The 142,448-nt window shown below is 41.0% G+C and overlaps 1 protein-coding gene and 1 long non-coding RNA gene across 3 annotated transcripts; one reads left to right on the top strand and one right to left on the bottom strand.

The window, feature by feature from the left end:
* Positions 1–26,699: 26,699 nt before the first annotated feature.
* On the bottom strand, positions 26,700–115,910 carry DAPK1 (death associated protein kinase 1). 2 transcript variants are annotated; one of them, XM_040540412.1, is made up of 26 exons: positions 115,801–115,910; positions 115,443–115,588; positions 77,508–77,729; positions 66,000–66,138; positions 63,363–63,492; positions 63,033–63,081; positions 62,872–62,898; positions 62,305–62,457; positions 62,108–62,153; positions 60,399–60,488; positions 59,062–59,154; positions 55,860–55,979; positions 54,573–54,671; positions 53,631–53,729; positions 52,378–52,476; positions 50,615–50,812; positions 49,348–49,545; positions 46,455–46,553; positions 42,352–42,429; positions 39,384–39,606; positions 36,828–37,016; positions 34,838–35,035; positions 32,429–32,567; positions 31,177–31,297; positions 29,724–29,912; positions 26,700–29,112 (listed from the first exon to the last, which is right to left on the bottom strand). In XM_040540412.1, exons 2-26 carry the CDS (start codon positions 115,502–115,504, stop codon positions 27,880–27,882), a joined length of 4,293 nt encoding a protein of 1,430 aa, XP_040396346.1. In that variant the 5' UTR covers positions 115,505–115,588; positions 115,801–115,910; the 3' UTR covers positions 26,700–27,879. The 2 variants fall into 2 exon arrangements, with proteins under 2 accessions (XP_040396346.1, XP_040396347.1); XM_040540413.1 differs by lacking the exon at positions 115,801–115,910 and having other exon boundaries at positions 115,443–115,632.
* Positions 115,911–116,024: 114 nt separating this feature from the next.
* On the top strand, positions 116,025–122,366 carry LOC121061504. The gene is made up of 6 exons (XR_005815130.1): positions 116,025–116,353; positions 117,228–117,329; positions 117,429–117,583; positions 118,089–118,236; positions 119,141–119,902; positions 121,295–122,366. It is a non-coding gene; the product is annotated as an uncharacterized LOC121061504 (long non-coding RNA).
* Positions 122,367–142,448: the final 20,082 nt, after the last annotated feature.

The following is a 142,448-nucleotide window of genomic DNA, read 5'->3' as shown; positions in this document are numbered from 1 at the left end:
TGGTTTACACACATACAGCCATGTAGCTTTGAGCAGGAAAGTGGGACATCTGTGTAAAAGAAATGTTGAGAAGACTTCCTCAGAATTGGACTGCAGCAAATGCATGTTGGAGGCATTATAATTCTTAGTAATTACCTACTTATCATTTTTAATAGTTGCGTTGCAAAGATGTGTTATCATATTTCTAGTGGTCTTTACGGCTAAAATTTCTAAAAGCTCCTGTTTTGCTTTCAGTTGCTATAGTTTGTTACAGCTACTAGCTGACTGACCATACAACCACTGTAGAAACATTTTCTGAAGGAACAAAAAAAGTGTGACATAAGCTGCAACAGTCAACAGTGCACATTTGCACAAGATATAGTAATTAAGTGTATAAAGATCTGAGAAATTAAGCCACATGTCTTTATGCTTTTTATTGAACAAAACATATGCATTTCTACATGTCAATCAACATTTTCAAGACCAGCCTTTTCAAAGGAAAATGACTTATTTCCTTATTGTAAAGGAAAATTAAAATGCATACCCTGAGTAAGAATATGCATTTGTTTCTTTCCAGCATGAAACTTTTTACTACCTAACAAATTCACATGCAAATACTTCATGACAGTAAAATGATTTTCATAGTTTGACTAATTTATAGATGGAGTTTGGGGGTGGGTGGGATTTGAGTTGTGGGATTTGAAACGTTTTTGTTCACAGCTTTTTGCTGATATTTTCTGTGCAGTGGGAATTCTTCAGTCCTGTTTATGCTGGCTTTGTTTCTGCAGCTGTATCTGATACCAATTGAGCATTGAAAGGCTACTATTAAGTTCCCAGTGAACTATGGACAAGGACTGCTTTTTTAAAAGGGCAAGAAGTTTAGGTGGCATGACAGAAGGTAAGGTCAAAATTACAGAAAGTCTTGCACCATGAATCACGTCTGCTGCTCTGTAACGCACACTGGGATACACCAAGAGAAACCAATGCTTTTGCAGATGATAAGAGGTCCTGTTGCTTTGGGAAGTTACCGTGCCATCAGCTAGCATGAGATCCCACAGCCTACGTGCTGTACTGTACTACCCGTCCTTGTGAATACTCTCAGTGCATGTACACACACACACACACAAATGCCAGGTACCATTTTCTCTTTGGAGATAAGTTCACACACTGAGTTTATTTAACTACCTTATAGGGGGAAATATCAACAGAGAATTTTCTTGAAATTCTGGAAGGTAATAGGAATACTTTCACCTTCAGTGCATGAAATTTCAGCTTGCTCTGAGTCATTATTATTGTGTGGACATATCAATTCCCCAGGTATTTTCATAGGTCCTCCAGCTGCTTTCCCCTGGGGGGGTTTCCCATTTCTTCAACAGCCAAACTCTTTATCTGTATGATTTCTGCTCCTCCCCAATCTGTCAGTACTTTCATTATTGTACATTGGTGAAAATTCTGCCTCTGTACCATCAGTACTCCCCAGGCCATCTTGCCTAAACTATTTATTCAACCCAGCAGCACACTTACTCATTGTGGCTATTCATTAGACGAATCTTGAGGTACCAAATCTCTCTGACCCGTGCTGAGTAGCAAAGATCCAGGAAGCCTGGGAGCCCAGGTACAGAAGCATAAGCATTTGCAAGGGAAATCAGAGTGGGAACAGTTGTGATCACACACAACCTGGCCATCACAAGAGTGCCATTTAGAAACTTGTGATAGGAAGCTGGCCTTGGACCGTCTCCAACTCCTGTGCAAACAACTCCTGTCTGGGAGTTGTCCTCAATGTGAGGACTGACTGCTGCACTAGCCACACTGCAGAGACTGTTGACAACCTAAATGAAAGTAAAAATGCGTTATTATACAGTTCATATATAGTCTTATTGCCAGCACTGCTTTCTACTAGGCAGTAGAAGGTGCTGTCCCAATGCTGTACCTCTGCTCTTTTCTGTACCCCATGATGTGTTCACATACCAAATGGCAGCATTGTGGTGTTCTGGTGAAGTGACCAGAGGGCCAGTGGCAGCATTCAGAGGTAATGAATGGACAGATGTCCCTAGAAATCATTTCCATCAAACTCTGCTACTTTCTGACACCCTACTGCAGTCACACCAGCCACAGCAGTCTTTGCTTTATTGAAAACACCTCTGTGGGGACTACTAACCATGTGGGCGTCTTGTGTGCAAAGCACTCCTTTCAGGTTGGCAGAGAGAAGGGCTGAAGGTGGGACCTCCTTCAGTTTGTCTCCTTAAAACTTCAAGGGAAGCCGTGCCATTCTGGTCTATAAATAGCCGTGCTAATCGCAGTAGTCACATTTCTTTCCGCAATAACCTAACGATCAAAACTTTGAAGCAAGAAGACCCTTGTTCATAAATTTAAATCTCTCCTTTCTGGAAGGTAACTTTCTCAATTACTTTGAAAATAACAGCTTTTGAGGAACTCTATATATGCAAAACTCCAACTATTTTGCCAAAGACCTGCCACTCCTCTAAAAGACAAGAATAACACTTTGTGATAACTGGTCATGCTTCCATTGTGACAGCCTCAGGACTGCCACCCACCCTGTAGCTATCTGGCTCCATGAGTTATCAGATGACAGAGGCTATGTATTTCTTAATGGACACAAGAACTTGCATAGTGGGGTATTACCTCTGCAGTTGGAAGGGTGGACTGAGCACTGATCTCTGGGGAAACATCAACATGAAACTCAGCTGCCCCTGCACATCCCAGGCATGCAGCACAACCCTCTCCCTCTGGAGACACTCAGGTTATTTGAACTCAGAATTTCTGAAAATTGTTTTGCGCTTTTAAGCCCTTTCTCATCTTCATTCTCTTGGTACAAATGTGAAGAGGTGTGGGCCAACCTCTATCTGCCAGAAGAAAAGATCCAGAAATCCAAAAAGAAAAACTCCTTGGTAATGGTAGCTGACTTGCACAGCTGCAGTAGGTTGACAATGTGTCAAAAACATCTGTGCAATGCAAATATAATAAGCTATGTTGTGCTTAACTGTGGCAAGAGTGTGCACTCAAGCAGCTCCATGGAGCAGCTATCTCAAGGTGTGCCACGATCCTTACTAAGTAAGAAAATGAGTGGTTTGTTTGGATGTCATTTATCCAAACTGCAAAGAAAGGACATTTAATTTAGACAAACATTGATTTTTTATTATTTTATTATTTTTATTTTTTTTGCGTGTGTTAATATGAAGACTAGATTTGGATCTTTATTCCTAGAATACATAAAGCTGAATTGGCTTACTTAAAAAGCTATGACCGTGAATGTGTTTATTTATACCAGGTTAAATCCCTCTGGCAAATGCAAATTACTGTATTTCCCTGCAAGCTTTCGCTGTCCAACTTCTGTTAGATGATACCGAGAATGGGGGTGGGGGGAACAAACCCTAATAATTTTCCAGTCACATATATACTTCTGTTCAACTAAATATTGATCCAGTTTAAACAAGCACAGGAACATTTCAATGAATACTGCACTGATTTTAAATGCCAGTGGCTGGTTTATGTGTAAGAAATGCCAGAGATGCATTTGTGTGAAAGAAAACAAAACATAAAAAAAAATAAATAAAAAGTTCAAGTTTCTTTTCAGCAACGTAATCAAGTTTTACTTGCGTTTTACAGTAAAGACTCTTGCAGAAAACAAGTACAGTAAATTTCCAACACCACAGCGATTGTTTCAGAAAGTTAGGAGGATGTCAAAAGAGTATTATGGAACAGATATTTCTATGCCATCTTAAGAATTGCTTCAGACTTCAGTATGTATTTTTAATGCCAGTTTCAGAAAAGGTTTAGAAACTGCAGGTTGGTGGGGTTTTGTTTGTTTGGTGTTTTTTATTTTTATTTTTTATTGGAACATGACTGCTAAAAAAGACTACCAAAAAAGCCTGGATAGTTTCTCTTCTTCCTTGCAGCTCCAGGAAAATTAACCAACCTTTCTCCCCAGCAAGGGCATTCCACAACAAAGATCTGAGGTCGCTTTGGAGCTTATAATGACCCTTTGGCATTAAATGCGCTTGTAAGCACTCACTTAATCTTTGTTTTGGGTTACTTACTCCCAGGTAAGAAATCAGAATCAAACTGTGCTTCAGCCGGAGCACCCATAATGAAGTTAGTTGCGTCATTACTAGGCCAGAAAAGGAAGCAGCGTCTGCTGCAAGGCAACACAGACAGGGTTCTGCCAGCTTTTTGACGACCTCGGAGGTGGCTGGGGAGCAGCGACACAGTCCTTCTGAAACACCTTTTTGTTTTCAGCGGTCTTGTGATCTCGCAAGAGCCATCGTTTCCTCACCCCAGCGGCAGATAAGAAACTGCATTCCAGCTTCCCCGCTGGCCCACAAGGCAAAGGCGGCTTCATTTACATCTCAATATCTCACCTGGTCACAGGAATTGGGGGCTGATGCAAGGGATTGCTTGCCTTGCGAGAAGGACGGGGGGCGAGGGGGAAGGGGAAAAGGGGGGGTGTCTATTTTGTCCACTACTTCAGAGTTGGGGTTTCTCAAAAGTAATATTATTTTCCTGCGAGGTTTTCTGCTGAAGTTATATTTGTATACATGACAAAAAAAAAAAAAGTCGTTTTGGTTTCTTTTTTTTTTCTTTTACCTTAACTTGTATTTTTTTAGAGACCCTAAATATTGAATCATACATGAATTCAGCTCTGAGTCTTTGACCATGGTGTTATTCATGCACTTTAAAGTGCAGACGTCAGTTAGACTGATTCCTCAGTCTACACTCAACATCTTCTCTTGATTTCTGGCACATAGTCATTTCTGAGCTTTGGGAGGTTTACAATTCTAAAAGCTAACTGGGGGAAATAGTAGGAGGATGTGAGGAAGTATATTAAATCGCTGATGTTGAACTTCACAGATAGAGAATAATTTCCACATTGTATTGATGTTTCTCTAAAATTTAAAGGACATTGGTGTTCTTTCTGACTCATGCTAAGAAGAATATTTCTTTCCAAATTTCACACGAAAGCAAGACCTTCTTAATTTAATTTTTCCATTGTAACAGTCTGGAAGTTGCAAATCCAGTCTGTGTTGTTAATTTCCTTTGACCAAGACCAATTTTTTACTCCCATCTCTACTCTACTCTAGAGATCACAGCGAGGGGCATTTTAACAGAATTCCAGGAGGGCTTTGGGGAGTATTTCATATACTGCTTGCTATCTGAAATCACATTTGAATTTAAACAAGAAAAGAGCCAATGTTTCTGTTTTGAAACGGAAGCAGTAATAAAGTTCAGAGAAGTATAAATCTTTAAGTGCTTGAGTGCAATGTTTGTGCTTCTGCAAGCTGTTGCAAACCGTTGCAGAGCATGAAAGAAAATCTATTTGTCTGTCTCCTGTTGTTCTGGGAGCAGTGGTGTCTAAAGGGCAAGCTGACATGCTGGAAAGTATTTCCCATGATAAGGATAGAGACTGTGAGTGATGTGAGGAATTATTTTTAAACTTAAAAGTTACAGGCTGGATTTCATTAACAGATCATGTGAGGGAAGGTTAAACAAAACATGCTTACAGAAGAGGAGAGAGGCAACTGAAACAATCAGATGCTGGCTTAAAGTTTGTTTTCCTCACAATCAGGTAAGAGGAAAAAGAAATGCATGCATGTGCTTTTTGGGTAAGAACAGAGGTGACTCACAACTGCTGTTATTTCCCCGTTACAAATGGGAGGATTGAGGCAAAACCAAGCGGTGCCTCTCTGTTGTGGCCAGAGTAATCAAATGAACGACCCATGGATAGTTCACTGTAGGCTTTTCAGTACAGAGTTTTGCCATGGTGATCAATAATATTTTCCCTCTTCTGGTAGTAAAAATAGATGCACAGACTAGCTCATTTAGGGATTGCAAACATGCAGTATAAATCAGTGCAACATGCATTGCCTTGCCTGTCACTGAGGTCCAGTTGAAGCAAGCTCAGCGCATTGAACACCAGGATGCTGATAACTGCTGTCAAATTTACATAATCATTTCAAATATTTTAATCACTGTTTTTGTAATCACTCTTTAATCACTGTGCCAGATGCACTATACGAGGTCTTTTATAGGACCTTTCTGATCACCAGGTACCTGCTGGACTGGAATCCTCTCACTATCAGTTAAGCAGAATCTCTTCTGACCTCTCCCTCTTTGATCATTCTCAACCAGTGGAGCATCCTAAACGTACACCCTGAAGCTTCAGGACAGCACAGCCGAAGGACTGCTTCACTGGTTCCTCATGGGGCTCTGGAAGTGAGTGTGCTCAGGGGGACATTCACCTGGATGCGAGATGAAGCTGAAAGGGTTTTTAAATAGTTTAGTTAGTGGCCAGCATGAAAAAAGATTTTTTACAAAACTGTTCGACATTACAGTAATGTCTTGATGATTCCATGAGAAGGCCATAGCACGGCCTCCGCAGAGCTGAGAGCTGAATGCTGCTCCTCTGACTCGTCTCATGAGCAGCTATTAGTTTGTGCAATTTCCTCTTGCTCCATATGGGAACATCCACAGGGATTTTACTAGACATTACCCTCGGGCTTGCAGAAGAGCACGGTGAATGGCTGACATAATATTCATACGATCACATCTCATCCCTGTCACCATTGTCTTTCTCTTCTCTCAAAGGAGGTGATCCCCTGGTTTGTGGTCACACAGTGCTAGAAAAGTGGGCTGCCACGGGGTTATTGCTGTGACGCCTTTGGTCACATACATCTGTGCTGTACTGTTACCCAGCTGCCTAAAACCTGGTCTTGCTCAAATCTTCATTTCACCGTTCGCATGCCAGTGTCTTTTACTAGTGGATCTCTCCCTCCTCAGGCAGTATAGCTGGAAGTCAGGGACTTGGGTTATCAGCCAAGTAGGCTGTTTGACACGCTGGCTTGCAGCAAACTCATTACCCAAAATACCCATGGTATGATGCAAAAACCTGACCTTTGCCCATCGCTGGTAAGAGGGTTTGTCCCGATGCCACGTGCCTGGGGTGAGTCCTGCCCCCCTGCCCCTGGCAGCAGTCCTGAACGCCCCCATTAGCATGCCGTGCAGACAGCTGAGCACACACTGCAATCCAAACACAGCGCTGGCCCTTTCCTCTCCCCCAGTTAATTTTGTTAAGGATTTTGTGTTTGACTAAACAAATGACTGTTCAAAACACAGGCTGCGTATAAGGGACACCGGTCTGGGCTCCTCCGTTTGGCCAGCCTTGCTGCGGGGGCACAGGAGCCACCGTGTGATGCGTGTCCCCTCCATGCCGTGGGAATTAGTTTTCCTGGCTGCTCCAGCCACCACCTCCTGGCTCACAGGCTTCCTCTGCGGCAGATTTCTGTGCAAGTGTACGCAGGCCCTTAGCCCTGGCACTCACATCGTGATCCTGGTGCTCTCACAGCCTGGCTGAAAAATGTTCACCCCAAACTCCTAGATGGAGACAGACAGGAAGGAAGGAAGGAATGAACAAAAGGACAGTTCAAAATATTCAGCACACTAGAAATCCAAAGTTTACTTATAAAACCTTATTTTGTGACTTTTTTTTGTGACTTATTTTGTGTTTTTATTATATGTATCGTGGTAAATATTAGTGTAACTGCTAAACTTATTAATCATTGTTTTTTTCGTAGCAAGAAGAGTGTTTCTTTAATTTTTTGTTCGGTCATTGTGTTTTTTGGCACAAAAGTGTATCGTTATATATAGCAAAGCACATGTTGTTTTGCATAGTGTTCAATTCACTGAATTTGTAGCATCCTAAACCATTCACAGAATATAAATGAAAATTATGAAAAAGAAAGGTAGACTATTAATGTAGAAGCACATTTTAGCAATGTTCTGCATTTAGTTTACTAATGATAATTTAAATTAAAATGGTCCTCCACAACAGCATTGAAATTTTCTCCCCTCAAAATGGTCATTGAAACTAAACCTACTGGGTCCTCTAATCAAGTACCAGGGTTAGACTTGTTTGATCTGACTAGAAAGATTTCTCATTCCACGCTTTTTTTTTTTTTTTTCTTTTTCCTTCCTCTCCTTTACTGCTCACTGACAGGCAACCCAAGCAGGGGTGGCCAAATGGGGCTGAGACTGACCCACGCTTCCTTCTGTGTCTGGCTACATTCGAAAACTGCACGTGAAGCGCTGCCTGTCACCCAACATTCATGCCTTCAACGCCACACCGACTTATAAAAAGCTACCAAACAAAGCCTGGCCAGCACAGACTTTCATTAAAGAGCAGCTGAGGCAGTTCAGGCCCAGGCGAATGGATAGCTGTTTGTCAGTTTGCGGGACGCTGGCTGGGCTGAGAGGGCAGGCCCGTGTGCCCAGGCTGCAGCCGGACCTTCTGTCCTTCTGCCCCCCAAGAAGCCGGTGTCCTCAGCTGTGCCCCTTCTGCCACCGTCCGTCTGTCCATGACCTCGCCTCGAGTGGCAGAGGTGGTGTGCTGACTGCTTCTCGGGCTGCAGAAGGACGATGAAAGACAAGCAAAGGCAGAATTGCCAGAATCGGCTAATAGCTGGCAGAAACAGTGAACGTGGGATTTCTTAACGTGGCCCTGGTTTTTTGTCTTCCACCCATCAGGCCGATTCAGATTCCTGTATGTTGCTCCTTTATGCCTCAACTCCTACAAAGCAAAAATGAGCAGGAATAAGCTTTTCATCCCTCCTGCCCCCAACCCTTATCAGCATGACCACTCACTGTGAAGCTGGCTTTCACTGAGCACAGGCCTGGCCTTATCACCATCCTTTGGGAGAAGCAGAGTGTAACAGCCACCCTAGATACTGTGTTAACACACACATTGTGTTCAGCTCTACCTTGATTGAAGATAATCAGAACAAAATAAGGAGATGATAAAATACCTCGCTGTGATGATATCATGCCTAAATATTTTGCATTGATTGAATGCTTTCCTCTCCTGTGAGTGTTAACTAATGAATCTTTGTTAATTAAGTAGGGAGAAGGGGATCAATCCTGAAAATAATTTGGTACTGGTGTCTCTATAAGATCTCCACACATCTGTTAAGATGCCTTCCTACAAATTTTCCTACCTAAAGCCTCACTGCAGAGTCAGAGACAAATTGCTTGGGCTGATGAATTGGCATACGTGTCACTGCAGGGCTGCCTAAAATTTAGGGATGAAGATGAAAGCCAATTCTCAAGCTGTTTTTTTTTTTTTTTTTTTTTTTTTTTAAGGTAAAATGTTAATACTTTCTTTGAAGAAGGTCTGGAACCATTTGTTTCATGCAAAACACTGGAAAGATAACAAGAATTCTTCAACTCAGTTCAGAATTCATCAGCCCAGATGTAATTCTGCATCCTGAATTCAATACAGACCTGGAGGAGGAAACAGCAGAAAGGAAATATCCAGGTCTACTGAGGTCTTGGCTGAGGTGCTGCTGTTCCCTTCCTCAAGCAGACAGGCTGTGGAGGATGCTGGCAGCATGTTCTCCCATACTATAGCAAAGGAACGTTCATAGCAACCCACCTGCAGGATGCAGTGCTCTCTTTTCCTGGTAAGACTCTGCAGGTAGAGGGATTTGGGTGGCTCTTTATAAATACTTAATAGGTAAGACGTATAATAAAAGCACAGGTTTGTCCTCAAGTCCCTGGACAACCTTCTCCTCACTTTCAGTTGTGTACTTGTAGCCACATACCTGCATAACTAGCTTGCTTTCCTGCTGCTTTCCCCGTTTCAGTTGTTCCTTCCTCCCACCTGGTCTGGGAACAACCAGGGTTACCTCACCTTACTCAAAACAGTTTTGAAGTTACTAATCCAACTGTTTTTCTCACTAAGTTGAGAAAGGGCATACCACAAAGCAGGGGATTCCTATAAGTAGAGAGCATGAGCAGAAATTCAGCATAACCAGCTTTTTCCATTTTCCTGTTTTGGAAGGACAAGAGAATACTCAGTTTCATGTGAATCATAGCGAAGTGCATAGCACCTTAATCCTGCATCTTTGTGTAGGCTGAGCTCGAAGAGCATCAGAAAGAGTTTCATAGGTAGTCAATGCAAAATAAGCCAAATAAACCGTGAGATTCACACTTGCCCTGCTTGTGCTTGATCATCAGTAAATTCTGATATTTTTAACCCTGTTTTCCTAAGAATGCGAGAGACATAGGGGATCTTGTCACCCATGTGTTGTTTTCCCTCCTCCTGCATCTGCTGAGCACATTGGCTGTTGTGAATCAGGTGTGAGAGGGAGCAGAAATCTCCAACTTGTCCCAAGGGTGAGAAGAAAACCAAAAGAGAGCCTCAGCTGAGGGAATGCCAGGCAGCGTGTAGCCGTCACAAAACAGTGCTCGGCAGCTGCCAGTGCTCACTGTCCCAGCACGTACAGTTCCTGTAGCACAGCTCCTCGTTGCCCAGTGCAACTGGAAAGAGCCACAGAGAAGAAAGGATTGCAATGTCTGGGAGGAACAGGAGACAAAAGAGAGAACCAAAGATAACAAGAACTGATCAGTTCTGCCTTTCCACCTCTCATTATACAGAATCACTTTTTTTCTTCCATCCATGTTGTCCAGCTGTCTCCACAGCTGGTTTTGTCATTTACTTGCACAAGATCTTATAGCTACCTCTTTATCACTACTGCAGACAGACAGACTCCTGAAAAAATGAGTCAAAGCTATGAAGAACAAGAGGGAGCATGACTACCTGAACTCCTTCTGTAAAGAAACTGGAGTCCGTCAGAGCAAAAGAGCAATGCAGTATCGATGGCTCGGAAGATCAAGCCTTTGCAGTGCAAGCAGGCAGTCTGCAGACAAAGGAGGAGGCAAAAGCAGCCTGAGTTTTGCTTTTGTGTTTAGCTGATTTTGATTATGTGAAGTCTTCTGGGGTATGTGAAATCACTGTAAAGATTGAGCTCTCTGTGACTGCCAAGTATGATGTGTCAATGTACTTATCAGTAGCAGAAACCAATAATGATAATGATATCAATGATTTTTTTGTTAACCAAACATCTTAGAAAAGCAGTTAGACTGAAGTAGTCAGCACTAAAGATCATCATATTGGATGAGGAATCCATTATTTAATAGAAGTTTTAAAAATAGGGCACTTTCCTGTTTCTATAGATGCCACTTCTAAAACACTTGGCAGGCACCTCCAGCCATCCCAGCTCTGAAGGCAGTGAAAACCATGCCCTGTAAGGTTATCCACAGAGGTGGTTTCCTGTAATTCTTCAAAGTCACTCACATGAATAAACTATATACAAGCCTTTAAATGTTTGCAAGGTCAAGCCCTAAACACCTAAGCTATCTGCTTCAGTGGGATGGAGGAATTAGTCCTTTCTGGTCAGGAAATAGCTGATAACACTAAGTCTTTTATCCACTCATAATGCAGTGTCTCAATATTTTTCAGCACTGCTGCACTAAATTTTGTGAAGACTATAAAATAAAAAAATGATTACAGCCAGGTTGTGGGCACAGATATGCAGTCCTACAGAAGAAAATGTTTTTTTTTTTTTTTTTTTTTTTTTTTTTTTTCCACAGTGTATAAAGTAAGACAGTATTTATCAGAGGTCTAAACGGAGAGTAACCTGACATTTCTGTTGTGGAAACACCTAACAGGAGAAATTAACAACTTTCTAAGAGTTGTGTAAGTACATTGTATGCTACAGAGGCCCAGTGGGATTGCTGAGAAGAAATTTTTGCCCTAACACAAAGCTGCCGTTAAGCTCATGCAGCAGTTTTTGCAGGTGCTATACTCCTTGCAGAGTATGAGGATCATTATGTTTTGTATGAACCTGCACAGGTGTTGCAGCAATATATCATAGTTATATACAACCTCTGTCCAAAGAGCACAAACTGAAGGCTTGAATAAAACGAACCGGTGGTGGTAGTGCTGCTCTTTGTGCACAACTTGTTTCGTGCTGGGGGCATGCTTTTCATACTTTTCCAGGCCCTCCTGGTTTGCTTTCCTCAGAGGTTATTAACACTCACACATGGGGAAGAGAAGGCTCTGAGGATCATTAGCTAAGCATTTTCTTTAGGCAGAGGTGATGAAGTAATGCCAGCCACAGATGAGTTAAGTGGTTGCTCACTTGTACATGGAAACTGGAAGGTTGAGGGCAGAGGATCAATACTTCTGTTTCACATAGCCCTTGTTATGGCCTTTTTTTACTTGTCTTTAAGCTTTGCCTTACATGCTTTCTTCTCTTATAGCCTCTGTAAAGTTTTCTGTGGTCACTTGAAGAACTTAATTTCTTCTGAGCTTCCTCAGGCTGGAATAATTTTATTTATTTATTTATTTATTTATTTCCTCTTTGACTAAATAAGTCATCCCCAGTGCTGTAAACATGCCTGCAGACTCTTGCTATCCTCTTCCTCAGGTTGTCTCTTCTGTTAGAAAAGCTCAGCTCTATCTGTATGGAGAAGGCAACAGGAAGGACAGCATAAGCCAGGAGATGGTGGGTAGGACAGCTTCCTCTACAGGGCCTCCTGCAGTACGAAGCCTGAGCAGGAAGAGGTGAATTCACATTTCCGCACATGGATGGAGGCAGCAGCAAGAGTGCTGGATACAGGAAGACATCATGCTTTCTCTTTGAAAGACAAAACAGCTTTGAGGCTCTGCTTGCAGAAATGGCAAGTGCTTATAGACATTCTTGTCCAGCCAAGCATTTGCAGAGATGTGCGAGCACGCTGAGTAGGGCCCTGCTAGTGTGGTGACTTCAGATGGTCGTGTCCATACATGACATGTTTAGCTTGCAGCTATAGCAGTGAAATAAGTTTTGCCAGTAGCTTGGGTCGATGTAGTCCTTTTCCCATTAAATAGGTCACAACATAGTTTTTTGGTTTGTGCTCCTGTTTACCACATTCTTACCCTGGCTGACAGATAGCCTGAAGGCATGATGTTGCAAAGGGGCAGTGGGGTGGCCACCGGCCCTCTGATGACAGATACTTCCCTCTTGCTCTGGCACAGAGGTACGGCTACAGTGCCCTCCGTACTTCCACGGTGGACAGAAGATGGGAGGAGAGGGGCCAGGGCATGCTGTGCTCTGCAGTGTGGTGACTGCAGGGCCGTGCCCCCAGGAAGAGGCTGCAGCCCCTGCAGTGGTGTGCTCCACACCTCTGGAGGCCTCCCCTTGTTTTGCCAGGATGCCTACCGGCCGCACAGGAAATCGGATGTAATAGATATGTGGTTGCATTGCGAAAAAAACGAGACCACATGAAATCACCACATTTGTTTATCCTGTAAAATGGTCAGGAGAGAGGCCCCTCAACCCTTTTCAGAGGTGAATTGAACAGACTGTCCGTCCAAGGGTGATAGGGGCCAAATGAGACCATCCCTCTCACCTCCCAAAGGCAAGTGTGGTGATCGGAGCTGAGGAAGGGTTGTAAAGCAGCCAAACAAAGGAGGAGTGTTGCAACAGTCATTTTGAAATAAACCTGTTTGCGACGAGCGGTGACTCTGGTGATACTTATGCAATGATTCATACCAAAGTGCAGCACCTGCAATTTTAGTCCGGATGACTTTTAGGACAGAAGCAGCAGCAAATGCTCTTCTAACATTCAGGAACAAGAAGATGAACATCGGGGTGGCCCGGGTCTGCTGTTAACTTACTGCAGGGCGCGTGAGTGGTGGCAGGGCCATCCCTCCATGGCAAGGTACAGCTGGTTCATGACCGGTGACAAAGAGGGGTCCGAGCGGCTGTGTCTCTCTCAGTATCTCCTCTCTCTTTCATGTGGTAATTGCAATTGCAAGGAACTCCTACCTGGCATGCATTATACCACGTGAGGGCACTTGGATGTTGCCCTCAGAGAGTCCCTTGCACCACCTCCTGCTTCCCCTGGGTGACAAGGCATTTCTTATCTCTGTCTGTGCTGGGACAGCGTCTGCTGCTGTCTGAGGGCCCCGGGCACTCCTCGGCAGCCTCCTGACTGCAGTCTGTGGTGGCAGACATGCACATTATTCCCCCAGTGCTGCTGATAAGCAAACTGTTGCAGCCAGGAGGTCAGCAGTGGTCGCTGCTGTGCCCGGGGACATCTTGGGTGTCTGCTCCCAGAAACCCACCCAGTTCCAGCGGGCAGCCAGGGCAGCAGCAGGCGGTAACAGGGGGAAACTCACCGCTCCTCTGGGGCAGGATGACTGCAGGAACTTGACAGAAATGCAGTGCAGAGGCTTCAGGCTATGGGATCTGCGGAGTCCAGGAGGCCTTCACTCCCACTCCCGTGCTAAGTACCTGGGTGGTGAAAATGCCCGCTTTACCGCCTGTCTTACCCAGTGAAATTGAGGTCAGGAAAGGAAGCATCTGCAGGCTGTTTCCTCCAGGAAGATCTTTGCTTCCAACAAAATGTTTAATACAGAGACTTCTGCATTCAGTCTTCAAGGGTGTTTAGTGCTTATTTATTTATTTATTTACTTATTTTCCTACAAATGCTTAAAATGCTTTAAAGTACAATCACAATCTTTACACGGCCTATTTGGGTGACTGCTTTGCTTAGCACTACACGTTCTTTTTTTTTTTCCTGTACTTAGCTACTGGAGCTAGTTTTAAATAGTCTAAACAAAACACTGTTAAACACTCGGGGAAAAACACAAAAGAGAAAAAACAACAACAACAACAACAACAACAAAAAACAAACCAAAACAACAACAACAACAACAAACAAAGAGCAGTTTGTTCAGACAGAAATGCCATTCCAAATACCTGCAAGAACTGCTTGCTGTGGGGAACTAACTGCCTTGCTGAGATTTTGCGCTTCTCACCTAAGTTTTCTCTTGAAGGAATTTTTGTTTCTTTTCATTTCCATGTCAGATAAGGAAGATAATCTTCTATCATCTAAGCCAATGCAGAATGTATCTCAGACCCTATCCAGTACTTTTTTTTTTTTTAAAACCACTGGAAATGTAAAGGCTGTACATCTGCGCTTTGGAAATGGCTGTGAAAATTGGTATTACCTGCACCTAAAGCAATGCAAGTTCCCATGTGTGTCTCAAACTTAACAGCTTTACCCCACAGCCCAGCCCAATGCTTCCTCCTTATTTATTTTGATGCTACATTTGCCTTATAAGTGAAGAAGAAAATAATTTGCAAGTACAGACTCCCAAAGCTATACTCATTTTTTTGTGTGTTTATTTCTTTTCCCACCGTACAGTAGAGTAAATAAAAGACAGAATCTAAAGGTGAATAAAAATCACAACCATCTTTGTGTACTCCCTAGTACTACATGTATTGACTACCTAAGGACACGGTGACTCTGGAAGTCCTGCATCGCCTCCCATTCATGTGCAGAGTGACCAACCTAATCTTCAAAGCCAGTGTCCATGCAGAGAGCATCGTGGGGTGAGGGGAGTCCGCTGCATCAGCAGCGTATCTGCAGCAGATGCTGTTGCACAATAAACATTTTCTTCCCTGCAAGTGGGACCAGTGGCAAAAGGAGAGGTACTGCATCACTAGAGAGTCAACATGGTCCACTCAGAGAATAGCTCACCCTCACCTGCAGTTACAATTCAGCTCTGATACTGGGAGTCTGGCACCCAGTTGCAATACCTGGAGAACCTACGGTCCAAAACCCACCCTGACGTGTGGTCACAGAAGACCTGGTGATGGGCGCCAAGTTGTCTTCTGCTCCAGCTCTGGGGGTGGTGTCTTCTTGAGAAGGCAAATCCTGGAGCACAGCCGCTGGACACAGCCCGTGCTGTGTATCTGCCTCTTCTTGGCAGCCCCAGACACTATGAGGGTAAACAATGGAGGCATTAAATGAACACTTATCTTCTGAAGCAGGGTCCTAGAGCATCCTTAAAATACCAGACAAAGAGCTTTCCAATTCACTTGCAAAACCAGTAAGTTTTTATTTTAAATTAATGCTTTCCTAGGCTGAGTGATCCAGACTTAGGTCACGAGCACAGTGGTGGCATTTGGTATGCAAGAAATGGAAGATTGATACTTGCTTTGGAGCAGTTCTTTGACCTTTAATTCAATTTGCTCATTATGTTGGCTTAAGAAGAATCATTTGTACATCTGCTGCATATCTGTAAAATCATTTTTCCTCCTTCTTTTCTGACTGAAAGGAAAGCAACTAATCCAAATGCCAACAGACTAAGTATGGCTGCTGGGGATGATAAAAGAGATATATGGAGTCAGATGGCCAGACAGGTTTTACTCAGAAACATTTAATGGCACAGTAGCACCATATTTCTTCTGTGTGTTCTGCGTCTCCATCCACACTTCCAGGTAGCCTCCCTCACCCTTGCATTTGCTTCGTTGCAGCATTTAAAGCCCAGGCGCTGTTGAGCTAGGATGGGTTGCCCAGGGAAGTGTTGGAGTCACTGTCCCTGAGGGTGTTTAAGGAAAGGTTGGATGTGGTGCTTAGGGACATGGTTTAGTGGGTGACATTGGTGGTAGGGTGATGGTTGGACCAGATGATCTTGGAGGGCTTTTCCAACCTTAATGATTACATGATTCTGTGACGGTTCAGCCCACATCTCCATGACTTTGATGGTCCTGTAGGACTGTAGCATGCCCCGTGCTGCTCCAAGGCACTGAGCAGAAGCGATGGCCCTCCTAAGACATACAGTTCCTGCTGCCCCGAGACTTCAGCTGGCTGTAGGAATACAGCAGGGTGGTGCTGCCATCACCTCGACCACCAGGGAGGGCTGGGCTGGGGACATGCACTGCCTTCTTAGAGATACTGTGTGTTCAGAGGTCTGCGTTACGTGTCCTTCTCTGCCAGGGGGTGCTGACATCTGGCCAGGGTTTTATCAGAGCCTATGGAAACGCTGCTAGATTAAACAACATTGACATCCAACCCTAGCGGGGCTGTTCTAGTTTTGGCAGTGATGCGGGTAAAATTTTCTTTCGAGGCAGAACAGAAACTGATTGTGGGTGTGGTTTCCCAAGGAGCTTGGCTTGATTTGAACCGGCATTGCTGCCGACAACAGGCGGCCTGGCCCTTCCCCTCACCTGCGGCTCCTTCCTGCTCCGTCAGGCCAAAGCCTGCAGAGCCAGCTGCCGGCCCACAGTCCGGCCTGGCCGGGCACCAGCCCCTGGGCACTAGTGCAGGCCCCACAGATGGCACCACAGTGGCAGGCAGAGAGGACAGGGCTTTGCCCTCAGCAAAACAGCTTTGGGTTTGCTCAAGGTACCTGGGAGAACATGCCTTCAAATCTTACAACATCCAGGCCCGAGCGCTGACCTGAGGTATGGAGGAGCTTGGCTAAAGTCTCCTCTGTGTCAAGTGGAACAGGAGTTCAGAGTAGCTGGCACCAAATTCTCCCACCCTGCATGTACAAATTCTCTGTTTCTCTCTCTGCGTTGCTTCAGAAATATTCTGGATCAGAGTAAAGACAGAAACAAGAAAAAAACAAAAGTCAGAAACACAGGCGTTGCTGCAATAGGGCAGCTGACCCCCGTCGCCTGTCCTGAGCGTGGTTGCAACAACTCACGCACCTGCGTGCACAAACTACCCTGCAAACAACAGGCGCCAGCCTCGGACAGATTTGCTGGTCGGTTGCCAGCAGTCTCCTGACCAAAAAGCAAGAAACGAGGCTTCAAACTGTGGCTGTTGGCCAGCAGAGCACCTGCTCCTTTCTCTCTGCCCCACACACGTAGCCAGGCCAGCTGCTGAATGCTTGGCGTTGCGTACTGTTTTCCCCCTGCCCTCTGTGGTGCTTCTTTTCCTGGAGCTCCTGGGCACAGCACAGCGGGATGCTGGCTGGGCTGGCGCAATAGGGATCCCTCTTGCAGCCCTCGTGGCCAGGACTGTACGGGGCTGCCAGGGTGTACGGGGCTCTCCAGGAACCCACACGAGAGCACGGGTTGTGCTTAGAGAGTGCCCTGTCTTACTTATCTGGTGCACACACCTCGTGCTTCCCAGTGCTGCCTTTCCAAGCCCCTGGCTGCATTGCAGCCTCTCAGTGGGTAATGCAGAAGGTTTGCCCCTGCTGCCATCCAAAACTGCCTCTGCTCCCTACAGAAAGCGGTGTAGACATTTCGCAAAGGTGAGTGCCATCAATGTGCTTTCTAATTTGGCTATTCCAACACTTAATTATTATCGTATTCCTGCTCCTCACAGTGTTTTATTTACTCAGCTTCTCAGAGCTGGTCATCACAGAGAGGCTTCAGGCAGCAGAGGTTAGGAGGAGCATTAGCTGGCTTCCTGGATTTGAAACAGTCCCTGAAGGTGGTGCCCCAATGGACTAACATTTGGAAGGAAGGACTACACCTATTTGTGATACAGCTGAAGCCAGACAGCTTGTGAAATCTGTTCCTCTTGCAAGAACACCAACCTTTTTGTGACCCTAGGCTCTAATTTCAGTCCTCAGTGTCTGAACACTGCACCTTTGATCAGCAGCTACTAGCACTTAACATTTCCAATCATTTGGCAAGGCAGAGAGGCCACTGTTTCCCTTATTTTTCATGTTCCCATTCTAATTCCATCATCAGCCCCCTTTGATATCATCAACAGAAATAAATAACCTGAGATGACAGAGAGTGCTCATTACGGTCCCTCTCCCTCACAGGAGGCTTACACCGCAGCTCTTGCCTCTCCACTGGGATGCTCAGGACAGTCCTGTGGCCAGGCCAGCTACCGTGCCTCTGCCCAGCAGGGGTAAGGTGGTGCTGCTTCCACCATGGTGCTGGGGAGCAGGAGGACAGGACATGGCAAGAGTCTGAGCCTGGCTCTATCATTGCACGGCAGCTGTAACATGATTTGGACAACATCCCTCATCAACAGTTTGATTCAAACACCAACAAGAGGAAGGACATCCTCACAATTAAGCATGTGTCAGATGAAAACTAAGTGGCAAAGGCAGTTTAATAATCGAGCACCACACCCTGCCTGATGGAAACAGAGAGAGTCAAGAAATCATGGTTGTTGGCAGTGCTAATGAAGGCTTTGTCTGAAATACAGAAACGTGGGCCTACATGGCATGTCTCCTGCTGGGACTTGTCAAGCACTGATGGTGACCCAGAGCCACAAATGATAACTATGCCTGTGGGGAGACGCAAGTGCCTTCCGGTTATTCTGTCGACCTAGCGGTGGTCCAACACAGAGATGCTTTTGCTGGGCAAATGCAGGAAACATATTGCTACCAAGCAGAGGAGAGGGAAGTCAGGCTTGAGCTTAGAGAGACAGTGCTCTTGGATAGTGTTTCCAATGAGCAGTTCCAGCCCAATTTTTTAATAGTCACATTTCATTGTGTGAAACTGACCACTGACCACACTGACCACTTCTACCATAAACTTTTTAGACTTTGTTACATTTCCTAGGATCAAAAAGACAAATGACTTTACATGGCAGATTTTTTGAAACTGGAATTTGCAGAAAGAGAATGAAAACAGCTTGTTGTTGAAACTGAAAGGCCTTACTTGTACCTGATTTTACAGCTTCTCAAAATTGTCATTAGTACTGTTTGCACACTTTACTTTTTGAGGCCCAGCTCAGCTGGATAAACACGTGGAGCTGCAGGCAGATAACAGGAGTAAAAAATAGCCAGAGAAACATAGGCCCTTGGATAAGACTGAGGCTGGATCTGCATATCAGCTCTCCTAAGCTAGAAATTGAAATCTTGGCTTCAGCTTAAGCAAAGTGCAAGTCTGGGCCTGGATGGTAGCAGCAGGGCTGAAATGGCATGAGCAGCCTTTGCAGGTGTGCTGAGGTGTAGGAGGAACCCCAAGCTTTACTCATGCAGAGTACACGTGGATCCACTGGTCTTCCAATACCGGTCAGGGCAGGTGGCTCTCATCCATGTCTACCCCTAATGCACAGGCATGCAGGAGTTGTGACTGTACACAGATACATAGCAAGGACTAGTGGCTTCAGGTTGATGGTAGGTTAAAGGAGGTTCTTACATCGGGTTTTGACACTGTTTCTGCTAGTGAAAGAAGCAGTTTGCATATTACTTCTCTGACCACTCAGAGACTCAGAGTGACGGATGGAGGTGGTCTCTACTGGCAGCTTCCACAAGCAGAAAATTGCTGCCAAAGTTTATGGTTCTCTGCTGGGGAAAACTTTTCTTTCAGAGATTTCATTGAAACCACATCCTAGAAACAATGACTGGAGGTGGAGATGATAAACGCTTGCCGAAAACTTTCTCGCACAGATGCCTGCTGCTGCCCCGCCGCAGCCCGCGTCTTGCACCCGGCAGGCAGCACCCTTTGCAGCAGCAGAAAGGTGGGCCTGGGAGGGGAGGGGTGCAACCACTGCTCTAGCACTAGGACCAGATGCTGAGAAACTGAACATCCTTAGTGGAGCTCAACACGCAAAACAAGCCAGAATTTCTCCTCATCGCTTAAGCCTTTCTTTAGTGGCTTAGAGTCTCAGCAGAGCTGTCTTAGCCACAGTAGTAATAAACAAGATAATCTGGACTACATAGTGCTGATTCACAGCCGGGGAAGTGATTCCTCTCCTAACACTCCTTGACTTTTCACCACACTTGGAAAGATGCTCCCCCTGTTCTGCTGCGTACAAATGAGCATAGGTTCCTGGGGAGCAAACGGCGACCAGGGAGGTAACGTGGTGGCTTTGCATTCATTGTTACGCCTGCTGTGTACACCCAAACCCAAGCCATCGGGTGAGGTTCATTTTCCTTAGAAGGCAGCAACCACTGCTTTGCAAAACACCCCCTAGCCAGGTTAAAAGGCTGGGATAAGAAGGTCATACTCCATGATCTGGGAATCCTCCTCCTCGCAGCAACACTTCTAAGCTCTGGGCCTTAATTCAGTTCCTGAAGCATACATTAAAACTGTGTTAATCCATGAGTTTAAACATTACACAGCTCCTTTCTAAACCTCTGTTAGCAGACTGCTGCTGCAGGTCACTGCCTTAAGCTTCCTCTGCAATCCTTATTGCTACTTGACTGCCAGATCTAACAGCTGCGAGCAGTATTTCCTTCTGACTATGAGCAACCAAGGAAATTTAGCCCATCCTATCTGGTACTAATTTGGTTATGGTGACTCATCCTCTTCCACGATTTCCAGGCTAATTGCTACAATGTTCTCCAGCTACCAACCTGATCCCCAGGGTTCTCTAGAAAACTTTGATCCAAAGTGCTCTAGTTGCAGAGGGTGGTGCTTTGACTCCTTATTTATAAACAAATCAAATAATCTAATCCTAGCTGTCAAATGGGTGGAATTGCCTCCAAAGTAATCTCTTTCCTACCCCAGGAATGATGAAATCATCCACACAAAGGGTTTAGGGAAGAAGGAGCTAATTCTATCCTGGAGCTCACCTGGGTTTGGCACTGGCTTTCATGTGCACTGACTACATTGCCTTCAGCACAACATTCAGGACCTGTGCCCTCGGTATTCCACAGTAATGAAAGCTTTGGCCTCAGCAGTAGCTGACTGCAGTCAGCACTTTGCAGAGTAATGTATTTTTCTCATTTGCAACCAATAAAAAGTCAGAATCTGGAAAAAAAAAAAAAAAAAAAAAAAAAGATGCTAGTGCTGCCAAGTTGTAGGGCTTTGAAGGCAAATTTAGGGATAGCAGGATTTGTCGGTATTCCAAAGTTCCCAGCAGATGACCTCTCTCCCTGCACTCACTCTGCTTATCTGACCCACTCCGCTACGTACATTTTGGCTTGTGAACTGTCCTGCAGGGGGGATGTCCCTCTGAGACTTATTCATCCATAGGAAGTAACAGACTGTAATGATGAAAGTATCCTTCTTTGCGGCCAGGCTAAGCCAGCAGATTTTGCAATGGAATGGGCAGCTGAAGAAGTGAAGCACACGGTGACTCAGAGAGTCACACACGCAGTCCTTTGACAGCATCAGCACGGGCTGGTCCCGCTGACACGAGAGCCCGCCCTGCTTTCCTGGGTTCTGCCGAGAACTGTTCTGAAAAGTGCAACTTTGTGCACCACATGCCAGTGCCTCACGCCAGCCCTTACTCACGCATGCAAACTGTGCAGGAACGCAGCAGAAGCATCTCCATGGTGCTCCCAGCCTGAAGCTGCTGGGGCCAGTGATGCGCCCGAGTCTGCAGAGCAGACACCTCACTGATGTGCCCTCTGTGGATCTGGTGATCCACGGCACCAGCAAGCGTGTATTCACCAACACATGCAGCCACTAGAAGTGCCTCAGGTTAATATTAGAGGAGGTGCTAATAATGTTTTAGCTGGAGAAGGTAGCATGGGCCCAGGCTGTCAACCTCTCGTTGCCTGCAAACCCATGTGAGTAAGGTGCAGTGTGCCTAGACATTTTTTTCATGTTCAGGACCCCTTATCCTCCCCAACAGGGTGGATCCCAGTCTTCCTTTCTGCTTAGGAGACACGAGTGCCTGTTAGCTGCATGGGTGTCCTGGTCTCGTGAGAGCAGGTCCCGCAGCTCAGGCAGGACAGTCCCGATGTGCCCCGTCTCAGCGCAGGGCGGTGATTTTTCAGGCACATCCAGCCAACACAGCAGCATGGCTGCATTTTCAAGAATGATCTTTAAACATGCATAGTTTGGATCTGGACCTCACCCAGGGCAGTCTGCTGGTGCAGAAACGCTAAGCCATTTTGGTTAATGCAAAATTGAACCAGGTCCAACTGAGGCACTCTTCCAGCTTTGAGTCAGCATTTGCTGTTGTTCCGCTGTTCCAGTAAAGCTTGTTATGGTAAACTCTGCCACCATAGAGTCTTCCGTCTGTAGCTCACCTGACTTCTGCAGACCTGAATTCATACATGCAAAGTCTTAGTGTCTTTGCTATAGCCCTTTTGGAAACCAGAAGTACCCCAGAATTGCTAAAATCTTATTTTCTTCCTTCCTTCCTTTTTTTTTTTTTTTTTTTTCCCAATACCTTTCTTTCCAGGACAGGAAAACTGAAAAGAGACATAAGTGAATCTGTGGTCCTGGTTATTTATTTATTTATTTACTTATTAACAAGCATATTTCAAAGTCAAATAGAAACAGAAATAGATTTTAATACTGTACCTAGTGCGTTCAAGCAACCTTCAAAGAGGACAATACACTGCTTTGACTTCTCTGACCTAAAGAGAGGTTTCAGCACGCAGCATGTTTATTTAATTCTTTTGAAGGTTCAGCTTGGGCATTACTCTTCCATTTCATTTGCAAAGCTGAATCAAAGAATGGCTTGGATTGGAAAGGACCTTAAAGATCATCTGATTCTCTCTGCCATGGGCAGGGACACCTCCCACCAGACCAGGTCGCCCAAAGCCCCATCCAGCCTGGCCTTGAGCACCTCCAGGGATGGGGCATCCACAGCTTCTCTGGGCAACCTGTGCCAGTGCCTCACCACCCTCTGCGTGAAGGATTTCCTCCTCACATCTAACCTAAACCTCCCCTCTTCTAGTTTAAAACCATCCCCACCTTGTCCTGTCATTGTCTGCCCATTCTGCCCATGTAAGAAGTCGCTCTCCATTTTTTTCACATCCGCTTTAAGTATTGAAAGGCTGCAGTGAGGTCATCCCAGAGCCCTCTTTTCTCAAGGCTGAACATCCCCAGCCTTTCTTCACAGGAGAGGTGCTCCAGGCCTCTGATCATCTTAGTGGCCTTCCTCTAACAGCCCCACACCCTTCTTGTGCTGGGGGCCCAGCCCTGGATGCAGCACTCGAGGTGGGGCCTCACAAGGCAGAGCAGAGGGGGACAATCACCTCCCTCCACCTGCTGGCCACTCCTCTGTTGATGCAGCCCAGGACGCAGTTGGCCTTCTGGGATGCAAGCACACACTGCTGGCTCATGTGGAGCCTTTCATCCACCAGAACTCCCAAGTCCTTCTCTGCAGGGCTGCTCTCAGTGAGTTCTTCTCCCAGTCTGTGCTCATGTCTGGGATTGCCCCCATCCAGGTGCAGCACCTTGCACTTGGACTTGTGGAACCTCATTAGGTTCACCAATCTAGTTTGTCCAGGTCCCTTTGGGTGGCATCCCTTCCTTCTGTTGTACCAGCTGCACCACTCAGCTTGGTGTCTTCTGCAAACTTGCTGAGGGTGCACTCGATCCCACTGTCTCTGTCACTGATAAAGACATAAACAGCACCAGTCCCAAGACAGACCCCTGAGGGACTCCTCTCGTCACTGGCCATAGAGCCATTGACCACCACTCTCCGGGTGTGACCTTCAGTCCAGTTCCTCACCCACAGAATGGCCCACCCTTCAAGTCTGTCTCTCTCCAATTTGGAGATCAGAACGCCACGCGGGACCCTGACACAGAAACAGTGACATGGTTTGTATCAGGGAATCTGTTTTAAACAACGGTACAACACAGCTTCTTCGGTATACAAAGGCTGCAGTGCACCAACACCTGACTTCTGCCAAGGCTGGGAAATGCAGCCAGCACAGGATTTGGGCCTGGCATCGGCTCTAGCACAGAGAGCTGGAACAGCTTCACAGTTGCTCTGGAGAAGACCTGACCATTTAGGAAGCAGGGTTCTGGCTCCTTTCTGAGCCTCCTGGCTCTGTCAGTCTCTGACACTTAAGAGTTGCTAAATCCCTGTAGTTTCGTAACTTTCTCAATTGCTTGAATCACAAGGATCCTGAAACCTGTGTCTCTCTCTGGTTTACATCCTCTTAAGGTGAGAAGAATAATTTATACCCACCTCCACCCAAGGTCACCTCCGGATGCCCTTCTTGTCCCACCCTTAGGGATTTGCATGCAGCCATTGATCTCTCCTGGCTTTCCAAATGCACCAGTTGGGTCAGCAGCAGAACTCCCACAGGGTCTAAAACCATTTCCTAACATGATCAGCAGCAATATGAAACACTTTCCTATCCTATGCATGCATGGTGCTGCACACCTGGGAAAAGAGACTCTACTTGGAAAAAATGATTTGCACCAAAACACTCACTTCCCGCATACCTTCTTTGACAATTTCTTCAAAATTTGACTTCAGATGTCAGTAATAAACATTTCTGAACTGCAAGATCAGCTGTGTCTGGGCCTTGAGCAATTGTGTTGAAAGCTTGAGTTTGTCTATATTATTGATTTTGTTGACAAAATGAACATTGGCACTAACCTCTACATCATCAACTTGTGTTTCAACAGCTCTGCTCTGAAGCTACGAAGTACAAGGAATAGCGTTTCGATGGTCAGTATCTAACTTCACTCATTTCAATGGCAGGAGCTGCATTTGTGGTTAGCATGTTCAATGGCACAGTCAAACACAATTTATATTTACAGATAAACTTTTTTTAATCTTCCAAGACTGCCACTCCCCCCATTTCTAGAGTGAGTCAGGACCAGCGTATTTTAAACACAGCTCTAAAAGTGTGGAGTGAAGCTCTGCTCTTAGTAGCACCGACAAAACAAAACAGGGAATCGATAAAACTGAAACAACTGAAGAGCATGTGGGATTCCCTTTTGTATCACTTTGCTAATGTTTTTCTGTCAAAATCATCATTTAGGACAAATATGATTTTTTTTTTTTTAAATGAATTTCAGTAATATGACACATGATTTATAGGAACACAATCCAAAGTTATCCTATGACTGTGATTCACTTTCCTGAACATATTACCATAAAAACTGGAAATGATGCAACAGGCACTTACTGACATTCAGAGATCCATGGCAGCATCCACTAAGTAATTTATACTCCCAGGGCTGCATTTTACTGTAAATGGAAGCAGAGGATTGTCAAGAAGATGCTGCTAGGGAGGGGAAAAAACAAACAAACAAAAAACCTTCTATACCAAAATTTCTAAGTCAACCATTGATCTTCCATGTGCTTAAAGCATCCGGGGAGGTAGGCAGGTTAGGAGCTACCTGGTATCTTGATAATCTTGCCACTCTACCACGAACAGTAACAGTGGCAAATTAAATCCGAAATACTAGACACCCCTGGCAGTCCTGCACGCGAAAAGCACCTCACAGCTCTGCGAGTGTCCTGCAGGACTTGTGATACCAATTCCATTCCTCTGCAGTCACACAGATTCAATGAAGGGAAGTCAAGAGGCTGGGCTCACCTTCAAGTCTGAGGCTGGCGATGAAGAAAGTCTTATGAAATGAGCAAGACCTGTCCACGTAACTGAATGCGGCAGAACTGCTCCAGGTGTGTACAGGTAGGAAGCTAAGCGTGGTGGCATTCAGTAACACAGGCAAATGTTCCCTCAAGCGGGCTGCAGAAAGCAAGCCTCTTCAGTGAGCAACCTCCAGCGGTGGTGGGAGACGCTGGACTCACTTTGTCAGATGTAGGAAAATACCAGAGCAGAGAGACCTTAGACTGCTCATTATCCGTACCTCTTCTTGTGGACCAGACATTTAATAAATATTCAAAGGAAACCAGTGATGCCAGGGGAAGGATTTGATAAAGGGAAGGTAAAATACACATAGAAAGGTGGTGGGAAACAGCAATTAGCATTTTAAGAAGAATCAGTCTAAATCTGTGTGGCTCTGCAGCACACGCAGGGAGAAGGCGTAGCACTGAGCTGCCTGCACAGAGGGCAGCCCAGAGGCCGTGCAGCTATCAGTGAGTGAAGCTGAGAGTTTAAGCGGGTAGCAGCAGCACAGACCCTGGAGATCACTACCACTGCATTGGCTCTAACGCAGTGAGAGCCCCGCTTACAAAGCAATGTCATCTGGAGGATTCCCAGTGACGGACTCACTTCTGCTGTTTTGGTTTTCTTTGTCGAAAGACACAAAGGAAAAAGCTATGTAACGAACCATTTTGGCTTGCTGTTTGTCAAATGAACGTAAACCTACTCACAGCAGAGGGGCCACCTAATAAAATATAAATAAATACTCTCACCGAACATTGAGAAAAGGCCTGAAGCAAACCAGGTGGTACCCCAGAACTTCAGAAGCCAGGCAATGCGTCTGCAGGACTGCGATTGTAAAGAAGAGAGAATTTTTGGTTCCTTTCAGGTACAGAATACAAATGAAAGAGATGCAACAAGCAACAGTTTATTGGTAGAAAAATCCTTTAAAATTTTACTACATCGTAAGTTTAAGGAAAAAATAGTATTAATATATATACATACAATATATATACACAAACACACATTGCACCATTAAAATTACATGCTTTTTAGAACAGAGAATGTATCATATCCCCTCATATCAATTTTAAAGTTCTCACTGCAGGAAATCTTGCATCCTTTTTGTTTTTATCCCCATTAAAGTTTTCAAGTACAGGAAGTAAGTAACTTAGGATCTAACAGTAGAAAACCATTTGTTATACACAAATTACAACCGACAGCTATACAATATTATTCTGCGGCATCTAACACATGTATGTCCTTTTTGAACTCTATAATGATATGAAGTTTTACCTGAGGTGCATGGAAATAATGAAGCATGATAATTGGCAAGTTTAAGAGATTTTCACATTATGATCTGACTGTAATTGAAGTTGATTAGGTATCACACGTCTGTACCCACAGGATTGGCACAAGAAAGCTCTGCATGAGTCATCACCAATGTCTTAGAAATGCAGGAAAAATTAAAAGGCAAGCACCACTTGCAATGATAAGCATGCAGACAATTTAAGTGAAACAGAGGTAGCATGTTCTTGTAACTCCAGCAGGGTCATTCAAATCAACGGCACCCTCCCTTCTGCAAAAGGCACTCACTTTTTCAGCTAAAAACAATGTGGTGTTATATTCAGGCAGAAAGATCAGAAGTGTAGGTGGACTTCTCTCCTTACAAATATTAAAAAGTGTTAAGCAGAGGACAACATGAAAAGAAAAACATGGGTGTAAGAAATACACATTTCTGGTCATATGTGCTATTCCTCTCCCCTTTCCTTCTAAAGGGAGAATGGAAGTATTTTATAAAACAGTAGGAGCACTAAAAAGTTGAAAGACTTTCCAGTTAAAATGGCAGTATTAAGCAGCACATTATGTATCTGTAATAATCTTACAACACCAGAAGTACACCAGCCTTTTTAACAGATCAAATAAAAAGCAACAATTCACAGTTAGAAGTAGAAAGTTTAAGCACAAAAAGGTGGTGCTGAAGAAGGATAAAGACCCTTTGATGTAAAACCTCATAACTGACAGTATACAGAAGCTCTTGTACTTTTATCCTTCCTGGAGTTTGAAAAGATGTCTATGCAAAACACTTGTTCTTACCGTGACACCACAGAACTAATCGAATTATAAGACGTGCCACTGTTGCAACTTGAAGCATAAGCCTCTTGACCATTAGCATCTAAATTTATTTTGAATACAGAAGATGCCTTCAGTAAAAAGTCTGCTGCATCCCTGCGCCCTAATTCCCTCAGCTTAGACATTAGGATACCTACAGTGCTCTCAGGAGCATTACTCCACTCCTGCAGCAGGGCATGGACTGGGCTTGACAGGAAGTCATTTTGTGTTCCATTATTTGTATTGTATTTTGCAACAAGATCAGGGAGGCCCAGGTTCATGGCCAGAAGGCACCAATCTTTGCCCATGGGATCAGGTGGATCCAAAAGTCGACTTAGTTTTCTCCTGGTAAGCAGATTCAGATCTGAAACATGAATGTCCATTCCTAGGCTTCCCTGGGAGTAGACATCAAGACATCCAAAACACAGTATACTACTAAAGCTCTCTTTATATCCCCCCATGGTGTTAGCGAGCGATGTCTCCTTTTGACTCTGTGCACGAAAGAAGTCTCTAGGCTGGTAGACCATTACTGGCTCATGATGTTCCCTCAGCTGCTGAGGACTAAGGTAGTATTTTACAGTCAGAAGGCCTGGTAAGGTTGTGGCCATTAAGTTATCAATGGTGCTGCATACGGAATCCAGAAGTAAACAGCACTTGATCTTCTCTGTTTCCAGTCCTCTAACTTGAACCTCTATACCCTGACCATGGTTGACTAGCAGCACTAAAAGCTCAGCTCCACGATTCATAATCTTTGATCCATTTACCCACAGACGTATATCGGCATCTCCCTCTGTGCTTTGTTGATGAATCCACCTGCAGAGATTCACCTGAACTTTATGAAAAATTCCACAAGGAAATGGGGTAAGATGTTCCACAGGAACGATTCTGACACCACCATAAATCAGTACTTCATCCTCCTCATCTGTCCAAGACCTGTGGAGATTGTCAGTCTTGATGAGAGCAGGAATATCAACCATTGCTCCACTGCTAAGGTCCCTTGCACAAATATCCATGGCATCCAAAATTTGTATCAGTTCTTCCACATCACTGTCTGTTACCAGACGCTGGATGTCCTCTATAGTATATCGACCTCTATAGTGATGGAGGGCTTTTGGGTTCTCCACTGACAGGATTTTTCCAAGGACGTTTGAACAGAGCCAGCGAGGATCCAGAAGCACAACATCTTGGACTGTTTCACTCTGCATGATGTTAATCTGTTTATAAATAGGAAAGCTGTTGTTTATATCTTATGAAGTACAAGATGATACCACCCCACATATTGGCTTTCATAACCTTTAACTAACACTGCTGACAGAAGAAAAACAACCAACATTTGAATGTTTTGCAAGTATTCAAAACAAAGAATGGATCTTGTTCTTGACTTCCACTAATAAAAAAGCCATAAGAACCCAACAACAGTAAAGCCTAGCCATGCTCTGCAAGTTATTTATGCAACAGTGTTTTCCTGTGATTCAATTTCTAATGGACACACACAAATTTCTCATCTGCAGTGAACATATTAAGCACTACCTCATTTTAAGATGATAGTAGACCTTATCCTTTCTAAGGATTCTATGTTTATACAACTACAACAATGAAATGTAGCTCTTCCTGTCTCAAAGAAATACTGTTGAACAGAACAAGTGCCACAAGACAATAATAACAAAAAGCATTAGTAACCAGTCTCTACTTCTTACAATGTCTTAAAAGGAAGAGTAGAAAAAAGTTACTATAGACATTTGCTTAAATCCCATTAAGCAATATTCTACCAAAGCAGTACCTTGATAGTATGAATACACAATTTAGACCAAAAAAACCCACTTACTTCTCCTATGCTATGCAACTGCTGTGCAATATGCCGTAGGTCATCTTCACTTGCTAGGGGATTAAGCTGTTCCTGTACGTCGTATACAAACTGCTGCAAGGACATCAGCTGGTTGGGTCCGTTCATTTTTCTCCATGAAGGCAGTGTAGAGATTATTTTTTCACACAGATGTGTCATAGGTGGGCAAGTCTTAAAAGCAGAGAAAACACCCGCTTGTAACTACTCTGCTGAGAACAGTCTTTTTTTTTTTCTAAATAAAGGCTATGTGTGTGTTCTAAAACATAAATGACAATATGCATGTCTAAGGAGTCCCCTTGTGATGGATCCTTACTCTTCCATCTGATATGTACTTGTGAGAAGATCTACCTTGTCTTAATAAAGTAAAATTCCAGAAACAGATGGGCATTTATTTAAAATCTGTACTCACCACTATTTGTTCCGGACCAATTTATTCAACAGGTGAGATAGCAGAGTATCAGTACTAGATTAGAAGTACAGCTGACACATTTATCTATTGACTGTTTTGGACATTACCAATGCTTTCATCCCTGCAATCTCAAGCAAGAGCACCCAATTCATATGCAAAGCTCCCCAAATTTCATCTAGTGGAAACTGCTACAAAAAAGTTTTGTCAAAGAAGAAAAGCTTATTAAAAACCAACAGATCATTGGGAACATAAAATAATCCAAATTTTACATAAAAAAACACGGAGCGAACTCAGGAATACAGTAACTTTTGCTTCACTTTTTTTTAATACCTATCAGAAGCAGCTAGAAAATGTCTCGTTGGCATTACACAATTAAGAGTGACTTTAGAATGAAGAATTTAAATGCTAAAGGCTACCTAATAATTTGACTTGGTCATCCTCAGTATTGAAGGCTATGTAGATTCATGGTGATTACAACAAACCGTAGCTATTTTACCCTTAGTTTCATGAAGTTATATATACACATATAAAAATCCAAGCACATATTTTTCAGTAAAAGACCCTAGCAAGAAGATTAAACATATATATACATAAATACATATATACACACATATATCCACTTCACCCATCTATGTTGAGAATTACCTTTCTAACAACTGAGGAAAGTGTTCTACTCCAGTGTATTTTAATGAAAAATGTATTTCCAGCAAATATATTCTGCTTCTCTGTAACGCTACTCTGACATAAAAAAACAATAAAAAAAGTCAGCACTAGAATCCAATCACTGTCAACTCAAACTACAAAAATTTAGCTTTAAACTGGTAATCTCAATTGTTTCAAGAGAGGCCATTTTGGTGACCCATACAAGATACCGCCAATTTTGAAAATGCAGACAGAATCCTTGATGTCATCGGTCTGTTGTTCCTTAAGTTCTGAAATTAAGTACTAAGTTTACAGTAAATTATTTCTTTCCCAAGATTTTCACATCTTAGCTGACACAATCTAAGACCATTAGACATTACTTACAGATATTATCTGACTTCTAATTTCTTGTAAGTGATTTCGGAGAAGCTTCATATCTTTAGATCCAGATGCTCCAGCATCCAACACAAATAACTTGTCTGAAATGTGAAGATCATTTCCAAATCTAAAAGAAAAAGAGAGCCACCAATTGTCTATTCAGTTCCAAATCCAGTTTTCCTAATCAAGCAGCGCTTCAATCTTAAATTGCACAGCACTTAATTTTCTTCAAAGAATAATGATGAAATGTAGTACTGATAATCCTAAGATACGTTATAAGCAAAGACAATAGAGTTGCTCCCTAATTTTCTTGAATGTAAACAGATATATTAACAGAAAATTATTATCTTTCCTAAGGAAGAAGGCTGAAAACTCCTAAGGAAATTACAACTGCACCCTAGGACTTGTAACTGCAAAAACATTTTACTAGAGAAGGGATAGCAGGAATGCAAGATTACACCCAGATATTTTCTGTTGGTTTATTTCAATGGATTGAGACACTGTTCTGCCACTATTGTGCTGGATTTCCTACACCTGTTTCTTGTATAGTACAGACTCACAGATCTGGGTGGTTCCCCAAATCACACGTGAGCCACTTACATGGATAACTGTGCTCACTGTGAATATAAATTATTGTTACCTTACACAATACCATTAGTTTGTGAAAATTAGCATGATTAGCATACTCTCCAAATACTTGCTCAGGATGGTTAATGACTTTCTCAACTTCTAGGCTGATTTTTTCATATATGTGACTCCACAAGATCCAACTCTTCAGAAAACATATATAGACAGGACCTCCAGGTGTGGTTTAGTTTTTCTCCTGCCCATCCTAAATCAATTCAGAGAAAATGGTGGCCGTCCTACACAGCTTCCTCTACTGCACCTGGAGGTTGCAGCTCAAAATTGCCCACTTTTCTGAGACTGGTGCAAAACCTACACACCAGGATGTCTGTCAGATGGTTGACAATGGCCTTTAGATCTATTTCAGTATTTACAGGCTGACCCTTTGGAGCCCCCCTCATTTTATGCACCACTCACTCATTTTAGCTCGCTCATTGTAGTATTGACAAATGTTTCATTTTTTTCACGGAATAAGCTTCCTGAATATTTTCAGTAAAGAAAATCTTCAAAATATTGCACTTTCTTTAATGTAAATACCACATAACTTCAGCCAAACAAAAAACCTTTTACATATTACGCATTTTAGTATTTTTCTTTGAAACTAACATGTGTGCTACATATAATCCCCTCTTACCTGTTCCTGATTTCTTTCAGCAACGACACGTCCTTGTCATACCAAAACTCCCCCCCAACAGGCCGAGGAAGATTCACTATGTCAGCATGCGTGGCGACCAAAACAACACGTAGTAGAGTTTTCAGCTTTCCACCAAATGCTAGAAGGGAAACAAGATTATTTCCTCACTATGAGACATGCCCAGGAAGATGGCTGCCTTATGGAGCCAGTTAAGTAGCAATACTATTGTATTCTTGATACCAGTGGATATTCTGCAGTGGATTTACCAACTTTAAGCACAACAACACCTATTTCTACACAACGAAACCACTGGTGTTATGGCTATTATCTACTTATAGAATTATCGACATAATGTATAATTTAAATAGCTAGAATCTTAGTATCATAAATATTTTATGCCCTTATTGTTTTAACAAAAACATGTATTAATAATGCTAATTAGACATCTATTAACTACAATCTATACCAACGTGAGGGAAAATAAAAAAAATAAAAGCTTCTTTAAAAGGTTTCTCATAATCTTTGGATGGTCCTTAATGCTACAGGTACAGCTTAGAGAATTTTAAGTAGAACACAATGTCCACAACATTCATATGCTGGTATGAATGCTATTTTACAGTACTTACACAAACAGTGACCTCTCACTTAGGTGAGAGTTAAGTAGGAAAGCCTGGCAGATACCATGAAAAAGAATGAAAAAGAAAGAAAGAAAGATACAATGGCATGAATGAGGTGACAGCATGGAACACACATTTTCTATCTTTTTCTCAAACTGATCTTCCAGAAAAGAGGAGACATCACTAGGCAATTATTTAAAAAAAACAAAGTACATCCAATTCTGCTGTTCTTGTCTGACAAAAACTTCATATTGGAGAAATATGCTTACCTCAGTTTTCATTGACTAAGCTACAGAATTTTGATTCATTCATAAAAGGCCCACATTTCCCCTCACTGTGTAGCACTCCACAATAACTATGCTCTAGTTGTAGATCTTTTTGTTTTTCAGCTGACAATATAACAATAGACAATATAACTGGAAAGTAATTCCTAAAGTTTAAATATTCTGCAAATGTCAATTAATACATATTATTTAAGGGTTGTAACAATAAGTTACACATGAGTATCCAAATTGAGCTGAGTAGTATAAACGCTGATTTAGGCAAAGTACCTAAATTGTGTTACTAAATTAGTAAAATCAAGAACTAAGTTTCCTTGCTTGAGCAAGATGACAAGGAAAGCTCTCAACAATTGCAAGTTAACTGCATTTTCAGCTTTAATGATTTTTTGCACATTTCTGAGCTTTTAGTTCCAGAAGTAATTGCAAGTCAGTTAGATCTCAATGGTTATATTTGTAACCTCATGACTTAACCTAAGATGGAAGATGAAAGGACATACATATGTCCAAGCTAAAAACTGAAGGTCTACCATGTGGCTCATCATTGTCACTCGTCAGCCTGAGATCATGCGTACAGAATTGAGTAGAAAACAAAAAGAGGGGAAATATTCTGCACTATGTAAGCATTAGATATACTTTTCTAGTGAGTCCCTAGCAATGTTATAAACGTCTATCAGTGTTGAGTTAGATCCACTGCTTGGGATAACATTTTGGTTCATAGAACCAAGACACATGTCAGAGAATGGTTCTTCCATAAAACTGTCAGTCTGCAGAGCAACGCTCTGCTACAAACACTATGAAGCTATAAGGTATGTATAGCTACAGAGGTTTTAAGAAAAAAACAAACAAGTGAGTTAAGTTAATTTGTTTGTCTGTCAAGTAACTTTCAACTTGTTAGAAAGTTTGAATAATTAGTCATTTCATTTAAAATCTGTGCAAAGTCTTAAAAAATATGGAATGAAATTTACTAGAAATACTGGTTTCTGTACACCCTGATGTGCCAAAGGTTAACATATTTGTATCCCAAATACAACTCTAGTTAAACAGGTTGGAGTGGCATGTACTGAGAGTGTAATGTCACTCTACAATGTCATTCTGTCCTGTTCTCATTGGCAAAACCAACTTATGCTGCAAAGAGCTAATTGGGGTTTAGATTTAATTTAGGATTAGGTTTGTAAACTTAAGTGAGTTTTAATTAGTTTGTCTAGAACTGGTCTTAAATGGTTCCGACACTCTGAAACACTTTTTCACACAGCTTTTCTGACATAAAACTTCATTTGCCACAAAAGCCTCCAGTGTATCTCATGACCCATTTCAGTTGGAGTAACTGGTGCATGAAACTCTTCAGGCTTGTTCCACAAATAAAATCCTCTATTGCTGAGAAACTGTTTAAAGTTTTTTAAATAAAAGCGGATAAAGATGTACAACAGCACTCAGGAAAGAGGATTTAGAAGTTGCAAAGAAACACAATCTTATTTTCCCCTAATATTTCATTAATAGGCAGAAAAGCATACCTATTGGCTCCTCAACTGGGACTAATGATTTCAGGAAACTGAGCCAAAAGGTCACTTGGTTTAACTGGATTTCATAAGGCTCCTCAAGACTAAAAAGCACTATGTGAATCGTGGTGGGATCATTCGCTGCAAAATAATCGTAACAGCAGAAATACACAGGATTCCCAGAGAATTCCCAGATGCTGAAGTCACCAACTCCTGAAAAACAGACAAACAGACAAAGAGGTCACACTGTCAGTAAGCATGAAGCCTTGCTCAGCCGTGGAAAGACAAACGGAACAGTTCATCTCATTTAAACTTTCTCAGAGATAAACTATGCAGGTGAGAAAGCAAAACTGCAAATGCAATCATGAACAAACGGAACAGGTTTCAGATAGTCTCAGAGACTGAGAAGTTGGGTCTTTACAATCTGTTCCTCTCTCACATTCACTTCTCTAGAACATTCAGCTGGATGCCACATGGATGCACCTGTGTATTCAAGTCATGCAGCCTTACACATTAAATTGGCTTTTGCCCTGCACAGGAACAAATAACTGCTCCTGTTTTTCCTTTGTATTCCCCCAAAGCTCAACATTTTTATGATTTTTTCTTTCTAAAGTCTCACTGTTGGTATTAAAAACCACTCAAAGATTCTCAAAGAACCCACTCTGCTTTATGGAATTGTATTACTCAAATCACATGAATAAGTTAGGGCTGGAGAACCACCATGTTAAGGATCCCAACAGCACAATGATTCTTTCTGTCATCTCCTTTACTTCAGGTAAGAAAAGCATTAGCATGCTGCACTGTATTGCACTTCTCAGACTCACTACCTGATAAGGTACACTTGTACTCCATCTATTTAAATAAATGCTGATTCAAATGCACCTTAAATTTCTAGGAGAAAAAAATCCAGAAACCTCAAATCTGCTGTTATGAGTTCAGCTATCGAGAGCTCATCCATGTGCACACCTTCCTTCTATATCAAGATAGTACAAAGACAGAAAAGAAAATCCTTCTGACAGCCTGTTGCACAACTTTATTTCACTGCAGAATTTGACCTGGTTTCAAATTATATCGAAAGGAGAAATTAACCCAGATAAAGAACAAGCTTTAGCTACATGCCAAACTCTCCAGCATCTAGCACGAATGTTTTGTCAGTTTGTGTTAGTGTGCATATAATGAATTTGTAAGTAGGTTTCTCTCTCCAAAATAAAAGCTTGATTAATCTGAGCTCAGCCTCAAGACTGCAAATGCTGAGGAGATCTTTAAGGAGAGATCTTACCACCTCTCTGACGACTAGCAGGGGTGGTGGTAATGTACCTGTTGCATGGTTTTCACACTCAAAAGCATTACTAGCATCTATGTGTACTTATGAAAAAAGACAGCTACTGGATAAAGAGAAAGCTCTACATTAGTGTTTTGCTTTGGAACAGTAGAGAGGTTTTCAAATAACTTCTCTGACTGACCCCTCTTACTGTTAACTGGTTCCAACTGTGGAGCAGTTGGCTTGCTTTCCAAACTAATGAAACTAGAAGCTCCACTCCAGTGCTCACCAAATCTGCTCCAGACCCCTTGTGGGGTGATAATGGTAAGCCCTTCATACACCTGGGTACCACATGCAAGGTGAGGACACTTGGGCCAGTGAGACTGGATTATATCTGCCAAAATCCCCAATCTACATGCAGTGTAGGTGAAGGGGCCTTTAACATGGAACCCACTTCTATTATGCCAAATGCGTTTCTTCTGCCCCACTTATTAATCTCAAAAGCACTTCTAGGTAGTGCTAGAAATATCTGCCACAAATGGTTACTACTATGTGTATTACAAGCAGAAAACCTCATGCAAATTTACCTTCTGCTTAAACAAACCAAACCCCACCAGTGTTGAATTCTTAACCACAGTCAGTACCTTACCAAATCAGGCATTTTTGTTTTTGTTTCTAAAACCACACAACATGGCATTGCCTTTCCCACAGAACTAAGGCATGCCAGCCCAGCTCTCCGCTTACCATTCAAGTAGGCATTCTGAACGTCAATGGCCTTGGTGGACTGGTCATCAGCAGAGAAGTGAGAGTGATGAGCAGGTGAAACGAAAGCTTCTAATACCCCTTTGGTCAGGCCTGGCTCAAACATCATACTACGGCTTCTCACGCTGACGTTCTCACAGCCGGGATAAAGATTCGTAATACTTACGGAAACTGGGTCAGGGAAAGGAAAATGAGATTACAAATTGTGGGAAAACTACAATCAGATCACTTCACGATAAGTATGCTAGGCATAAAACTTGATTAATAAAACCAAACTGTTCTTCAAAAAAAAGGAGATGACTACCAAGCTGTGAGCGCACACAAATACATCCTTATTCTGAATGCTGAAAAGGAAAATATTAGAATGATCCCATATAGCACTTACTGCACCTTAACAGATATACTACTGGGTGGGAAGCATAGAAAAAAATAACAATTTGGAAATGAAAGACTTCAATAGTTAAAGCTCTTCCATATTGCAAAGATTTACTACTTTTTGTATCTAAGGGCTGTAGTTTCGTAGCATGGACTGTTTTTATTAGTATAGAAATGCTACAGATTTGTATAATGGGATCTGTTAAGTAAGGATAAAAATATCACCACATAATAACTATTTCTGAGGAGGTGGGTGAGAAAAGCAGGCCCTTAACTGAAGTTATTTTATTTGTAGGCAATTTGCTCAGTTCACCTCACTATAGATTCTATAAATGAGAAATGAAAGGGCTTTTAATTAACTTGCACCATCTAGTGGCGAAAGTAAAGATTTCTTCCCCCCTCTAGATGCTGAATTCTAATATTTGGATTTTAATATAGAAAGAAACTACCTGCCAGCAGTACAACTATACTTTCATGTTTCATCTTTTAATAGAGTATTTAAATCTTTAGGCTCGTGTGATTTAAATACAGTGAATTCACGTACTTATTTTTACAGAACTTTTGAAAACATAATCACATTATCAAGTATCCACCAAACTGTACTGTTTTAATTGTCTATTAGATTATGTCACTCAACCCAGAACGTTATTAACATGATATATAATGAATTGAAACAAGCAAAACCCCCAAATCCAAACATCAGAACAATGTCAGAGTAGCTTCATTTTTTGCATAGCACTGCACAACTTTAAAGATTTATTTCTAGACAAGCTATTCTCAAGTCTTTGCTTCAAATTCGCCATTACTTCTATGGTGGTTTGCCAAAGAACGTGACTGGCAGTCGTCTTTGAATTTATGATGGTATGAGAGCATTAGACCTATTCTCTGGTCTTGGTACCAATTGACATAGTAAGTCTGTCTTCAGTCAAAACTTTCCTGCAGTGCCTCCAGAAATGGACAATTCCTCAAGTGATTAGCCTCCCTTTACACAACACAGTAAATTACGTTAAATAAACCAAGAACTTCTGATTTATTTATTTAATCCATTTGTGTATTCTATCATCACAGATGCGAACGCCTTGTGATAAATGAACAACAAACTGTAATAACAATCTCTGTGCCAGGTATCTTGTTGAGTCACTCTAAGTACCTTATAGCTTCCTCGGCTGACTAGAGAGAATGTGGAGATGAAATCCATTACTAACCCTAGTCTAAAATTATTTAGAAATAATGATTAAACCTTGAACTGCAAGCATTATCCAAAGCCTTTTTTTTTTTTTTTAAAAAGCAACTCTGACCCCATCTGACGTTAACTTATGTAATAAGATTATTTCTGAACAGCAACTTGAACTTGAGCTCTTCAAAGTGCCTGCTTAGCTTGCATACATTGCACAGAATCTCAGTGTTAGAAAAGGAACCTGGAAAAACAGTTCACTCTTCCTGATGTCCTACCATAAATGTGGGATCGTCCAAAACTGGGTACACATTGATGTGTAAATCTAATTACTCATCCTGCAGCTCTTTCCACATTACACAGTCCAACTGGTGCTTCATGAGCAGTTCCTTACCATTTGCATATATTTACTTCAGTCTAGAAAAGCTCCATTTTCTTCTTGTTTGGAGGCAATTTTAGGCACCTTTAACTTGTCAGATGAATTCCTGTGCCTTACAGAAAAGCATTCCAATGCATCAAAGACAGTTCTGAATCCTTAGTTATACTTAAATAAAAATATCATCTAAAGATGCAGCAACTGTTTTAATTCTGCACAGAATTTGCATTCGAAAATGCTGACAAATCATAACCCCAAAACCATGATGGTAGCATCCGGTTATGGCACTGGTATTTGCAGTCTAGGACTTTTTGGTAAAAAGAAACAGTTTTCAGAAGTCCTGTCCTCCACTCTCTTAAGCTCACTTATGCACCACATCAGTGAACAAAAGCTGAACTATTTTTCATTCTCCACACCCACTGCTCCTCTAAGCTCTTAATTTAGGTGTGACTCTGCATGCAGAGAAGTCAACTCCCTCTTTGCTTTGCTCTGATTTCTTACACACATAGGTTATTCTGTCTTTTACAGCACAGCCAACAGCTGTTTGTTTGGAGTTCTACAGATGAAGAGAAGAGTGATTTCTTGTTCAAATGGTACAATGTCAAAGTCATACCTGAAGGTTTGGAAGACAAGGGAGACGGGGGGAATCTGGTTGTGTTTGTGGAAGACAGCCTAGGCCTACGTCTTCGGAAAAAGCTTCGTATCAGGCCACACTTAAGAGACTCCACAAGGGTCGTTTTCCCAGATCCAGAGTGTCCAAACAGCTTCAGTTTGATCCGGGGCTGCGGGTTCTGAGTGTGTCGCAGCTGCTGGATAAAAAGCACCCTGTGCGTATCCTAAAATTCAACACAAAGAAGAAATCTGAGTGTGTGGCAGGGAAGTTCCTTCCAGCAAACTCAAAATGTAGGGTTTAAGTAATGCTTTCTTGCCAGGTTACATCTGAATCAGCTCCTCCATCTGCTCCACCATGCAAGTGGCATGAGGGAGAAGGATAGGTAGCCAAAACATAGCTGAATGGTAGCTCTCAAGGAACACCTTGACTCTTCATGAAAATCACACAGTTTCATGGTCAACATCACTGAACAGGATCATTTTGACCTCCAATGGAGTACACAGAGGAGGAAAAACTAGTTTCTTTCAGCTCCCTTTCTCCTTACTCATGATTCTCAGTAGCATAACTAGTACCTCCAACCTTATATATGTGCAGGATTGAAGACTTTTGCAGTGAGAGCTACCACCTAAGCAATGTGAAAACTCGATATGCACCCCCCTTCTTTCTGTCAACTTTTTCTACACTTCTCATATTTGGGAGAATTTTCCTCATCCCTTTCTCCCTATCAAGCGTACATATTTTCACTTCAATTTTTGCAAGGTAAATATTGCTTTACCCAGACCACTCTTACCTCTCATTTTCCCATATACTTATTCTTCTCTACCTTGAAAGACCTCTCACATTCTACTAGCCTTCCACTTTTCTAGCTTACTGCAAGCTTACACCCTCTAGACTTCTTTCCCTCTACTTCTAGGCCTCAACAGATCTGCTTCCCTACTTAATTTCCTTTCACTGTTTGCCCTCTGTGTGCATTGATTAGCTTTTGCTAATGCTCAACAGCTGCAATCTCATCCTCATACTCAGGCCTTCTTCAAACCCAATCACATCTCCTGAAGAAGAGCTTTCCATTTTATGCTCACCCATAACCAATACGTATTGCGTCTTGCAGCAAGAGTAGCAGAGACTGGAACAAGTCAGACGTCTTGTTCTCTTCCCCCAGCAAGAAGCAATCAGACATAGATATCTTGCAATTGAGCACATGAGCTGAGCTTGGAAATCAGCTCAGCAAGAGGAAGCAGTGGAGGACAGCACTCTCCTCTCACCCCAGAAAGACCTATTTTAAGGTAACCGTGAGACAGCAGAAAGGTGGAGGAGCAAAAGAACTAGCTTCAGCCTCTCTTCCTTCATTCCCCCATTTGGAGCTCAGAGAGAGGCTCTGTTGTTCTGCATTGGTACTGTTTCACATGTACACTGAGTCATTAGAAGAGCACCCACAGCAGCCTCCCTAAAATAAGAGCATGCAGCAACTCCACTGAGAAATTTGACAGAAATGGTAGCATATTTAGTTCCTTCCTCCTAACAGGTATGTATGAAATATGCTCATCACAATGGGAATGTTGCACACCCTGACTGCTAATAGAGGCTCTTACAGAGAATTCAGTATGACAGCAGGTTCTTCACATGTGTGCTATTAGGAACAAAATCCTCCACAGGCACCGAAGACGAAACAAGTGTCAGGCACACTCTGTACTAGATGACATTGCCCATTTTGAGTAATACTAGAATAGTTCCAGTGGTTTATAGTTTCTTAATTTCAGTTTATCAGATTCTGTTTTGTAAAGTGTACTCTGATCAAATATGTCATTATCATACTTATTCCCCACAGATATAGTCAGCATTCAGTAAGTAAATACACTTCACTATAAAGGAGAGGGTTATAGTTACTACAAATCTCTTTCAGAAGAGATTTATCTGATCTTCTCCCTTTTGTTCTGTACATCTGAAACTCAATTTTCTCCACCTGCATGCAAAACCAGCCTTTTTTTTTTGGGGGGGGGGGGGGGGGGGGGGGGGGCAGGGGAGGGGGGTGTCGGGGAAAGGGAAGAACACGGGATGACAACTATATAAAATGGATCCTGTTGTGACAAAAGTATACAATAGCTATCACTGAAAAGGAAGCCTGACCTATGGCACTTCACGATATCTTCACTGATATATTTTACAATTCTAGCAAATATAGATTTACTGTCAGGATATGATTCTAATTCTACCTCGGCAATGCCTAGTACACAAATATTCTTACTCCAAAATTATATAAAAGGATGAGTCTGATCTTTTATTTCAGACTACTACAGAATCACCAGCATAATTAAAACAGTACTCTAGCAGCTCTGGCTGTTGCCTGGAATCTCCAGGCAAGTGGTCTCTGCACCTTCACAGCACAAATGATGCTGCTTATCTTGAACAATCCATGTCTATCAGATGTGTCAGACTTACTGCCTTATAACAAGCACAGATCAGCTTTGCATTCTGGTGGTAAGGAGATTTTGAGAAACTGTAGAATTTAAAAAAAAAGAGTGTGAGAATTTACGCTACCATTCTAGGAGATATTAAAGGTTCCAGAAGGGCACAAACTCTTCATATTTCATAACCAAAATCTAACTAAAATGGTGACGGTGGGGAAATATAAATCCTCCTTCGGGATGTGCTAATTTTTAATAGTATGTTTTTCAGTTTCTTCTAAACTCATTAGAACCTTTGGTGGGCATTGTCAGAGAGTGGATAAGATGGAATGCTGGTGCAGTCTATCTTAGCCATTTTTGCTAACATGTACATAGTAGCTTCAAATGAGGGGATCATTTAAAATTGAAAAAATGTTTTTTTTCAAAAAGGATGCCATTTCAGTAAGGATATTTACAACAGTTTTTTAGAATGGCTTTGATGGATGATCTTATGATTTCCCATGGTCAAACGTTTCCTGCAATCTCAGAAACAAGAAAAACTCAGTGAAAATTCATGCATTCCCAACCTTTTTAAGTCTTGCAAGCAGACTGGCTACATGTTCATGCCGTTCTGCTCTGGCGAGATCCTCTGCCGTTTTCCCATCCTGTTGAAAAACAAATGATTAGCTGAAGTTTCTTCCTTTTGAAGTTTCTTCCTTTTGACCACAATAAAAAGTCATGTGCAACATAGCTGAGCTCTGCTCGTGGCAGTAATTGCCGTCAGACACAAATTAATCAGGGAGAAGGGAAAAAAAAAAACAAATGAACCAGTAATGAACTACACCCACAGGAATCTCTTTTCTTAAACGGTCCAAAGACATACACAGTAAAATGCAGAACAGTATTTCTTTTACAAATTGGCATCTGGTTGCCACTGTAACAAGATGACTTGAATTCAGAGCCTTAGCATGATGCCAGAATTCCCTCTTTGAACTCCTCTTTTTTTCTCACCAATTAGTAGATGATAGTGATTTCTAGATACTACATCCTAAACAGATCTATAAGCTTAAACAGTTCACAAAGAGGACACACATTAGCATATTCACTCAGATGAACAGCAAGTGAATTTTATTTACTAATGGATAAAGAATGACGATGACATACCGGTCACTGGAGGTTTTCAGAAAGCAAGAACATTGTAAACCACGTTGTTAAAACTGCATCAGCTGATTCAAAAGGAGAAGCAAATCTGCCTGCGGCATTCTGCTCTTAACATTTAATTACCCATGTTTCATACATCAGCAGTTTAATATGAAGTAAACTGAAAGAAAAATTGCTTACTACTTTTGCTGTTATATCTACGTTAACACTATTGTTTTATATTTTGGTAACAGGTAACTAATTTATGAGGACTCTGCTTCTTTCATGCTCTTACATAAAAGAGCTTTTAAATGTTAAGGCAATGTAGTGGAAAACTAAAACCTCTTTCTTGGACTTCTCTCTGATTGTCTAGTTTTTCATGTGAAACCTGTATTGTCTTAAATAGTTCCTGAGGATACTGTAACTATTACCCTATATATGAAATAAATATCTTTGATATTTGAGTATCCACCTACAGAAGTCATTTTCAGTTTTCCATAGACGTTATTATGTTCTCCATTATTTCAGGTAATTCAAACAGAACAGGAACAGAACATGAGCAAGAAATAGTCAAAACTGTAGTTGATTAAATTTGAGTGTCAGATACCCTCGCTGTACAGGCATTTTCCCTTAGAATGAGGGCAGGTCCTACACCTCTCTCTCTGTAACTGCAGCAGCATGGCTTGAGTTGACTTGACATCCTTGTTTGCTATGTCTCTCTGCTCCATGGGGCTTTGTTCTGGCTTCAACCCCGGCTGTGGTTTAATAACTGTACTCCGATTTATCACTTCCTTGACACAGCTGCTTGCGCACAAACACAAAGGAAATAACCATCTGGCGAGTATTTGGCAACGAGCATGGATGGCAGTGGCTCAGGCAGAGCCTGATCAGCAATCATGGCTACAAACGGATGGAGTTGACTGCTCCCCAAACCAGAAAAACAGCAACAGAAATGGTTCGAATTGCTAGAAGCCTGGCCAAGTGTCATTGTAGGGCAAGCCGACATGTAGCAGTGGGATGGTGTTGTCATGACTCAGGGCTCACTCCATACTTCCATACTGAGTTTTGTGTGCTCAAGGCTAGCTCTCTGACATAGCATAGCTGTTTAATCTTGAATCAGATAGAACTCTGGGTTGAATTTGCCGCCTAGTAAACATTTTGAGATGTTGAAATTGATGGATACCAGCAATTCAGTTTACATTTCTGTTCAGAATTTTGACTCAGATCTGGAAGCTCATTGTATTGATTGAGATGACAGGTGAAGAAAGGGGTTGCTTCCTTGACAAATAAATTAACAGAAAATAAAGTTTCTGTTTTTGTCCAAAACAGTGAGCAAGGTAAGGCTGTTTAATTCTCTGGAAGTCCACTGCAAGATGAACTGTAGAGCACAAGAATTAGAAAATAAATACACAAGCAAAAGAGCAGATGGGTTTCAGTAAGTTATTTTCCTGTTTGACCTTTCTTGAGCAGTACAGTTTATGTAGAGGTTGGAAAAAGCAGAAGTGGCATCTGAAAATGGCTTGGTTACAGGATCCATGGAAGTTTATTTAAAACCTGGTGATAAATTTCATCACCACCGCTGACTGGCTCCTTTGTTGCAAACCAGACAGCTATGACTGCAAGAGATGGTCTTGAATTTAACTGGCCATTTGCAAGCATCAGTTTAAGCTTGGTACAGTTTTAGAAACTTCCATGATCAGGAGTCAAGAACATGGTGACCGATAGCACAGCACATAGCAGTTAGAAGGGTTTTGGTGATTTTTGAACACTGGAAAAGGTTATATATATGCTCCAGCAGCATGAGATTTCCTAAGGTCGCTTAACATTGATGCAATCAAATTCAAAGCTGAACTAGTATTAAAACAGACTTCAACCTGGGGAGGAGGCAGAGACAACATACTCCAGTACACAGTTACCTAACAGTGCTAAAAAAGTTAATTTCTCAGAAATGGCATTCTGACTGAAGAAAAAGGCAATTCATTCTACTACACTGGCTCTGAAAGAGCTGTTAATAAGACTTTTCGGAATAGTTCAGCATTCATCTAGCAAACTAATGCAAAACTGAGACACTATTAAAAACACCACATATTCTTCCTCCCTCTTCTCTTCCCTTCTCTCTGCTACGACACTGCTGGAATAATGGATATTAACATATATTCAGTGTGTTCCTCCTGCCAGATTTAGTATCAGCACAATTTACTCTGTCATCACCTTCACACCGATATAAACTGATGAGATAAAATATACTTTCATCTACGAAGGACAGAGGCAACAAGGGCAGTTATACCAACACAGCCATCATGGCATAAATGAACAAATATAGTTCATGAATCCCCCTCTGCATCCTTTTGTTATAACTTACCCCTACAGTGAAAATACTCATACAGAATGAGATATACCAAAAGGAAAACAGGAAAGGAGAGAAAACAGGTCACGAAGATGTAAAATACCCCAAAATGTCCACCGCATGCACATTATTCATGTACACAGCAATCTACAATCTAGTTTTCCAAATGTCATTTTTAGATGCTAAGCTTATTCAAACCACAATTCAAGTTTGTTTGTTTCAATGACTGCTTTTTAAAGGTTTCCCCACACAAGATACATGTTTAGAGGAGTAAGCAGTACTCAATGTATAGGAAAACAAAAACGTTTGTAACTTTCATCAAACAGGTAAAGCAAACGAGACAGAAGTTTTCTATTTTTTCTCTCCATTTCAGTCATCTCAGGGATACTTTGTATGGAGAAGAATTTTGTAAAACATGGATTCAATTAAAACTAAATTCACAGCATGATTTCAATGTACAGAACAACAGTTACTGCTGAGTAGAATGCACTGGTTAGAGCAAGTAACAGCATAAACTGACCCAACTCTTCTAAAAATAAAACATGCTTGGTAGGTTCAAAACACACGTCATGGTGTATATGATGCCTAGTAAACACGAAGCGTGTATGAGGTATGTATGATGAAGGATTCCTTCATTCCTTCCACGGATACAAGAGTCAGGATGATGTTTCTCAATGCAGTGTGAAAGAAAAATATCTTGAGTGGTTCTAACTGAAAGCAGTGGTGCTGACTGATCTGACATAAATGATTTGTTTTTACAAGGATACTTGCATGCTATTTTACTCATCTATGCACCTACACATTTACGACATAAAAATGAAACTTTTTAACAACCCTGAAAGCAAAAAAAAAAAATCCAAGATATATACTATACATTTGTACAGTAACTGTACATGATGTGAAATGACAATTATCTTAGCGATGGCGGCCTACTTTGCATACAGAAAATACAATACTACAAGTAATTCTTAGGGGAAGAAACTCTGCAGATGAAGTGGTAGCTATACTGTACCTTAATTAATTTCAAATTTAGCTGTAAGAAAGGAACAAGTGGACAACAGATAACGCTTTTCAAGCTGTGGATGTTCTACAGCCTAACATTTTTTAGTTTCACTATATATTTATATTTGACCTCTGCTTCCCCCCCCAAGATTAACTGATTTTCTAATATACATAAAACAGACAAGAAACATAAATACTTACAGAGGTTAAAGCTTCCACATTGGCACCAGTAAGACACAGGAACCGGACAACATCGAGAATGCCATTGTTTGCTGCCAGATGTAAAGGTGTTCTTCCGTACTAATGGTTGGAAAAGAAAGTGTTACGTTAGTCAAAGAACACCTTTCCAATTTTTATGACTAATAATCAAACATATTGTACAATTATAGGTGCTGAAACACAGCAAAGTTCTTGCAAAAATGGTAAGAAAAAGTGCTTTTGACTACTGCTTGAGCATAACTGCTTGAAGCTCAATTGAAAACAAAGTCTAGACTGAGTACTTAAAAAATGGGAAATGATTGTACAGTTGAATTACCCACAGCTGCGGAGGAATCCTTTGCATTTTTGGGCTGTATTTGAGAATGTATTGCTAAGTGTTGATAAATCTGATTGTGTTTTGCTTAATGAAATGTTAACTAGTTAAGCAACACTAAGTCCTTAACCTTTAAAGCTCCGTATTCTATTCAAATCAAAGTATTACTGAAAAGTACGTCCTCAGTCTCCTCCCCTCCCCGCAAGGAATGAGAAATGAATGTAAACAGTCAGCATGAAGGAATTTGTGCTTTCAGTGACAGAAGAAAAGTGCTGCAAGTATTCCTTCACCCATTTTCACTTTTTGCCCCCAAACCTCCCCATTGACAACAGGTTTTCATGCCAGCCAATTCTTGTCTTTCACATTCATAGCTACTGTTAAAAATAACTCTATCATATATTTTCTGCTTGTAAACCCTCTTACAACTTCTTCACACATTTTCTTACTTTCATACTGTTCTCCCTGTTTTAACCCTCCATTCAGAACCAAACTCACATGCTTATTTCACAAAAGAGTATTTGAAAGCAAAGCTAACTTTCTGCCAACTGGAAACTGAAGAGATGTTTGCTCCTCAAAAATCAACACCTCAATTCAAATAAATGCATATGATGTTCTGCTGCACGTAGTCTGTGGAAGAAACCACAGTGCTCTCAATTGGTATTACACACACGTCGGACAATGCCAGACTTGAGGACCAAGGATAGATGGTCATTATGTTAATTTACTCACATTACAGGGCTCACTGCTGAAGAGGACAAGTAGAAATAAATATCCTCTGTTTTGCAAGACCTGAACTCACCCTTTCAAATAAAGTGCACTCTAAAAATCACTCTAGTATACTTGACTCCTAAAAGGATAACAGGACACAAAATCTAATCACAGCTCCTATACCATGATCCCATATCCACCGAACACTTAAAGGCTGACAGAGTTTTCTATGGTGTGCTTGAGGCCAGGCCACTGATGCCAGCTGAGCATTCTCACTTATGAAAAGAGGTGCTAATCCAGCCTTTTGCTGCATTAACTCACCTTCCCAAAATGTGTTCTCAGCAGTGGATCTGGATTTAATTGCATAGTCAATCATATTTAAGCTCAGAGGCAGGACTGGGGAGCTCATTACTGTACGTTTTTTGGCTTGGCAGCTGACGATTTTAATTATTAAAACAAAAACTGATTTCACTGGACAACCCTCAAGCCAAACGCCCTGCAACTTTAATCATTTAGCTAATGTAGAGAAGGTCAGAGTTTTTGTAATAAATGGTAGTGTTAATTAGTAAAATGTTATTGATAGAAAAAAATCAGAAAAAAACCAAAAGAACTACAACACTGGAACTAAACAAATCACAGGTGGTAACAGATTCCTACAAAAAGCTTTTAAACTTTGCAGCATATAAAAATTGAATAGGCCAGAGAAAGACATCTGGAACTAAATATCAAGCCCCAAGCTCCACTTTTTGTCAGAACAGTGTAATGGCTGAGCTTACTCAAACTAACAACATGAACATTTCCTGAAACAGCTTACTTTCACCTAAACACGCATAGGAGGAAAGCCAGAATGTTAAACCTGCACAGTATCAAATCTACTCATCACATACCCTGCAACAATTACAGAAGAAAAGAAGCCAAGCCAGCACTAGTATCTCGAAGTTTATAGACAGGCTACTAAACTTTCTCTTTGGAACGTGCTTACTGCAGTTGTGGACATTCCACATTTTTACCTTGCAGTAGACCAGCAATATGCCTTGGAATCAACATTTTAAGAGGTTTATCATTTGACAAGTATTTATGCAATTGTCACATGTATGCAAAAGAATGAGCAACAGAACACTTCCCAAAAAGAACCTTACTTAGTCTGCTGACTTCAACTTTTGAAAATGATTTTACATTTAACGTTTTAATCCCGAGAATTCATGTGTTCTGCTTGTGACAACTTCTTTTACATATAAATTAAGGCTATTATATTCTAAGATAAATGTTTGATCAGGATTTATTTTAATTAATCAGCTCAAGACAGAAAAACATAAACCAGCCAACATAACATGCATTTTTATTACTGGCAACAGAATCTGCACTTCATTAAATCACTTGTTAGGTGACAGTGCAGATCTGTTCTCAAATTTGGAAGAATTCAAAGCAGATTTTTCATTAAAAATGCACCAATCTCCAATTCTACAAGCAATTTAGTATTATTAAGTCACATCAAATCAACAGCTGTTTGGGCTACCAGAGCATTTCATCTGTTCTTCAGCACCTAAGATGTAATCTGCATAAAAAAAAAGAAAGCTATGTGGCTAGGGAAGCAGGTTGGTATATACTTCAACATTAGTGGCAAAGTACATTGTGATAATTAATTCATTTGGGCTCTTTCTTCATGGACCTTTAATCATCTATTTAACTGAAACAGTTAAGTTTGCAACATGAATAATTTAATGCTTTGCATTTGGCTTCTTCAAGAGATAAAAAATGGAAGAAAAAATATTCTGATAGGGGAAGTGGAAAAGGTCATCTAATGCAGTAGGTGAGCTCTTAAATATAGTAGTTCAGTACCAATATTCCACTTACCTTATTAGCAACATCCAAATTACAACCTGCTTCACAAAGTGTCATCACAATAGGAACATTCCCATCTTTGCAGGCTACATGCAGAGGAGTGTTACCATGTCTGTCCTGGAAATCTACAAAACATCCTTGACTGATGAGGGTTTTAACTACTTCTATTTGACATCTTCTCACAGCAAGGTGTAGAGCTATATGGCCATCCTGAAATCACAAGACAACTTGTATGTGAGATTTCAATATTGCTAAAAATCGAAGTATCAAAGTATTTTTAAGAGTCAAAATTGTTTCAAGGTAATTGTGTGCATCTCCTTGCCTCAAGAATCAAAATGTTTTCGGGGGGGGGGGGTGGGGGGGGGGGGGGGAGGGAGCAGTGGAGGGGAAGAGCTGGGGTGGAAGTAGGGAGATGCACAATATTTGGCAGAACAAATCAACTACAGGATGAAAGCAAATTTATATTAAGCCACCAGACTTTGCAGTGGAATGGATGAAATGTAAATACACATTCTCTACCAAAGACTTCCCTGAGGAGTGGGAGAGTGACCAATTCTAACAATCAGCTGAGCATTGTAGACCGCTCAAGTGCTTACTAACAGAAGTTTGTGATATAAAAGTTAAGCAATCTGCTTAGTGATCAGTCACTTTAGAGACAGAGCTTCCTCTCTGTGGAACAATGTATAGGCAATGTAACTAGAACATTTATTTCTTTTAGAAACAAAAACATTTTACTGAACGTGCTTTAGTTACTAGCTAGTAACTATGAGCAATAAAGCTAGCTATAAGGACTAGCATAGCAAAAGTATAAGCAATGAAATCCAAAGCTAATTTGTTTGGATCACATAGTGAAAAACAAAAAAAATATTCTGGATCAAATGGAGTCATATTTTTAAATAGCTGGAATTTGCTTATTGGAAATGCATGTGAATCAGCTAACCCATAGGAATCAAAGGCAAACAGTAATTTCATCCTTTTTCTCTTTAATTGCTTGCTGCCAATTACAGAATCCAATGTTCCTTCCGTTTTCCATAGAGAGTGTTATTCATAAGGTGATAATTGATAAGGTGATAATGAATCAGAAAGAAACAATCACGGAAAAATAATCAGCTGGCAACTTTACGGACTATTGCAGTCATCCATATTCTCTGTATGAATTACTTAGAAAACGCACGTCATAAAAACAATGCTGGATTGCAACATTCACATGAAGCGATTCACAGGTACAGCTCTGTGGCACCCGTGATCTCTGGAGGCAACTCATTCATCCCTAACTAACCTTGTCCGTTGCATCAAGGTCAGCTCCATGTTCTGCCAAGCATTCCACAATATCATGGTATCCCCTAGCAGATGCTGTCAGGAGTGGAGTTTCTCCTTCCTTGTTTTTAATGTTTACATTACAACCGGCTTCACAAAGTGCTTTGGCAACAGAGTAGTAGCCATGCCAAGCAGCACAATGCAATGGGGTTTCTTCTTCCTAGCAATATGGGAAAAAAAACATATATGGAAAAACAGAGCTGAAACAAATGCTAGGAAAAGCAATTCCCCAGCTTAACTTAGAGAGACAGGAAGATGACAGGTAAGAAAAAAGACAGTCTGCCAAATAAGCCCTGTAGAAAGATGTGGTAAATTCAAATGCTGACATTCTCAAAGCAAGAGTAATTCCTGCTGACACTCTAAGTGATTACAATGACGCACTAGATTTTCATCATTACCTGGATTCTGGGAGCCTATATTTCTCACCATAAGGCTATTTATTGACAACATCCTGAACGTCTGTAATATTAGTCTAGATATTTCCATGCTGCTAAGGATATCTATCTTGGCTCTTCTACTTGAAAATAGATCCTCATTCATAAGCAACTTCTACATCCTGTGTGCTAAGGGACTAAACCAGTGTTTAAAACAGATCACTCGCCAAGGAGATACAAAATCCCACCAGACTTGCAGCTTGAGGCAGATCACTCTACTTACCGTCTTCAAAGCACATCTAAATGATTTAGGAGTGTAGGCAGTGACTTGGGTACTTAGAAACCTGACTCCTCTAAATGCACATCACAACAAGCTTTTGAAACTGTATGCATTTTGAGTTGAGTTCAGCTGTGACTGCTTCTAATTTACTTTTTTGTTTGAACCAAGGAAGCTTCAAAACTTTCATCTCCAAAGCTCTGTACTTCATGACAGTTACATGGAACACCATTAAGAAACTACTGAAAGTATTGATTTTGTAGCCCAGTACAAACCAAGGAGGCTTACAAAGCAGAAAAAGTAATTCTATCAGATTCTGAGAAATGGGATATCCTTTCTGTACTTGACAAATAACAACGAAGAAACAGTTAGTGCATATAATATTGGAAGATTTGGACTGTATTCAAGGTTTCTTTAAAAATCCAAGGAAAAAGTTGAACAGCAAATCCTGTGGTCCTTTGGCTTGCTGCTATTTAAACAATATAAAAAAGTCCCAGAGGATGCAGGACATTGGAAGGCTCATGGAATTCCCCCCTACAGTAGACTATCAATGAAATTTGGGTTAAATGCATGGTTCGTTTGTTTGTTTTTCCCCTCCATGAACCCTTTCTTTCTTGTTTTCTCACAAGAGTTTCCTGTTCAGAGCTCACAGCAAAAAAAAAAAAACAACACGTTATTTAAAGGAGCCCTCCTGAGCTCTCCTCCCATTTTCAATAATGGGCACTTGTCACTTCCAAAATCTCTCATGCCTCATAAAAAGAATCTGAAATCAAGGCAACAACTAACAAAAAGCGTTAGCTGAACTCACAGGGCACACAGCACCACCCATACCTTCATTATGTGGAATTTCTCCATCTTTGAGATTTCAAGAAAATCTGTTTTATGAGTACAGCAGTGGTTGGTTCATGCACTCTGTTTTTGAATAGTCTTCATTCATTAAGAGGTATTAAAACCTCCATAATTCTTTTTTTTTTTTTTTTCAAATTCAAACATGCCAAGGCAAGACTAAGAGTTTTGACCACTCATAGTAAAGCTGTGTTTGTGTAAGCAAAACAGGAAGTGCCTGTGACTTACCTTGTCTTGAAAGTTTGGATTGGACCCAATACTACAGAGAAACTGAACTACATCCACGTGCCCATATCGAGCTGCAACATGAAGAGCTGTCTCCCCAGACTGCAATTAGAAAAGAACATACCAGTGTAATTTCATATGTTGCCCCCAGAGATACACCACCACGTACAGCCTGAATGCCTGTATGCTGTATAGGGTACTCCACTCTCCCTGTACGCTAATACCACACCTGCAATCAGCAGAGACCTCTAGCTCACAAACTGTAGTTGTATCTGACAGTTATCACATCACCTGACAAGGTATTTCTTCAAAGGCCTTCCTTTTCCAGAACTCATTTTCCTACTTAATTTGCTCAAGATTGCAGCCATAATGGGATTTCTGAGCAATATGAGGAAGCAGATGCATGCACAATTGGCACTGGAACATGCATTCTATTTCTATTCAGACTACCTTCCAACTCTGTACACATACATGTAAGGATGGGTCTAACACTTTGGTGCGTTCTGGCATATTTTGGTCATTACATATAATTTTTTGCAAACTTTTGTTGCAATTATATTAAAAGGAAATAGTATTTCTATTAAGAGAGTAGCCTATCTTCTAGTAGTCCTATCAGGAGTGGAGCCCTAACACTGCTAATATGCCTTGCCTTGCACTAGTTCCATGAACAAAGTAAACCAACTACATTTCACAAGTGTAGCTGCTTCTATACTAATATATGCTAATATAAAAACATTGATATGGTATAAGATTTTAACAGCAACTATCTTTTAGGGCCTATTTTGCTCAAGTAATACTGCCAGAGACAAGGTAACAGCTCATCAGCTATAAATTGTTAAGCTTCTTTATACTCAACTTAATAACAGCCAAATTTACTTGTCAGACAAAAGTGATTTTCAATCAAGAGGAATGAAAAACACAATCACGATCTTACCCTGAGATCCAAAGTGAAACCAAGTGTTCATGTGAAAATTAATTTAGGTTTGTACTTCCCCACCTACCCACCATGTACTCACCACATTTATATTCATGTTTGGTTAACATCCATCAGAATGATCAGTACATCCAGCTACTTAAAAGCTGTGTTATCACAGCCCTACATGTCAGCTTATAAAACCCAACTAAATAATCCAGTCACATTCTTAAGATTGTGGCACAGCTGAAAATCATTCCAATTGAAAGACCTCTCTCCCTGCTAACGTAAAGCTATTAAAAAAGGCTCTCTGCATGAAAGATGAAAATAATTTTGTTCTTACCTTATCCTTGACATCCAAAGGACATTTATTCTCACTGAGAAATTTCAGTGTTTCTACATGACCATGTCGAGAAGCCCAATAGATTGCATTAGATCCAGCCTGTCCAAAATGATTTGTTATAGATATCAGTGATCAATTTAGAATGCTAATTCTAAACTGTCATTGAGATACGCATGCATATACATGTGCACAGATACAGCTCAGACTCATAACAGTAAATATGAACTCATCAAATGTAACAACATATTCACTTTTTTTTTCCTTCAAGTTGGTTCAACAACTGCATGTATCAACATCACCCCTCCCCCACCCCCGCAAGGATAATTAACAGGATAACTAACTCTATGCAAGGATAATCCTTTTCATCCTTGTAAGGGAGATTTTGAGGAAGTCATAGGATAAATACCTTTGTGCTGTTTACTTTACCATCAGTTAGGTTGAGAAGCAGACAGTGTTCTAAGTTCACTTTAAATGAGCCATAGATCATTAGAAGACATTTTCAAAGAGCACTTGTTGCAAAGTGTACGCCCTTGTGACATACGAATTTTAGTTGTGCCATTCCCATCACTAAAATGTGCACTTATCATTCCATACTAAACAAGTTCACCAATTGTTTTAGGGCAATCACTAATTTGAAGTAATCGAGTCAATTTCATATGCAAGAACTTCATTTTAAGATTAGTTAGAGATTAATTAAGATTATTCACATTACAATGGCTAATAAAGTGATCAAAAATCAGAGGATACGCACTAGAAACAACTGAAGTTACTGAAGATTTGCTTTTATCTTTTTGCTACAGAGACTAGTGAATAACTTACAGAACAGGCTCTACAACCCAGAATTTTTATTTCCAATAAAAACTGGTCCAAGCTGCTTGTTCTATGCTAACTGTATTGAAAAACAAAAACTTATACAGAATGGTGACAAAGCAGAACCCTGACCTTATCTTGGACGTCAATACGGGATCCACGTTTTAGAAGCAACTGAAGCATCTGAATGTTTCCACAGCCAGCAGCAATGAGTAGCGGAGGTGTTCCATGCTAACAATGAAATACAAGCAAGAACAGTGTTTTTTAATTTTTGAAGCATTAAGAAAAGCAAATGGAATCAAATGAAGGCAGCGAATGGCATATCTCTGGATCTCCAGTTTCAAAGAAGTCCTCAGGGAATATCGTATAGTAAATAATTCATCCCTTTGTCCAAATAAATTTATTACATACCAATTTTCCACATTTTGGGGGTGAAGCCACATTTACTAAATGATACACCACATACTAAAAGCATGCTTTTCAAAGTAGGGATACTAACGTTAAGCTCTCAGTTAGCTAAATCTGGCAAGAACATTCCCCTTTGCAATTTCTTTGTAACTACATTTTAAATAGCTTGAAAGAGAGAATAGAAGAGTACAGAAAGAATATCTAAGTTTTGGCCACAATATCTCAAAGACACAACCCATCAGCAACATATTAGAAAGTTAAATGGGCTGCAGCATTAAAAAAAAAAATGTAATTCTTATTTGAAAGGTTTGGGACCTCTTCACAGGAAAATAATAAATGCTTCACTTTTACAGTACTCTTCATGAATACTTCTTAAAGCATTTTATAATGAATATCAGTATAATCATTCAAAAAAGTATAAACCAGAGCAGAGATGATTTAACAGTTAAACAGCAGAACCAGCAACAGAACCCTGGTGTCAGTTCCATTAGTACTTCCATTAGTATAGCAGGATAATGAAATACTTCTGTAGGCAAGTCATTTTGTTTCTAAAAATGAACGGCACAATCTAACACTATGTTCACATATCCAGTTTCTGCTGTATTGGACTTTTGCTCTTAACAGTGCTTTGCAAATTAAGTTTCGTCAGTCTGGTTCTTCATATATGTTCACCCATCTTCATCTGCTATAAGAAACAATTGCAAACAAAAGCAAAGGCTGATATCTAATATACCAGAGCTCTTTTCAGTAGATTAGATTAATACTTTTTCAAGGGCTTAGTATTTCAAAAACACATTTTGTCCTCCTTTTTTGAGGTAGTTTTTGAGGTAGTTTGAGAAGACTGTAAGCAGAACATATTAAAATTTCCCTTAAAGAAAGGCAGAGTAATTTCACATCCACTTGACATTTCTTTTTTATTTCAGGTGTTATATTTCTATTACAGCCACATTACTCTATTCAACAGGGTGAGAGCTAGTCCCCCACCCACCTCAGCACAGACCCACACTCTACCTTGTTAGGTTGATTGACATCATAATTTGTCAGCGATCCCAGAAGGTGCTGTAATCCAGGAACATTGTCATCATTGATGGCATGAATAATAGCTTTCATCACAAAAGAATCTTCTTCATCCTTGTAATTAAAGAGAAAGAAGAAAAACTTAGCTTCAGGAAAAACAACCCCTCTCCATCTCTACAGTTGCCAAGACACTGAAAAATTTTAAAAAGTAAAATTTAAAAAATCTTCAGCTGAAAGCTGAAGCATCTAGCTGAAAGGCACACACACTGCTTGAAAACCCACACCAAAAACCCCCGTACCTCTTCTAACACAGTATTTCATCAATAGACCGATTATTCACTGAGATTCCAAGCAGGGTTTCTTTTACTAGATGTACTTTTTTCTTCCTCCTTGGACTTTCAAGAGATGCAACACTTGCATTAAGCAAAACCGACTACAAGCACGTATCCAAAGGGGAACGGTTAGAAACCTACTACAACACCTGAACACACAACCGTATGGTGCTGGATGGGATCCACCCAAGGGTGCTGAAGGAACTGGCAGAAGCGCCCACCAAGCCACTTACAATAATTTACCAGCAAGTCCTGGATAACCAGGAAGGTATCAGTTGACTGTGGGCTGGTGAATGTGATGCCTAGCTACAAGAAGGGCAGAAAGGAAGATCTAGGGAATTACAGGCCTGTCAGTCTGACCTGGGTGCCAGGGAAGGTAATGGAGCAGATCATCATGAATGTCATCACATGACACATACAGGACAACCAGGTGACCAGACCCAGTAAGCATGGGTTTATGAACCCATGCTTGACTAGCCTCATCTCCTTCTATGACAAGATGACTCACATAGTAGATGAGAAGGCTGTAAATTTTGTTTACTTGTACTTCAGCAAGGCATTCGATACATTTTTCCATAGCCTTATCCTGGAGAAACTGGCTGCTCATGGCTTGTACAGATGTACACTAGCTAAAAATCTGGCTGCATGGCTGGGCCCAAATGGTCTTTGTGAATGGATTTAAATCCTGTTGGTGGCCAGTCACAAGTGGTGTTCCCTAGAGCTCAGTACTGGTGCCAGTTTTGTTTAATATCTTTATCAATTATACTGAGTGCACCCTAAGTAAGTCTGCAGACGTGACTAAGTTAGGTGGGAGTGCTGTTCTTGGGTGTAGGAAGGCTCATCAGAGTGATCAGGATAGGCTGGATTAATATGCCAAGGCCAACTGCATGACATTCAACAAGGCTAAGCGTCAGGTCTTGCACTTGGGCCATAACAACCCCATGCAATGCTACAGGCTTGGGGCAGAGTGGCTGGGAAGCCACCTAGCACGAAGGGACCAGGGGGAGCTGGCTGACAGCCAGCTGAATGTGAGCCAGCAGTGTGCCCAGGTGGCCAAGAAGGCCAATGGCATCCTGGCTTGTATCAGGAATAGTGTAGCCAGCAGGACCAGGGAGGTGATGGTTCCCCTGTGCTCGGCTCTGGTGAGGCCGCACCTCGAGTACTGCGTTCAGCTTTGGGCCCCTCACAACAAGAAGGACATTGAGGCCCTGGAGTGTGTCCAGAGAAGGGCTACAAAGCTGGCGAAGGGCCTGGAACACAAGTCCTATGAGGAGCAGCTGAGGGAAATGGGGTTGTTTAGTCTGGAGAAGAGCAGGCTGAGGGGGAATCTTACTGCTGTCTGTAACCACCTGAAAGGCAGCTTCAGTGAAGCTCTTTTCTCAGGTGACAAGTGATAGGATGCAAGGAAACAGACTTAAGTTGCACCAGGGGAGGTTTAGATTGCGTATCGGGAAGAATTTCTTCACAGAAGAGGTAGTGAGGCATTGGAACAAGCTGCCCAGGGAAGTGGTGGAGTCACCATCCCTGGAGATACTTAAGAGATGTGTGGATGTGGCGCTTAGGGACATAGTTTATTGGTGGACTTGTAGTGTTAGGTGGATCTTATGATCTTAAAGGTCTTTTCCAACATAAATGGTTCTATGATTCTATGTGATAGAAACATAAAAAAAAAAAAGTGGTACACAAAAAAATGCAGAATCAATCTTTCTGCTATCCACAGATATGCTGCAGGAGATGTACCTTTGACCTAGTTTTCATCTTTTCAAATAGACCAGGTAAGAATCTGGAACATAAATAATGAGCCTAGATTCCTTTGCAGACATAACTATTTTTCATCCATGCACTAAAATGTCAGAGAAATGAAATTCACTGAGCCCAATATTTGAACCACTTAACTTCTCTCTCCTGAGGTTTCTGATTTTTAGAAAACTAATGTTACACTACAATTCCTTCTGCTCCAACACAGGTGTGAAATGATGATGTGGTGTTAAAAGGCATAGTGACAGGTGACAAGCTAGGGTGGGGGAGGCAGGGAAAGTGGGGGAAGAGAATAGAATGTAGAAGCATAAAGATGGGAGGAGTAAAATGGAAAAAGAAGTGTGGGGTTACACAGGAGGGACACAGAAAAGATAACAGGAATAAAAAATGCGTTGCAGCATTTCTGAAGTTTGATCCTCTTAATGCAGAGAACAGATGAAGCTACCCAGCTCTAAACATGTTAACATACATACATACATCGCTGATCACAGGGAATTTGTGAAGCATGTATTGAAATCTGGAGAGTAAGCTAAATAAGAATGCTTTTGGATTTACAAGCATTTGTAATCTCAAAGCATACAACAATTGCTCCTGACTACTTAAATCCAGTACACATATACAACGCCAGAGACTGAATACTGGCCAACTCTAAAATTTCGTTCTTAAATAACTGCTTACTCTGATACTGCTGTCTAGCATTCATTGCATATATGGGGGCTCTATAATTCTGAATACTCTGTTAAAAGAAATGCAGTACTGTTTAATGCTGCACAGTGCCATGAAAAAATCAGATGCAACCTTTTCATATTATAATTGCTATAGTACTAAAATTCCTCCTGAACAAAACGTAAAAAACGAGATAAGTGAATTTCAGGCTCTGACTATCAGCTTCAATATGGTAATTAATAAATGACACTTCAAGGCTTTTGACATGCAGAACATCAGACTACGGATAACTGACCTTTGTAGCTTTAAAATCTCCGTTTTCCTACAAACGAGTTTAATTAATCCTTCACATTTACAATTGTCCAATATTCTTATTAGAATAATTTCAGAAAATGTTTCAGACGTATTAAGACTTTCTAATAATGTAAATATTCACTTACCAGAGTATCATCACTTCTAGCGACACTCATATTACTTCTGGACAAGAAGGATCTTGATAATCTTTGGCACAAGGATATTAAGCGCACTGATTGCTTTTTAAAAAAAAGAAGAGAAAAGCTTCATTAAAAATGAAAGAATCAAAACAGAATACTTATGATAGAATGCTGTTGCAAATATTTTAAAGGAAGACTGTCATATTTGCATCAGAGACAGGAGTTTGATTTTGACCTCTCCCCCATCTACTTTTTATATTGCATTTGAATATTCAATTTCATTTAGAATTTATAATGCAAATAGGCTAGTCATATACATGAGCAAAACTACATAGTATTTTTGGATTGCTATTATTTCACAAAGCTGTTCAAATACACAGCAAAACAGATTTGTATTACATCCTTTTGTTTACACTGAAAATATTTAAATGAATGGATTTTAAAGCACGTAAACACAGAAAACCTAAACTGAGCACAAAATAGCTGATACCATTCCTTTAAGTTTTTATTGTAATATGTTTTTAAGATACTCCTAGACCTACCTTTTTATTCTAGAGAAGCAAATTAATATTTCAATTTCATAAATAACATAGAAGTTCACTTAACAGAGACACTAAAACTGGCAAAAGGAAACAAAAAGTACATACTTAGCTGGATATTTTGTGCTTTTGCTCGATGGCTTAGCACAATCATCCTATTTCCTGGCCTCTCTGGCAATCAATACAACTCCTTTTCTAATAATAAGGGCCTCTGTTGTCTCATATTTCACTCTACTCATGATAAACAATAGTCCTGTCCTTACTTAGTATCAGTGCTAACTCCCCAGTGTGTGTGTTGAAGAAGGAGCACTTTCAGCTAATATCTTGCCCCATTTCTGGAAAGATTAAATGATGCTTTCTTGTAAACATGTTGGCAGTGTCAGAACAAAAATCCTTTGCAAAAGAGACCAGTTTTCCCTTCCTACTCTGTTGGGTGTTGGCATACCTGGTAGGAATAATTAATTCTGTGAGGGCTGCTTAAATGATCTTTGATTTACTGGAATTACTGCCACAGTAACATGCATCTACACACAGGAGTGTCTTTTTTCTGCAAACAGTAGCAAGACAGATGATGACAGAACACAACTAGATGCATAAAACAAACACTCCACACAAACATTTGTATGCAGATCATTAACAAAGAAGTCTTCTCCCACATCACCATGCTCAAGCACCTAATTTATTCCAAATGACATAGGAATGGGTTCTTTCTTCCTTCTCCAACCTCAAAGGCACTGATGGAGCAGGTAGGCACTACTGGATTTGTATGTCACCAGTACTCTGAAGATTTATTGAACGACTTACTTTCCATTTTCGTCGTGCTGCAAACCTTTTGAATTTCTCCATATTCACTGCAGATGCTTTTCTGCTAAGTGCTTGCTGGGTATCTTTAGGCTATGAGCAAAAGTAAAATAAAGGTGTGAAATACCCCATAATTACAACAACCAGAACTTTCATAAAGCATCTTCCTGCTGTCTTTCAATGATGACTTCCACTTACAATTACTTCATTATTACACTGTGATGATATTTCTATAATGTAAGTGCATATTTTAACATCCACAGCCTTGTGAGGCATGCAGATGACATTTCTTGAGAGAATGTCCTAAAGAAAATCTAGACCTAAGAACATTTCAAGCAATACTAATTTTCGTTGCTGTTGTTTTAAACAACAGCAACAAAAAGCCAACACCAGTAGAACATTTAGCTTTATCCTTAACCTCTCTCTGTGACAGAGGAATTGTATATAATTTCGAAGATACATCTTGTCTTCTAGGAAAATTTCCTGGCTGATTTTAAATACAGCCTTTGTTCCAGTCTCAATGTCATCAGCTGGATGCTGCGGGATCCAAAGAAAAATCATATCCCACCTATCTGTGCAGCAAGCTCTAAGGCTGCACCCTTTGAACTTCTTCATAGGCTAGCATGATGCACCAGTAACCCGTGAAGTATACCTAACTTAGCACTGCATGACATAAAACTTGAATTCATTTTTATCAAGACATACAGGTAAAGGTAAGGAGGGGAAAATGGAAAAGAGGATATGACCAGTTGAGGGGGCAGGAGGGGAACATCTGGAAAATTAAGATTAAAAAGGAACATAACATGGTACAAAACAACAGATCTCGTCGCAGGAGTGGAAACCCTGGTTTCCACAAACTTAGACAGTGCTCGCTCTACTGGTTTAAAAATCACTTCAGCATGTCCCCATTTGCTTTACATCTGTACTCTTTAAGATTAACCCATGAAAAAGTCAGCAAAGCAGATGGTATCAGTACTTCTTCCAGTAAGATCTGTAGTTCAGCATATTGCTGTAGAAGCATCTGCTCTAGGATGCTGAACTGTGAAATGGAGTGGCAGTGGCATGGAAATTCTGCCTCTGGTTCTTTGGGACGTGGGAAGGGGTCTTAGTGCATCCCCAAGACTTGAGAAATCATTACCATTGTAGACATTTCCTATTCACAACCAGAACAGGATGTGGAATTGAAAAAAAAAAGTGACATGTATTACTGCACACTTCAAGAAGATCGATAGGTCCCATTTTCTCCCCACTCAGCCTAGAAACACCGCAACAGCTTGACCCAAACCAACCTCTGGAACACTCAAAGTGGACCACTGCCCCACATCAACTGTTGTCTTCAGACTAAAGGGGGAGGAAGGACAGAAGGAAGATGGCCCTTTTACACCTAATCTAAATAAGGAGATTAGAAGATGACAAATGGACTGGATTCAGAGACTGTATTTTTGTCAGTATAATGCTCTCTGAACATTAGCTTCTCCGGTTGAGGATGATTTTTATCTTAATAATAGACTGCCACGCTTGCCTATTGCGAACTTACACAGAGGGTATCTTAATGAGGTCCACATATTAGACAGCCTTCCAAAGCAGTAGGATATATTTAACAATTATGCCAATTTTCCTTCTGAAGACTTTGTTAACTTAAAAAGTGGAAGTGGAATATGAAACGAAGAATGATTAAAAACAGAACAACAGAGAGTGAATCACATGCTAACCTTGATCCAAGGATGCAGCAAACTATCTTGAATAGTCATTCTCTTCCTTTAATAGGAGAAAAGATAGAAGTGTTTCAGGTAGTTTGAAATACATAATACTATATATTTATTAAACTAACATTTTGAAATATAATGTAATTTGAAATACTAGAGATGTTTCAGGCTGCAACAGCACATACACAAGAGGAACAACTCACTTTGGATCCTTAACTAGAAGTCTTCGTATAAAATCTTTAGCTAGGGCACTGGTATTACTGAAGAATTCTTCTTCAAACTCGTAATTCACAGCAGACACATTTGCTAATGTTTCCTGCTTGGTTTCTCCAAGAAACGGTGATGCACCACTTAGACTGCAGAAAGACAGAACATTCCTCACATTACACGTTGAAACACTGCTGTTTCAACCCTCTCAGATCAAACAACAGCAGAAAGTGAACATTTTTTTTTTCTTGCTTTAAGACTGCAAATGTATTTTCAGAAGATTTGATCCAACAGGGCAAAAAGCTTTTCTGCAATTTCAGAGAATATTGATTAAGATAAAGACCCACTGTGGAATGATACCTACAGATCTGATGGCAGCTTCCCATGCTATCTCAGTGCTGACTAATGGCCATTCTAATCAATAACTCTACTACTGCTTTTATGATCATTCAACTTGAAACATCCCGCGCTACCAAAATGGCTTGAGTTGTATAGACACCACCAAAAACCCCCAAATAAAAAACTAGCACTTCTAAGAACAGACCACAGACTTTGGTACTTACAGAATGTAAGTTATTACACCAATGCTCCTGGAGTGAAAAGAAAAAAAAGGGGGGGGGGGGGGGAGAGAGAAACAGATGGAGGGAGAGAGAAAAGGAAAAAAATAAGGTTAGAACATAAGAATAATAATGAGATTTATTTCAAATAAGATCCAGTAACTCACCACATATCAGCTTCAAGACCAAGAGGTTCATAATTTACTATTTCAGGAGCTAAAGGAGAAAATAGGTAGATCAGCATATAGTCAATGAACAGATCCATTTAACTCTGAGCCTATATATGTTAGAGATAATAAGCTAAGATGCTGATAGATAAAAATACCTTTAATGAAAATCCAAGTCAGGACTGAATGCTACCAATTGCTTAGTTACATTTCAAAATGTCACAAAGTACACACAAATTACATAATCTGTAACTTGGCCAAACCAAGCTAAGCCAACATTTACCGTTTCATAGATTGAGAAAGAATAGTTTGAAGAAACAATTTTCTCACCAACAAACTCCGGCGTTCCAAAGATATTCTTGAATTCATTTCCAAAGTCAATTTTGTGTGCTAAACCAAAGTCAATAATCTTGATTCGAGGCTTTGGTACATTCCTGTCCAACAACATTATGTTTTCAGGCTTTGAGAAGGAGGAATGGAGAGAGAAAAAGATTATACATAGGTACAACACATCTGATACATACTAGCACTTTTCAACACTGAGCACTTCTCATTTCTGCTTTCAGTCTCTTGAAATGTGTTGTCAGCAGAAAATTCCTGCCTTTTCCTATCAATATCTAACATATCCTAAAAATTAACTACAGGAAATCAGGATTCCGTGTTTATGACAGACTGGTGTGATTTCCACAGGGATAAGATTTTACCTCTTGTGGATACAACAGTTGCAGTTTTCATTTGTACAGACCCAAGTGAAACATATTGTCTACAGTAAAGATCACAACTCCTGTGCTAGGGAGCATGTAGTAGTAGTGCTGGGAGCATGGAGGAAGCAAAGTTGCAAAACTAGTATTTGGTTAACATTAATCAAATACTAGGTTAACATTACTCCCTGGAAGAGATTTCTTTCACAGAGATCTCCTACACAGTATTCGTTGTAGAGATTTATACTGTGCTGTGTTTTGGATTTTGGTGAAAATAATGCTGACAAAACAGCGATGTTTTAGTTGTTGAAGAACAGTGCTTGCACTGAGTCAAGGAGTTTTCAAGCTTTTTATATTGCCCTGCCAGCGAGGAGGCTGGGGGTGCACAAGGAGCTGGGAGGGGATGCAGCCTGAACAACAGGCCCAGGCTGACCAGATGGATATTCAATACCCCACGGCATCAAGCTGAACAACGAAACTGTGGGAACCAAGGAGGAAGGGGGCAACATGTTCAGATGGTGCTTGTCTTCCCAAGAAACCATTATACACGTTGAGCCCTGCTTTGCTGGAAGTGGCCGAACACCTGCCTGCCAGTGGGAAGCAGCAAATGGATTACTTGTCTGGCTTTGCTTGTATACTCGGTTTTTGCTCTACCTAGTAAACTGTCTTTATCTCAACCCATGAGTTCTTGATTTTTCACCTTTCCATATCTCTCCCCCATCCCACCTGGGGAGAGCGAGTGAGTGGCTGTGCTGTACTTAGGTGTCTGATGGGGCTGAATCACAGCAGGTGACAAGCAGTAGGATGCTAGGAAACGGTCTCAAGTTGCACCAAGGGAAGTTTAGCTTGGATATTAGGAAGAATGTCTTAAAGGAGAGAGTGGTCAGGCATTGGAACGGGCTGCACAGGGAAGTGGTGGATTCGCCTCCCTGGAAACAAATTAAATAAAGAGATGTGTGGACGTGGCACTAAGGGACATGGTTCAGTGATGAGGATTGGCAGGTCAGGTTGATGGTTGGACCTGGTGATCTTGAAGGTCTTTTCCAGTCTAAATGATTCCATGATTCTATAAGCTGGCATGCTCTTCAGAGCTCTTGGATCTACATCCATACCGTTCACACTGTAAAAAAGTGCTTCTGGAGCCATGAATAACAGCTCTTTCTCATCACCCTTCTTTTACCTCTCTTCCTCAATCACAGGGGCTGATATGTAGGTGATTGTGATGGTAAACCACATGCAAAATGAATTTCCTTCTCTTTCCCTTGTTACATATCGCTTGCATAATTTTATTGCTCTTGCTTATACCTTAATCCACATATTCTTAGTATCAGGTGAAAGGATGTTTTGCTTTATTGCAAACATATTGGCAAAATTTTTAAATATTAGGTTGTAAGACATTGAAGGAATATACTTTGTAGATTCATAACTCTCTTACTGTTATACAAAGAAAAAAAATATATTGCTGTGGGTTATGAGTATGAGACTGGAAAAGATATGCCTACATTGAAAAAAATCCCTTTCTTTCTCATCACCAGAATACAGCAATCCCTTTCAGAAATGTATTGCACTATAATAATTATGCCTCCTTTTCCTATTACAGACATAGCTGCCAACTCCAGCAGACCTCAGGAAACATTCAGCTGCCTATCTATCAAAAAATCTTACATAGGAAAACATACTTAAATTGAAACATTAAAAAGCAATAACTGCGTTTAGATATAAAAGATCTCTTTTCACTACCCACAGGATGCAATTGACAGTATTTCTTAAAAAAATCCCTAACAATTACAACCAGCCAACCTTCCACCCATCCAGAAGAAAATAATCTATCTGCTCTACAAGAATCTTTGTACTCTATCCTATAGTGTTTTCATTTAGTACCTATAAGTAACATTCACATAAACATACAATGTATGTAACAGCAAAAAGAAGAAATTTGATGAAAGGCATCCTGGTCAGGACGTTTTAACCAGATTCCATTCACATTCCACAAAATCATAATCTTTATTTCAAAATTGCTTCCTCAGAATGGTTTCATTTTTATAGAAGTTGCCATTTTCCAAGAAGAATCTTATATTAAAAACAGATGGGATCTTTTTACGGTTCAGTAATTTCTTTTCAATGGCTGAGCTTTTCCCTGTCTACATAAGTTAGCAAAACAAAACTACAGCCAAGATCTGCATGATGGCAGTTTTCTGGCTCGTGTTACAAAAGACTTTAATGGATGTTGCTTGCAGTTGTATGCATTCTTATCTGCTTAACATACCTTTAGATCAAAGTGGGCAATTTGCAGAGAATGTAGATACTGAACTCCATTAAGTATTTGTTTGAGAAATTCTGTGGCTTCCTCCTCCGTGAGAGACTCTTTTTCAGCTAAGAAGTCGAAGAGCTCTCCACCTGCAACACTTGGAGAGCAGCAACAGAATTAGTGACAAGCATGTTTTAACCTATGGGGTCGATTTACCTTAACAATTCTCAGACAACCTTGGAAAACAGTCAGAAGCTTTACAAGTTGTCAATATGAAAACAGAAGGTGGAAAACAATTCAATACTTGAAACAGTAATTACCCCTCCTCCCCACGAAGAAGAAAGACTACGATAAAACCAGCTATTTTCAAACACAGAAAAGTTGAAACATACATACATATATACATAGTTATCTGTATCTAAATTTAAATGATGTAAAACCCACATACTCTATGTACATTTAAAAGAATAAAACTGAATTTGAAGTTAAATATACTCAAAACATGCTAATATAACTGAACAGAAAATAAAATATGACTTGGCTCATACACAAGTATAACAGGCTTTGTTTGTTTTCTTATTGGAAAATATAAATTCAAAGTTTACTTTCAAATAGTTACTAGCAGCTATCTTACTATCATTTTTCTTAAATTATTTTTTACATTTAATTTAAAGAGAAAACAAAAACAAAACCTCCCCAAACTATTCAACCCTTTGAAAACATACTGTCTTGTCTTAAACAGTGCATTACATTGCGCACATTAAGTTGTGCTCAAACATTACCACACCTTCCCTAACAAGGAAAAGCCACTACTGCTCTTAAGACTATTTCCTGCAATCCATTTAGCTGTGCAGGAAGAAAGAGAGGTAAGAACTGAGGAGGGTACGTAAGCACGTCAATACTTTTTTGCATCCGCGGGAGAGAAATAAACTGAAGATGACCCTTTTCTCAGCTCACTTAGCAGTCTGGCAGGAGTGATGATAATTGTCAGCAGAAAAACAGACACAGAATTAAGTGAATAGGAAACAGGATCCACAACTTCTCTAAAAAAAACAACAAAGCTCCTTTCAGTTTAAGGCCACCTACTGGGATGACTGGCCACTCTGGCAACTAGTTTTTCCAGGTTACAAAACAGCACTATTACACAGGAAGGTGTTAAGAGACTGCAAAGATGGTCATACTATTCCCCGTATTTTACACGATATTGATATTTTTAAAAAATTATCAGAAAGTACAACCTAATTTATGGTGCCTTTCAGCAGGGAAAAAACAATCTGTTCACAATTTAAAGATCTGCTTATGAAAAATAATGGGATTAACATATAACAATAGCTAAACAGTCTGAGCAAGTTTCTGGAAATACATTTGACTTGCTTTATCATGTCTACTTTTCAAGAGACTTAATCTGCATTATTGTAATGCAAATTGCATGGAAAGTGCATTTTAATGAGTTCTTGGAGCCTTCACTGAGCCGCCTAGAAGATAATCAGAGTATTGTTTTGGGTATTGTTTATGGTGTTGTAATATTTTCTTCATGAAAGTAATTATTAAAATGAAGTGTCATTAAATGCAAGAATTACAGACTGGAAGGGAGAGAGGTCATTTTAATAATCTTTTTTGTTTTAGAAACATGAAAATGGAATTCCTGCAGATTAAATACAGTTCATTATCTTACACAGGCTGGTCAGAAAGATATTACAAATGGCTGTGCAGGCATATTTCCTCGTTCTTTGCTTCTCTCTGAGAAAGGCAAAAGGCTTTCAGGCTAAGGTATGCACTTCTCCACTGTGCTTCCTGATGACAAACAGAGGCCTGGATGGTGACGCAGCGCTGGCATTTCTCTTCATTTCCAGTTATTAGGCCAAAGGACCTAAACATCACACAAAACTCATCTGAGTGGATGCCTGCTGCAGCTGCCCCAAGGATGTTAGCTGGAATACGCTCATGCCATGCAGTGAAGGCAGACTCACAGGGGCTACCATTCAAGCTGGTGAGCAGCTATGTCAGCAGTCGCAGCAGAACAGCACCTTAACACACTCTGGTTTGGCACGGGAGTGACTGTCACACAGTAAGCTGGCAGAGCCGAACCCTCGGGTGAGGAAGAAATCGAGGCTGCAACAAGCACACTGTTATTTGGTATACTTTTCATGTAGATCAGCCTCCTTGTGAAACAGTGTAAGTGGCTGCTTAAGCAGCTATCACAGCTGCTGTACACATACTCAAATCATGCATTTTCAGCAGTGTTTACTTGCAAGATCGTGCTTCCCACTTCAGAGTCTAAAGCAGGCTATTCAAGTGCCACACAGGTATGTATCTGTTCTAAGGCTGTTCCCTCTTGCACTTATTTCTGTTGGCATTTCAAAGATACTTGGTGTCTGCGAAACTTGCTAGTCATCCACACGAACACTAGCACTCATAACAAATTTCTTTCAGCTCTGAAAGACAAGATTTAATTTAACACTCAGAGTTTAGTCATTTTTGAGACACAGTTGTGTTTGTTAGGTATTACTGAAAAATGGAAAAAGCCTTCCCATCCTCAGCTTCTTCTTAACTGCAATTGTTCTGTTTCGGGGATTTTCACATCCTGAAAGTTTAGACCACATGAAATTACAAGTTTAACATACACTGTTTCTTGCGTGTCTCAAAGATGTCGCATTTACGAATAGCTAACTGCATGGGATCACATACATGTGCTGCTGAGTACGATCATCCTGTCTTTGCCAAAGGTCTTAGAATAATGTGAAATAAAACACTACCTATATTTTGCAGGTAATATACCTAGTGCTTGCAAATCTAGAAACAAAGATCTAAAGAAGATATGTCAAAATATTTTCTTTAAATTGGGAGCTAAATAGCAGGACTGGTAGATTTTTCCAAAGCGTCATGTGCTTTTTTGTGCTTAACTGTTTTTTTCTGCAATGCTTCCTCAAGCAATATCCGAATGAGGAGAGACAAGTTCTAACACACTCAAAGCACTGATCCTGAGCCAGCTGTAGCTCTGATCTGAGGGACTGCAGCGCACCCCTCCACATGATGCACCTTATCTGAAAATGCCTGGAGTGAAATCAATCCCATGTGGTTTCAACTCACAGACTAGGCCATTATAACTTTTTCTGTTGGTAATTTCTCAGCTGCTGGGAGTGAACACAGTACCTCAGGTTCTTCCCTTTGAGAGCTGTGATGGTAGGTAAGCACAGTGCCCAGACAGCTTTCCAGAACAAGTAAAGCTAAATTTTACTGGTAGGGACATAAAGCACAAGAGAAACAGGGTTATACAACAATAGTGACTAAAATGCTAAACAAGACAATCTAGAAACTCAGAAAAGGCCAGCTTCCCAGGAAGCCTCCATGGACTCTGTGCTTACTTGTTCCCTTAAATAAACTCACATCCCTATGAGAGCTTAATAAGGCAGGTATTGTTTCTTAGCTTCCTTTTAATGCTTATCAGAAAACTGCTTATTCTGCTACCTTCCTGCTGACTCTGGTTAGGTCTAATATTAAACTACATCACCACAGGAATACAGGAAAACACTGTACTGGTACAAGGTAATCGCTTTAAAACAAGTCATAGAGTGTTAGTGCAGGTCCACACTCAACATCCCTTACAAGCTAAGTTTCCATTCTGCAATTTATTCACTGGATCACAGTTCTTTTGATCTATCAGCAGAGTCTGTTTTCACAGATTTTATAGCTAGATTATATACCTAGACTCACTAGATAATCTTGAGTGGTCTTCCAAAAACTATAGACTAAGAAACTGCTTAAAACAAGCCAGTAGAAGACACTGGTTGTATAATATATAATACACTTCAGTTTTCATGAATCTGACGCCATTAGTTTTTAAAGTCTAGTACTTCAGCCAGGATAATGTAGTTCCATACTAAATAAACACAGTATATTTTATTATCCTGTGCTCAGCTTCAGATGTGAAACTGCAAGCCAGAATTTTAACAACAAAAACCCCTTCCTGCACAGAATACCTGCACATAGCTTTATCCCACGCACAGCAGCAGTCTCAGGCTGAAGGAGAAGGGGGAGACTTTTCCGTATCTCAACGCCTAAGACCAATCTTTATAAATTTCAGCTTCTCCCAAGAAGTACGCTGAATTCATCTCTATTACAGTGCTCCAGGATTTTTTCTACTTTACCAGAAACAGGTTAGGTTTGAGGTCGCCTGTATGAACGTCCTGTTTAAATCTGGCTGAAACCAGATGACTGCACAGGTTTCCCTGCAGCCAGAGAATTGCACAACCCAGCTTCCAGCTTGCCTGTATGACCCTACCTACTCAGGGATCCACACAGCAGCATCTAAATGACTGCTGCCAACCACGGACTGGCTGAGACCTCCTTCCCCCAGGGAGCAGAGGCAATGGGCTCGCTAAGCGCAAGGGTTTCCTCCGGCAGAGCACTTCAGAGGAATTGTACGTGTCTCCTTGGGAAGGGCACAGCTTTCTCTGTGCACTTTCTCTGTTAGCTGGTAGGAATTACAGACAGCTTTCTGAGCAATTCATCTGTGCATTGGCACAACTCTGATCTGCAAGCTACTAACAAGTAATGGGTGAGCAACAAGCCATACCCCGTCATATTAAAAGAGGAACTTGACTAAAGTCAAGTCACATCTGAATTCCGTTACGGCTGCAAAACCTTTATGCTCACCAGCACATAATGGTCTCCTTTGAAGCATTAACTCCTCAATGTTCCTGCATAAAACTTTTCTGTTTACCTTTAAACTGGAAACACTCTGCAGTTTAAAAAAAAAAAAAAAAGAGGTTGTTCATGTCCTTGGCTCAATATGATAAACATTTGTGATTGACGGAGGTCACATCTCAATCCTAAGGGGCAGGTTTTATTATTCAGTATGCTGTAACACAAAGCCGTAAGAGCAGAGTAAATCTAGTTTCACTGTTGTATTGTGACTTCAGTTGATACTGTTTCTGAACAGCAGAGCACACTTTTAGAAAAAGGAACAACCCTGCACAGGAAAATATATTGTATAATCATTTCCATTAAGAGCAAAGCTGTTATGTTCTGCCTCCCTGATATTACTAGGTAGAGATGCTAGCTTTCCTGAACTGGTGCAAGTGAAACAACGCCTCAGGTCAACCACATTCTCATAAAACACAGCAGTGGTAGATGCAATTCCTAGACTTCTCAAAGGAAGGCTGGCAGATGCCTTTGCCACCCACATATTTCCCTCCGGGAAAGAAAATACAAGGCACTTGTGGAAAAAGGATTTCTGGATAGCGCTTTTGCAAGTCGTCAGGCTTCCTCAACTATGAAATACAACTAAGCAGAAGATCTTGGAGGAAGTCATTATGGGAACCTACACAGAACCAGTTAACCTTCATAGTCAGCGTGGCCACCTCATAACGACTCAGTCACATGCTGTGTTGATCACGTTGCTCAGTATAATATTGCCTAAACGACAATTAATGATTATCTAAGGATTTCTCATGAAGCTAAAAGGAAAAAAAAAAAAAAAGCAAAACCCAAAATCCTAAGCAAAAACTGCTTGTTTTAAACAACTTAATCTAGTTAACTTCAAGCTTACAAGGTTTAATCAACCTTGCTTACATTTCCAAACAACGTAAAGTAAGAAAGTTAAAATTCAGAACCAGTTTATTCCAATTTTTAAAGCAGAATCCATTTAATAAGTTACCTGAATTATTTTCCATTATAGGGTATAAGCGCTCTTCTCTAATCCAAAAATTCTGTCAACTTGCAGAAGAAACGTTTTCTGCTATGGATTCTGTGGTCAGATGTCTCTTGTATGAATCCTTGCATATTTCAAAATTTCAGCCCAAGACGAGAGTGAAATATTTCTACTCCTGTGAGAAACTAAGTTGTGTTTTTGCAGTAGAGAACTAATTTTCTCTATTCAAAGGTAGCTGTGTAGTCATAACAAGGAGAAATGCTAAGTAGGTAAGTGGACAGTAGAAGGCCTCACTCTTCCAAAACAAGGTGGAAGCTTGAGAAAAACAGGATGAGCAGTGTGGGAACAGTAAAATAAAGATAACAAGTTCTCAAAACATAAGAAAGGAAAAAAGGGAAAAAGGAGAAATTAAGGGGTTGAAGAAAAAAATTGTACGTATATGGTATAGAGGAGTGTCGAGTAGCTTGTGAACCTGTAGTACTCAGCCAATGAGGAAACAGGGGAGGTGATCAGGTGTCGGGTAATAGGCAATAAAAGGTTATGATTTGCTTACTATAATGAGCTCCTAATTGGCAGGGCGCCCGCAATTGCAAATAAAATAGCTTCACAGAAGATCCTGTCTGAAGAAAATTACTTGAGATTTTTCTCACACTCCCACTTTACTTAAGGTTTTATCCACTTAATTTAACAGCTTATAAGAACCATGCAGTTGCCAAGACACTCCTCTGAAGTAAAAAGTGTACCAAATATTTTTAAAGAGCAATGCAGGGCTGCATTATTTATTTATTTATTTAATCCTACACACTTGACAACATCATACCTAGTTTTTCTATACCTAGCTAACAGAAAAAACAAGGCATGTTACTGCATCACTCCTCCTCCTCATTTTCATTTGTCCAGCCCATACTGGAAAGACCAACAGTTGTGAAATCCTCTCTTGCGTGCCTGAATTCTTCCGGTATATTGAACAAGAAGCTTTGGCCTCAGAATGGCTAGTCAGGAGAACACAAGCACCAAAACGCAGATGAGTAGTTAAACAGTTAACTTCTACTAAGAGGGAGACCCAAAAACTCCTGTGTGTCTTTCTGCACCCAAACACAGCTGGTACTTTGGTTTTAGTCACCTGAACTCCATAAGCACCAGTCTGGTTACCATGCACGGTTACCAACATCCTGGCCCCGCTGAGTGCATTAGTATTTTCATCCTGCCCACGACATCCAAATTTCATACACAACACATTAATGTAGTGGGCAAGATTACCATGTGCTCTGGTCACTGGATGCAGAGCCCAGGAGCCAACTGCACTCCCTGTGAGATGTGTTCAGTGTGTTAAGAGTTGTATTTACTTCAGCTTCTTTCCTTTTAGCTCCGTGACGCCTTTACTCCTAGGTTTCTAAACATACATTGTGGATCTACTTGAGGGCCTGTAATTCAGGATTTTGAAGTCAAAAGGTGGCACAATATCTAGAAACCTGTGCTGCTGAGCTTGCTTACCTGCTGCTATTCCCGGTAAACACCAAAGACTCCTCGTCTGAAAAGCTAGTACAAGGCCAGTCCAGTCAAGAACAACTTTGTGACAAGTTACAGGTAAAATTAACAAAAATTTCAGAGATTTTGGTCAAAACACAAAGAAGCTCCATGCTGGCATCAAGTCTCACAAGAAGTCAAGCTATTGACTTCTAAGTATAGTAAGTTAACTTAGCAACAAGATAGAAGAGGAATTTACAGAGCTTGTTGTTATTTGTTCTTATTTATTCTTCAACGAGCAACTCAAGACACCATTACAATTCTACATAACGGATCTACCACCCTCTCCTCCTTGCTCTCTTATGCTTTGGTTAATATTATGGAGGTGCCAAGAAGGTGGCAGCTCTCTCTGAGACCTGGGATATGGAGGACTAAATTCTAACGTAAGTATACAAAATTAACTTTAGAAAACCATGAGCCTGAATACTTAATGTTCAGTCACTTTCAAGTTAATATGATCCCCTTCTTTCTGAAACGAGACTTTCACAGCATTATTCTCTTTTTCCAAATTTTAAAAACAAATTCATCGTTCCAAAATCTGCTGCAAGAGTTCATGCTGCCTTAAATTAAGATTTCTAATTCAGATATGAAGACACTTCTTTGGCAGATAAAAGCATTAACAGAAAATTCTACCCACAGCTTTCCAGTGAAAAGAATCAGCTATTGCTATCAAGCTGCTTTGAAGGGTGAGGCCATCTGCATTATTTTTCAGCATTATTTTTCAACAACTGCTATACAGGATTTAGGAAAAAGGTACTTATTCCCTGCAGCTGCAGCCAGAAACCTCTATGAAGTACAACATAGTGAGTGTATTTTGTAGATCTGTTGTCTAAATGAAATCATAGTAAAGTGGAAGGAAAAACAAAATAGAAGACAGAGATTATCCATTCAAGGTTACCAGCAGGCCAGTGAAAAGGGAACCACGTAGGTGCAAAATGTGATTGAGGAAAGAAAATAATTATTACTGTGCAACAGAGGTCTGTGGTTTCTACAGTCTGCGAAATCTGCTAAGAAGATGGCTTCAGTGGAGCTTACTGGAAAATAGCATAGTACTGCTAAAATACAAAAATACAAAAGAGACTAGTTGGTCGAGTGATGTAGCTGGATAGAAATAAGTATGATTAAAGTCGGACAAATTCAATTTTTTGTGTAGTAGAAAAAAAAGCAGATAGCTATTACAATTTTAAGTTAAATGAGGAAGAGACAGTGTTTTCCAGTTCATACATAACATGCACAAGCATTCCTTGCAACATGACAGAAGAGCCCAGAGAGTATGAATTTTGAAGGTTACTTCCAAATCAAGAGCACACTTGCCAGTATATCAGTCTAGAAATGTGAAAACATACCTGCTTCCTCTAAATTTACCAAGAGACAGAAATATAGTAAGGGTCTTCAAGCACCTTTCATATTTGTGTATGATTGCTGACTCCTTTAAGGAAGCATTTGATTTGAAGTTTCAGAAATTAAACATCCCACAAATTTTTACAGGTCAGTTTCCTGACACAAGGTACTTAAGAGAAAAAGCTCCAAACATCAGCATGGATTAAGCTTCTGATATTTTGTTTTGCACTCAGTGTTGCAAGGACATTGCCACTGCAATAATTAATGATGGCCCACATATTTCTGCACACAAATTGCTAACAAATACTTTGTCGGCTGATGTAATATTTGCAGTGAGGGAATGAAGTGAAAACTTCTACAGCCAGTTACTCCTTAGAAACAGCTGATGAATAATGCTGAAAAACGCTTAAAAGGCTACACACAACCCTGCAAACCTTTTGCTGAACTGGGAGACAAAAATCAATAGCGAACAGGCAGCAGACACACCATCCTGAGACTTGTGTGTTAACATCAATTGACAGGCACTAAAAGGACAGCTGCGGTAGCATGCCTTCTGTGGACTGCAGGTTCTATGTAGCAGAGAAACCAGAGATTTTTTTCCTCATCACTGCTCATGTTATTACACTTGCTTATTAATAACAAACCAGTGCTTCTTCTAGATTTTCATTTTGTTATGAGCTTTTCGTAGCTGGAACACAATTTTAGTTTCACTCCTTATCTAGAAAAGTAAGTCACGTGAAATCCTGTTTATTTGTGGTATGCTCTCTCTTCTTAAAGTCATACATTAATATACGCTCCAGGAAAAAAAATATGTTTTTTTCAAATGAATTTAGTTATAGAAGAAAATACTTACTCAAACTCTATTCTATTCAATAGGGAAAATTTTCACTTGGGAGGGATTCTGAGGAAAGCAAAATGGGTTATTTAACGAGATTTCGGTTTGATTTTTGCTTTGTTTAAAAATGTTCTGTAAGAACTAAGAAGGTAAGGGGAGTAGGTCCCTGGGCAAAATGTGAATATTAGAACATTAGAAAAAAATGATTACATACTTAAGTATCTGAACATATGATTAAAATGACAATCCTTTTGCCTTTTAAATAGCTTTACATAATATCATAGTGATTTTGAGAATAATTAAAAATGGTCTTTACAGCAATTAGTATATTCAGTTTATAAAGGGATCGCTAACATGTCATCTTTTCCTCTCTGACCCTTTAATTAAATATGTTACCTTTGTGATACCAAAGCAGCACTTCTTCAACTTAAAAGATTCATGTGGCACTTTTGAAAAGTGGAAAAAAACATCTTTGACACTATATTGGGATTATTAACTTGGCAAAATGATTAGCTAAACTGCTATACAAATAGTCTGTTGTGCTTCACACTATCAATTTTATGAAATATTAACACACGTTGGATGCAAAATCTTCCATTCAATAAAAGTCAATGGGTGTACACAGACACACACAGCAATCTTGCTGCCAATGGAGCTCCTATTGCATGAAAAGAAGAGAGAGACAGGAACAGTTCCGTTCATCCTACCACTGTTTGCAGTTACTGAATTTTCTTCAGAGCTCTTAAGTCCAGTCACTCTCTTGATTTCATGTGGACAGATTAGATTACAGAGCAGAAAGAAAGCACTGCAGTAGCAGCACTGTAATAACAGGTTATGAATAGGAAGAATATGAGAGCAAATATAAATGGGGAGCAGAAGAAGAATCAAACTAATTTTGTTGTATATTCATGACACACTCAAAGAGTTTTGAACAAAAATCAGGAGCAGTAGATCTGACAGGAATTACGAAGAGGTTTTACTTTATACTATTCATCTTTTTAAGAAATACTTATCCACACAAAATCAAACTAATGCAAATGTGTATTTCTGAAACTAAAAAAAAACAAATAAACAAACCACACACCCAGACTACTAAAGCATTACAGTAAGCAATCACATGTGGGACTAAAGATGTGTAAAAATGTGTTTTAATGTATTATGCGTGTATATATTGTAGCAAAGACGAAACTCCTTAAGGTAATACCCAGTTCCTTTCTTATATCTATACTGTAAATCTACATGTTACTCAATACTTACCCTAAAGTATCCTTATAAAGTAAGTGGAAACATAATTTATGAAAGTTAGTAAACAGGAAGGCATAACCTACAAGAAAATCACATGAACAGCCAAGGAAAAGAGAAGTGCTGCGCAAGATTCTTGTACCAAATCAGATGCATTTGCTGAAATACGTTTAGCTGATACCAAACAAATGTGGCCACAATACAGACTGTGTCAGGCATCGAAACAAGGTAAAAACTTGCATGTGCTGCTACTGGACACTGTCAAGCTGAAAAAGGTGAGTAATGCTTAACGACTGAACTAGCAATCTTTGAGGAACTTGAAGCCAGACTTGAAGCAATGCAGAACTGTTCTCTGCTGACATATTTATCTCAATTCATTAGCAATAACTTTGGAGGAAAAAAGGGAACTAAAATACGGATATGAGAGTTCAGTTTACGTTGCAACAGGAGAGAACTGGGAAAATACTGTTCTCTGTTATGTGGGCAAAAAAGAGAAAAAAGCATTCAGTGATGCTGTCTTACACCACCACAAAGCACCACTACATTTGCTAAACTAATCTCTATCTAGAACCTATATTTCCCTCTGCTCTTATTTTCAAATCTGTTCAGCTCTAGGCTGTTCTTCTGGATTCAGAACATCAATGACAATTAAAATAACAAGCAGAAAAAATCCTGAATATACTGTATTGCTATTTAACCTTTGTAGTGCCATTTAGACTGAAAAATAGCATCTATAAATCAAGAAGCTGCAACTCTGGCCCCTCCCACCCCCAAATAATAACAATTCTCAGGCTACTATCAGTGATCTTTGGGGTGGCAAGGAATACCCACTAAATAATGGCAATTTTTACAGAAAGGATCTATTTCCTTAATACAACAACAACAACAAAAAAACGTTATTCCTTCCCAGGTCTCTAGAGCTACTTACAGTTCCAGAATAAGAATCACATCTGTTTTGTTCTCATAAACATCATGCAGCGTGATCACATTAGGATGCCGAATTTCTTTTAGTATGCTGACTTCTCGCTCAATATCTTCCCGGCTCACTCCACGCCGGCTGGATTTTGTCCTCCGTTTCTTGATGAATTTTGCTGCAAACTGCTGACCAGTGTTTTTCTCACGGCATTTTTTCACTACAGCAAACTGCCCACTAAAAGAGAGGGAAAGAAAGAATCGTATGTGGTTCAAGGAGATTTAGAATTAGGAGTAGCTTGTATTTACTACTATGGGGAGAGACAGCTGTACCTCTAAATTACCACCTCCACTGAAATACATAACCGCTTTTTGTGCAATCTAATATAACACCTGGAAAAACGCTGGATGTGGTTAAAAAAAAGCTAAGCTGAGATTCTGCACACATACACTCATACATTTCAGCATATCTAAGCAAAAGATACCACCTATATAGACCATTAGATTTTTGTCAAATATGTGCATTGGGGATTATTGCGGCAAAGTAATTGCTTCTGGATTTCTCCTGCACCATTCATGTTGAAGATAATTTTTTTTGTTCTCCAAGACAGACAGTCTTTAGTTTCTTCCAATCTATCAATATCCACTTTACACTCAAAGTATTACCTTTATTTTATTTAGTTTTTAAAAGGATACTGTGTTTTCAGGATATTACTTTATGTTTTATTTACTGTAGTATCAAGAATTACATTCATTGTTATCATCATCTCAAGCAGGAAGCATTTGAAGGTGAAAACAGTACCAAGAATAAAAATCACTGATTGTGTTACGAACCAGAAAGTGCTCCAGGAAGCAGCTGACTCCAGAGTGTTATTGTTCATATATAAATTTCCTGCTGCTAAATGTACATATTGATTCGGACCAGTTATCTCCAGGAATCTAGTGCTGTGTTAAAGTAAGAGCAGGATTTCTAATAGTGTGGAGTTTTCCACTTAAGTTTTCTTAATCTCTTGCTCAGGGTTCTCTAGTAATTCTGTTCCTGTTTGTTTAACTGTACAAAGTACTTGCAAAATTACTCAATAATATCCATGAGAAAATAGGCTAAATTTAGCTTATCTTGTCAACCAAAGAAGCAGTAGCCTTTAATGCACGTTTATAGCAGTGGTTAAATCAAAGACAAGCTTAGCAAGCTTGAATATCCACACCGGGATGTAACACGCAGGCAGGTGTAATTCCACTCCGTACCTGGGAGAGGAGCTAACTCATGTTAGTGGTTAATTAATTACAACTGACAGAGATCTGCAGGACAATGCATCACCTGCAGAAAGGACATCACATAATGACGAAATGACAAGTGGGAATCATTCAAAGTTACACAGCTCGTGAATGAGCTCAATCCATAACACTACTTTGTGACTAAGAAACAGTATATGCCAAATACTGTGATGAAGTAATTAAACAATTAAGGAATGCATGTCAGACAGAAAATAGAAGATAACTGATAAAAGCAGTATTATGCAATAAACTAAGATAATCAGCCAACCCTTATGGCAGAGGGGTTGGAATTAGATGATCTCTAAGGTCCCTTCCAACCCAAACCATTCTGTCATTCTGTGAAACAATCTAAGGGAGAATCAAACTCCTGATTTTTGAATTTGAAGGACTGGACCAGCCGGAGAATACTCATGCTGTTGGGCCACCACTACTACCATTACTAAGCTGATCCCACACAGAAACCCGAGTGACAAACTGTCCTGAGCTGGGACACTCAGTTGGGCAAGGCTGAATGACTCTCACCTGCAGAAGGCAAGCTGGAGCCATGAACCTTCACCTTCTGGAAAAAGGCACTGGAGTAGCTAAGATCAACTTGGCCTTTGAATGCAGCCATGGGTAGTGAGAAGTAAATGCAGAGAGAAGTGGTCAATCTAAGTTCTGAGGTTTGGTTTTACTTCCACAGTATGATCAACCCTCAAGTGTTGTTCTTCATTATTTCATGAAACCAATTAATTTGTAAGATCACCACGTTGCATGAGGAAAAAATATTGAAGGCAATGATTTACTTATTTATTAAGTTCTCTTGCATTGCTCTTCCCCTGCATATCTCTGTTCTAAAGGTAACACTGCACTGCTCACAGCGTGAAGCTGTCAAGGGCCAGGTTTGCCAACATGTATTATTGTTACAAACTGTTGTAGTGGACTGAGCTGTGCTTAGGACTGTGCCAGTTGTACCCTCTTTCCCGTCAGGTTTAGCCTGGAAGATCTACTTCACTTGGCTAAACTTAGGCAGCTAGAGGCATCTGAAATCTTGGACATCGCAGGCGTTCAAACGGGTCTAGGAGACAAGGTACAGGACCTCTGGAAGATCTGTGCTGTCCTAAACCAACAGCAGAGGGCTAGAAAAAACACTCCAAGGTATTCTTGACCCTCTCTGCTTGGTTCAGTTCAACTCTGCAGCAGCTCTCCCACCAACAGAGACTTTGGGTTTGATCTCCCAGGTGGGCACCATTTTGCAGGACAGGACAGCCAGCCGGAGCAGAGAATGCGTTCAGGTATCTGCACTGCTGCGGAGAAGTGCTCACACAGTGCTCCAGGCCATTGCTTACAGAGAGAAAATGCTGTAGTTCTCTGCCTCTCTCCTGTTCAACATGTGCGCCTCCAGAGATACAGAGGCATTCAGTTTTATTGAAAACGCTATCTATTTTTCAGAAAGTTCAAAGCTGAGCAAAGTCATGCAGCAGACACAGGAACCACCACCACTCAGAACAGCTTGTCCAGCTCGTGAGTAAGAAGGAAGTAAAAAGACCTTGCTCATTTGGTCAACTGGCTTTCTGGCTAAAAGGCTATACTGTTTGGTAGAGGAAGCAAAGTATCTCTGTTTATGATTCATCCATAGGCTCAAATGGTATGTAGCAATCTAGAGAGCTGATCATGGGATAAAAGTACTGCACACCACAGGATGGGTACACACATTAAATGACACGGTAAAGAAATACTGCCAGTAGCCACCAGTACAGACAAGTAATTTTTTGTTTAATCACAACAGGCTCAATATTATTATCCATTACACTTTCTTCTCTACCCTTGATTTCCTTTCCTGGGTTCTACCGCAATACTCAGAGAAGTTACAAGCACGTGGCATAGCAGAAAACCAGAGAGAAATTCTGAGAATTTATCTCCTTGTCTCTTTAGCTACTCCTTTGAAGGAGAGCTTGTTACAAATACCCTCATCTCCCCATACCACAGGCAGAAAAATACTGGGGCTAGATAAAAGCCTTCTCTGCCCAGCAACAATAACTGCACAGTTATTTTTCTTTTCTTCCTGTTTGAAAAGAGTGGCAATCTTTGCATAAGTGAGACAGCCCACATCATGATTTTAAGCTATTACCATCTATTTTTTGCACAGATTTGCAGTTGTATATGCACTCAAACAGCACGTTAATAATGACTTTACAGCTAAGTGATTCACAGCTCCAAGAAGCTTACGATTTACTCTGTGTGCACGTGTAACAGCTATTCTCTTCCAACAGCATGCATCCATTGCAAAAGGAAAAAACCACATTCACCTCAGAACGATTGAATAGTCATTAGCCAGAGAAAGGAAATATATTAGACCTTGTCAGTGATAAAACTATTAAGTTTAACCACTTTCTTGTCAATGCTTACCTCAGAAATTTTAGAACAGATAAAGATTAAAACAAAACAAACAAACAAACAAAAAAAACACCAAGAAAAAGTAAGAAACAGAATCACTGATAATATCAGACTCTGGAAAGGCTGGAACTGAAAAGTGATTCTGAAGTATGTGCATATACAATACATTTTGGTATCCAAAAGATTTATTATGAAAAATTGACTGGGATTAAGAATTATCTACATTTCACTGAAAATGCATACATCATTGACTTTGAAGAGTTCTTATATTTAAAACATCAGGTATTTAGTCCATGACAGAATTCTTCCTTTAGTATTTCTTCAACAAAGAGTAATGCATTTTGGGCTCCCCTCTAAATAAAAAGTGTTCTGCAAGTGTTTTTAAACATGCACTGTTTGTGGACCTTTAAGCTAACGAAAGACAGTTTCTCCACGGTGTTTGTGGTACTTGAATTACACTATTCACCAAAATGACTTCATGTTTCTGATGCCTTTAAGGCTAAGAGCTCTTTCATCTTACCTTGGCAACGGGTCAACTATCATATTACAGCATGAGGCTGACCTACTGAAACAAAGGAGACCAGTTAAAACAAGTAGATCTCCTCTCTCCTTCTCTTCCAAGCTATCTCACTTCTACAGTCATTCTTTCCTCCAACTACAACCATCTGTTTCAAGGATAACCCGATTTACCACAATTCAATATAAAAGTGTTATCAGAAGACCAATATACCAAATGACTTTATAGATTGCTACCATCTATGTTTTTCTTTTTTTTTTTTTTTTTTTTTTTTTTTAGGACGTGAGGTTCCACAAACCTTTGACATTGCTCAAGAGTGCAAGAAAGTTATCAACTAACAGGTATCTACAGTAAGTGCCAATTATGCACCAAACAACCTTCTTGTTGTTACTGTTGTGGTATTCAGCACATAACCCCACAATTAGTTGTTTGTTATTAAACGCTGTATATGCAGATCATTTTTGAGCTGCAATCAAAGGAACTATTTCATGTCGGAGATCTCTAAGCCATGATGATTTACAACTCTCTAAACTCCTGTTTTAAAAGCAGAGGAGAGGTGTAAATCAAAGGGTATTTACTGAACTTTAACCAGTAGAACTGCAGCAACAAGCTGGTGTATGTCAGCTCTGTTACTGGATACAAATGCGTTACACCATACATTCTCCTACTGATCCTTTAGTTCCAGGTCCAGCACTCATTCATTCGGCTTCTTCAAAGCCAGAAAAAAAGCACTTTAGTTTTATAGTTTCTCATGCTTTTGTAGGTTTGATTTAATGTGTCTAGGTCACAAAAAACAGCGTCATTTTAGGAGACACTTACCTTAAAGAAATATAAAAGTAAATCACATAGGCCCACATAAATAAAGCATCTGACATTTTTCTTGCACATGGCACAATCAGGTTCAACAGTGAAGCAGGATGACAGCTCGATGTGAGAACAAATACTTCTGCTAATAACAGTAATTTGTTTTGTGATCTTGCAATTCTTACTCAACCAGCAGCTAATTACTATCCTGAATCCACTCTTTTCAGGACACTTGGCACGATGTCTCCACATCCAGTGATTTTTCAGACTTGCTTCTGAACAAGTACTTATCCTATTAGCTAACCATTAAATTTATTTTTTTAAAATAACATTAAGATGATCTGCTGCCCTTTATGATACGTATATATGTGCAGAAGTTATGCAAAGATGTGACAAAATTCCCCAATAAAGAACAAACACTCCAGTCTTTATTGGTCCTGGCTTAGTGGGATCTCAAAACGACTAATCATTAACATGAATGATGGAGAGTTTTAACTACAGGCGCAGACATTTTAGAATCCATTTTCCTTGTAAGAAGGTTCTGTATTGTGAATGGCTTCCCTTTCAGAGGGCTGATCATAGTGATTAGGGGTGGCAGGCCCATCACCTATTCCAAGCCCTGTACTCCTTCCCACCCCCAGCCTGCAGCAGCACCAGGCTTTCCAGATTAGCCCTGTCAGCGATGAGAGAAACTTCTGCTGCACGAGCCTTCCAACAGAGCTGCAAGTTGGGCACAGAGGTGCTGAAGTAACTGCCAGGGACCAGTTTCTAATGTTCATTGCCACAAATGTGCAAGTATGGGGGAATTATGCAACTCTCCACAAAGCACTGTATTATTGGAAGCAGGGGATACGAATAAAGGAAATTACACTAATATCAGAGTAACAAGGTGTCTCAGGATGTTTCTGACGTTATGGTGCCTTTTTTTTTTTAATGTTTTTTTAACTTGATATTCACTATACAGCTCTGGAAGTCTGATGTATTAATATTCAGATATTACTCCTTTCACTGTGTGACTGCTCTCCATTTTAAAACCATATTCATCCAATGGTGAGACACTTAAATTATACTACTAGATAAGCATGCAAAAGAAACCACAACTCAACCACACATCTGTTTCCCCAACAAAACGGCTGCTAGCAGACTAGGGATATTTCTGTCTTTCCTCAGACCTCCTCCTCTCTTCTCTGAGCACCTCAGGATCTTCTGCCACTTCACAAGTGGCAAAGCAAACATCCTCTCCCAAAATTCCATGCCCTGTTCAGACATACTATTTGTGCTGATATATTAGTCTGCAAATTCAAAATGCAGGTAGCAGTTTTCTCTCAGGGAACTGCAGCAGGGAAGGCCAACTGAGCAGGTGATTTTTCCCCCGCACCCTCCCCAGTCTCCACACCAAAGAACAGAACATTTTGTGAAAAGACGAGAAATTTCCTTTTGCTGGGATCAGTGGACTTGCTCATATCATTTCATTGAAAGGATGCCAAAGTAGCATTAAACAAGCACCTCAGCATAAAGCAAAGTGTCTTGGTAATACGTATCTTTTAGAAGAAACTTGCTTTCTCCTTTTGCAGCTACTTAAGGAAAACTGCTGTAGCATTTAAAACGTACGGAATCACTTCTACTGGATTTACTTCTAGAGATACTGCAACTGATATTCTCATGCAGTTGCTTTTTCCAAGTTTTTTTTCTTTTAAACTTTTTCCAAGAACAGCCACCTCCAGTGTCCCATTGTTAGCTGTCTCCATCAGTCGCCACTGCCACCCACGTACAGCTCCCTGTCACGGCAGAGAACATCTGAGCTTCTCCTGCTCGTAAGGCTAATTCTCACAAAACTCTCAGGCAAGGTGTCAGTACCTGCATCTTTTCCAAAGGAAAAGAGGATTTCTCCAGAAACTGTAAAGGGTTATAAATGCATTAAGGCCCCCTCCATCTTCTAAATAAATTAAAAATAACCTTCATGTTTTCCATCCAGCTACAAGGCTAAACTGGAGGCCTAAATTGGATGCAAACTGCTCCCTCCCACCACCACCAGCTCTTTGTGGTCTTGCACAACCTGGTAAATGTTATGAGGCACTTGAGAGCCTCTCTGGTGTGTATGACTACAGTGCCAAGGGTTGAGAGTCACTAGCACCAAGTGTTAACACTTACCCCATTGAGGAGATAAGCTATCATCAGCATTAACAGGGTGGGGTAAGCCACGGTTAATGGAGCACTCCAGGGTTAATAGAGGACTCCAGGCAGACGTGGCTGGGAGCAGTGGTGTTTCGTGTGCACCATGCTCAAAAGACAACCCATGCTAGCTACCGGCATTATGCCTGCAGGGAACAATCTTCACTGATTTTGGCAGATAATGAAACTGGGATACATGCGCATGTTCCCATCCTCCCACCTACCCAGAAGGCACAACGGGGGGAGGTGGGGTGGGGAAGGGCATGATTCTCCTGCTCTTCCTCCAAATCACATTTTTAATTTTGCAGTCAACTGAAAAGTACAGGCAGATTGGGAATAAATGCAGGATGGGCTGATGTGCTCATACTGTTACTTGTTCAGGCTCTGGAAGGCGGAAACACTTGTAGAGTGCTCAAAATTTCTGTGCTCCCTCCCTTGCTCTGCAGTGTTTAATTCACTGGCAGGGACACAGAGAATGTCAATAGCAGTGCTCAGCCCAGAGTCCTCCGAGTACCAGAGAGCTCTGAAAAGAGATGGCAAACAAAACGAAGAGAAGAGCACTGCAGCATGCCTGTATCTGAAGGATGCTGGGTAGATGATTGGGCTATTTGCTTCTTTAAAATTATTTTTTATGAAAAACTAACACACAAAACCAGCTCTGGCTAAACAGTCTTCAGCATAAGTAACACTTTACACTTCACGTGCTTATACAGACACGCATCTCTCGGTTGACCATGCAGTTGTCTGCTCTGTGTCCATGGCTGGACAAAGTATTTTCAGTCTGCCCTAAGTGGCAGTGCCCGAAGTACTTGACTACCCTGTAACTCGAGGGAATGACACCCACTTACCGAGATGCAGGCAGCTGAAGCCTGTCAGTCACTATAAACGTGTTTTAGCCGTGCATAAGCACTTGTTCTGGAAAAGGGCACACTGGGCACAGCACGAAAACAGAAGTAAATTCAAGAGATGCAGGGAAAAGCAGTAATAAAGGAAAGAGCCGAAAGAGGAGTTAAACATCACACAGCATTTAAGCTAAAGAGAAAATAATACTCAAATGCTTTATAAGTGAATACGCGAGAGAATGAGGCTGCTGAAATCTAATGATGTACTGCTAAGATCATTGTTAGGGCTGGCCTTTTCCAGCTACTACTAATATAGAGAAGCAAATAAAAGGCTCTAATTAAATTTGACCATGAAACCAAAAATAGAAGAGTGCTGCAAATACAAACAAAGGTAGAATAGAAACACGTTATGTGATTGTGCTGTGCAACGTTTCCAGCACATACAGAGCTTAAATCAAGTTGTAATTTTTACTCATGAATGAAATACAAGCTGATACGCTTTCCTTAGAAATCTGTTGGAAAAGCAGCAGAGCTGAAAATGGCAAGGACAGTAAGGAAGGGGGAGGCAAAATCAGGTTTATACAGCAAAACAAATGTACTGGCAACTATTTCTTAACTTTCAAGTTCCTTTTTATACATAGATGCAGTTATGCACTTATGAACTCCAGAGAAGTCTCAAAGCTCCTTTCCTAATTTCTGACTTGGAATATCTTTCGGTGTCAAATTATTGAGCTTCAGAAGTGCCCTGATCCCAATATAGTGACCCAACGCATGTGACAATAAAAGTTTGATTATCTGCCAGTAGGAACACAAATACTTCGGTTAACATGACTACACTAAAACATCCAAAATACAAGGACTCCCATTTCCTTTATTTAATGGTTTAAGCAAAACCAACCAAACAAAAAAGCAACCCACTACGAAATTAATCTGTATTATTACTATATGAAATTCTTCCAGTTGGGGAAAATCTGGCAAAGCCATGTATCATTTTCTTTGTGTATAGAAGTCAGCTGAAACCATTTTTTGTCTAAACCATCTGAAATCTCTCCTGTACTACCTGTTCGCAGTCCGAACAGTGTACCTTTAAGCCCATTAACAAAATTAATGAAAAGAGAAACAGCCTGGAAGTAGCTATAACGAATCGTTAAGATGAAGGAACCAGAACCTGATGCTTCAGACAGTGTAAAAAGTGTAAAAGGCAGTAAAAACATAGCCTATTTACGTGTATCCACAAGCTAAACTACCTACCACAAATGTACAGGATTTCCCTGAAAATAGGTTGCAGGATCCAATAGAAAGTAAAGAATCACAGAAATACAAAATTTCCCCTATTTGTCACTTTCCTCTGCGTTTTATAAGCTCGTGCTTTTTTTCTTGGTGGCTTGGTTATTTTAAAAGCATTTTTTCATCCATTTCAACCACACATCTACCTCCAGCAGAAACCCTTGTCAGCCTCAACCCATCACACTGATGAAGCTGGGGGCCTCTGTTGCTCTCCTGCTTTCTGCAATTTTGCTAGGCTGCTAACAGCCTGTTTCCTATGCTTAAAGAAAAGCAATTTCTCAGTCTTTACCTCGTTTTCTGAGGAATCCAAAAGAGCCTCTAGTCCCGAGGGAACACATAAAACAGCATGATAAAGCACTTCAGTGTCTACAATGGAGCCCAAGAAGTATACCAAATTTTTCACTGTTTCCTATATTACTTCTTACACCCTTTATATTGCTCAACTAGGATATGAAAAATTTTAGAGGAATAATCAAGTAGGATGATGGGCTAAAATAGAGAGAGAAAGAAATGGAACGCAGAAGATGACTTTTTGATCTGTGTATACGTATGCATGAGCATCCAGACTTGAATGAAAGACTATTGAGTGCCTTCATGATGCCAGCTTATCATGGTAATACAGCACTTTCTGGGCCTCAAATTTGAAAAGGCAAGTGATTAGAGGTGTGACTGGCACTGCCAGGGCTCACTGCAATCTATGCACAAATCCAGTCAATAGCACTTCTCACCGAACACAGCTCCTCAGAATAATAACTATTATTAAGCACAAGAAGATGGGACTGGCTGGCTCAGCGGTGAAGGAGGTGAAGAAAATGCCAAACGTGGAAAATTTTCAGTATCTTTTACCCACATCCTGACATTTAAAACAAGCACACTAACACACCTTCCCCTGGCCCAGCAGCCACACTTAAAAGGAAGAGGCCGATCTGCTTGAGATTTTATCCTATTCACAGAACAATGGTACAAGTTTTTCCAACATAGTTAACGCAAAACAAGTTTAAACCTGTTGAAGCATGCACGCACACACCTGTGCATACATTTACTGAGCCAAACAGCACTTATTAACTAGGATAGGCCATCATGCAGAAATGGAGCAGCAGATTCTAAGTATCAGCTAATTTGACAGTAAACTTCAACTGCAGATGAACAGTGATTTGTTCACATTTAAAGATATGAAGTCTAAGAAAGAGATGTAGTCTTGCGATGACCAGGCCTAATTTTGTGGAGTGGAACAAAGCAAGAGATAAACACAAAAATCCAATTTATTCCCTCCTGTTTACGTGCAGTTCATGTAAACACTTTCGTCAACTCTTTGCGTACATGTAAATATGCCCGAATCTCTATATGTTACAAGAGCACTGTAGAAATAAGACAAAAAATAAAGTATGACTGCACGATGTTTTGTTTATGGTTTATGTCATATACATTACAATGTAGAGAAGCGAGATATTTGGAATACTCCACCTTTGTATGCAGTAATTGGGTTACTGTCCTTGGAAGGGGTTTTAACCAGTAGCACAACATCTGGGAAAAAAAATCAAAAAGTCAAAAATCCTGCAAGATTTGCATCCCGCTGATGTTCTTTGCCTGAAGGCTGATGCACAGCCCTTGCCAAGAATAGCTGCTACGCAACCAAACGAGAGCACAGACCTCTCTCTTATCTGAGGATAAGGTCTCCACAACTTTTGCCTTTAAGGAAGGCTTTGTTTCCCATCAGAGCTCCGAAATGAACAGGACAGCAGCGTGAAAAATGTGATCTGAGTGGATAACAGCTGGTCTCCTTGTAAAGTCGCAAATATTTCTGCTCTGAGTTATTCCTGAGCATTGACACATCACTTGGTAGGGGGGAAAAGAGTGGAGGGAATTATGAAACAAAGTTATAGATGCTTTACTGTGTGATTCAATGTGAAAACAGTTATGAAAACACCTGAAAAAACAGCGGCATAGGTTCTGCTTGAAACAGAGGCTGTTTGTATTTTATGTAGCCCACCTCCCTGACATTTAATTAGATGTTACTGGACTGAGATTTATTTCATTACTTTAAAGGGATGTTTACGTATTTGAGCAACTAGCCATAACATGTCATATACTACACAACAGGCAAATATAAAGTGTTCAAGAACATCATCCAAAATGTAAGCAGGGATAAGCACACCTTGAAACAGAAACATCTATGGCAAATTTAATATAAATAATCACATGAAGAACGTCATGTCTAAAGACAATCTGTATTGAACGCATTTGACTACTGAAAGATATCATTGGTCCAGGTCAAACAACGAAGAAGGAGAATACAGGAGTTATAGTACAGAATGGAAAGCTCTGAGAAATCAAACATTGCATATACAAAAGATTCATACTTCAACAAATACTTTATTATCTAAACTGAACCGCCACACAAAGCACATCATTGTGAGTCACAGTCAAGGCACACCAAGGCATTTCATCATTGTTTAAAAACATTAAATAATGAAATTTACCTAAGACTTCAAATAAGAGTTAGCATTTGTAAACTCTAATTGGCAGACGACAACTCAATAATGTAAAAGACGTTTCAGTAAGTCCTTCAAAAGCCACCTGCTCAGTAAAAAATGTTTTCCAAGAAAGATGCATCTTGAAGTCCCTGCACAGCCTTAGTCAGTCTCAGAGTTTAACCTTAGGTCCTGTCTTTCAATTGACTACACTACTTACTCTTAAACTCAGCTTAACACTTTGACTGACTTTATCCTTTTTATTTTTTAAATGGGAAATAAAACTTCCCTATGAGTTGACTTCCTTCAGCATAGATATCATAAAAACGAAATTAAGTTTTGTTTTCCCAGACTGACTTAAAATTTCATACGGCATTATGACTAAGGCTAAAAATAATAAAATTTATATATATAATATGCAAATTTAGTGGAAAACAGACTTTACAATTGAGACATGACAAAGTAACCTTGCACAAAGTAATTATGTAATTGTGCAAGATTTAATATTGATGATATTACTTGAGACAGTTCAAGTATTTGCACAGAAATCTTCAAACTATTCCTCTGGTCAGCATCTGTATTTTTCAGCACCAACACGACAGATTCATTTGGGGAAACGCTTGAAGACTCCTGGAGACAGCTCCTGTCTCTCAAATGTAATATTGCTATTTGCGTGTCCGCTTTCCAGAGCGGACCTTTGAAGAAAGTGTTTCACTGCTGCTAACAGATAGAGCTTCAGTCATCTCACGATTTTACTCCACCCCTGGAACAAAAGAAGCATCAGGGGCAACACAACTGGGAACTGAAAGGTGTAAGAGAGGCTGGAGCATTACAGCTCGCCCTCCTTCCCCATCTTGCACGCCACGCATGAACTGTCCGGCTGGCACAGCACACCCCACACGCGAGGCTTGCTGCCACCACAGCCGTGGGGTGAGACCCGGGGCAACATACACCCCTCGTTGTCCTTTATTGCTGCTGTGGGCTTGGCTGAAGATTTGCAGTGTGTATGAAACATTACTTGCTTGCCCTTCACCTTTATTGAAACACTGATTTTTTGAATAAGCTGCACAGTTCTGTAGGGTTTCTGTTCATCTCCAGGGTCCACCACCTCCAGCTTCTGCTCTGTCCCATCGCCGTGCCTTTTTAAATAAAATTGAAAGGTCGTCTTCTCATTCTTTCCACAACTGTCAACTCACTGTGATTGTCTTCTTTGCTGGCTTAGCCCTCTTAATACAAGATTTTTATGATCTCCATCCACCCCTCCAGCCTCAGGGCCCTTAAAATGCCCCCTCAAGCCCTTCGTTGGATCTAGGGACGCAATAAGCTATGGTGTCCCGAGAGTGGAGATGGTGGAAGTTCCTCCCCATGCCCTCCAATCCCACTCTCCTCCCTGTTTCCCCTCCCAGTGATCACACAAACACACGTCCATCTCCAATGGGGTGACCAGGTGCTCAAATCTCTTCCTGCATAGCAGTTAAAGTCATGAATCCGTACTCCCTCCAAAGTCTCTCGCAGGAGAGATGTCCTTCCTGAAATCATCCTCTTTCTGCCGTGTACTCTGTCCTCAGTGCTAATACTTGGTTTCCTTCCAAACTGCCTAGCTTGCCTTCTCAATAAAATGGCAGGGCACATCATCAAAGAAGCATACTTGACAAAATAAAAAACACAAAACCTGACAATTAATGCCTTATTCCTGTATTAAACAGAGTGCTTGTCCCTAGTGCTGCTTCCCTCACTTTATGTACAGTACTGCATCCCAAAATGCTGTATTTACACTTTCCCAGCATATTTAACACTCAATGCTCGTTACACAGAGAGAAACAATCAGTCAAGATTATTACTTTCTCAACTATGGGTGTATGAAGCAGGTGGATTCATAGCGTGTAAAATTAAACCACAGAGTTTTAAACAAATTATTTACTGTAATTTAAAAAAAGGAATAAACAGTGAACTATAAATAAAGTATTTAAAAGGTTCTACACACTTCATTAAAAATATAAGCATTCCTTTCAAAAGTTATTACCTCTCTTTTATTTAGATAGTTGAATAACACTTGTAACAACTGTTATAAGGGATAAATAAGAAAATAAAAATGTATATCCGCAAAGTCTAAATTTAACTTAGCAGTTAGGTGGCAGATGGCACATCATGTGGTTACCCATCACTCTGCAGCATTGGCAAAAGGATTAATCTACAAATCCTGCTGTATAACCAGCATCAATAAACTATCTGCTTCTGCTCCCTCCCCCCTAACCCCCATTTCCCCTCCACTCCCCATCTCACATAACCACAAAATTTTGTTCTTCAGGCAATGGTATTTCAGCAGGAATTTCTTGGACATTTACTCTATCCATCTGCTTTTGGGCCCAGGCCAGCCCATTTTTAAGTGCAGCCTCATTTAAAGTACAACCATCCTTATGGTATGAAGCTCCTGTATTTGCCAAGATGATTTCACTTCCAGGAATTCTGTTATGTATCAAGTTTCACATCGTTTCTAATTCCAACCAACTATTCTTCTAAGAATGTAAACATAAAGCCAACAAAGAGAAATTATCTTTTTTCATTCTTTCTCTTTTTTTAGACCTCCTCCATTTCTTTCCCACTCCCAGTTAAAAGAATTGATATCAACAGTCTCCCCATAACAGCCCTAAAAGGAACAATATATCCCCGAACACAGCAAATGAATTTCTCCTCGGGCTTACTGCATATAAGCTCTACCTTACAGCACCTAAATCATTCTGTATAAGTTTCTCCAAAGACAGAAGGGGCTCAAGTGTTCATATCCTCTCCAACCTAAGTACATGGAAGAGATTCAATAGCTGGGGTACTCGGGGGGGGAGGCAAAGGGAGAAGTGACAAACATTTTTAAAAAACAAAATACCCATAACTCTCTAACATTACACATTACTCTCAAGCCTCCTTCCTTCCAATGAAAACAGAACCTGCAACCTAATAATTCAGTCTATGTATTTTTATGTTCAAACATAAAATGTTGACATATTCTGAAGTAAAGATCGCTGCTCCTTGTTACTTAGGTATTAGTTCTGTTTAGCATTCAGATGATGTCGTTTTAGGATTTTATAACAACCGCCACCATAGTGTACTTGCGAAGTAATGGATTCAAAAAAAAACAACAAACACTGGTGCCAAAATCATCCTCTTCATTAAAAATACAGTGTTCTCCTCCTTTGGTAGGATTTGAAAGTGCTGTTGTGCAGCGCTACAGAGACAGCAAATTTGGAGCATGACTGCTGAATAATTACACGGGTTCAGGTTAAGCACGCGTTTTATTTGCATGAGTGCTCCTTGTTGAAGAAGAATGAGGCTTCCAGTTAGAATTCCAGCTGGAATTTGAGAAGAGGGGAGAACGCCAAGTCTTTGGAGGGCTGGCTGGCTAACTGTTTCAGAATCAAAAAAATGATAAATAATAGCAAATCACTGAAAATTTAAAAGCTTGTAACTGATAAAAAAGAGAAATAGGTACGTCATCATTTTCTTCATCTATTGGTTCTCTTTAATTGTCTGAAATAACATAATAATCCTCCCACCATCCCTTGGGGCTCAATCCGTTTGTGTTCCAGACTCTTGATGGTATCCACTTCCTCTGAAAACTCATCTTATTTTCCTCGTATGGTTTTTAACATGCCTTTTGCCTATAAGCACTTGCTTTGATCCATCATGAAAAAGCCAACAATATCCATTTAGATAATAAAAGAACATTAAAAGCTTTAATTCTCAGCATTAGTGCTGCTACCCAGAGAACAACAAACATTTTTTCTGTACTTAGACATTCAAGTTGATCTTGTTTTGAGGCAGAGAAACAGATTAAGTGACTTCTAGAGAGGTTATCATGTTCTAACTTCATACTGTATATGAACCAGCTCGTTGTTAAAAAGGTCTATTTTTCCACATGCCCTAAACCTATATTTTACTTAAAGTATGTAGAAAAATTGCCATGCCTCAGGACAGATGAGCTAAGATGGAGTAGTCCAGGTTTGAGGTCATGTGAAGAAAAGGATCTCCAGAGACACCAGCACTCTACAACTTCCAGATCTTGCCTGAATCCCAGAGCTCGAACTGGGATCCAGACTTTCAGACTTCCAATATTTATACAACCTACTTAAAGGCTAAGTTCCACGAGCAGCAAGTCGTTGCTTATTTTTCAGAAAAAAAAAAAAAAGTACTGTAAACTGTACTTGGGATAAAAGATGAATATACTGTGTGGCTCCTAACGAAGCCCGAGCGAGCCAGAGACAGTCACTTGGTTATGCACGGCAGGAGCGGGGCTGTGCTGCGAGGCAGCATGTGCGCGGGCAGCTGGCTGGCTGCAGCAGCAGCTGTCTCGCAGTGATTGTCTGTGGGCGCTGAGTGCATCCTCTGAATCTCAGCTCCTCTCCAGATGCATTTCTGCAAGTGGATGCTGTGCCCAGAAACTCTCTTCTGCAAGCTTTGACCTAACAACACTTTGCTTCAAAATACTGAGTATTCAAGCCAGGAAACAATGTGAAATCCACATGCATACTTTGATGACATTTTTGAAAACCACGAAGACTATTTCATTAAAGGAAGGACTGGGGATTGCTGTAAGCAATATATACATACCTTCGTAACAAAAGCACATTTTACACTTAATGCGTACCAGCAGTGAGAATAAATACAACCAATAGAGTCTCAAATCCATATCAGCATTACTGAAAAGAGCCGTTTCCTAAAATTCAGCTTCTGTGCCAAAACAGTCTAAGTTTGGTTCTGAGTAGCAGTATGACAGGAGGTTTGTCATTCAAAACAGTTGTGCATTTATAATCACTAACGTTGCACCGAAAAAGTTTCACTTTCTACAGTAATTCAGCCAGTCTACAAAAGACTCGCACCCATTGATTCCAGCTGCCAGTGCTGCAGCCCTTTTTACTCAGATTGAGTTAGACATCTGAACAAAATTGCAGGCACAGGGACATCAGCATAACAACCACTCCAAGCTGCAAATGAAATCCTTTGCTTCCTCCATTACACAGGCTGAGCAAAGTAGTGCACAAACAACGTGAATCATTTTAGATATGACGGTCTTCATCGCAGGACATTTTTGTAGATTTTTCCACTGCAAAACTTGAGGCCTTGTTCCACCCCTTGTTCCACCCCTTCCCCCAACTTAATATATTATGGATATGCTATATTACAGCAGAGTTAAAAACAAGTGGGATAAGTTGAGGACGCTTTGTTAGCTGTCTCAACAAAACTCCAAAGTAAAAGTACTCCTCTTGACATTTTTGGAAGGGAAAAAAGGACTTTATTTTCAACTATGTGTCAGAGCTCTCTTTGAAAGTTTTAGCCAGACATTTCTGTACATGGTACTCTAATAAAAAAAATTGCTGATTAAAAGTGATAATTTGCCTTATCGAAAGTGTTCTAGTTACTACTTACTTTTGCATGCTGAAATAAATAACAAGCAACCCTGAAGTATTTCACTTCACAAACCACAGCTGGCTTTGATCTTTGATTTTCTAGATGCAGACTTTTCAAGAAAAACACCTGAAATATTAAACACCACTAATTCCTGAAATGTTCTTGTGCTTATTGCCTCCTTAACTAATGTGGTACTCCCTGAGGAGACAGACAGAAACAACTCAAGCTCTAGTAGCGCAAGCAAAAGTTATAACTAATTTTCCCTGCATTTTTGTTACAAATCCCGTTCCCCAAAGCATTTCATTTAGCCTCAAGAACATAAATTCCATTTATGCATTTCCTTCCTTTTTATTCTGTCATAAGGAAGTATTCACCTGCATGAGTTACATCTACTTGACACGTAACCTGAAGCAAGGCTCCTCTTATCCAGGTCTGCCACAGTCTTTCACAGAAGCAAGAATCTCAAATAAAAACTGTTATATGAAATTACTATGTGCTTCTCAGCAGCTTTCTGCACGTACCTCCTGTAAAAATGTTAGCCTGCCTTCCCCCCCCCCCCAAAACACCAGCCACCGGCTTTTCAGTTCAATACAAATTGTCTCAGGGAGGCCAGCACAATGCACTCTCCCCACAGCGTCATGCTTCATTTTGCTCTTTTTCATGTTAAAGTGTCAGATAAAGAAGAATCGTTCCGACTGGCGGTTCCTCACAGCTCGCTTTGCACGGAGAGAAGAAGTCAGAGGAGAATCACAAGGGCGCGAGAGACCAGTATGCCCGTGCACTGCCACACCGGACCTTCTAGAAGAGTGGGATGAAGAACAACTCGTAATCATCCTTTTACATTTCGGGGAAAGGGGGACGGTCTCTAGTGCTACGTATTCTGACGGCATGGTGAGATAATGAGCTTGCATTTCCAACCCACCTCATTTCCTAGCATTCCTCACCCTGGCCGTGAGCCTCCGCCACGGCCTGCACAACCACCGGCTGCCTTCCCCTCCGGCTCAGGGTGCAGGGGTACCACCGGCGCTCAGCAACTCAGCAGAAGTGTTTGGCCATATCTGCTGCTCCGCCGAGCATGCACCAGCCTCTGCTCTCGTGCTGCCTGGGGACTCGGCTGCAAGCGGCTTGGAGGAGAAGTGCCTCGCACAGACTCAGAAAGGACAGCGTTTGCACGCCAACATTTTGTATGTGCCATCCTCTCACTCCAGGAAGACAGTTTTCTCAGGAAAACCTGCATGATGCATCCAGTGTGACCAGCCACGAGCAACCATAGGCAGTACAGAGCTCAGCAGTGACAATGAAGCAACAGAAGCTGCCTGTGGTCTCGGCAGCGTGTCCGGAAAAGGTGGTGGCACACAAGTTTGCATCTGCAGAGTAGCAGCCATGTGTCAGTTTCCCTTTCCTCCCAAGCTCTGTATTTCTCTCATACTCACAACAACTGCTGCGGCCTCACACTTTCATCACGGCTGAATGCTGGGTACTTGCTAGAAGGAACAGGAGTTTTTAAACAGCTAAAAAAAGGATTGCCAGAAGTGGAAAAATGTGAGGTCACCAAATAAAGACAGCTCCCTTCATATTCCCTGGAGGGACACCACTGAAATTTCCCTAGCAATTAGTGAGTTTGCACAGGTGTTACTCCAAGTGTAACCTTAAGACAGCCTAGCTGGCGGAAACACAGCTGAAGTGATAGCTCGCTGGTGATGACAGACAAAAAGAACACAGCTCAGCTGCCATAACGCACAACAGCTTCTGCAGGGTTGGCAGTCAAAAATCAGCTTGAAAATTTGACACGGAAATCTGTGAAAGAGAATATGGAATCCCCAAATATCTTCCAGTTTTAAATGATACAGTTGCACCTTAAAAGTCAAAAAGCTTTTGGATTACTTTTCATTATCTTGGCAACAACAATAACCAAAATAAGCACACCAGCAAGCCTGAGCTGTTTTGGAGCATCTGTTAGACTTGCATTCACTGTCATTCTCAAGACACTCACTAGATACAACCTAAGATATTTATCTCTCTTTTTTGAAAGCTTTTTCAAAAAATGGAAATAAAAAAAAAATACCTTCAGACAAAGTTTACCACAAGCTCTGTCTTGCAGAATGTTTTGAGTAAACAAGTTGAAACCCTGATAGGTGTGTGGGTTTAGGCTTACACTAGATGGTGAAAAGGTACAGGCATTGCTTTAAGCAGCCAGACATAGCTCTGTTTGTTTCTGCATCCCTGACAATCTCCACACTGAGCAAAATCTCCTTCCAATGAGTGTCCTCCAAAATCCATGTCCTGTTGGCAGGTGTAACAGTTGTGACGCACAGAGGCATGGAGCAGCAGAGAGAAGTGAGCACAAAAATCATACACTGTGATTTTCCCCTCCAAAAGATCACTTCTAAACTTCCATTATCTCGTTATAGGATTAACTCCAGAATACCATAGAACCAGGCCCAGAAACAAATATTCTAATAAAACAGCTTATATTTAAGTTGCAAAGGATAGAATAAAGCTACTCTGCAGCTGCCAACAACCCTGCACACAACCATGGCGCAGCGATGCTGAAAGAAGGCGGTTTATCGGAGATGGGAAGGTGATGATAAGATGAAACTAAATAACAGAATGGTGCGAAATAGCACCCACATGAAAGATGATGAGATCTCTGCTGAGCAGGCTGTAGATACTGTGACTTACATGACCTGAGCACCTAAACACAGCTTTCTTGCAACCACAAGTGCAGGGGGTACTGGAGTTCAACCGAACATACAGGACACTGCCCTCTTCCAAAGATGCTGTAAAAAAAAAAAAAAAACACTACCGTGCCCAACATCTAGAAATAATTGTGCTTTTCCTGGCCTTAAATCACATAATTCTTCATGCTGTAATGCTGAAACTCTTTTCCCCATCTGCCACACAACTAGCAGATGCAACAAACTTCATCAGGACAACACAAAAAAGGTCAACAGGACCTCAAGAAGTGAGAACAGGGAAGATAATAGCTTTGTGATCCTAAAGACCTGCTCCAAAGTTAATACGTGGCCTATGCAGGCTGTAAGCATCTGAAGCAAACTGGGAGAGCACCTAAAAATTATTTTAAAAATCTGCACTACGAGTTAGAGAAGACATCTATGCAATTTACTATCGATACATAATTTTTCTCCTCACAGTTTTCCCCAAACAGTGTTTTTCTAAAATTCATTTAAACTGATTCACATTAATATCACACAGATTACACACAGGGTTGCTGAGCTGGATTGCTAGCACAGTTGCAGTGTAAGGCACTGCAGGACAGCTCTCCTCTGAAACACCTCCTGTCTCAAAGTGCAACTGGGTTGACAAAGCCTGCGCACACCCTCACCTACCCGCCTGTACTATCAACCACTTTTCCTGTTGTCACACCTCTTCTCCAACTGATTTCACAAAGTCAGAATTTACTTCTAGCCGTTGGTGCTGAATGACTCAGTTTAAATACAAACAAACAAAGGAATGTTCACACAAGTCATGGAGGAAAAGTGCTACTGCACGTCCTAGGACCCAAATGGCAATGGGCTGAGATTTTTCAAGCCCATGTTGCCCTGTATCCTGCAACCTGGCTTGGAAGATGGTATCCTAGGAGAAGCAGGGAAGACCTTAGAAAAATAGGCAGACTAGAGCACAAATACATGAGATTGTTTTTATTTATACTACTTTCCTTTAAACAAGAAAAGGTTGTTTGGCAACACTTAGGGCATTCTCGTTTTCTGTTCCCTCAGATTTCATTTGTGATAGCTTAAGCTCTGTCTTAAGTCTTCTTCTTGGCCAGCCATATACCAATCTCCGGCATCAGCCAAAGAAATCACAGAGGAAATACATTTTTGGAGATGTCACACGAGAACCTGTTTTTTTGTTGTTGTTGTTTGCTTGCTTGTTTTTGGCTTCTCAGCAACAAGTAGCTATTCACCACAACTTTCTGAAGTTTCAATTCCTTTAAGTTGCTCTACTGAGAACAAAGATGTCATGCAACGTGGTGTAACCAAGGAGAGATTTAGTGCCACTTACGTGGGGCTCAGTCAAAAACTCCAGTACTTTTCCATGGTGCTGTTCTCCCAACTACAGAGAGTCGATTACCATCAAGTTAAGAAACAAAACTGAATTAAATTCTAGCTAGTTCACTATATTTGGGATACTATTCTGAAAGCATCAGATTTGATTTTATATAGGGCAGTTAGATAGAAAATGTCAGAAATTTTTCCCTGTAGATTATTTCCTCCCTGAATTATGAAGTAGAGAGGACAGACTTGAAAAGATTAACACTTCAAGACACTAGCTTGCCAGCCGTAACACCAAATCACCTGTTAAAAAGTGCAAAGCCATGACCAAATGTTTCACTGCTGGCAATCTGCACCGAAAATCCGCTAAAAACAAACTAGAGGTCTATACTGTGATTGCTGCAGAGGCCCTTTCAAGCAATCAGAATGGTCAAAAACCAAAACTGTCCTTGTAATCTAAAATGCAATACAAAACATAATTATTTCCCGTATGCTCCTTTACCACTTGGTCTTTCCACCCTGGAAAGGTACTGGTGTGCAGTTCGGTTGCTTGAGAATTTTGGCTAGAAGGTTTGTGTTGATGACAGTGAGATTGTACACAGGACTGACTTTGGTGTCTCCAAAGAAAAAAGAAAAGCAATTATTCAACTTTTTCTTCATTATGAGCAGATCAAAAGGTCATGTCATAGTCCTATCACTAAAAGAGTTCTTCATTCAGGTTTAGAATAACCTCCTCTAAACTAAAATGCAGAAAACCACACATCATAAACACCCAAAAGAGAGCTTAAAAACAACACAGCTACTGCAGATAGGAGGGAACACCCAGTGAGACATCGTAAAAGCACTTGAAAGTGAGAAGATTTGCAGCAATACTTTTTTCAACATCTTCCTACCCTATCTAAGCATATGTAAAAAGACAGTAACCACACCATCTTCAGAATAGAAAAAAGCTACATTAGCTACATGAAGTTATTAAGCTTCATTAACTTAAGTTAGAGAAATTAAACTGTCCTTCACAGTTAATTTGCATAAGCAAGATAAATATTAATGATTAGCAATGTTAATTAAGACCAATGTAATAATTGACTGGAAGACATCTTCTGGTACTAGTGATCCCACCTTCACTGTTGTTTTGTGACCTCACTTTAGAAGGTGGTCACAGTGTTTCTGTAATTTTCAGCGAAAGCAGGTATGATTGCATAAATAAAAACAAAATTTCTACTGATTCACAAAGTATCAAGCTGAGCTTGTTATCACAGAATACACCTTTGAGGCAGATAACACAGTCAGGATGTTGGACAAAGGCTAAGAGCTCAACGTATAAAGAAAGAAGATGCCTTTAGACCAAGACTTACACTATTTTCAGCCTTTCTTAACTGTGAACGTCCTGAAAATTTTCAACTGCTGGCCAGTTCTTCAGTTATTAAGAACAGCATGGTGCATTTTGACACAGAGATAAATTCGAGGAAAAAAAGAAATACAACAGGCAGCAGGAAGCGAGTACCCTGTTGAGGCTGAAGAGCTGGTAAAGTGGAAAGGACAAAAAGCAGATGTAAACAGACACAACAAACACCCAAGCCAGGCCATATGGCAGTGATGTGTTGGTTTTGAAGGCATATAGAAACAACTGAGCCTCAATACAAGTGAAAAGAAAGAAATGGGAGAATACCGGGTAGGTAAGTGAGCTGAACGAAGCTACAGATACAAACAAGCTGTCAAATGTATTTAACAACCCCATCTGAGCTTTGCAGAGACTACCCAGCCTTTCTTTGCAACCCTGGGACACGGGGACTTTGCTTTGCTCTGCCAGATCACCCCATCGGGCAAAGGCATGGCCACGGGAACTTCGCCGACCTGCTCTCGCCCCAGTGTTAAGGCCACCTAGTGCTTCTTCTGACAAATGCTCACCCAAAGGATGGACTCCATTCTCACCTCAAGAAGCATCATGTTGCAAACCTTGCATTTCTCCAGAGAGTGGTTCAGCTCTGATGGTAGCCAGGGAACTGTTTCAATAAGATGCCACTTTTTCTCTAAATCGTTAGAGCTTGTCATCCTTGAGAATGTATTAAAACACGCTATTGCATGAATACTGTTAAAAACAACATTACTTGGTGGGATTAAAAGCAGTGTGTTTTAATGAGACAGCTTAAAATGCTTTTAAAACTTCTTAACTCCACAAAATGAACACAAGAATTGGGTGAAGGAAAAGTCCTTTATTATTAGATCTTTTTACGCAGCTGACTAAACGCAGGACCTCTCAAAACATGCCAATTACAATACAGTCTATGTGAAGTGTAAAAATGGAAGAAAACACATGCACAGAAAACCAAATACCGTACATCCTGTACGTCCACACAAACAGGCACACGAAGTCTCATTCCTCTCCCACTCCCCCCTTGTTTTTAAGATAAAAGCAACCAAGTTCCCTCACATATAAATCCTCATTTACCTCTACCTGGCATTATTGGCTGGGTAAACTTGTTTGGAATATCACATAAGACAGGACTTCATAGAAATATAAAGACTTAAGTGTATTTAGGCACACTTACTTTATTTCAAATGAACAACATACTTTAAATTTTTGGTTCTTTATTAATGTTGGCTTAAGCTAGCAAATGAAAGGTGCAGACGCAAGCCTTAAGAACGCATTTTGGATTCTACTAGGAGAGCACCCATGCCAAAAAAAAAAAAAAACCAAACAAACAAAGAAGAAACAATTACTCCAATAACAAAGCTGAGCAACAGCTTTGGTCACGCTTCTCCTATCAGGTACTTGCTTCACACTTTCACCAGTGCTCTGGCAAGATACGGGCTGTACGGGCAAATGCCTTGGCTACAAATAACAGAGTCTCTGGCTCATCACTCCAGCACTTAACAGAGCCCTCTATTCCAAAGAGGTACACTTAAAGCTGACAGAGTTGCCTATCAAAACAAGGAGAGACCTCACCTCTCCCTGCAAGACCTGTACTGCGGCCTCTTTGTTTTTGGCCATGCCTCTCAGAGACGTTGAGCCCCCACAGCTCCTACTGACATTATATAGCAGATAAAGTGTAGTTTCCCCACCTTTCCACCAAAGAGGACCGATGGGTGTATGGTGGAAGATCTTGGGCTGTAAAACTGTACTGTATCAATCACAGATCAACTGAACTGCACAGAAGCAATAATGTTTATTTCGTAAGTTGCCCTTTACATCACACAGCATGCAGTACAAGATACATGAAAGGGCAAGCAGTGACATTGTTTTCCTAATATATATATTTTCAAGTTACAAAAAAAAAAAAAAGAGTTTAAAGAGGGACAGCTAATGCTGGAACTAACACAAAAAATATCAATTAACAGTAACTTATTTTGCGTTCCTATTTTCAGCTGAAAGTGACAGTTTTCCTTCTCCCCTCAGTCACAAGGGCACGATGACAGCACCAAGATACTACCCAGTGCTACCACAGAAGAGCCTAAATGTCAGCAGAAGGTGCACAAAGACACAGAAGTCTCCTGCAGCTGCACAATTGGTCCTCCAGGAAAAGATAAAAACCGAGTATCTCACAATAAATTCAGCTAATGAATCTGACCACAGCTAGGAAACACAAATGATTATTCCTTGTACAGTACTTTTCAGACTTCTAATAGTCGTCAAAAATTTCACACCTGACACAAAATGTTGCTTATTAATGTGGATTTTAATGTCACTGCGCTGCTCTGTAGACCAGAAAAACACCTGTTTTCAAATTCACACAACACTCACACCTAAGTCTAAGGAAGATCATGCAGGAACTCACGCCCAGGTATTTTTCATTTGGGTGGGAAAGGAAAGCAGATATTCACGATACAATTGGGTGCCAATTCAAGGGCTTCTGTCTCTTTTTGAAGCGCCTTGCAGCATGAAGGATAAGGGTTTTCAAGCAGAAAAGGTGGCACTGTCAATGGCGTTTCACACAATGAGCGAAAAAGAAAAGCGAGATCTTGCAGCTGCTAAATCCTCCACAGACAGCTCCAGCACACAGCCCTCCCATCAATGTGGTCTTATTCTTTCAAAAGAGCACATGACTTTAAAGAAATTATGACCACAGGGTTGGTGGACAATATATGGGATTTCTCCATGATCATACTCTACTAAGCAATTAGGTCAAGCCGTGCTCTTTAAAATTAGTTTAATGCAGCTGAAAGTCAAGGAAAGAAAGCATGTTAGGGTGGAAAGTAGGTAGAAAAGGAGCAGAAAGATTTATTTTAACTCTCAAGCACTCACAAAGCCCTTGCCAGAAAGAGGAGTTGCACTGTTGCTAGAACTTTTTAGTGCATAAAAGGAACATTCTTGGCACTGAAAAACTGGCATCTGTGTACAAATAGAGAAAGTATTTTCTAAGGTCCAAGCTACACAAAGAAACAAAAAGAAACTCCTTTACATCAATCTGTTCACAAGTACTGCCTTGATCATTCTAAATTATACTTTTGTCAATGGATTAAACTGGCTTAGTAGACAGGTAAATAAGTACATTTTTGCTGTTGTTATTCATCAGAACAAGGAGACATTGCATGGTGTTGTGGAGTTCTGTGACGGTATTTAAAACAGATTCCCTTCCACGAGCAGAAATTCTGATGTCAGATTTTTTTTTTCCATTCACATTTGGGTTTTGGAATGCAAATGTGAATGAATAAAGTACTCTGGGTCTGCGCTGGCAGCAGATGTTTGGAAGAGGAGGTGCACTGAAAGAGCCAGAAGCATTACTGAAGGTCTGATGCTTCTGCCCCGTTGGAAACACATAAATTACTGCAGATACAAAACAAAGAGGTACTGAAAACTTTACTGATTGCTAAGAAGCTCATTGAACTACTTAAGTTTGAAAGTAGCCAATTAAAGACTAACCTCTTTCCTGCTTTTTACAGTTAGAATAGGTGTGTTCGAGGCATACACCAGACAGGCGCAGACAAAACCTTCCGTGTTTCCTGTGTGCGTATGAACAATTCAACTCCATCTTCTTTTTCATATTATCTATCCAGCATTCACTCATACAATCTGGATAACACCAGACATGCATGCTTGTCACTGTGCCTGCAGATGAGACAACTAATGCAAGTTATCGACGTCACTGAAACTCCATATAAGAGACTGAGAAAATGCTCTGATGCAGTTTTTCTGATCTCTGATCCAATTGTTGCATAGGCAGGAATAGCAGTTGCAACATTATCAGGGGAAAAAAAACACAAAACAAAACAACAAAACAACACATCAGGTTGATGGATATGCCTTTGTAAGCACAAGCACATTTATCACACTGCCTTTATCATTCTTTTAAAGCCTGAGGGTGGTAAACACAAAACAAAAGGTGCCATATGTGAAGTCCTTAACGTAAGCACTTTACTTAGTGATTACCACACTCCAGAATGGGAAGATTTAGGTATTCTTGTATCTTAGATGCCCAAGCAAGGACTCGAGAAAATGCTTCAGCTAGAAGTCTACTCACAGATATGGTGGTTTAAAATACCAATGTAAGTCCATGCCTAGATGTACCGGTATCTACTGTAAGCTGGGGGAATAAGTATGGCTGTACAACTTCCAAGCCAGCTGGATGCCAGCCATTTCATAATAATGATGCTTGTGCTGGAGCTTGCTGGAATACATTTGGTCTGAATATATGTACATCTGCTAAAACCTTTTCAGAAACGATCTTATGAAAAAAACAGAGTACTCACACTTGTAAACAGTGCAAGTAATAGCTACATCTCTGATGGAAATGAAAAAGCCAGAAAAAAAGGTGGGAAGATGCGAAATGCAGAGATTTAAAAATATATATTAATAAAAAAATCACTATGCTTACTGTCATTTACAGTAATAAAAAGGAGTTCGCAAGTACGAGTTCTTACAGGATCAATGCCTAAGTACACAGCCATATAAATAAAGAACATAATTACTGTGCCAGTACTTAATGCCAGAGTTTAATGCTTCTATTGTTCTTTAGGACTGGTCTTTTCATGAAATTTTAAACCAGCTCAGAAATTAACATTAACTCACATTAGCCTTGATAGATGTTAAAGGATGCATCTGAAATACACCTGGCTATGAATTAAACACAAGAGCTCAATCATAAGTTGCTCAAGAATTCTTAAACCAAGATTCTGTGGTGCATATTAAAGCACACAAGCAGAAACATGATATTGGTGATGCTAAGCGAAGAATACTATTAATGCAATTTTTTAAACAGAGAAGGTTATGTTTTCTGTTTTGCTTCTCTTCTATAGCAAAGGGTTCTGAAGCTTGTCTGAAGCGCGGGCTTCTCCTGCCGCTCAGGTAAGAAGGGTCTAACAATAATGCTTATCAGATCTCAGTTATACCACTCACTCCTTCATTGCAATGAGCAGCTTCCCTTTATTTCACCATTTCTGAACCTCCCTGTTTTATGACACATTACTTATGACCTTACTGAACAGTAATAAGGTGTCTCTAGAAAGTATATCTATGCAGATTTTGACTCTGGAGGGTATCTACATGAATGGCCACAAACACACGGCGACATTTGCAGAACAGCAGCACCTGTTAGATAATGGTGCTAACTTAAGAAAATGTTGTTTTTTCATTATCTTTGTAAAAAAGATTTACTACAATGACATACTGTTGTTGATCATTCAACAAACACTTGCTAGAAATAAAGTAATCACTGCAAGCAGAAGTGAAGATGGACTGCAAAGCTCCCTAGCTGCTTACAAATCTGTTTTCCCTCAAAATGATACAGTTTACAGATGTGGTATGGAGTTCACATTTTAATACTTGCCATTGAACATGAAGAATTGCTTTAAGAACCAATGTTTTACTAACCTTTCTTTACCAGAGAACAACAAAAAGCACAGAACCACAAGCTTATATACCCCACAGAAGATGTCACAATTATTTTTGCTTGAAAAAAATCATCTGTCCTTGAAGGGATGAAAGACACAGACTCCTGATGGCTCTTGAACAGAAGGCCTTTATTGCCCTTTTTTCTCTACTACACTTACTTTCCTTGTAACCCCACGCGTTGCCCATGCGCCCAAATCGATCATACAATTGGTTAGAGACCCTCAGACGCACCTCAAGCCAGCCAGCAACTGGCCACTGCGCAAAACTCATCTTTAACACTACAGCCAAGTTCATTTATCTCGACCTTGCTGAAGCTTTTGTTTCTAACACTTATTTCTTCATTATCTTTAATTCAGGGACGTGTGAAACAGCGCAAAGCCACCTGCGAACTCCTTTCCCACATGTCCTCCCACTTCAGTTATTAATTTTATGTTAGCTAGATATACAAGAAACTCACCAAGCAATACAATCAATAAACACATCATTCATTGATGTGTTTCAAGAAGATCTGCAGTGGTGAACATACTGCTTATCCTTGACTGAAGCAAGCTTTTAGGAAGACACCAAAACCTGGTATTACTGAAACTGCAAACAAAGCATGGTCTGTGCCGCATACTCAAACCTCATACCAAGTGCCTTAGTAACTGTCCGTATATATTACAGTTTTACGAGCTGCTATTTACAGCCAAGTAATTGTCTGCTTCCCTAGCTCTTTAGTCTTTATTTACATCTGCTCACTCTCACAGATGAGCTGCAGCACTTAGGAATTTAGAACATTCAGAAAAAATATATACTGCAAATTGCCCCCTCTGACCTCGGTGCAAAGGAAGGCTTGTCTGGCTGCCCTACAGCTGCCACAACGGGAAACCATACCCGGGCCGTGCAGCCGGGGCCCTCGTTAACAGGGCTAATCAGCAGCCAGGCCTTGCCTCCCAGCGCAGCGCTTCCACAGGGCCACCTGACGCATATAGAGGCTCTCTCACCTTTCTGGCCCCATGTTCCCCTGACTGTGCTCCCCAATGCTCATCGTGCCTCATCAGAGGCTGGCACCTCTGCTTGCCCAGTGGACAAAGATGGAGACAGGGATGGTCGTCCTCCGTGGCCTCCCGCCAGGCTGGTCTGGCCACACGGCAGTGCTGACTGACCACAAGCCACCTGACAGCAGCGTGCTCTCCCCAGAAGAAAATGTAACATAAAGGCTTCTTTCTGTGGGGACAAAAGGGGCCAGAAGTGGACCAGCTCTGTAAGATACGATCTGGAATGGTTTGTTCCCCAGTTAGCGTTGTAACTAGCAACAAAAGCTGAAAAAGCGATCCTTCTTTTAGGCAGGAATGCTTAGTAAATAGCATCAGAAGGCCCTTTCAAACAGAAAACGATGAGAAAAACTGAGACATAAGGGACTAAGCTGTTCCCTGACGTGCTTTCCTTTCCCAGGGAATCAACAGCAACTCTGTGCAGATGGCCCAGCTCATGCAGTTAAGGAAATACTGCCAGGAAGATAATATACCAAAAACATCCTAGCTCCCATACCAAAATGCTTAAAGCCTATGCCTGGAGAATAGAAAACAACCAAGGTGGGAGACAAGGTGCAGATGTGATCCGAGAGATGCCAATTTATTATCTTTGTTAAATGAAATAGGAGCCAAATGTCCCAATAAAGCAATCTGTCAGCACGATGAAATAAAGGTATCAAAAGAAAGGTAAAATTTACTTCCAACCAAGACTCCCACATACGTGGTTTTGTTAGGAAGTAATAAGCTGCCAGCTTTGTTGATGGTGCTACTGGAAGTGCTGGCTTCTTGGCCAAGAACTTGTTAGGCCCAAGTGAAACACCCACCACATTATTTTCCCTCTGTGGAGAAAAAACTCCACACCTCTAAATCTCCATTAAACTTGGCAAAATAATTAAGCTGTAAACCGTGCCAGAACAAAATACAATGTAATCAAGTAACATAAATGTTAGCTGCACCAAGTGATACCTACATAACTAGGCAAAGTAAGTGCTGTATGAAGGCGTGTGCCCCACCGAGCACAGAATCTCACAATTTTAAGTTTTAAGCACTGGCTTTCTTCTTCTCATTTAGAAACACAGGACTGCAAGGGACCACCTCAGCGATGAAGTCCAATCCTGTTAAGCTGCAGACAGCCCTGCAAAAGTCAGCGAGACTACAAATTTCAGCAGACAAAGAATAGAAGAAAGGCACTATCACGCTTCCCTGTAATCACAGGTCTGGTAATGTCACCACGGACTCCAGAAAATGAACACCCTTTATTCTCTCTCCTCTAAAAGCAGTAACTTCAAAATACCACAGTTTCAACAGACTGTGTGACCTGCAGTAAAAAGGCTCTCCTGATCCCCAGCCACACAGGCATGTTCATGAGCAAAGCACCCTCACTGAGCACCTCCAGGGGCACACGCTACCCCGCACCCCAAGCCTTAGCAAGGGGCTACTTATATTTAAGATGAAACTGAGGAAAGTGACAAGAGGCCCAGAAGCCAATTCACACACCAGACAGAACGAAGGGCTTCCTCGGGTAACTGGCAAAAACTTATTAACAATACTAATTGCTCTCTAATAAAGATACTGTGGAAATCAAGTATTTATACTACACCACTCCAGTTAAAGGCAGACTTAGCATTTGGTTGAAGCAAGAAATGTGCAGACAGCACGATTCTATCCACAGCAGAGTTTTTTTTCCCCTTTCCAACAGCTCATTCCCTTGAATAGTTCAGCAATGAGTTCAGTAAAACTTTACCTGTCAATCAGGTTGTAAGCACAGTTATAATTTACACTGACTGCAAACTCTTCCAAGCCGTGGATATACCCGCCTACGTCTACGATCACCCAGTAAGAGCTAGTTTTCTTTCAGTTAAGTACAGGCAACGTGCTCTAAGCATCCTACCAAACAAACAGCCTCGCATCTGCAGGCAGACGATTCTGGGAGAGAATTGCTCTCTTCGAAAGCAGCATACCACTGCCCTGCAAGGTCCGTGCTCGTGGTGGAAAATGTGCGTGCGTGGTCTGGGCAACCGCATAGCAATGCTTCCTCCTCAGCAGTCCTGCATCCTCAAGCAGCAGTTGTCATTTGTCACATCTGGTTATGTAATCAGGAGGGAATAAGGGGAAAGGGATTAAAACATTAAAAAACAGCATAACGCTGCAGACCATTGCATGGATTGCAAAACACACCATAAAACAGTGTGGTACTTTATAGCAATCCTAAACTGTGTGAACTGTTCTGGGTGAAAAGCACCTGTGACAAGTCATTCTCCCCGACATCAATGTGTACTATGACAAAAGTAAGTAAAATGCCAACACACTTTAAATACAGTAGGTCAACATCCTCAATGTCAACTATAATGTGCCTAGTTACTTTGAAAGAGAGATTTAAAACTGACTTAAGATACCCACAATGACCAAATTTTTATCAGCCTCCTCCTTCCCCAGGACAGTGCCATGCTAAACCTTCCATTAATTTAACAAAGTTCAATCTTTAAACAATTTAGGTTCCCTCTTCTTTTAGCTTTGTTTCAAAGAAAAAAAAACCAAGATCACTCTCCTGGGGGCCAGCAGCCCTTGAATTTCCAGCCTGCTCATTTACCTGTGAATATTTTAAATGTAAATATAATTTATAACTTTTAAGTTCAAAAGTTTCTTCACTTTTCATTCTTCCAGCATACTTAAAAAATAAATAAAAATCACACCTTTCCAAGCCTCATGGTGCAAGGTTAAACATACCAAAGTCTTCAGTCTGCTCTCAAAAAAGCTTTCTTCCTGCAGCTTCACCATCCTAGCATTTCTTCTTCACTTTAAAATAGAACAGCAACAATCTCTTTGAAACACAGTGATCAGAACTGCAGAGTACCACGTAAAGGAGGACACAGCCACATACTGCACAATTAAATAGATCGATACGGGCTCCTACAGTCCATCTGATATGAAATTTTTTCCTAACTGCGATTAAAAATGACAGGAATGTAACCCAGTAGCTGACTGACACACGCCGGCTTCACTCTTGCTGTATCAGCCCCATGTGATGAGATTTCAGAGCAAAATTTATTATTAGACTCCTTGGCACAGGGTTTCGTACCCTGTTCCACCAAGTTTCACGCTATTTATGTTACTCCAATATGTATTTTATAACGAAGATATATGCAAGGAAATATTTGGGGCTTCAGGATCTTTAGACTTATGCTTTCTTTGTCCACCCTCCTCCTTTCAACTTCCACCTAGCTCTCCCATAAGCCAGTGGTGGTTAAGATCTACTAAGCTGGTGATGAATACCTTTCAGGTTTTTTGGACACCCATCTTCCTGCAGCAGGGTCAAAACGCAGTTCAAGACAGTCTTAGCTGAGAAAGGACTCCTGTACAAGCCACTACCACCCAGGAAACAGAAACTAGTAAACCACTGCTTTAACTGACATTTTTTCCTCCTTAGTATAAAACTGTGCCAACAAGTTGTGTGGGTTCACTGCAGAATTAATAAAGCCAGTCAAAAACAGAAGGACACCTGGTCATTAGGACCAGCTGTGGTTCTAACAGGAAATATGTAATTTCCTCCTAAAACTGATATGGATTTGAATGTGTTACCAATTTTAACAACTGTTTGGCACGGTTACTCCACAACTTCAGTAGTCTCCATCGCTCTCCTTATTTACAGCTTCGCTTCCTGGTTGCCAGCTTGTGTTCTTCTGCCTTTGTACCACGGTTCTTTATCTCTGTCCTTCCTATGTATTTAACTCGAGGAAGGATTTATAGAGGCAATCACATGGCCTTGTAGGCTGAGACTTCACAGGGCTTTCACCTGATCTGAGCATGGACTGCCGCCATAAATTAGATAAGGTGTTTTTTTCCCCCTTTTTACAGCATCGCCGCATCAAAGAAACATGCAGAAACATGCGACAGAGAAAGTGATACTACTCCTTTCAGCCACCGTCAGCACGGCCCAGGCCTGGCGTACTGCTCTCGTGAAAATGCAGCCTCAGCCTCTCTTCCTAAGCCAAACGTGCCAAATTCTGTTCAGTACACACAGTTCTAGCAAAGGAAGTGACACGCCTGAACATCTGTAAAGGCAGATAATGGGGAAGGAAAAAAAAAAATCCATCAAAAAGAACAAACCAGCAAAGCCCCGAAAGAACTGATGAAAGTTTAAGCACACGCCTAACACACCAGTTCTGGGGCCAACTGCACCTCACTGAGCCTAGGTAGAAGAGAAATCAAAGACCAATGTTCTTTATCTACTTCCTGATGGGTTTAAATTTACAAAGATTTATGCATTTAAAATGAAGGCACAATAATCAGCAAGCCATATTCTTACTACACACAGTTTTAAAAGGCCTATAAACCAGACATTTTTCTCCTCCAGACAGAGAAATAAACTAAGAAGAATCAAGCAGTTATACCAAAAAAAGTAATTGCACCTTGTGCTTTTCAGGCAGAAACACTGCTCAACGCATGTTAAAAGGCGATAGCTGTCACTGGTGGTACTGTGTGGTGGCAGTCTAATGCAGCCTATGCAATCAGCAGCTTGCAGTTTATTATGCATTTCCAAAAAAAAAAAAAAAAAAGAAGAAAGATTCCCCCCAGAACCTTAACAACTACCAGGGCCGGGACTGGTTTCGCTTGATGTCTTCAAAGCGAGCGCAGAATTACCAGGTGCTCCTCTGAGAGCTGACAAGGCTGATACAACATCTCTGTGATTCACAAACAGCACTGAAAGGGCTCTTTGCTGTAACCTGAACACCACTTTTGGGTCTCCAGAGGAACAGCACAGCCAGCCAACCACCCAGGTTTCCCACTCGAGGAGCAGCTCTGTGGCCAACATGTTCAGGATTCCTTCCCAGGTCCTAGCCCCTGAAGGACTCCTACCGCCCACTCAGTTCACAGTAATTAATCACCACGTATTGCCGCAAATTGCATACACGTAGTTACAGAAGCCGTGAATTCCACACTTGCATTATTTATTGCAGAGCCTATATGAGGGACTCAGGAAACAGTGCTACTGTGGTTTTCACATCATGCATCTTCAGTATTTGGCCATTTTGTCTCTGTACAAAAATGAAGGTTAATAAATGCCTTTTTAACGGAGCACACTGAGTTGAGGTTACAGTAAGATTATCCAACAAAAGAGCAATTGAAAGTTTCCATGTGGTGCAGTTAAATTTTTGACCCAAGGTGTAACACTTTCAGCCATACCAGGCCATCCTTCCTGCTGCTCCTTCCCTCCCCCCCAGCCCTTTGTAGGACTTCCTAATCTGATAAATAGATGGAAAAAATGCTACACTACAACATTATTGAAAAGACAGTTGCCAGGGGTTTTTAACTTAGCCATTCTGAAGGGAAATATCACCTCAAAGGAATTTCACATGCTGTACATCTTGTAATGGAACTTGACAATACGTACACCATTTTTGCACATCAGCTTGTTAGGATGACTAGTTTGGGCTCTCAAGCCTGAAAAGCACCATGAAGGTCAAATTCTAGTTGTCATCCAAGCATTTCTTTGTCCCACGTTTTTCCTTTCCTCCCAACACAGTGCGATGCAGCTACAGTTATGGTGTATGATAGATGAGATACTGCCTTTGCAGTTCTAAGAAGCAGCATTTCTGAAAACTGATAGATGAATAACCAAAAATATATATATATTCTGCCTACGTATTCACTGCTTACTACAGAAATCAGATCTCATACAACCCAGAAAAAAGATTTCTCTTCTAATCGAAGATTCAAAGGTAAAGGAACACTTTTCAGATTGTAAGTATACATTTGAACAACTGCCTATTTTCTCGTCAGCACCTTCAGCGTGTTACCCTGTGCATTTTCCACTGCAACTGAGATTAGACAGAGATTAGACAGACACCTTAGATAAGAGTAAAAAGCAGTAAGCTAACCCTGGTAACTTCTCTGTTCAGTGAGCTACCAAACAGAAACAGACTGATTTCCAGAACTGCTGACATCCATCATAGTTTTTAATTCAACATCAGTGGAAAGTGTATCCCTAGTGAGTACAACAGGTCCAAATAAACTCAGAGTTTAAAATTGCTAGATACCTCTTCCTGTTTTTTGCATCAACAGGGATCTCCTATTAATAAATAGCAAGCCACGGTGCAATGCAAATACCATTCTTCAATTGCAAAACATTACTTCAGCTATCTGCAGCTCTTTTAGAAAATACTTGAAAGTTTAAAGAAAAAAAAAGAAGACTGGTGGTGGTGTTTAAGACCATGAACTAAATCGCTCGTCTGGGTACCTCTTCCTATAATTTAGCAATGCATCTTTTCTCATAGTACTATAACAACTCCCAGGTAAGACTAACCACAGAAGGGTTAAAAAAAAATCATTTTCATTAGTTTGATCTGGTTTCAAGGTCTTTTATGTTCACCATGGTGAGGTTTTCAATGCTGATGAACTTTTTAATTCCTGTCTTTTGGGCAAACTGAAGTAAAGGCACTGCATCAGGGTATTTAAAATGCACAGTCACACAGGTCGCAACTGCAGAAAGAATTAAAATGAACAGAACAGCTTTTATAAATTTGTTGCTGTTTCATGATAATCTCTACCCCAGCAGGAACAGAATCTCCATCACCCTTTGAAATGCCATGGTTAGATGGTTAGTTAACACATCTGTAATTAAAGTGCACACCTGAACAATGCAGTGATATGTTTCACTAAATTTGTCAGACACAAAACAAAAAGTACATAACACAACATGCACAGTGACTAAGAGCACAGTCTCCATATATGTTTCATCCTAAAGATGACATTTGATCCGTAAGTGTTGAGACTTTTGGTACAAAAAGCTTAAGATGACAAAAGAGGTAAACCTACCCCAACAGCACAAATGTGTCGGAACAAATCTCGTACAGATAAGACCAAAAAAATGATCCTACAAGTATTCATAACACCTTTTTTCCTATTTTCCACAGGAATAAGTCAAAACAAACCAAAGAATGGAAAAAAACTCAAAAACACTTTGGCAAAAGATTTTTACTGTTTATTACTTCTTCTGCAACAGCACTGTGAAATATCATAAAACCGGAAAGTGCATTTTTTTCAGCTCATTGTCCATTCTCCTAGTTTCAAACATCTCCAGGTCTTGTGTAAGCAATTTTTAAACCTCCTTTACTAGTTTCACTTAGAAATTTAATTTATGCAATCCATTTATTTTCATCAAGTGACTTTTGCTAGAATAGGAAATCTACTTTTTATTCTAGTTACTGCCAGGGGTATCATAAGGTAATACAGATATATAAATATTTTACAAAGGAAAATAGTGAAGAAGATTAAAATTTCAAAGTAACTGCATCTTCACTGAGCTTTCTCAAAAGGCAGGTTGTCCTAGGAACTTCAGGATCCATTCATGCAAATACCCTTTGGTGAAAAAACTCTTATCTGTTCATTTATTCACCTTGTTTGTTTCATGACTGATGCTAAGTACAAGGAAACAAAGGAATTCATCCATTATAAGGGGAGAAAATAGGTTGATTTAGCAAAATGGAACCTTTCATCACAGCTTAGCTGAAGCCTTAAATCAAGATTCAGGTTCCCAAATAAACCCAAGAAATTTTAAAGTCAAAGGTGTTTTTAATATTCACTTGCTTCCTGAGTTTTAAGCCTCAGGCTTGACATTTGCAAGTACATTTATATGCAAATGTAAAGGTGAGAAACCTAAGGGGGAAAGGAGGAATGGAAAGAAATGGGATTTACAAGAGTATTTCAAGCAGCCAGAGAAACCTAAGTTCAAAAATATGTTAAAAGCACCATTGAACTAAGCCACTCAACGACTATGCTGAGATTTGCTTACTCTTTTGATTTTATGGCAACAATTTGCAGTGAAATAATCAGTCTTTCTCAAAATGATGCTGAAGTAAAATCTTTGGCCCTTTTATGTTAAAGCAAAACCCTGCCAGTTTGTTATGTTTTATTGTCCATAGGTATTTTCTCACAACAGCCAATAAAAATGGATTAAGTTCTTAGTTATGCTTACTTTTTTCCAAGGGAAAAAAAAACAAGACTAGAGTGTAACTAATTAATTTAAGTTCTTTAAAAATATATATAGGTTTAGACTGCATGCCAAGGTTATATAGTTAAAATGAATAAAAAGCACATAACCTCAGCCTTTTTTTTTTTTTGTAAACCATGTACCGTCATTCAGTGTTTGCACTTCCCTGTATGTCAAAAATGAAATTCCTCATCTTCAGTGCTATGTTCTTGAGCTAACATGCTATTTCCCAAGCGTGGCTGTGTGGAAAAAGCCCCGTACCTTTAAATGCTGCCTATGCAATTGTCCTTAGGGAAATTATTCTATTTCATACATGGGTACTGGGGACCAAGCACTGTGTTGACACTTTCTCTTTAAAATAAATACAAGAGATGTTACATAAACCTTGGCACTTTCTTAACTAGCAGGCTGACATTGCCTTCACTGTGAAGAGCCCTAAGAAAAACAAAAGTGGCAATTTGTAATTCTGTCTTTATTTTACGAAGTAAATCACGTATCAACGCCTGTAACCACAGGCATAGTGACAGTTGTATTACTACAGAAACCTAAAACTGGATTCTAGAACACTTTACGTGATCTTGCCAAAAAAAAAAAAAAAAAAAAAAAAAAAAGGGTGGGGAATGAAGAATTTTGCGTGCCCAAGTAAGATATTTAACATACACAGCTGAAATTTGGGGTTCAGCACGGTAACGTGCCTTCCTAACACAATATCCATTGAATTAATGTGAGGTGTCCAGCACAGCGTGTCATTCCAGATGTATATAAAGCATACCCAGAACGATACGCTAAACCAGAAGTACACGTTAAAGATTATTATTATTTTGGGGGGGGCTTTCTTACGGTTTAATGCCGGTGCCGGGCGCGGAGGCCCCGCCGCCAGCAGCCTCCGCCCGGGCTCCCCCGGGGCCACGCCGGGACGGCCGCTGGCACCACGCGAAGTTGTCCCGGCCCGCACCCACCTGCCCAGGTCCTCGCCGGTCTCGTAGTGCTCCTCCAGGTTCTCCTGCCTGAACACCGTCATGGTAGCCGCCCGCACGCCGCCACCGCCGGCCTCAGCCTCTGCTCCGCGTCCTCATCACCGGAGCCGCCGGGGCCGCCCCGCACCCTAGGGACGACCGCGGAGGTGAACGCCCGCCCCCGGCCGCGCCGCCCCCGCCGCCCGCGACCCCCGCCCCTTCCCCCGCACGGAGCCGCGGGACCCCCGGGCGGCCCCGCACCGGACCTGCGGCGGGGCGAGGCGAGGCGAGGCAGGGCGGGGCGGATCCCGGGATCCGCCTCCCCGCTGCCCGCCCGGCAGCGGCGGCAGCGACCCCTCACCTCGCTCCTTCCCCCGGTGCCGGCCCCGCTGCCGGTGCCGGTCCCGCTCCGCGCCCTGCAAGGCGACGACAGCGCCGCGGCCGCTGCCGCCCGGCGCAGGCACCGCACAGGGGCGCCGCCGCACGGCCAATGGCAAGGGGCCGCCGCCCCGCCCCCGCCGCTCCCCCGCACGGCACGGCCCGGCCCGGCACGGCATGGAGCGGACCCGAGGGGGCGCCGCCATTTTACGAGGCCGCAGCCCCTCGGGGCCCCGCGGCACCGCGAGGCACGGCTCGGCCCCGCGGGGCGTCGCCCCTCGGGTCTGCTGCTGGCCGGTGGTGTTTCCTGCTGAGGAGACGTTGTACTAGCACCTTAATCCTGTGCCGAGCTGGAACTCGGCTGTTCACCTTTATGTACACACACACACACACATATATATAATATATACACTTGCTCATTTTTCCCCTCAGTTCACGCTCAGCCCCCAGGGAGTGTGTGATGCCGGGCTGCTGAACAGCTTTTAACTCCCATCTGAACTCTTGAGATCTCTCCGGCAAAGCATTGCTCATCGAAGGTGAAGAAAAGTTCATGCGGTTTTACACTTTCTCGATTTAGCACTTGAGAGAGCCCGGCCTTCTCCAAGTACAGGAGCTCAGAAATTTTCTGAGTGAGTCACAGCATGACCTTGGGCGAGCGTTAAAAATTCCTGTGGCTCCACTGATGTCAGCCGTAAAACGAAGGGAGCGCGATTCAGCGGATCGCTGGATGCAAAGTTACATAAAGGTGTCTTCAGAGTCGGCAGCGTGGTGACTTCTCCGATGGAGGAACAACCAGAACTGTGTGCCCCCACTACTTCATTTATTGCCAGACATGCAGGAGTAGGATGCTCTGCCTTGCATTCAACCCATCTTCCGTGTATTTATCTCTAATAGGTTTTCAAAGTCATGACTCACACACTTGAGGCTGTTGCATTTTTAACACAGCTCAAGGTTTTTAACAAATAATTGGTGATGGGTCAGAAGTTCACTTTGGCTTCAGAGATTCTTCCTCTGATCAAAATGAGGAGAATCACTGGAGCCAGCCAATGAATTTTTTGGCAACTGACCTTCACGTTTTTCCCTTCTGGGAATTTTTTTGTGGTGGTCGTGGGCTTGTACAAGAGTAACATCCATGGTAGTTTGTATGTATTCTTCAGTACAAGCACTACTCAAATACGCAGTTCAATTGCTTCAATTGAAGCAATTGAAATTTCAGTATTGATTCAAGCAAGCATGCATTGGAATCAATACACTATTCCTGAGATAACTACCAAGATGCACAGGATCAACAGAAAAAAAAAATGAATTACTTGCAATGTTTATCTTTCTCCTTTCATTTAACAGCTATATATTACTGCTGTTGCCTGCCCTTCTAGGTCTGTGATCCCTGAATTTTGTTTCTCTTTTCAGGTCTCTCAGTTATGAAAAGAGAGTTGAGTTTGAGTCCAGCTGTGGCAGGAACAGCACAAGTCACCGTGTCATGTGCATCAGGAGAAAGCACGTTCCACACAAGTAAGGACGGCCACGGCAGCAGGCTTGTGCTGTGGTAGGTACAGGTGCAAAAGGAGATGTTTTCATGTAATGTGAAGCGCCACTTTCCTGTTTTTTTAGAGAAATACTCAACAGGTTGTGCTTGGTGCAGACTGCTTTGAAAGGGTGTGTGCGCTCCTGGTGGGATTCATCTTGCAGTCTTGGAACCCTTAATCCAGGTGAAAGCCAGCCCAATTGCTGTACTTTCAAAATGCTGATGAACTTCCTTGAGGCAGGTATTGGACTGCACATGTACTAAATGGGAAAAAATAATTTTAAATTGCTGACAAAAGTAATTAAGCAATTGTGAAAGCAGTTTATGCTTTCAGGTTAAATAGCACATTGGATGAAATCCAACCCCAATAAACTTAATAGCAAAACCTCCCTGATTTCATGGTTCTGTGATTTCAGGCTAATGTATATTTTTTGTTTGTTGTAACATAACAGAAGTAACAAAGTAACCCCTTGCATACAGTGTTGTAAATCAGGAGTAATACTGATTTCAGTACGATTACTTCAGTATGAAAGAGGATCAGGTGTGAGACTAATAACAATAAATGTGTTTTTGAAGGACTGGATTGTGTCTACCAGGTTAATAAGTCAATGGTTCACATATATTTTGCAGTGTAGAAAAACAAGTGTTCTTTCTCTCAATAAATATTACAAAGAATTCAAACTTGTAGAAAGCTTCCCTATCTCCAAGCAATGTTTGGTGAAGTGAAAGCTATAATATTTCTGCAGGTCAAGTGATTTATAGCACCTTTCAGCCACTTTTGAACTGAATCTACGCACCCATTTCAACATTTCTACAGATAAGGGAGCATATTAAGTGTATTGCTGTATGATAAATGTTTTCAAGATTAGAGCCTGGTCTGTTTCTGTCATCCAGGTAAGATGTCTTTCCTAATAATGTAAGACACTAGTTACAGTAAAAAAATACAAATTACTTAGGTGGGCTATTATTTCTTTTGCATATTGTTTTCTTTTTAAGAGATCATCGTTTATTTCTGACATAATTATAAAAGCAATTTCCTGGGTGGTAAGTGATGTTCTCTGCAGATTCATAGGTTTTCCAAAGCTAATTTCATTTCTCACAAAGCACACTACCTACAGCCCCTGCAAGCTGCTATTCTGCATCCATCAGTAACACCAGGGGTGACATGGGAATGGAATGGTGAAATAATTAGCATTAAAGAGCCTCTCAGCTCTGGTAAACCCAAAGCGTTTCTGCTACAAAAGGATCTCCAGGTATGCCAGTGACTTCTGTAGTTAGGCTTCATGTCCCTCAGAAAGTAGACTGAGTCCATCAATTCATTTTTATGTCACAGCATAAAGGAAAATTTCTCAGGTTGTAAATTAGAAGAATTTTTTTCTCAGAAAGTTAGGCATTGGAACAGGTTGCCCAGGGAGGCGGTGGAGTCACCTTCCCTGGGGGTGTTCAAGGAAAGGTTGGACGTGGTAGTTAGTGACACGGTTTAGTGGGTGACATTGATGGTAGGGGAATGGTTGGACCAGATGATTTTGGAGGTCTTTTCCAACATTAATGATTCAATGATTCTACTAAAAATAAATAAATAAATAAATAAATAAATAAAATAAAAAAACAGGCTGCTGACATCAAAGACAAGATCTGTAGCTTCACAAGGCAATACCTTTAGCACTGTAACTAAACTCATGTAAGTGGTGCAGTGTAAATTTGGCAGGCTGGAATAATCATTCCTTAATGTTTCAGTAAATAAAATACAATTTTGTTAAAAACTGTTAACATCCATTTAATTGCTGTGTTTTGAAAGCCACGAAGAAGATGAGATGATAGAAAATGATCAGCATCACTCCTCTAAGAGCACTGCAGAAAGATAAGTGCCTCCTATATTTTCTAGGTGTTTGTCAGTTCCTCATACAAAGAAATTTGTTCCATCTCCCAGGAGAGTCACAGCTAATCTAGGATCTGCTAATTCATGTGTTTATTCATAAGGGGCCCATATCACGTACATCCCCCAACGAAGCTGCTACTTGGCAAGGCAATTAATTGAATACCTGACTTGGAGCAGTGAATAACAGATTAGCTGACGAGGGTTTGAATGCATGTGTTTCAGCATCTCCCTGAGTTAAAGCCTGAACATGGAGTCCTGGGCTGGAGTTCATTTTGTCCAAAAGCTGTATGCTGATCCTGCTGTGATGATGCTCTCATCAACAGCTCTTCCCCACTGGAAAAATCAGGCTGTTGATGAAAAAATCGAGGACTCACATCTATGGTAGATGGGTCTTTCCATGAAGCTGAATTAAGATTATGAAAGCCTCTGACAAATGACAAAAGAATAACTACTAACCGCAATCAGAACTAACTAGAAATTGCACCTCTTTGACTTAGCTTTTCTACAACTATCCTTCCATGTAGATTTGGTCTTTGTGTTATTGTGTGTTTATTTAATAGAAAACAATTTGCAAATGATTAATTTTTTTTTTTTTTGCCAGAACTGTATCTATCTGAAAAGAAGGTTTACTCCAAATCAAAACATTTTGACAAAGATTTCTTAACGTGCAATTTCAGCAAGGTAAAATGTATAATTTGTGGTCGCATTTAGTTAAAATATTACTTTCAATAGTATAATATAGCTTCATGTTGTGTATAGGATTACATATTCCATGAGACTAAATATTTGTTGTCAAGTAGCATGAGAATGTCCTTTGGATTTCTGGCTTTGTAATTTGGGGCTCAAAGATATTGATTCCCTATGAAAACAAAACCAATCAAATAAGTAGTAACATTTGGTAAATTTTTCTCGGTCAGTAAAAAATACTCAAAACCTACATTTGAAAGAAGAAACCAAGGAAGCCTTTTCTGCAAGTCCCTGGCAATCCTTAAACTACTTCACGAATTCTACAGGGAAACTGAAGGTCCAATTTGTACAGTACATTGTGCAATAAACCTTGAACTTGGCTGACATCTCGGTATTGTGATACACGTTTAAAATTAATAATATTTGATAACACTATCATAAAATGATGGGCTTTATATTTGCTTCTTGCACAATATGCACGAGGTAGCATGTGCTATCCTGCCTTTATGCCTTTTTCTTCTTTTCCTTTTCTAAGGAAGGCTCTACCATCTCAGTCACAAGCCAAAAATAAATAAATAAATTAACAAACTCATAGTACTTATACATAAAAGAAAGAAGTTAATAAGGTTAAGGACAAATAATAAATTTACAGGAATTTAAATAAAATGTAAAATAAAGTAGTAGCAATTTCTAATTAAAATTTAAAATAATTTAATACAAATCAATATATTATAAATTTAAGTAAATTTATGTAACGGCTTTCAGTCAGTGGTATCCTAATGCTTTGCATACATCAGTTGCTTTAATTATCCTTCACTGCACCTCTGTGGTAGTGATAGCTATTGAGTAATTATGCTTGTAGGTGCTGCATGACACTAGCAGGCACTTGCCAGGGATCGGAACCGGTTTTAAAGCCAGCCACGCAGAGGTCAGAAGCAGTCAGTGGGACAGCCTCTGGTGGTGCCTCTTGGTGCTGTACTCCAGCAAACTCCAGCAAACTGCTTTCCTGCCGACATCAGCCTTTAGCAGGGAAACGTGCTTGCTGACACTTGGCTCACTGCCTGGCAAAGCCACTTGTGAGTCCAAATTCCTTTGGCATAGTGTGATAATACGGCGGTCGTTGCTTTATACTTAGAAATAAATGCTGAGTAGCATCTAATGTAATCTTTTTGCAGATGAGGCATTGGAAGCGCAGGCTGGATGTGGGGCTTAACCTCAAACGCATGCACGTGTATTTAATTGCTGGGTTCTTGTTTGTTTATTTGAGCCAAATGCAATTAAACTGTACCTATAGAATGTCTCTAGCAGCAGTCTGACTTGCACAATATAAGTGAGTGATGATCGCTGTATAAAGATGCTACCCTAATGCTTAACTCCTTATTACAGTTAGTCACTGAGGCTGCCTCTGCCAACTCCCGTGAGCTGACACTTACGTGGCGGTGTTCCCTTTGAGGATGCACTGTGAAAAGCTGGCTGCAAAGTCATTAATGCTTCTAACTGCTGCTCCAGATTTCTCATGTCTCTGTAGGTCTGGTGTGACAGCTATACTGCTGGGGTGTCCACATTAAATACTCAGCTACTGCAGCATTGTTGTCTTCTATTGTGAAAGAACATTTACCAAGGGAGTTTCAAAATCTATACACTGTCTTGATCAGGAGCAGTGTCTTCACACTGGTGCTTGCGTATGCCTATCACAATTTTTGTAGTGGAATAACTCACAAAGCAAGACTTGACTAGAGCTAAACCACAATGGGTGCAGCAGGTATTATTTAACAGTAAAGAGACTTCTGTTGCTGTATCAGTGCATGACGCATGACACAGGGGTGCATAGAAGATCATGTCTTTTTCAAGATACTGAGGAACCAAGGGCAACAGTCTGAAACTCATGGGTTGAGATGAACTTACCAGCTGCCTGGCACCCTGACTGGTGATGGGGGGTGTTAAGAGAGGAGCACTCCCCAGCTGTTGGTGAAATGCTTATGTGTGAAATCATTAGCATATAAATAAACGCTTGCTTGGCTGTTTTGTAGCATTTGCTCAGTGTATTTAGGGATTTCCTAAAGCAAAACATCCCTAAACATGAATCTGAAACAAATATGTCTGCATGGAGTTGTCATCTAGATGTTTGGGAGGTAAAGTAATCGTGTTTGGCATGTTTCATGCCCATGCATTCCATCTGCCTATCTTGCCTACATGTACAGCAGGGAATGAAACATTTGTGCTTCAATTTCTGCAGAGGGAAGCTTGAAGTTTGTGCTCTGTTTTCTTTGTGTGTAATTCCTTCTCTCAAAACCTGCCCATGACGCGCTTGGATCCTGCAGCATGTTTTGTGTGCATGCCGTGAGGATAGCTAGGTCGGAGCATAACTAAGCATTTGTGAACTGCTGGATTCACCAAACAAAGGGGACTGGAAAAAAAGCACAAGAGGCTTCTGTTGTGTAAGTGACACTTAATCTTGACTGGCCGATTAAGAGATAGTGTATATTGTTCAAGTACTCTAATCAGGTCAGTTGAAGTTCCCTGTGGTATAGAAAAGAATCTGGTGCCAGTTTCTGAGGTTGATCTCTAAGCACACCCTGGGGGCACGAGCAATGGAAGGTGGTGATGCCTGGCTTCAGTCTGCTCAGCTTGGTTCCCCAGCCCTCCCCAAACCCTTATTTTCCCTTATTGCATTGTTAGCTCAAAGTAACACAACCTAAATATGATCCACCTTCCTGTGGATGGCCAAAATACTCTGCCTTGGACCAGGCAGTCATGACAGTTTCCCAGATAGCACCTCTCTGCTGGGAGTAAACACTGTGGAGGAAGGGCTCTGGGCCAAAATAATAATTTCCAAAGCATGGTAGGATGCAGTTGTGGTGTGGACTGCTAGCAGCAAGCACCTCCCCTGCTGTACATTGCAGGATGTGTTAAAAGGGGGCTAGAATCTCTTTCTCCCAGCTGAACTAATCCCTCACAGCATACCTTTAACTGATTTATTATCATATCCCTTTAACTGATCTATTATTGTATCATGGAAAAGGTGAACAACTTAATGAGTTCGGCTTCTAGGATGGATCAATTACTTGTTCCGATGTTTTGGTGATTATTTTCTCTTCATGCAGTTTTCAAAGGAGAGGCAGCTGATGTACACCTACATGCTTAGCTGGCCCAGTAGGATTTTACATCCTGAGTCTTTCAAGGACCTTCCCTCTCCAAATACCCTGCAGGCTTGTAAGCCATGAATAGAACAGGTGTGACACGTGGTATTCCTGCTGTCACTGCCAAAAAAAAAAAAACTTTTTTTTTTTTTTTTCCTCTGTGATTGTTGCAGTTGCCCCTTAGATTGAAAGTTTTCACAGGAATCTGTAGACTAGATTCTACAAAGCAGATCAGGAGGTCTGGGTGCTAGGCAGAGCATTGTGAACACCGAATGTGGTGGAGTAACCCACAGCTCACACAGGTGCTGGCCACAGAGTTTGTAACCACTTTGCTGGCTGAGCAACTGAGCATGCAGTACCTTGGAGGATAAAGCCCTTGAATTCTTATTTGTGTGCTTAAATAAAGGAATTGCTTTTCAAATCCAGAGTCATCTCCTTACTTTGAGACATGAGGAGGAGCATGATTTTGTCCATCATTTAAATGCAGAATGTTATTTAAATATTCTCAGCATAAAAGTAGCATCATGGTTCATTTATAATTACAACAATGATACATTATTTACAAGCATATTGCTTAAATAGATACTATTGTATCCATAAAAATTACTAAATTGGCAGTGAGCTTGCAAAATACCTTGTTCCTGAATTAACAAAGGCATATATTAACAATGATGTGTCTTGTACCTGCAACTATATTTGGTAGCTACTTTAACTGACAGGCAAAGAGAAAAAGTTCTGTCATACAGCTCTTTTTCCCTTTTGACTTTCAGCTCTCATGCTCTTGCAAAGACACAACTCATAGTACTGTGCACAGCACATTTTTACAGCATATTCTGTTTAACCAAATAGAGACTTTTATTTTTTATTAAAAAAAATATTCTGCAAAAAAAATGCCAATATATGGAAAGAGAAATATTTGGCAAGCAGGCCAATCAGAGAAAAATCCAGTCAGGCTGTTTGAAGGAACACAGACATGCCAAGAAATTCAGATTAAAACTAGAAATGACCATGGAAAGACTGGTGACTGTTGCTCACAGGGAGAGGAGGCCTTGAATCTGAGCCAGGGAGGTGGCTGGACTGAGGCTTATATGTTTGACTGGGACCTCTGACTCTGGAGTGAAAGCAGTGCTAATAGAGGAGGACTGGGGCTGAAGACAGGGACGGGGGGGGCTAATGCTCTTTCCATCCTCTTGGTAAATCTGCAGTTTGTTGCTTTTTTTCTAAGTAGTGAAAATGTGAAGAAGCACTAGAATACTAGCTTCTATTTCAGATAAAGTGGAAGATGTTTCCTAATGCTAAACGTCATAAAGCTGGGCTAGCTTTTGAGTTAGTGTAAATCAATACAATAAATTGGCATGCTCCCCTGAAGTAATGGGACCTGGATCATTTAAACAAGTCAGTGTTCAACATGAATTAACTGTATAATTTAGCCACTTGCTCTGATTTGTGGGATTTAATGTTAGAAAAGCATGCAGGAATTCAACCTTGGAAAAATACCCATACAGCTAAGTACAGAGCTGGATGCTCAGTGCTTTGTTTCAAAATTTTTGCATGGGGGCCAGGATTTCATTTTTTTTTTTCCTGCTAGTTCAAGTCTCTTAAATTACACAACATTCTGCCCTAATCTACAGGCTGAGGTAAATGCTCTGCAAACTCTGCTTGGCCTGTTGGTCAGCTGTAGAGGTGTTAATTTGAAGCTGCTGTGGTGCGAGGGTGAGGTGGTGCGCTGAGTTAATGCAGAAATGCTTTACCTCGGGAAATCAAGCTTCTACTTCAAATCTGAAAATGCTTTGGCAGTGCCAGTCCAGTGTTGGAGCTTGCTGCCACCCCTCCCAGCAGCTCGCAGTGTGGGTTTGCTGGCAGGGAGCACAGGTGCAGGAGAAGTTTGGGGCTGTGGCCGGAGGAGCATCTTCAGGCGCCGTTTGAGGGACCGGCTGGGGACACTGCAGACAGCGTGCGGCGAGCTTCCTCAGCACACCGAGAATTTGTTTGGCTTCTCTACACCTGTCAAAACAATAACTGCTATGTCCTCCACCCCAAAACATGCGGATGCACAGAGGCTGGGGGTGGGGAGGATTTGCTGATTATTGATGGTAATGAAGGAGAGTGGGTGGTGATTGCACATTGCAGAAACCTAGAAGAAAGGCAGTATGATATAATTTCACCCTGGGAATCTATTGCTATGGCAACAAAGAACAGATTTTTTTTTTTTTTTTTGAAAAATAGGGTTCAATACAAAGCATCACAAAACCAGAGAGATGATTTTTAACAAACCTTCTCTCCTCTTTGCTTGTATTTTATTAATTTGTATTACTGCTGAAGTGGTTGCAAGGGTGAAAAATGTTTGTGACCCATAAACACTTCCCCTAAATGAATTAAAGTATTGTTATTTCAGTTTTATTTGCTTGATGTGCAGTCACAGTAGAAATCTTTGTGGTGTGCTTGATTTTCAGCCTACAGACCTTTTACAGTTGGAATGTACACTTCCAGCATTTAAACCACTCTTCCAGGTCTAAGGAGATGTGACTGAGGTCAGGATTCAGCCTGCACCATTTTCTATTTCATATATATATATAAAGAATTCATGGAAACAATTACTTTTCCTTCCAGCCACGGCAGCAGGTGTCAGCGGCCACAGCAAGGCATGCAGCCGTCTGCGTTTCCTTCCCATCAGGGACTGTAGGGGTATGGGATCGGGGAGAGGTGGCCGGGGGGTGATCTTCCACCTTGTCTGCGTGAGAAGGGTGCAAGCTCCCCAGTAACGTGAAATGCGGGAGCAGTGCTAATCACCCCTCTGCACGAGGCAGCAGGGCCTTTTGTCAGAGGGCCAAAAAAGAAATCCGGGAGCCAGATGAGTACTGTGTGGCTCTCTGCCAGCATAGCCTGCCAGGCCTCTGGGATCACAACTTTGAGCCTGCTGGAGGCAAGCTGTTGACAAGAGGAATGGTGACCAGTGCAGTTTCTTTCCCTCTTCAGGGTTCCAGTAAGAATTACAAGTTGCTTGCTTGATGAGCCAAGGATCAGCCCCAACCCTAGCTCTGCTACTCTGATTCCCTTTGAGACATCTTCATCTCATTCTTTAAAGCTTTATCCCACACCATTTTCCCAAAGCTTTCATTATTTGCTGTTCACTATTTGCTGTTTCATTGCTCAAACATGATATTCATTTGAATTACACACTCATGTTTACACTTAGTGCTACAACAGGCATAACAACATTTTTTCTTTATATTGTTCATGTAGTTTACAATATTTTCAGACTATTCCTATGATTTTTAATACATTTTTTTCACACCTTGTTTCTGAAATAGAACTTGCCAAAAATTATTCTGCTGCTATGAAATACCCTGAGCTGCACAAAAACCTCTGGAATGTCAATAACATTTACAGTCAAATTTAGAAATTTAGCAAAGAAAGGCAGCATGCCCTCAGCAAGAGGCATCAAATTAAACAAAACACTTCCTCTCTGTATTACCATTTTGCACTACAAAAACATAAACAAACCAAACTCAAAACTAAAATAAGAAGCAGAGAAGAAACTGAAGAGAACCACGGACTCATTTTGACAGAATTCAAGAGTAAACATAGAGGTAGGATGCTAAGGGCTCTTCTCTCCAACATGCAGACAGGCTGATACAAGGATGCTGTTTTGTTTAAAACTCAGTTTAGAAGCCAGGTAAGTTTAGCTGTTCGTTGTTTAAATGCTGATCTCCCACACTTTCACTACATTTAGCATACATGTATAGAAAATAATATAACCAGGTTCTCATTCACCTATGGATCATTTTGTGAAGCTGTCTGGAGACCTCTGTTCCATATGGAAATCTGTGGTTGGCATTGACCTTACACCAACAGCAGTCTGACTGGCAGGATGGTCTGTGAGGAGCTGTGGTGCTGAGAAACCTTCCGAGACCAATTTTTGCTTCTCTCCTCAAACATCTTGCCTATAGATTACAAATTTTCAGTCAAAAGACTGTCCAGCAAAGATCTACCATATAATTACTGCTCACATAAACTGTTACACTTGTACCTGGATGGTGAGTGCCTGAATTATATTTTCATTATGCTGAAGAAGTGTAAATTGGTCTCATAAAGAACAGGGGCAATCTCATGTACCTGTGTCATTTCAGTCTGGCATGTGCTTTCAATATTTACATGTTCTTCTTGTTTCACAACAACGTACCCAGTTTTCCTGTTAACAGGCCTTCTGGCAGGAGCCCTGGCCCTTCTGAAGTGAGATGGAGCCTTGGCAGGGTACTAGATTCTTCTATACTTTCTGTTGCACTAACTATAGTGCATAGTATAGTGTATAGCGGTGTACAGTATAGTGTATGGTTGTATGTGTCCAGGCCTGTCACACAGGAGACTGGGTTTTGATTCCCCGGTGGGGAGGTATGTAACTTTTGAGTGGCTGAGGTCCCTTGGTTTGCTCAGCCCAGGGCAAAGGAGGCTGAGGGGAGGCCTCATGGCGGCCCGCAACTCCCTCACGAGGGGAGCGGAGGGGAAGGTGCTGAGCTCTGCTCTCTGGGGACAGCGACAGGACCCGAGGGAACGGCATGGAGCTGGGACAAGGGAGGGTCAGGCTGGGTGTTAGGAAAAGGTTCTGCACCCAGAGGGTGGTCGGGCACTGGGACAGGCTCCCCAGGGCCATGGTCACTGCACCAAGCCTGCCGGAGTTCAAGAAGTGTTTGGACACCACACTCAGACATCTCAGTTCTGATTTGTGGGTGGTCCTGTGTGGAGCCAGGACTTGGACTCAGTAATCCTTGTGGGTCCCTTCCAGCTCAGGATATTCTATGATTCCAATTTTTTAGTACTAATCACTAGGAGCTAAACTCATCTGTGCTGTTACTCTACTATAAGCAATAATCTTATGGCAGGCATAAATCTACCCTTTGTTTTCTTCGAACACCAATATTTATTGGAGAGTCCTCTGTGAATACTGTGGACTACTTTTATTCTGCTGTTAGTTCAGTCTAACTTATAGTACTTTTTGGAAAAGGCTGTGTTTATTATGAACTGATTTTTGTTGCGTATCACAAGCTTGGAAGTTATGAAGCAGTGACTTCCCACCTGTATGTAACAGAACAGAAGAGTAGCAATTTTACATTTTACCTCTTGTTAAACAATACAGATTTACTTTGTCTTGTATCTGTGTAGGCTGCAATAAAAGTGCAGTTTTTCTATGGAAAAGCTTTATTGAATTGAACAGGGAAGAAATCATTATGATTCTATAGAAATTTAGCAGCTAATAAGTCTGCATGGAGAATTATATCCCTGCAATATTGCTCTCTGTGTTGTTCTCAGCATTCTACAGAAAGCTGGTCATCCCCTATTAATATCCATAGGAATTTCCCATAAATGCTGCTTTTTATGTCAGAAATGGAAGATGTAGACCCTAAGGGTTAGGAGGCACAATTCATTTGTTGGACTACTAGAAATTATCATTTATTCTTCCTTCCATCATTCTACTGGGACCACAGCATAGTCCAAAACCTGAATGTTATTATAGTGATGCAGTTACCCAGCATAGCCATTGTAATGTGGGGCACTCACTGTAGCTTTTCCCTGGTAGAAAGAAGCAAAATGAGATCCGCATTCTTTCTTTTTCCTCCAAATCAGGGTATGTAGCAATATAATCCACACTATATGGCGTAGCTACACTATGGCAGTGCTGGCTACAATTTAGGGGTGAGCAAATGAATGTATTAGATTGGTGGATTTTTATACATACTGTAGTGTAAAAGCTGGAATTGCTCCTGCCTCAGGGCTGCAGAAGGAAATCCTATTGTACATTCAGGGATTGCACTCCTGTGAATGACACCGAGTCAACGCGATTCAGGTATCATAGCAACCTCCATGAATCACTATCTTTGTTTCTCTGTGACTTGTTTATATAAAAAACACAGCTAGCTTGGAGCCTGGCCTTACAGAAGTGAACAGAAGGACTGCAGGAGTGGTCCCACCAACTTCAGTGTGAATCACAGTGGAAGAATCAGCTCCTTTTGTAGCAGGAACTGTTTTGTGCTAGATGCCTCTACAGGGATTAGCACCCACTGGGTTGCTGACAGTTACTCATTTTTAATAAGGAAAAAGCTTATTATCGCAATAGCACAGAAAATAAGGAAATATCACTTTAAATCCTTCCCAAATATGTTCTTCTGGAAAGAAAAGAAAAGAAAAGAAAAGAAAAGAAAAGAAAAGAAAAGAAAAGAAAAGAAAAGAAAAGAAAAGAAAAGAAAAGAAAAGAAAAGAAAAGAAAAGAAAAAATGGAATCAGGAGTTACTCTGCTTACACAGATTAATGCTACTGTGTGGCTGACCTTCCTCTCTGTGTTCATCAGGTCATGGTGTACTCAGAGCAGAGAGCAGAGAAGGAGGTGGCTCAGGAGAAAGTAAACTTCAATGCCTGACAGTAGGTGATTTTCTTTGCTTATGCTCACTGCCACCTTCTTTTGGGGGTGAAGGGAACCTCTGAACTAATGCACACTTCTCACTGGGCTCCACTTCCTCCCTCCCTGCCATTTGCTGTAGGATTAGGGAACAAAGACTTGGCTCCAAATCAGGTCCACCAAGCAAGCACAGGGGTGAGACTGATGTCCTGAGGCCTCTTTGCCCTCTGCTTTGACTGATAAAAACAAAGAAGGTGGTGCTGGAATTTGCTTTTATGTAGGAACCCAGAAAGACAATGCTGTGTAGAAAACTAACTGCAGTGCAAGTCCTCGGGCTTATAACTTTTGCCAGAACTATTGTTTCCATTTGGCCTTGAAATTCCTGTGCAAGATAAAATGTTTTCATTAACAATTTCCCTAAGAAAAGATACTCTGCCTCAGTGTCAAGCATTAAACAGAAAAGGGGACAAAGAGTGAATCATCACTATGACCAAGCAGAACAAGACTGGCTAGTCATAAATTTCTACTTATTTCATTTCCTCTGCTGTCATTGGTATTAGTTCATACATTTATTGAAAATGGAAAATAACCAGTTCTTAAAGCCTTTGCAGTTAGACAGTATTGCTGAAAAGCAAGTAACATCCCTTAAACTCTTGAAGTCCTGTATAGGGCAATAAAACCATGCTGACTTCTGTAAAATAAAATGGGTTGAATGACTATCTTGAGTATTAAATTAAATATCTTATAAAATTTCATAAGCCAGTAGAGCATTTTAAAGTTACTGATTCTGATATATGGTAACAAAGACACTACTGCAAAGACAAAGCTAGTCATAATTTGAAACCTCACAATCTTACCAGGCCAAAACTACAGTAGACACTGTGAGAAATTAAGTTGTGTTTTTGCAGTAGAGAACTAATTTTCTCTATTCAAAGGTAGCTGTGTAGTTATAACAAGGAGAAATGCTAAGTAGATAAATGGACAGTAGAAGGCTTCACTCTTCCAAAATAAGGTGGAAGCTTGAGAAAAACAGGATGAGCAGTGTGAGAACAGTAAAACAAAGATCACAAGTTCTCAAAACATAAGAAAGGGAAAAAAAAGGGAAAAGGGAGAAATTAAAGGATTGAAAAAAAGAAATATTGTACACATATGGTATAGAGGAGCGTCGAGTAGCTTGTGAACCTGTAGTACTCAGCCAATGAGGAAACAGGGGAGGTGATCAGGTGTCGGGTAATAGGGAATAAAAGGTTATGATTTGCTTACTATAATGCGCTCCTAATTGGCAGGGCACCTGCCGTTGCAATCGCGAACAAAATAGCTTCACAGAAGATCCTGTGTGAAGAAAATTACTTGAGATTTTTCTCACAATACCAAAAAGCCTCAGAGATATTTGTACTTCCACCTCCTGATGAAGACTATTTTGTGGTTGCTGAGAATGTCAAAATTTGCAATCCTGTGTCAAAATGCAGCCTTTTGACAACAATCTACATTTAATACTGCAGACAGTAGAACTAAACAAGAGTTCAAAAGTAAGGGTTAAGATCAGAGAGAACATAAAAACAAATGTAAATATTCATGTCAGTGCTGTAAGAAAGATTCTCCTGTGCATAGGTGGTGTCTCCATGTATGCATGCATTAACCTTAGTTCCAGGATTTCAGTCTGGTTGGCCTCTGGGAAGGCAAACATTAATCCTGGCATTACGCAGAATGCCAGCCACCGCCACAGTTCACACTTCTATTTGTGGTGTTCACAGAGAGTCCAAAGATGTGAGTAACATGGTGATTGCGTCTGAACTGAAAGTGTTTTGCTTCCAGGGAAATATGAACGTACTTCACTGGCTGAGCAGCTCTTGCTTCCCTTGCTTCCTTTTATTTCTTCCTCACTCCAATATAAAAGTAGTAAAAGAACCATTTTGCTCACAATTTTTTCTACACTGGGATGTCTGATATATATGCTGCATAAGCTGCATTTATTAAATATTGCAGATTGCTTTAGCTATGGCTGGTAATCTGTAGTTGCTTACAGTCTAAATTACCTCTCTTGTTTCTCAACAAGGTAGGGACATACTGAGGTATAAGACGTCTTCCATGGAGAATCGTCTCTCTGATTCCACTGGGACTGTTTCACTCCAGAATTACAGATGTGTAACTAATGCTGTGTAACTCTCTTTCATTTTAAACTTTGTTCTTTTATTTCTGTAGAACAGAATTACATAAACACAGAATGGTTTGGGCTGGAAGGGACCTTAAAGATCATCCAGTTCCAACCCCCTGTCATGGGCAAGACACCTCCCACCAGACCAGGTTGCCCAAAGCCCCATCCAGCCTGGCCTTGAATACCACCAGGGATGTGGCATCCACAGCTTCTCTGGGCAACCTGTGCCAGTGCCTCACCACCCTCTGAGTGAAGAATTTCTTCCTTGTATCTAATCTAAACCTCTAATCTTTTAGTTTAAAGCCATTACTCCTTGTCCTATCACTACAACCCCTGATGAAGAGTCCCTCCCCAGCTTTTCTGTAGCCCCCCTTTAGGTACTGGAAGGCTGCTATAAGGTCTGCCCGGAGCCTTTTCTTCTCCAGGCTGAACAATCCCTACTCCCTCAGCCTGTCTTTGCAGGAGAGGTGCTCCAGCCCTTTGACAATCCTCATGGCCCTCCTCTGGACTAATTCTAATATGTCCATGTCCTTCTTGTGCTGGGGGACACTTGGCTCTGCAAAATATAGCGTATTTTGGCTCAGTTTCCTATTCCCTCCTACTTTTGGTTGTTAAAGACTCTTTCTGTCTCAGACCCTCCCAGACAGCTGAGGCTCTGTGAGCAGCCAGGTCCCACAGGGCAGAGGCAGAGCTGCACCCTGGTAGAGACCTCTGCTTCTTTCCATCAGGCTAAGACCCTCAGCTACAAACTGCCCCTGGTCTACCAAAGCTGGGATAAAGCAACTCACACTCTTGGCCTGTGTTCCTTTTCTTCTTTCCAGTGGTCCTAGAAATTAGAAGGAATACTGAGGACACCTGACTGGATCTGAAATCCTGATATAAAGCATGCTGTGCCCTTTCCTATTTTAATTCTGCTGTTCCAGTCATTATTTCCAGAAGACAATGATGAATTCCTGATCTCTGATTTCCTCTGTTAGCAGGGCTCATTAGAGTGACCTTGCAGTGCTTGGCAGTACCAGATACCTGACCTTTCTTTTTCCTGACATTTAACAGTCACTCTGAAGGTATAATCTGTTTAGAGCTCTTGAAAACCTATTTGCCTCATTAGAAGCTGGTGTCCTTGACCACAAATTGAGGACACATTGTAGCAGCTGGTTCTTTACGAATCCAAAGGGAAACAAAGGAACAACACCACTGACAGATAAATGGAAATCAGACGAACAGATGCTTATAATGGTGATGCTCAATAAGGTGGGATCATGGAAAACGTTGTCTCGTGAAAAAAAGTAGATGGTATCCAGGAAGCTGGTAAGAACAACAAATCCATCAAATGAGGCAGATTTCCATAGTTGTTATGTATGTTTTGAAAGCAAAAGAGTTTTTGAGGAGTCCCCTGCCTCAGATGTAGTTGTAAAAGATACAAAGAGCTACCTCAGTTCAGGATTCACACATTAGTCAGCACATGGAGCCTCATGTCTTCATGGGACGATTCATATAAAAATGAAGTTTCAGCCTCTAACATAAGAAAGGAGAAGATCAAGAGCTCACACAGCATTCATGCAATAATAGAGTACTTCTGGTGTATCCACGACATGGCCCCTGCTTTCATCACACTGTTCTGTGTATGTTCATGCATGAGTGGCTGTAGGAACAGAGGCATGGCTGTGTAAGGAGCACGATGCAGACATAAAAGACAGAGTGGCTTCCCATATGGATTCTGGATAAAAGGACGTGAGAACTGAAGTAGTAACTATGGTACTGATGGAGACACTTCTGCTCTGGGCTCCTTTAGAGGTCATGCTCCTCAGAAGAGCCTCCTACTGTGGGCATATGTCTTAGAAGCCCCATTGGACCTTATGTAAGGAAACAAATACAGTACTCTCCATCTTCAGTTCTTTCGAATTCAGACATTTGCCCTTCTTAATCATTGTAAGCAGCTACTGGTGGAGAGTGTAGCTAATAGCTGCAGTAACAGAAATAATTAATTTTTGTTTCAACATTTACAAAAAGAGAAGACAAAATTTGCCTCACCAAAACAGATGTCTACTTTCATCCATTAGGTAGGGTGAGGAAAGGGAAAAGAAGGAGCTGGAAAAGTTTTTTTTTTTTTTTTTCCCCACAGGATGAGGTCATGGTTTTTGCTCATCTCCAGACCTGAAGCTCCACAAGAGCCTTTTAGCTTGTAGAAGAAGGTAGCAGACCCCTGCTGTCTGCTCACAGGGGTGTTGGGCAGAGTGCCTCCCCATGCAGTTAAGCTTTGTCAGAAAAGCCTTTTCATTTTTTGAAGCAGAGTACTTAGAAGTCAGGAGGAACTGCCACTGTGAACAGCTGAGTTACAGAGCTCAACGTCTTCAGTACATCGCATACCTCCTGTTTCCTTCTTTTTCCAGCTACGCTGCATTTTTTACATTGTATTTTCTTCTACTCTCTGTACAGTTCAGACTGAGGCACAGTTTTACATCCAAATGAAGTAAATTATGTTAGGTTATATCCTTCTTCACTCCCAGCAGGAGAGAACTTTGCTTGCTGAGGAAGCTACATTTCAGGGCTGCGAAAGTTGCCTTTGATTAGTACCTTTGCCTTTCATTGGTGAGTCACCCTGTTCTTTCCTCCTGTGAAAGCTAATCTTAGTTGTTGTTTTGGGACAAATACTTTACAACTGCAGAGTTATTCACTAGCAATGAACTCCGTGCATTTCTATTTACAGCAAACTTCCCACATTCTGTTGTCTTGTGATAGATCTGAACTTCACAGAATCACAGGGGATGGCACTGTACCCTTCTGTGCTGAAAAGAGCTTGAGAAGAAAACCGCATGATACAACAAGCAGAGAAGTGGGAAAGGGTAAAGGAACAATCTTCCATGGAAGTGCTCAGAGACAAGTATTTGTTTCTGAGGAGCTAGAAAGGAAGCTGAAGCACTAAGAAACTGTGAGACATTTGTTAGCCTTTTGTTATCCAAGCTCAAGAAGTCCTATGTCCACAGCTGGCAGAAGACCTCTTAACACACAGCATAACAGCACCCTGCTGAAGAAGGGGGATCCATGTAAGAAAGGCAATTGCTTGAAAAAAATGATGTCACGGTCAATAATTAAGCTGTGTAACTGTGCAAATACAGATAACTTTGTATGCCACAAACTCTATTTCCTGCTGGGAAAATTGGCAGTGACTGAGGGGTGCCCCTGTGTCAGCAACAGGAAAGCATGAGGCTTATTTAAATATGTGCAATGGAAAATAAGATGGGGACATAAAACACAATTGGCTGCTGAGGTTCTAGATGACAGTGGGATATATCAACTTCATTAAAAGATTTGTTGAAACCCCCGTTTGTGTCTTTGTTAGACACTACCTTGCTGTATGTCTGTTATTTATTTTACTTTTCCAGGTTAAGTGCAGCAAGATAGCAATACAGTCCAAAGGAATAGTAGCAGGGGAAGAGGAGATCAGTGGATAAGAGAGATCCCCAGTGAAAATTCCCACCTGGCATCAGCTTCCAGGCTAACAAAGGTTTGTAAGTGCTAGTTTCAGGCACATGACTCCCATCCTGCCCATGGGTCTATCGTGAGCAGTAGTTGGCTTGAATTCCAAGAAACTATACTCCAGATGTTAACTCCAGATGAGATTGTGCAATGTGAAAAGGGTGACAGTTTCTCTAAAAACTAGATTGTCCTGCTCCCATCTATTGCTTCCAAGTCAACCGTAGCATTGCACCAGCAGATTTGTTTACTCAGTTCAGGATAACAGTCTATTAAAGAAAATACTTGGCATATTCTGTCACTGTTAGCTATTGACACAAGATGCAATGCTGCAATTGCTTTACTTTTTACAGAAAAGAGAGACAAGTGGTATCTATATGGAAGGGCCACACCTAGTTTTCAAACTTGCTCATGCTGTTACTAAGAGATTCCACTTTTTGAACCTAAAGACCTCTATTACCCTCATTCACTATTATATGCTATCCCTGTGGCAACAAGTCATTACTTACATGGAAACATAATTTTAGAAAAGAATGAAACATTTCTAGCAGCTTTGAGTCCAGTTTGGTGGGTTAAGAAAAAGGTGAACCATCCCCACGAAATGAGTTTGTTCTCCAATAACCAGTTTAATGTATGTATATTCTGAGAGGGAATGTTCTGATGGTGGGCAAATGGATAAAAATTGCCCATTGTATCATTTTTTTTTCTTCCCCCCCCCCCCCCAGCTTTCTATCCAGTAACACTTACTCCTCACCAGAACTACTATGTTCTTCTGAGTTTCAGGTTCATATTCTAATGGATTTCAGGTGCATAACTGAAATCAGCTGGGAGACAGAAACCTAAATAGTTTTGAGTATTGGGCCTAATAGTTACATGTATATCCTCAAGTCTAGGTATTCCCAGAATAGAAAAAAAAAAAAAAAAAAAAAAAAAAAAGAGTCAAATTTTAAGATGCAGAACCTAGCACGTTTATTTATTTATTTGTTTATTTATTAAATGCTACAGTCATTTATGCAGTAGTGCACATGCAATTTGATGTCCATGTAGCTTCTGGATGGCCAGACGTGAATCCTAATTCTACAGTTTGCCCAGCACATAAGGAGTCAAGTCAAAGCACTGATGCTCTCAGGCAAATTGCTAATGAGATTGTATTAGTGTCCAGATGCAGAAAGATCACACAATATCATGTTTACAACAGTTAACTGCTACCAGGCAGAATTTGAAAGGAAATTCTCTATAATTTCTGTAATTCAAAATGGTTTGCAGTATTTGTTGCCAGGGCAGATTGTTCGGGTTTGGATGTTGACTGAAGGATTAAAAAATGCAGATGATGTGAAGCTGGTTATTCACTAGTGAAAAGGACTAAACGCTTACTACAGAAGGCACAGAACAAGTAATTACGTTATGTATCCCTCCCACTGTACCTCCACCCTCCTCGCCAGCCTACTCTCCCTTCCTCAGGGCATGTCAGTACAGCTGCATCCTGCCCTTTACAAAATCCCCTTCTTTTCTGGTGTTTGGTCCACTTAATAGAAGTTGCAAGTCATGCTGGTTTGCAACAGCTATGTGATGTATGCAAAAGAGGAAAAACAAGATCAGAGCCCCATGCTCATGTTTGCTTGTAGCCTAGGGAAAGATTTGAACTCAAGTTTGCAAGGAGGAAAAGGCCTTATTCCTTTGTTGTTACAATTCACAGTATGTTTCAAAAATTGCCATGGCCTAAAGCCCACAGCTTAAAACCTTGTGTTGAATCTGTACTTCCTTTGATAAGAAAAAAAAAACTAACCACTGTGCTTGTACAGGTCTGAAAGGATGTAAAGCATAGCAACGAATGCTGCTCTTTTATGTAGGCAGGCAGAAATAAACTGCCCACTTGCTGTTTTCTAAGATCCTCTGACGTTTTGAGGCATGTCTTTCATGAAAACCTGATCCATGTTTCTGAAAACCACTGTGTGGGTTCTTGCTTGGGAGCTCAGGATACAGGTGAAGGTGGAACAAGACATGGTCTTTGCAAATTCCTACACATTTGATCATCTAGGGTTAAACCTGGCCACCAGAGCTGTGCTGCTAGGTGAAAGTGAAGCCACCTGTGAAAATGTTTGCCCTGTGTGTTTCCTTGAGATTTGCAAACAGGTACTCCTGAGTCTCCCTGGAGGGAAGGGACGGGAGGGACTGCCTCCAGCAGAAACTGGCTGCCCTGCCTGTCTGGATGGTTATGTGGTAGAAGGCATTTGTGACCCTATAAGTCCCCTAGAAGCAAGGCACTGTAGCATTACAAACACTCCCCTTCCTTACAACTCCTGTCACTGAAAAGAGAGAAAATCTTTCACCTGTCCAAATCTGGCAGTTAGTTCACATCTGGCCATCTCAACAGGTCTTAGAAAGTATTTTCTTTCTTAGCAAAGGAAATGAGGAATTAAAAAGCAAATGTGGATCCCACTGTAGACTTAACAGGCAAAAAAAAATAATAGGTGGACTGTGAAACACATGGACAACTTGTCCAGGACAAGCCACATATGTTCTTGAATGAGGATTTAGCTTGAAAATTCAGACCTGTTATTTTCTTTTCTTGCTTACTGCAGAGCGGGTGCATGTTAATGGTACTGCATTGTTCTCAAAGTATAAGAAATCCATCAAAAATAAATGTGAGTTCAAAACCTTTCTTATAGTACTGTTGACACCAAGGTTAGAAAACTGTGGTTGGACTAGCATGAAGTGGCAACTTTTGTGTGATTATTTCATGCTGTAGTTTCAGGCTGAATATTTATTTGCAAAATTTGCCCTATTACTGTTAAGTTTGGTGAAAAGAGCATTTCATTAATAAGTCTCCTGTAAAACTGGAAAACCCTGTATTAGTATAGATTTGTTTCTTATTGTTTAAATTCAGAAAACCCTTTCTGTAGTCAGATTCTCAGATTTTGCCAGAAACACACTTTACTTTAAACAGTTTGTTTGTTTGTTTGTTTGTTTTATTAAAACTGTGCTCTGACCACCATGGATTAAAAAGTGAGAAGGATGCACAAGACTAGGGGTCTGCAACATGCTCTAAAGTACTGCTCTTTGGCACTACTGAAGAGCTATTTCTGTCTGGGGTTACTGTATTTTCTACTCAGTCTGCTTCCTTCTGTCTGTTCCCAATAAGTAGTTCTTGCTACTTCCTTCTTGTATGGTGAAGAAGAATGAACCCTTTGGTCCCTTGGCTGTGGACAGGGCTGTGGATGCTGCCCATTGGTTAGGGGGAAGGAAATGATGTGGAGCATCAACTCTCCACACGTCTCCTTTGGAGTCCATAGAGTCTGTAGAGCCATCAGCCTTTAGACTTCTCTTTGAAAGGGTGCTGACTGGAAAGATATCAGGTAGCTTTTTATTTTTCATCACTTGTGGGCCCTGCTCCTGCAGATGGAGGTTATCTGATCCCCTGTGATTCAGTTTGTCTGTTATTACAAAGTACCAGCTGTGCAATCCTGTCTCTGTGTATAGCTCTGGTAGGATTATCAGTTTCTATCAGAGAAAATGCTTTGAATTCCATTAATGTTCATTGACATTCATTCCTTCAACTCTCTTCACAAGTCCTTGCTTTGGAGCGTGAATATTGAATTAATTGTGTCAAACTTGTTTCTGAAACTAAAGAGACTGAGACTGAGCTAATTTACATTTGAACAATTGATCTTCTCTTCTGAGTTATCGATTAATCCTTTTTTTTAGAAGGATAATTGGGTAAAAATGAATTTTACAGCCAAATGCTTCTTCTGTTTTCTATGGTGTGTACTCCACATTGACAGTCAATATTCCAATAAAACGAAGCAAATGCTTTGGTTCTGTCATTCCAACTGCCACACTAGCAGCAGTGTAGTACTGTAGCTAGCATTTAGGCATACTTATTTATGTATATCCTTTGACAAGACTACTGGCCCCTAAATTCTCTATGGGGAAGCACAACTTACAGTTTTTCAAAACATTGTTGGTAGGGGCATTTTACATAGATTCAGATATTATCCACTGAGATTTTTTACAGCACAATTTGATAGCAAAAAGTGAAATATTTGAGAGAAAATATTACCTGCTGAGGAAAGACAACTTTACATGAAAAATTAAGCTAGTATGATCTCTTAACACTAAAAAATGAGCAATTTTTGATCTGGAAGTGGATATAGTGCAGCTGTTGTCAGGAAGAATATTCTCCATCAATTGAAATGATGGTGAATTTCTTACATATATATATATATATATTTAAATGCAGTAGTGCATTAGGTTTCATCCAGAGCTTTGTTTTTCCTTATTATCACAGGACTTCTGTTTTAAAATATGCACAACATTTCAATTTCTTCCTCCTGAAAACAATATTCCGTACAATAATCAAAGGCATCAGCTTGTTTTGAGATACATTATTAATGCCAGCAGAGACATTTTCTGTACTCTCCCGGAAGCTCAAGAGCCAACTGTTCCCTGTGCAAACTCGCAGGGAGAAGCATGCCAGCAGCTGCAGCAGGCACCACCGGTGCAGCAGTGCATCCTGACACATGCACATGCAATTGAGTACTGCAGGACCCACACTCCAGCTGCTTGCTGCCTGCCCTCCTGAGAACCCTTCCTGGACTCAGCCACCCTCCTGCAGCCTGCACACCTACTGGAGAATGTGCAGTAACACACTCTTATGCTCGTTTTCCTTGTCTTTAAGGGAGGAGATGGTGGCTGCTGTAACCACCATATTATGGATGGCATTTGTGAAAAACAAAATTAAGGGAAATACTTCCTTATCGTCTCGCTTGTTTTCAATTTATCATAAGGGTATCTGCCCTGTCACCCAAGATGCTGGGGGAAATAATTTTGTCTCCAGGGTGCTGTTTGCATATATTGAGCAAAAAGAGACTGAAAAATTTTAGGTGAGCAACTTGTGATTTGCTATGAGGGTGGTGAGGCACTGACACAGGCTGCCCAGAGAAGTTGTGGATGCCCCATCCCTGGAAGTGTTTAAGGCCAGGTTGGATGGGGCTTTGGGCAATCTGGTCTAATGAGAGGTGTCCCTGCTCATGACAGAGGTTTGGAGATGGATGATTCTCAAAGTCTTTTCCAACCCAATCAGTCCTGTGATTCTATGATTTAAAAAATAAAAATAAAAAAAAAATTGCTTTGCAATGAACCTGTTCAACTTTGCACACTGATACTAGAAGAGAATAGGATCCCTTTTTTCCTGACTTGCTTTAGAAATAGCTTGCAGTTACTGCTCATCTGTTTATAGAGATGCAAAGGCATTAAGGGTTTGACTGGGCAAATTCTCTCTGCCTACCCACCCAAATTCACCTCACAACCTTCTCAGCCTTTCCTTTACATCCAAAGAACATCTGTATGCAGCTTGCTAATGAGCTTTTTCATTGAAGTATATGATTAAATAAAAGGTGCTGTGCTTTAAAATAATTCTGTTATGTGGTGCCAGCTCTACACAGGATCCAGGAAGTAATTCCACATGAAATGAAGTCTGGGAACCCTGGCTCTCAACGCTCATCTGGTTCCCATTGCTGTAACTTCTACTTGCTAAGCAACTTGCATTCCGGGAGTCATCTGCCCATAGTGAGGGCGTGTTTCAAAGTCAGACCTCAGTGAGACGTGGGAAGAGAAGACTAAATTCACTTTATCAGTATTTCCAGAGACTGCTGACTCCTGAAAACAAACAAGGAAGCCTTCTCTTAAAAACTCAAAGGGACTGAATAACTTAGCAACACCTCAGACCTTCCAGCCTACCCTCTGGAAGGCCAGAAAGCCCAAAATTACAGACTGGTTCAAATCTAGATCTCGTTACAGCTTATGTGTATACTGGGGAGCCATGATGTGAACTGCAGCTAGAGCAGCGCAGAGGAGGTGGAGTGGGTGCCCCTGAGCCCAGCTGGGATCTCTCACCCACAGGCCAGTGTGTGCAACACACTCCTCAAACTTGTGACAAGTGCTAGCTCATGTGGATGTCCCTGCTTGGGAAACACTGGCTGGGCTCTTTCCTGACTCGCCTGGCTCAGAAAGCAGGGCTAATTTTTACATCAGTAATCGCACCCTGTGATTAGTAATCTGTATTCTGAAAGGCCAGCTGAGGTCTGCTCAGGCTTTAATTCTCTCACTGTCTTAGAGGCTGTTGTACTCTGCTGTGGGTCATTGCTGGTGGCTGTAGGGACCGTTCTGCACTTCCTCATAACGCATGGAAAGTGCTTGCAGAGCAAGCCACGCTGAGAAGCCCTGTGAAGCCCTCTCCTGCCTGATGGTATCAACGCCAGCAGCAGGCCTTATAGAATCATGTCACTGCACCAGAAGGAGACACAGGGCAGAAACCAGGGTGTCAGAGGCCGCCAGCTGGTGGTGCCCCACAAGTTGTGGCAGTGCTCTGACTGTATGGACATAGCCTGTCAGTGGGTATGAAAAACTGGTGAACACCAGCCATGACAGCTGGGCAGAAGGCACAGCAAGAGTAACCATGGCTCTGCCTTGTCAGTGTTCAGCTATCTGTCCTGGCCCAGATTTAACTTTTCTCCTCTTAGAGTAACCACCTGCCTCAGGAACACGTTTGTCTGTCCCTCGGCTAGGTATTTTGGCCTGATTGCTTTTTAAAATCACACATGGAGTAGCAGACTCCTGTATGTTACCTATATGTTTTTGTATGTTTACTGTGTTTTGTCACGCCAGAAGGCTGTGCTGCCATTCGGCGAGACATGGACAGGCTGGAGAGCTGGGCAGGAAGTAACCACATGGGGTTTAATAAGAGCAAGTGTAGAGTCCTGCTCCTGGGAAGGAACAACCGGACGTATCAGTACAGGCTGGGCGATGACCTGCTGGAGAGGAGCTCTGAGGAGAAGGACCTGGGGGTCCTGGTGGACGGCAGGTTGACCACAAGCCAGCAGTGTGCCCTCGTGGCCAAGAGGGCCCATGGGATCCTGGTGTGCATTAAAACTAGTGTGGCCAGCAGGTCAAGGGAAGTGATCCCCTCTACTCTGCCCTGGTCAGGCCTCACCTGGAGTGCTGTGTCCAGTTCTGGGCTCCCCTGTACAAAAATGACAGGGATCTCCTGGAAAGAGTCCAGCGGAGGGCCACAAAGCTGATATGAAGCCTGGAGCATCTCCCCTGTGAGGAAAGGCTGAGAGATCTGGGTCTGTTCAGCCTGGAGAAGAGAAGACTGAGACGGAATCTTATTAATGTTTACAAATATCTTAAGTGTGGGAGATGGAGGGAGTTGGCCAACCTCTTTTCAGTGGTTTGTGGGGACAGGACAAAGGGCAATGGCCATAAGATGGAGCACAGGAAGTTCCACACCAACATGTGAAAGAACTTCTTCATGGTGAGGGTGACGGAGCACTGGAACAGGCTGCCCAGGGAGGTTGTGGAGTCTCCTTCTCTGGAGAT

Source organism: Cygnus olor, chromosome Z (genome assembly GCF_009769625.2).
Source record: "Cygnus olor isolate bCygOlo1 chromosome Z, bCygOlo1.pri.v2, whole genome shotgun sequence".
Taxonomy (NCBI): Eukaryota; Metazoa; Chordata; class Aves; order Anseriformes; family Anatidae; genus Cygnus; species Cygnus olor.
The sequence above is the reverse complement of the archived record's forward strand: the minus strand, read 5'-3'. Positions and strand labels throughout refer to the sequence as shown.

Coding starts and splice junctions, on each gene's coding strand:
- DAPK1 (XM_040540412.1), bottom strand. CDS start 115,504: ATGACGGTGTTCAGGCAGGAGAACCTGGAGGAGCACTACGAGACCGGC. Junction 63,493..65,999: donor TTGCCCACTTTGATCTAAAG/GTATGTTAAGCA, acceptor TCCTTCTCAAAG/CCTGAAAACATAATGTTGTT. Junction 50,813..52,377: donor ATCCAAACTTTCAAGACAAG/GTAAGTCACAGG, acceptor CCATATTGCTAG/GAAGAAGAAACCCCATTGCA.